Consider the following 118,127-nt stretch of genomic DNA (forward strand, 5'->3'; position numbering starts at 1 on the left):
CGAACTTCTACAGCAGTGAAGGAGTTAATCCGTTTTGCTGAGACATTTGAAGAGGCCCCTGGAAATCTTACTCCATGTGTGTTTGCCCAATGGTAACTCCGCCCTGACCGTGCTCCTGACAGTCCTTGGATGTCATATTAAGTAACTATTTCCAGACATTTTGCGGCGTAGTTTTTGAGTGTTTTCATTTGGGACAAAGCGCTGACCTCTCTGGCAGATTAAATGATATAGTTAAATCACTAAGCCAAAAGTGCTGCATGGCCCCCTTTTTTTTTTTCTCACTGAAGGGCAGATGGTGGAAAAAAGAAAAAAAAAAACGTGACCAGTGGCATATGGGGTAAGACACAGCAGCAGCAAAAGCAGCAACAGCACTCTAGTGTTTCACGTTGCCGGATTATTCGCTGAGACTGGGCTGTAATGGACAATAAGTAAGCCCCTATGTGCATTGACCGACACGGAACACAGCTTGCACGGGCTGAGCGGAACCGGTGAAAGACAGAACGAGTGACAGACAGAGTGAGCGACTGTCGTGAGACCTGGATTAGACCTCGTACTGTTTGCCGCCGCTGGCTGCTGCTGTTTTTCAAATTGCTCTAGATTCCCAGAGATTATGTGCTGTGAATGAATGACTGAGTGAATGAATGAGCAGTGTTTTTTTCCCTTTTTTTTCCCAAAAACAAACATACAGTAAGCCTGAGAGTCATGTCAGAGTGGCGCATTCAAGTAAAATCAAACTTCAAAGGTCAGACGCAATTGTTCCGGGAAGCATGTCGACCTCTGATTTTCTCAACAGAATCGAAATGGAAAGGCTTTTCCCGTGAACAAATGGTCATACAAGGGCACAAAACTCTTTTTCACGGCTCTCTTTCAACCTTCATGATGAAAAGTGAGCGTTTATGAAAAAATCTTCATTTGTGGGGTTACACTTTAAGAGCTACACTGAGTTTAAGTTGCTCCGTGTACATGTCACGAGACTCCTGCCATTGTTGTGGAGCTATGATTTTTAGATGAGCTGATTTTGCTAAATTAGCCCCCACTGTTATTCCACAGTTATGTAACCGTGGGGCGGAGCCACCAAGCCGCACCAAAAATACTGGACACTTGTGAGTAACTGACACTCCCGAAGAGGGTTTACTGTCACCTATGGAGGCCACAAGATAATGGCCAAACCCTACTTTTGTCTAAATGAAGCCCTTGAACTCACTTCAACAGTTTCTTGAAACCAAGATACCAAAAGTTGAGACCAAAGCACTACTTTTGTCTAAATGAGGGTCCTCAACTCACTTCAACATAGTTCCTCAACACCAAAATGCCACTGGATGCTGCCAAAGCAATACTTTTGTCTAAAATGAGATCCTCAACTCACTTCAATATAGTTCCTCAACACTGAAATGCCACTGGATGCTGCCAAAGCAATACATGTCTAAAATAAGATCCTCAACTCACTTCAATATAGTTCCTCGACACCAGAATGCTGCTGAATTGTGCCAAAGCAATACTTTTGTGTAAAATTAGCTCCTCAACTTACTTCAACATAGTTCCTCGACACCAAAAATGCCACTAGATGGTGCAAAGCACTACTTTTGTCTAAAATAAGATCCTGAACTCACTTCAAAATAGTTCATTTGCACAAATATCCCACAAGATGACATAAAGCCAATATTTTATTGCTATTTTTTATGTCCAGAAATGAGAACATAAATTTACATCAACAATCAATAATGTTACTATATTTTTAGTGTTTTTTGTAAAACAGTGCAGCTCATTCACAAATTGGAAGGGCTTAAATAATTAGTGTCGTAAACAAAAAAAATAAAACAACATTTTGCAATTAACAATAACATGAATCTTGTATGGTGTAGTAGTCTCGAAATTTTTTAGGAACAGTAGTTTTCCACCATTTTGAGGTACCACTGTCGTATGTAAGAAGCAATACAAATACGTCCCCTATTAGGAGTGCAAAGTGGCACATTATGCAGACTGTAATGCATGCCTCCCTTCATAGCAATTCTGGAAATGTGAGTTTCCTTCATTAAAGTGCCATTCTTTTAGAACTGCTCACAAAAGAGGACAACCCGACACCGTAATTACTGCTAATGGATGCACTGGACACCAAATGCTGTCATTCCAAAGCTTTCTATTGCAGACAAAAGACTGCAGTTTTTCTTGGGCCTTTTTTTTTTTCATTTGATGGATAAAGAATGAATTAAATTATCTCTTAACATCACTATAATAGCACCAACATGTTAGAGGTTTGGAGTTTCAGTCAATTTAATTCCCGGGTGGAGTGGAGTGCTCATCAGAGGGCTGATCCTAAATTCCTATCCTCTTTACTGTAAATTGCAAAACTGTCATCTCAAATAGTTGACTTAAAGCACTCTCTAAACATTACATTATGTGGCACATGGGTTTTGCAAAGGGATAGATCATGGAAATTTGACTTTTTAGTGGCTTTTATACAAATAGTTGGGTTTATAAAGTGCCTGCCAATCCCATCAAGTGTGAAATTAAGCAACCAACATATATCTTTTTTTAATTTTTCCCCCATCTCCCAATTTCCCGAAAATGTGTCTGGACAAGCTTTCTCTGCCCTTGACATGGTCAGCTTGGCTCGGCGAAAACCACTAACTTAAAGTAAAAGTAAAAAGCTCTGGCAGACAAAAATAAGACATAAGGTTTACACGGGAAAAGCGAACAAAAGTGAAATGAGCAACCATGCTGGAGTAAGTGGATGGGATATGTTTACCCCAGGGCACACTAGCACACAACTCTCCACGGGAAGGGGGGTTGAGCTCTCTCTTGTGTACTTCCCTCAGTAAATATCACCCCTCACCCACCCACTCACGCATTGCCACGCTTTGCTTTGACCAGTCAGCATATCTGCCAGCCTGAATCAAGAATGCTTCCACAAATTAGAAACACACAACCAACAACATTTCTGGCATTAGTCATAATAGTTTAAGTAACAGTTGAAATAATCATAAGAAACAGTAACACATTTGAGAGGCAAGGCTAAAAAACAAAAGAAGACATAACGTGATTTTTTTCTTAACTGTTACTGAGGGAAAGCTCATTCCAATATTTTATTCATTTTCATCAATGTTCTCTAGTGCTTGATCTAGAGCCAATCCGAGCTCATTTGGAGCGAGACGTGGGGTACACCCCCGTGCTAGTTGCCAGCCAATGGCAGAGGACATAAAGTCAAATGACACTCACGTTCACTCCGATAAGCAATTTAGTCTTTAGTGCAGCTAAAATGTTTTGGTAATGTAGAAAGAAGCAAGGAGAGAAAATCCCGCACGGCTTCAAATCTATTGAACTCAAAAGTTAAATATAACTCAACTGTACTTGAGCAATGATCCTTTCAGGTACAGTATTTCATCTTTGTCTCATACAGACACACACACACACACATACAAACAAACTCCGACTAGAAAAGAACAGCTTTACATTCATGTTAAAAAAACCTCAGTATGAATTTTTGATGACAATCCCAGGTGAAAGTTGACGATAATTATATTCATAAATATCATTACAGTATGTCAGTCATATTTTCCTTCTATTTTTTTCCACAAGAACACTTCCAAAAAGCAAAATTAGCACCATTCCACAATCAAACTGCATGATTTATTTTATGTACTGCCCACGGCATGCCACGCTAAAATGCCACATTTTGCCTAAAATGATTCTGAAGTTCATGAAAACGGGCTTGTCTGTCTTGCTTCCATTTTCCCCCTGTTGCTTGTCCTATTTGCACAACAGTAGGTGAAATTGATTCCCAGTCATTATCACCTAATTGGAGAGGCTAATACCCCGGCATTGTTATTGGCATGACACTGTTTTCTGTATTCTGTCAGGACGTATATAAACTTTTCAACAACTGCCAGAGGACACAGAAAGAAAACACACTGACAGGACCACGGACAGTGCCACATGTTGCACACTAGTAGTACTGTAGCTTGCAGTGACTCGCTTTAGTACTGTATTGCTGAAATATTTCATAACACTTTGTCACTTGACGAGCTTTTTTTTGGGGGGGGGGTGCTAAAACGAGGCCAGTTGATGCAAGCAGGATTTCTAGCATAAGTCTTCCCTTAAACACCAAGCACCCTCATTCGATGCAGTTGCTCGATTGCTTCTTCCTTGTAGAAACGGTGAAGAAAAGAAAATCTCAACACCCCAACATCTCATGTGCAGAAAAACACCCCCAGAGCATGATGGTACCACCCGTGCTTCACAGTTGGGATGGTGTTCTTGGGATGGAACTCATTATTTGTCTTCCTCCAAACACTGTTAGTGGAATTATGACCAAAAAGTTTAATTTTGGTCTCATCTGACAACAAAACCTTCTCCCATGTGACTCCTCTGTATCATCCAAATGGTCATTGGAAAACTTAAGATGGGCCTTAACATGTCCTGGTTGAAACGGGGGAACCTTCCGTGCCATGCATGATTTCAAACCATGACATCTTAGTGTATTACCAACAATCACCTTGGAAACGGTATTCCCAGCTCTTTTCAGGTCATTGACCCAGTCCTCTCAGGGAGTCCTGGGTTGATTCCTCACCTTTCTAAGGATCATTGAGACCCCACGAGATGATATGTTGCATGAGGCTCCACTCCAATTGAGATTGACAGTCATGTTTAGCTTCTTCCATTTTATAATGATTGCCCCAACAGTGGACCTTCTTTCACCAAGCTGCTTGGCAATTTCTCCATAGCCCTTTGAAGCCGTGTGGAGTTGTACAATTTCGTCTCTGGTGTATTTGGACAGCTCTGTGGTCTTGGCCATGTTACAAGTTTGAGTCTTGCTGTTTGTATGGGGCTGACAGGTGTCTTTATGCAGCGAACGACCTCACAGAAGTGCATCAGATTCAGGATAATACATGGAGTGGAGGAGGACTTTTAAGGCGGACTAACAGGTCTTTTTCAGAGTCAGAATTCTAGCTAATAGACAGGTGTTCAAATACTTATTTACACCTGTATCACACAAAAAAATCGTTAAAGAATTATACTTTGTGATATCTGGATTTTTCTTTTTAGATTATCTCTCTCATAGTGGGCATACACCTACGATGAAAATTTTAGACCCCTCCATGATTTCTAAGTGGGAAAACTTGCAATATAGCAGGGTGTTCAGATACTTATTTTCTTCACTGTAATAACTTGGGGCATATTTCTCCAAGTACAGCACGCTGTGCCACAACCCTGAAAAAGATGCATCCTTCCGAATGTGTTGTACATTATATGTTATTTGGGCTACATTATATCTGGAGGAACAAAGTGAGACAGTGGCAAAACTGGACGATACCGTAGCATCCCAACCAACCAACCAGTGGCAGGGTTAGCTGTAGCCGGCGCACAGGCGTTGGGACCTGTGCAACTCACCATAGCCATGCCCCGCTGGGGTGCTCACAAAAAAACTTCATGTAAAGATAACTGTTACATCTGCTATTTTGTGGGCCAACTGGATAGCAAGCTAATGAGACAGCAAGATTATCAGTATGATATCGGCTCATCCAATAAGTTGCCGTCTCACTATTTTTGTGTTTGTGTGCGTCCACATAACAGCATCGCATCAGGGATTGTTAATTATTTAATAGACAGAGCAACCCTCATCTTGTGGCTGCATGTGGCTGTTTGAACTGCAAAGAACAAAAGAAACGGGTTTAATCGACAGCTGAAGGGTGAAGGGGAGAGCGCTCAGAGGACATACCCACACAGCGCTGTAACAGGAGGCCTGGTTGACACTCTCTTATTCTTTGGATTTGTTTTAGCAGCACTGGGCACCATGTTGTCGCTTACTGGCCAGGTACTCTGAAAAACTGTATATTTTATGTTAATATGAGATTATCATCATGGCAAATTAGCGAATTACAAAATGAATTAGATACCATTATGAAGATTAGATTGTTTTTGACCAGTGCCGTCAGAAGTGGGCGGGAAGTGCAATGTATTGTATGTAATGTATAATTTGTGATTACTTGATTAAAGGTCAAGTGTCATCCTTATAAACTTTCTAAAATAAATACTAAAATGAAAAATGCATTATTAATTATTATTATCATTATTATTATCAATACATTATTCACTTCAATGTCCATACAAAAAAATAAATATGAGCGGAGAGCCCGTTATCCATGAGCAAACTTTGCAGAAGTGTCATTAAACATCCAAGCGATCGCCATATTGGCTGTATCTGTAATCCGTGACTTCACCCTGGACATTCGCCATTGAAAACACGCAGTGGGCCCTACTGTGAGACACGTCTCTTCAGACACAGAAGCTCTTTTCGAAGAAAACATCTCACAATCGAGTGAAGTGTTCGGGGCAATGTTACTCTATTGTTTCGATCCATATTTAGATGATATGGTGATTACTTCTAACAACAGACTCCTAGACAGTATGTATGAGGCAGCTCGGCCGAAGCCATGCTCGCCCGGGTGGCACAGCTTGGCCGGCCGCTCGTCCGTGAGGCATGGCTTTGCTGGCGGCTACTCCGCCCATCTACTGTGAGACATGAAAGCTCTTTTCAAAGAAGAGAACATCTCACAATCGAGTGAAGTGTCCAGGGCAATATTACCCTATTGTTTCAAGCCATATTTAGATGATATGCGGATCAGTTCTAACTAACAATGGACTCCCAGACAGTATGTATGAGCCAGCCCGCCCGAAGCCGTACTCGTCCGCGAGGCACGACGCAAAAGCCTTCACCGGAGAGCCCGACACGGAAGCCTTCGCCGGCAAGCCCGACGCGGAAGCCGTCCAACGCGCAGATCGACACATTTAGCACCCCTGTCATATGTACACGTATCTTTTGTAACGTTATGAGAGACGGATTACATGGACCCCCAAAATATGATTTTTTTTCGTAGCTCTATACACACCAACCTGTCATTTGGAACCCACAAAACTCTCGTCCTTTGCACCTGTGCAATCAATTTTTCATGAAGAACCGAGTCTTTTGATAACTTATGAAGGGTAAATCCATCCTCCCGAGTGTTCGGCCAATATCCAGCAATGCAACGAGCCGGCATTTTGGCTAACGCGAATCAACAACGAGCTATCTTTCCGCAGGTAAAACTAATAGAAAGAAATGAGTCCGCTTGAGTGCGCTACTGCCTCCAACGTCACTTCCTGCTTCTTGTAGAAAACAAATCCCTCGAGAGGATTTTCATGGTGGGAGTTACAAAAAGCTGTATACGTCAAAATAATGTTTCATGGTGAAAAAAACGGATGGGTCCATACCGGCTGCCGTTTTTTCATTAATAACATACTAATAATCATCCATTTCACGACACTTGACCTTTAATATAGGGTTTACTACGCATCAGCAAAGCCTTTCTGGATTTCTGAGTCCACGTGCTTTGTCTGGCACAAGTGGAACATGCTTCAAACACACAACAAACATTTTGCCAAAAACCCACTTACAAAAGTACAAACACATTGAGCAAACCTCCTGAAAGCTGATACAAGAACAGCAGTCATGGAGACACTGGTTTTCAACATGGTGTTCATAAATCATGTGATGTGGATTTAACCATGGACAGAGCGTGCCATCAGTTAATGGTGTCCACTCTTTTCTAATAGGACTTAAATGTGTGTAGCCTGATTTTAAGAATAATTTAAAGGCTGAGATATCAAAACGTCAGCTAAGTTTAAAATCCACAGCACGTACACCGAAGTGCACTTTATTTTGCATCTGAACTCCGCCTGTGAACTTAATGAACTGATTTCAAATCATAACCAGCATAGCAGGAGCATACATCAACCACTTACAGTATATTTATGGTAACAAATTTAGTATTTAGTACTGAGTGTGCTTATGTCAGATTTGAGGGAAAGGTTTTATCCATCCATAAATGATGATATCAATGTAAATATCAAAACAACGACAAAGTCGGCAAATGTGTACTAAGATCAAAGAGTTAATGAGTCAATTAGCCACATATCTGAGAAGGATTTCATTGTTTGATGTTTAATATGATGCCTCGTTAGTGTATTGCTAACCTTATATATGTATCAGGGGCGCTATCTTTACATTCGTGCAGCTTTCATGTTATTAATCTGGATCACTAAATCTTCTAATCGAGTTTCCGCAACACTCACCATTCATGGATGAATAATTGCGCGCATCTGGCCAGGAAACATTGGATGAAGACAAGACAGAATAAGAGAGCTGTATCAAAAATGTTGTTTCATACACACACACACACACCACACACACACACACACAAGCTCCTCAAATATTATTTCTGACAAGACATCGCGTATAAAACCCTTGACTGGCAATAAAGGCTTTTTCGATTCCTTCTGCTTCATGTAGTACATTTCGTAAAAGCACAATTATCGTACTCCTTATCCAAGTCTATTACCGGCACACCTCGCACATTTTTTCCTTATCATTGAAGAAAGTAAGTGTTAACCACTATGGGCTGTTCTATGCTTTGTTTTATGAGTGGTAATTTATTATAACATTGGCACTAATCTTAGTAGCATGTGTATCGTTTTTAATCGCTGTTTTCTAGCATCGAGGTTAGCAGACATTTGTTGTTTTGTTTTACATGACAGTTTTACAGTTAACTACAGCTGGGAGTGACAAACAACTTGAAGCAAGGATGTTTTGCCTCAAATTTGAAAATGTTCACGTGACTATTGCCAATCCACATATCAATTTGACAATGCTCAAACAATACATTATGCAGGCCTCATCCATGTTTTAAATAAAGGGCAAAATACCATCAATTTTCTGAGCCGCTTATCATCACAAAGTTCGCAGGAGTGCTGCAGCCTATCCTAGCTGTCAATGAGCAGGAGGTAGGGTACACCCTGAGCTGGTTGCCAGCCAATCGCAGGGCACATAGAAACAAACAGTCACACTCACATTCACAGCTATGGGTAATTTAGACTCTCCAATGAATGCATGTTTTTGGTATGCGGGAGGAAACTGAGCACCCAGAGAAAACCCACGCAGGAACAGGGAGAACATGCAACCTCCACACAGGCGGGGCTGGGATTTGAACCCCGGCCCTCAGAACTGTGAGGCTAATGCTCTATAATTGCGCCACCATGCCACCCCGATACAGAAATACCTATAAAAATAGGGGAAAATTTGGGGGATTTTTTTTTTTTTAATGGTGAAACTAGGCCCCGTAGCTAAGTGGTTAGAGCACTGGTTTGGTAAACCAGGGGTTGTGGGTTCGTATCCCACTGGGGCCTCCACTCCCTGAGAAGGGTTGCGTCAGGAAGGGCATCCGGCGTAAAAATTGTGCCAAACATATATGTGCGTTCATCTGAGATGACACGCTGTGGCGACGCCGAAAGGGACAAGCCGAAAGTAACCTCCTAACGTTTAAACTACTACTACTACGACCCGCCTGTGTGGAGTTTGCATATTCTCCCCGTGCCTGCATGGGGTTTCTCCGGGCACTCCGCTTTCCTCCCACATTCCAAAAACATGCAACATTAATTGGTCACTCTAAATTGCCCCTAGGTTTGATTGTGAGTGCGGCTGTATGTGTCTATGTGCCCTGCGATTGGTTGGCAACCAGTTCAGGGTGTACCCTGCCTCATGCCCGTTGACAGCTGGGATAGGCTCCAGCTTTCCCCGTGACCCTTGTGAGGATAAGTGGCAAATAAAATGGATGGATGGATACTTTAGGGACTTCAGACACTTTTAAAACATTAAACATACATTTAAACACAGAATATGTTGGGGGAGTGAAAGAGCGCAAAAGCAATGGCTATAAATATGGCAAAATGATTAATTACACATCCATCCATCCATCCATCAATTTTCTTAGCCGTTTATCCTCACAAGGGTCGCGGGGAGTGGTGGAGCCTAACCCAGCAGTCATCTAGTAGGAGGAAGGGTACACCCTGAACTGGCTGCCAGCTAATCGCAGGTCACATCGAGACACACAGCCACACTCACAATCACACCTAAGTGCAATTTAGAGTTTCCAATTAATGCATGTTTTGGGGATGTGGGAGGAAACCAGAGTGCCAGGAGAAAACTCACGCAAGCACTGGGAGAACATGCAAACTCCACACAGGCGGGGCCGGGATTTGAACCCGGGACCCCAGAACTCTAAGGCTAACGCTTTCCAGGTGATCCACCATGCCTTCATAACACATACAGTACACAAAAAAAACAAAAAAAAAACAAGGGGGGTTGCATCCGGGAGAGACTAGCAGCACTATTGATTGCCTGGTCTTGGTTTATTGGAAATAAATGGTGTTGCGCAACAATGAAAAAAAGCACATAATATCAGGATTGAGACATGTGAACCGCGAAATAGTAGCATTTGACTGTACTGTATAACATGTTTAAGTACAGTTCAGTTGTATTTAACTTTGGAGTAAAATAATTTGGATTGATTGTCAACAACATTTTTATTTAACTTTTATATCCAGACATTAAAGTTGAATTTTTTTTAAGGGTACCATTTTTCTTTTGTATTCAACCACAATGTTAATGTTCATAATAATAATGCCACAGTAGCTTAATGACCACTGTAATTTTTAGGCATAAAACTAATTTAATTTTATGGTGGTAATTGTGGTAGTAGGTGGAGAGCACAGTATTTTCTTCAGGTGATACTTAATGGAAGAAGGTTGAGAGCCACTGGTACATGGTATTTGCATTCTAAATAGATGCAAAGTTTCAATTTTAATATATTTATTTGTGGGGGAGTTTTCCCTTTAGATGCATATACAGTCACAGATAATCCTGCCTCGACGCCAGGGTGGGAGTCGTCCAGACGAGGTGGAGGCAACTCTAAGCCCCCCTGGGAGAGACGTCACAAGGCTGGGACGCACCATCGCCCAGTCACCGCGAACACGCGCCCACACTCCGCTGCCGAGCACGCCAGGATCGCTTTCTTCTCATTCCCCGTCCCTAAACGCGAGATGCTTGGCCAAATGCAATTGAATGGAGCAAAGATGAGCGAGTGCGAGGGAACGTTCACCTCCTCCTGCATTCAAGTGGGATAAAACAAGTGGGAAGGTCGTTTAAAGTGAAGTGAAGGGAAGGAAGAAGGCAGGCTGCGTGGAGCCGGAGCTGGAGCGGCAGAGCTTGCTTATGGAGGAAGACGGCACTGCGAACTGGCAACATCTGTAACTTCTCTCTGGGAGATTTTTTTTTTTTTTTGCGCACGAGAGTGCGCGATATTTTGTGAGTAAACATGCCAGTGAGAAGAGGACACGTCGCTCCACAAAACACATTTCTTGGGATAATTATCCGGAAATTCGAGGGTCAGAGTAAGTATCATTTGGAATATGTATTGAATTGTGCACAATGTTGAATGAAATGATGTTTTATTATTATTATTATTTTATTAAAGGAATGAATGCAATGAACCATATTATAATGTTTCTATTTATTAAAATTAATAGTGTACTCTAAAGAAATAGAAAAGAATGTCTAAGAAGCTATATATATTTTTTGCAAAAGCACATAATAGAAAAACTTTTGGATCTTTTCATTCAGGAGAAAGTGTCACCCTAATGGGTGTTATTTGTGAACACGGCACCTCCAAGGTCAGGTGCGCCAGCACACAGCAGTGCTCTCATGTTTCTTTTCACCCCTGCAGACCGTAAATTTGTGATAGCCAACGCCAGGGTGGAAAACTGTGCAATCATATACTGCAACGACGGCTTCTGCGAGATGACGGGCTTTTCCAGGCCGGACATCATGCAGAAGCCGTGCACGTGCGACTTCCTCCACGGCGACCAAACGGATAAGGAGGCCATCGGCCAGGTGGCCCTGGCTCTGAGGGGCTCTGAGGAGCGCAAGGTGGAGATCACCTACTACCGCAAGGATGGTGAGTCACTGACCTTTTGCCCACAGAGCGCTGGGTAGGGTGGCATGCAATCCAAGAGACGGGGTCTAAGTCAGTAACAAGAGGCACACATCATCCCCGCTAGAGTGATCTGATATTGTTGTTGTGAGTGGAGCGTCGCTATTAAGCCCGGTATCACTTACTCTCACCCCTGACACAAACATTGATGACATCCAGTAGGGAACATTGATATCATGTAGATAGGACAACCTTGGTAACAGACCGGGTAACAACATTGTCCTTACATACACTCACTCACCTGCCACCAGAGTTTCGGGTACACTCTCTTGCAGTTTCACGACTATCGTTCATCCAAAGCACACTGCCCCAAAAATAAAATGTCACAAGAAGAAGATACACAGCTTAATTACCTTCTGATATTGAGTGAGAAAGCATGATGTGTTTTCTGCCTGTCATTTTAGATTGCCATAGATATGTGAACAAAGATAGATTATTAGAATGTAATAATGGAGTTTGCAATATTCTTCTGCCAAAAAACAGTTTTGGTCATATTTGTTGTAACCGTGATTATGACATGGCAGTAGTACATCAGTAAAATGATCTGTGAAAAAAACCTGATGTCTGACATCCTATTGTGCCTTTAATTAGATGTACAACCCACCAGAGGATCAGATGAAGACAGATTCATGATGTGTCAATCGTTTGTTCGAAAAAGAAAAAAAAAAAGAAAATACCTTCAAGTGGATAACATTCATGGTCTTATTTCATGACCTGCGTAAATCCAGAGTGGTGGAGAGTGTAACTGTGAGTCAGGGGTGGAATACACTTGTTTTGGAAATTTCGTAGCCCAAGCCAGCCTGCGGATCTGAAAGTGGGCGGAATGCACCACTGTGGGTGTGTTTACAGCCAACTCATTCGCCACCAATCAAAGTGGCTACTCTCATTCCATTTAAATTGGCCACAATGTCATTCTCAACAGAGACATCTCTGTGCGGAAGAGGACGATGCGTAATCACAATGATCTGTGCATGAATGGCATAATCCTGGCCAGTATGGCAACGGGGAATGTGAGTGGGTACACTTACTAAATACAGAAGGAGCTAGTGATACCCACGGGCGACTTAAATATATCTGAGGACTCTTGAATCTGCCTGCATGTTAGATCAGCGGTGGACCTCGGCAGTGGCAGTTAGACTTGGTCTGAGCAGCCGTAAATTTAAACCGACCTTCTGCCACCAAACAGTCACTACGCCAGGTGCATCTCCAAGGTCATAAAGCCTGCTGCACGGAAAGCCCAGGGTGACGCAGACCAGTTCTGCCAATTGGTAAACGTGCCTTGTGCTTGCATGAAAATCGGGATACGCAAGCATTTGCCTTGCGTTTGCACAATGAAATAAAGCAAGTGCTTAGTATGCTATCAATTCTATGTACACACACTGGCCTCAATATTAGATACAGCTGCACGATTTCATGACATTTGCACTCATATAACTTTTGGTGTAGTTTGTAGCTGTGTCTAACTGCACTGTCTTATATCGTTGGTCAAAATACTTGAAACACATTTTCATTTGTATAAGGGGACAGTATACAATCAACACTTGTTTGATTGAAAATGAATCTGTTAGCCAGATGATACAAAAATGTATTTACAAGGTGACAATAAACACTTTTACAACATTGCCAGATTAAAAATTTAATCAATATCTAGATCAGATCATCTTTAATTATGAATTTGGACATTTTTGCTTCTTTTTGCATTATTTAATCATACAAATGATAGCGACTGTTTTAATGGTGTGACTATGCACTGTACAGTACATTTCTAAAGCCCGATATTCATCTAGATTTTTAAAACAATACCTCCCTGGCAGACACCGCTCTGTATTGGATGTTACAGTGAGTTTAATGCGATGTCTTAATGCTCCCATTCATATCCAAAGAGGTTTACTACTCCTGTATGTGAATGGTAGTGGTAGCATCCATGTGAAAACATTGGAAGATGTAATGGCTTCTACTTGTGGGTTTGTTTGTAATAGTCTTGGATTTAATTGGTGTCATTTAAGAAAATCCCTTTGATGAGGAAAACAGCTCAAGCATTACATTTTAGCTGGTTGTTTTGTGATTTGCACCTTAAATAGGATCCACACATGGAGATTTTTAAAGCATCGGTGGTTTAAGCCATGTTGTTTTCAGCCAATGCGCACAGTAGCTTTATTAGAGCATGGATAAGTTCACTAATCTTTAATATTGCCGTGCATGTGATGGCGCCAGCTCCGGCAGCTTTGCAGAGAAATGCTCTCCGTTAATGCAAAGGCGTTTTGGCTCCAACAATAACGGAGGTTCTTGTCATTCATTTGTGGCGGATTCCAGCCTTGCCATGAATGGTGCACTGCAGAGACAGCAATCCCTGGTCAGAGCGAATTAATGCGATGTTGCTGCTCAGTGGCACCAATCCGCAGATTGACCACCTCCTGGCGTGCTCTCGCATGAGCTTTTTGTGGTCAGCGTGACATATTGTAGTATCGACATGCTTTTTCATTTGTTTCCTGTGGTTTGGGTGCTATGCGCGTGTTGGGCACCTGCAATCCCGCCCCTGTGAGTTTTGTATTCCAAAGAAGGAGAAAATGCAGTGATATTTTATTTAATCATACAAAGCCAGATCTTTAAATTTTTAATTGTGAGTTTGATTAGATTCTAGGCCATGGATACATGTTTAATCTACCATCAGTCGCCACCAGCCTTGCCTTTTCCCCTCTTGTTAATCGAGAGGAAGGCAACTAACAGCCAGATGCTCCACACTGCAAAAATAGATTGTCTCTGAAACACGCAAGACAATTACACAAAACACTCAAGGGCCTGTTTGCAAAGCCACGAACGTCGTGGGGTGTTTGCGGGATTTTTAGGCAACTTCTCCTCGAATCCCCCCCCCCAACAACCTGTGCTCCAATCCACTGTATGTGGAGGCGCGCTCCATTTTAACATCATGTGCCTATGAGCACGGAAGATCAGGGCTTGGGAAACCATCAGCGACGCTCGCTGCCGCTTCGCAATCCTCGGCTTCAAGACACAACTCTTAATACTCCACAGAGGAGTTGAGACAGCACGTGTGTGCTCATGAATAAAGATGGCAGGCCTGACAGCGCAGCGACTGGGAATGAGCAGCTTACAGAGCAAATGCGTTAAAACCGGTATGGCGGTCGGGAGTCCGCTATACCACGAGGGATTGAAAGATTCATGGCGACGAACGCTATTGATTCAAGATGCTCTGAAATTTGGACATGGAGGCCACGTGTCATGTTCTCCGCTCACAAACTCGTTTCCAGCAATCACTTTTCATTCAAATCAGTTAATCTTTTTGTACTAAAGCCCCCACGTTTACCCTGACCTAATGCTTGTCACGGATCACACACACACACATACGATGCAAAGCACATCAAACTAGATTATCACACGGACACTGACAAGGACGAATTGTTAGCAAATGTGAAAAAAGATTAAGTTAGTGGTATACTATGTATTTTATTTTATTTTTTTATTGTAGGGAATGCTCCATTCTAGGGGTTTCAATGGCTGGAATATTAAATTTATCAGTGGCGTTCCATAGCAATAACTTTGACTCTGAGATAAAGATGAATGTATTTTCAGTCTTTTTTTCATGAAAGGGTGCAAAAAAAATGCTGTTTTTAACCCTTTTTTAATGTTCTGCTTATTTCATACTGTTTATGCATTCAAAGCCTCACACTAAATCAGTGGACTAATACACCAGGTTTCCTCGCTGGTCAAGGGATCTTCCAGGACAGGTTTTCCTGGACACTCAAGATCAAAATTCTAAATATTGTTCCCCACGCTAGTGCCTGATTTTATTTTGTATTTGAAGTGTTTGCTTTCAGTTATTCCAAATTGTTGCTTCAAGAACTAAGGGTGAAAGTCATTTTATCTTTTTATGCAGAATGGATGTGAAAAATACTTGATTTTCTTTGTATAATACGTATTGTATGTCTTTAATGCATACACCCAAAACTTAAACGCAAAATTTTAAATGTTACCACCAGCTGTATCTTAAGAACAAGTTTTCCTAGATTTTTTTTTCAGATCAAGACCAAAACTTCCATTATTGCTCTACACTGAACCGAAATGTGTCAAAAAATTAAAAATGATATACATAACATAAATAATTAAAATGATTACAGTGAGTTGCTTCAAATGTCACATGTTAGTCTTTTTTTCCCAGAAAGAATGTAATAAAACCTTCAATTTCATAATGATATGTCTTGTTTTTTTAGGATATAAAGCTTAGAATCAGCATCAGTAATGTCACCACCAGCAGTTTCTTGGCTGGTCCAACCTTCCAGAAGATGTTTCCACATACTATTTCAGCTCAAGCCCAAAATTACAATCATGGTTCCTCACGGGATCCAAATCTAAGGAAATACAATGCCTTGAGTGTACATATAAACTGACATATAGTACTTTGTCAATATTAAGATGATGTTAACACAATATTCCCAGTATTGACCATCAATAAAATAGAAAATCCCAATAGGAAAGATGCGGATGGGGGTGAAACGGATTAGTTGACTTAACGACTTTACTTCTCTTAAAGGCTGAGATCCACTGATCGCTAAATATGTATCATAAGTGAAATAGAAACAGTGGAACAGAAATGATTCATTTTTTGGATCAGCTTTGACTCAAGTTTGATCACATCATCGTCAACTGGAAGAAAATCTTGAGTTGTTCAACTGATATGATAGAATGATGAAGTCAGTGATCTTCATGTCCCGAACTATGTCAATGGCAGCTACTCCAATACAATATTCTCCTTATTGCAATGATATTATGTTAAAGTCAAATTACATGGGCTACTGTGGCTTTAAATATCACTGCGTACAGACAAGTGTTTCTTTGTGTTGCTTGTTTTCATTCAGTAAATGCTGTGGGAAATCCTAGCGATGTGGGAATTTGACAAAGCGATGCGATATCGCGAGCAACAAAGCTTTGGTTCATCGCGGCGAGGAGGCAAAATGTTGAGCTTCTTACGCTTAAAAATAAAAGTAGCATGGCGGACCTTGGAGGGACAGCGCGGGAAGCCACATTTTCCTTTCATTTGGCCCCAATCGAGAAAGGGCAGAAAATAGCAACCATGCAGACTTCTTCCGATGACAATGCATAAACAATGAGATAAATGCTTTCTCTTGATGGCTTTATAAAGCTATCCAATTCCACTGGGTGTAATAATACTTTGTACCGGAGCGGGTCGGAACAAAAGGAAGCTGACACCGAGCAGACGGAGAGAAGTTAAATGGATAATGACTACATAACAGCGGCAGCTTAGCTAACTGCCCCGAATGATCTGGGACACGAGGCATGTGTGGGTGCCGGGTTTCATAGGTGACTTCCCACAGAGGGGACCACGGGGTCTAGTGACGTGGGGCAACCCGCCCACACAAAGCGTGAGAGGAAGCGCAAGGTGTGCTGCGCTGCACTTGGATGCGTCGCCCGCAAAAACGGCGCATCAATTTTTCATCACCCTCCACGCTTTTTGGTGCAGAAACACGCATACACAGCATTTCTCATTTCAGTGGATTTAAAATCTATGAGCAGTGATGGGATTCTATGCTAGGTGGTGGGGGTCAATTATTGATGATGTCATTGATGTTTTCTAACAGAAGCACAAACACAGGTAACCTGGTGAGCCAGTTCAAAGATTTGAGGATTGTCACATAAAGTCACATAAATCTGACATCACCGTTTGAGTAAAGGCCTTTTTTTTAAGCAAAAGGATTTTTTACACAGATACAGCACAAAAAAAATTTTAATGTTATTTTTGAAGAATTAAGAGTTTCTTTAAAATGATTCAAATCTTGTGTTTCTCTTTCAGTGTTTCCGTTTTGCTTTGATTGTATTTGAGAATTGACTCGCATATTTTGCAAGTGACGATGCTCTATGGTCAAATATTGCCACCCACTTGTAGCAAGGTGTTATGACAGTGTCGTAAAGCAACCCACGTGTCGTGATTTTGTTGCGTATTGTGATATGAATAAAGTTATCGCACTTTTGTTTCCAGGATATTATTGGACATAACACATTTGTGACAAAGATGGAGTTGGTGCAGCTACGCTCGTTCCTTTTGGTCAGTACCATGGTACAAGGAGTATGAATATTTTGATTAGTGTCGTCGGAATAGCCGAAGCAAGACAGGCTAGCCGTTCTTCTCATCCACAACTTGCTTATTTGTTTGGGTTTTTTTTTTTTTTTACTCTTGTAACTCCCCAGATATATGAAGACTAAAACCTTATCACCTCGCTGGCCGTCAATTTCGATGTATATTTACATACGCTGTGCATATAGCATGACGACAGCAGCACCAGACAAACTCCTCTTTAAATTTGGCGATAGGAATTTAGGATGATTACTGATGTGACGACTTTAAGCTTTAAATGTCGTTGCAGAGTAGTAAAGTCAACAGTTCGGTCCAACCCCTATTATAAACTTGAATTAGAGTAAATAAGAAGGTGTGAATGTCAAGTCTCTAGTTGAAACCTGGAAAATGTGTCCCATTTATTTTATAATTTCTGACCACAAAGAATTATTTGCTTTGAGCAATGTAACAACAAGTTGTCGTATTTTATTGGATTGGAATGTTCACCCGCCGCTATTTTAATCTCCAGGGATGCCTGTATTGGAGGATGTAATCTAATATTCCCCTTCATACCATCTGTCTTTTTTGTTCTAATCAGTTGCTGCGCGGCAATTTAAATTTTTATCATCCATTCCATTAAGCCTGCCAACATTAGTACTAAATTAAGCAGAATAAAAGATGGCATGGCAAAATATCATGATTCAATAAATGTGACCACAAACGTAATGTGGATCGAGCTGCTAGTTATCCCCCAATGGCTGCAGTGACACTGATGGAGGATGAAATTAGGCCAGTGTGTGTAGCTGTAAGCGCTTCAGATATGGCCACAAGGCCCAAAGACCCAATACAAAGGGCGAGATAGCTTGCATTGCCACACCCTTGCCGGCTCGGAAGAATTGCGTATTGGCTTAAGCAGAACAGCCCTGGGCCTTAAACACGTCATAATTCATTCTCAACTAGTCCACCAGCGGGCAATGGTCTGCGGCTGTAATGTTTAAGAGCAGCAGTATGGGTCAAACCTTTGTAGAAGAGTACCGAACGGGAAAAAACAAAACAGAAAAACAAGTACCAGGCTCAACGTTATTACTCGTGTTTCTAACTAAAGCTGATCATCTTATGCAGATTAATATGAGACCATAATACTTCAAATAGAGTCAAATAGAGAAGAGTCCAAATGTAAAGCAGAACTCACAACTGTCAACATGTGGTCAGGAATATATTTGTTGTGAACAAGTCTGCATACAGTAAGGAAAAACCCTCACCTATTATTCATCATTCCGCATGGTACACGACTTGAAATACAAACCAAAGTAATTATTCAAAACTGGAGGAAGAGCGGGCTCAGTGCAGTATTGAAACAAATTCCCAAGTGTATTGGTTATTTATTAAATGTAGTTGAGTTCAAAGACAAGAGCATTATATGGGACTGTGAGTCACTGTTCGAAAGATCCCTCCATGTCACAGCGGTGTTTAAATAATTGATCATGGAAATAGAATCAGCAGTAATGAAATGTCCATCATGAAAAGGTCGCCCAGTCCCAAGATGGTCTCAGTTCATTCAGGCCAGTGAAAAATATATTGTTGGTGTTTGTTAAGTCTTAGTTGTGGTTTTTTTTCCCCCTTTTGTATCTGTCAGCAGAATGAACCTTCCCAGCAGTTCTTAACACAATTATACTGTATAATGAATTGATTATCTTGTTACTTTCCCCTCCCCCTGTATGCGAGGTACACACAGCCGTGTTGCTCATTAAGAAGAAATGTCGTATTTTAACAGTTGCACTTCAGCTGTCACAGCTGCCGAGGCAATTATTAAGGAGACAAGTCAGCATTGCTGATGGCGTCAACTGAATTAGCGTCAGGAGAGGAGTTTTCACTTTATGGAAATTGTTTAAACCCAGTGTAGGACATAAACTCAAAACATCGTTAACATACTTTGAATTGAAAAGATCTACACAGCCCTACTGTACTCAAATTGTTGCTTTATGAAAATATATGATTGCCTATAACCTTTACAACTCAATACAATGAAAATCTTATATATTTGTGAGAAAAGGTAAACGTACTCATTTGAAATACTGTGGTTGCACAAGTATGCACATTTTTCTCATTTTTTTCAGAATTAACCAATTGCATTCCGATCACAACGAATCGCATTACCAAATGAACATGACGCTTATGGCCCCGTCACACCATGACATTCTGGTCAGCGTTTTATACCGTTTGAGGAAACGTTGGTAGTCGCCCATGATCGCCGGGATAGCTCCAGAAGAGCGTTGTTTGAACGCTAGTGAACGTCAATGATCGCTGGGAATCGGCGGAGAACGCCTGTCCGGAAAAAAAGTTTTGAACATGCACAAAAGTTCTCACCAAGACCAGCGTTCATCAACGTTTAATTTTAAACGCTGCAGAACGTTCAAGAACGTCTGCGGAACGTCTTACTAAGGTTCGGCGAGCGTTGCACGCGTTTGCCTATCATTAGTCAGTCGTAACTCTAGCTTTACTTGGTTGTTACTTAATCGTTTGCTTTGCAGTGAACGACTCACTGGCGACCTGTCAACGCCCACTGAACAATCCCCTAGCGCACACAGCGTGTAACTAAAGTGAAACGAGCATCGTTTGGCGTTGAGCATCATTCGAGCGCTTCCCGAACTTCCATGCATATGGGTATATAAACCGATGCTTTGTAAGCAAGGTCCTTTCAATATTAAGCTACAGTAGAGAACACCTACTATGGAAGATCCAGAAAGCAGCAGTTCGTTTTCGCGGAAAAACTCCACCAGACTATCCTGAACAGCCCAGTCCAGGATCCTGCAATCCTTTCTCTGCTTCTTTTGTCTCTTTGTCAGACCGTCCTCACTGGGGTTTGCAAGGTCTTTAGGGTCCCCAGGTGGTGTCACATGGTGCGTGACTTCGCGGACCTGCTCTTCCTCCTGCTGTTGTTTTTTGCTCCAAACACATTGCTCGTGATGAAAGAGGCTTAGCTTTCTTACTAGCTGCGCTAGTTGCTGAAGTCTGCGCCCTAACTTTTTTTCTTCTCGGCGGCATAATGCTCACTGTTCTAACTCACGACAACAACTGAAGTGACTATGAACTTTCCAATGTTTTAGTGCCGGTTCCACTGTAAAAAATACACGCCAGCAAAACGCTTTTCTGTCGTTATTCACCCATTGGTCACACGTTCAACACGCTCGTCGCGCCCCAATGACGCGTTTGTACACGCTAATGGTTTTTAGGGGTATCTTATTTGGTCTCTGTTACACACTTTTCTCGCATTAGACACACGTTAAGTCATGCGTTAGACACACGTTAATTACACGGCAGATGTTTCATGCGCGTTTGAGAACGCTGAAAAATAGAACGATTGAAATGTTCAGAGGACGTTGACCAGAACGTCATGGTGTGACGGAGCCTTTACAGCGAAGCGGTTGAAGCTTTGAAGTTGTTTTTCTTCTCCTAAAACTCAAGCCTTAGTCAAGGTGGAAGAAATTAAAAATGCTTCTAAATTGCAGTCAGCGATGGCACAAAACTAGAGCAACATGAATTTTAAATTTGAAATTTAAATATCCGCAATAATAGTAGGGAAAGTATTGCACCAATGTATTACGTACTTTTTTTTTTAATCATGCAAACCTGGCACATAAAGGGCAGTGTAAACTTGTTACGCCTACTGTGACCACCGCCAGTGTTAGAACAAGAATTGGAATTCTATTTATATTCAAGTTAAACAATGAAATGAGCACCAAAGCTCGCTCACATCAAGAGGCGGATCCATCATTTTTAAAGATGAATAAAGTAGGCGATCTGAGGTTGCCATGGTGATGATATTGATGCTAGTCTCATTAATCCAACCATCCCATCCCAAAGAGTCGGAATCTGCTATATTAAGGTACATGAATCATATATATTTGCTTTGAGAATTCAAGTAGAGATGTTGTGTTGCATATTATACTCAAAAATATTCCAAAACTGCAAAGTAAAACCCTCGTAATTTCTGTACAGTCTGTGATAAACTTGGCACAAACCCCTTGGAAAAGGATGAAAATTTATAGTGAATCTACAAAATCTAGTCATAAAGTCATGATGATAATAACAGCTGAATAGAGTTTAGCAAAATAATAAAACATTAATAAAAAAAAACCACCTTTCCCCAAAATAAAAAAAACAACAAGCGCCATTTTACACCATATTATGAGATCAGATACACTGTTGATTGCTCAGTTCTCACCGCGTCTCTTTGAAGCATTTTGGCAGAGATGACATTCAGCAGGACACCAGAGGAGTGGACCCCCCCCCCCCCCGTCGCTAAGCCTATAAGCAGCACTGTTGTTTCCTCCTCTGGAAAGAAAACAAGCAAAGACAATTTTCATTTTGGCTGCACAATGAGAACCATTATTGCATTGTGTATAATTATGACTAATACGCCACAGTCAGGCATGTTTGCTGATAAGAAATTCCTACATTTCATATCATAGGCGTGTAGTCAACTGTAATATATTGGTAAAGTAAAATGTGTCATCATATACCCCAGAGCATTTCATGCTGTGTAACCAAAGGCTATTTGTAACGTGGACGCTTAACGCCACAGTCAAAATGTACCATCGGTATCTCCCATCTCAGTCACGGCTGCCGAAAGGTCAACCAAGGGCATGTGGACGTGTTTGTACTTTACATACCTGAAGACATTTTCACATTATCGGAGGGTCATCTTCAGCTCTCTGCGACAGATTGCAATTTAGATTGCCAGAAAAGACAGTGCCAAGGGAGCACTGGCATCTGTTTTCCCACATGTCGAGAACTGTGCTCAACAGCGTGATTTTCAGAGGTTAGACTCGTGGATTCATTTGAAAATTAAAACATATTGCCTTTGTTAAAAGACGAAACAACACCAACATCTCATTAGGTACACTTGCACTGTGTAATGAGATCCAAAAGAAAATATGTACAATGAACCGCCGGATATTCATAAATTCTAATTTTCTTGGGAACCCGTCCTTCTCTTATACACTGAAAAACTCACCTGAGAACCCAAAACATTCCTTTGGTTCTGTCCTGTGGTATTTTGGTCTTAAGGTACTATGTTGGGGTGAGTTGAGGAGCTTCATTTTGATAAAAGTAGTGTTTTGTAGACCTTCACTTACAGAAGAGAAATTCCATACTCTCCCAGACAGCACTAAAATACAGATATTCACATACTGTACATAAAGCCTAAAACAAATCCTATGAAAACAATAAAAATGGAAGTAAGATATAGTGAGGATAAGAATAAAAATAAACCTAAAATACGTTCTAGTAAAATGTGTAAAACATGACTACGTAGATAAGGTCATGATTTTGGATTGGTAATTTAGACAAAAGTAGTGCTTTGAAGTCAGGGATGTGACCTGCTATAGTAACTAACAGAGACTGTAATTTAGAATTAGCCCTGCAAGGCTGAAGGAATGAATAATTTGGGGGTGGGAGGGTTAGGAAAGGCATAAAGAGCTTTCCATTGAAATTCTAGCTCTCCAAATCCATTCCTTATAGTATTTGCGTTCCCGTGACGACAGACAAGATGGCTACGTCGATGTGTGCATCAATAGCCGACAACACGGACTCCGATTAATAAGCTGGGTTGTGGCGGCATCCCAAAAATACTTTGTTAGCGCACACACTTTCAAATCACATCATCATACTGTCAGCGAGGACATCACTTCTGGGAGTTTCGACGTCGAAATCCTTCCAACGCAACTCTGGCATCTAGCAGGAGACCGAGCTTGTTATATTTAGTCAGACAGCAAGTCTACTGCTAATGAATGCTACTGGCAGGGTGTCTGTTGAGCCCTGAGGAGATTACAGAGAACACTGGTAATATGTGTACGTGTGTGTGTGCGTGCGTGTGTGTGTCCCTGTGTGCATATGTCTGTGTGCGTGTCCTCTTTAGGTCAGAGAACCAAAACAAGAGAAACAGAGAGCTACAACAGTGGAGTTTTAGATGGTGCCGTTTTTCTTTCTATAATTTGAGGGCTGTCGATTTAAATGATTACGGTATTACAGACACAGTAGGGTAAAAAAAAAAACAAATTCTAGCACAACATAGCTTCCTCTTGGATCACATGAGGTGTCAGCGTGTTAATATAGCAAACTACATTGCGGTTGTTACTTTTAGGCTCCAGTGAGTAAGATTGGCAGGATGACATGTCTCTAGGCATCAATCGCCCGCGTTCCCTCAGATATAAACAGCACATTTGTGAATTGAGAATATTCCGGGTTCATGTCTAAGTTTAGACGCCGGATGCTTCTCTGCTCTACTGGCTTTTGTGATGCTCACTTGTACTGATTGTTCCTTTGAGCACATTGTAGATTGGCTCCAATTCTCCCCCACCCGCTCGTGATCAATCCTATTCAGCGCCACTGTATGGTGTCTAAAGGCTATATTTCTATATTTCATCTCATTTTGAAGCTATCGAATAAATCTATACTGCAGATGCATATGGTGTAACCCTTAGGGTTTAGCTCAGCTATTCTCATAGGCTCTAATATGCAGGCACTGACCTTTAAATCAGATCAAGTTCTCCTCATTTTTCCTTTAAGATCCACAGGAAAGCAAAGGGATTTTTTTTTCAAAGAGAAGGGTAATGCATGGGTCAAGTGTTTTTTGTATCAGCATTATTCTATCTTTTATTTTCAGGGTCAGACTTCCAGTGTAACATTCACATTATCCCGGTGAAGAATGAGGAGGGTGTGGTGATGATGTTCATCCTGAATTTTGATTACGTTTTGGATGAGGGGAGTGACAACTCCACAGAGAAAATAAGCCCCGCATCGCCTACAAAGTCTGATCAAAGTGAGTATTCACCAAAGTCTCTACTGCGACATAATCCTGTAACACCTTCAAAATATTCCAACAGAGGCAAAAAAAAAAAACAAAAAAAGATACATCTTAACATTTAAGATTGAATACAATCTGTTCACCCATCCTAGTGTTTTTTAACCTCAAAATGATGTTCCAACGTCAAACTGTGGCAATTATCCTGTTTTACAGGTTTGTGCACCTGAAAAATGTGATTAGTAATATTTACAACTATAGACAGCTTTTTCGTCAATAGTTGTTCTTTGTATAAAGATTACAATGCTGATTTGAGAATGCACTTTTGTGTCTTTGGTAAATGCTGTATGGTGTCTTTATGCGCTGAGGACCATCCTCTGGTTTTGTTTTGTTTTTTTATCCTAAGCGATGATACTTGACTATAAATCAGTAAGTGATTTACAGTCTTACAGCTCTTTTCTGTGCAAAACTTTCTCTTTAATTTCTAATCTGTGGTTTTCTGTTTCTAATCAAATTGATTCAAATAAACAATCTCTATTGTTTGTCACATTAAATATTTGAAGGAGACGTACTGGAGTACAGCATTCCCCTGCCCATAAACAAAGAGAACTATACTGTACATGAATTTAAAATGGCCACATGACGTCGCTTTAGTAAAGTCGGTTTATGGTAATCCCAACAAATAATGCTTCCAACATGGCGGGTACAGAAAGTATTACGACAACCTTAAAATTTTCAGGTGTTGTTATATTGCAGCCATTTGCTGAAATCATTTATGTTGATTTTTTTTTACTCATTAATGTACATACAGCACCCAACATTGACAGAAAAAAACAAATTGTTGAAATTTTGGCAGATTTAAAAAAAAAAGAAAAACTGAAAAATCACACAGCCATAAACACTCAGACCCTTTGCTGTGACACTCATACGAAACTCAGGTGCTTTGCATTTTTTCTGATCATTCTTGAGATGGTTCAGCACCTTCATTGGAGTCCAGCTGTGTGTTTGATTATCCATCCATCCATCCATCCATCCATTTTCTTAGCCGCTCATCCTCACAAGGTTCGCGGGGCGTGCTGGAGCCTATCCCAGCTGTCAACTTGCAGGAGGCATGGTACACCCTGAACTGGTTGCCAGCCAATCGCAGTGTTTGAATATGTTGATTGGATTTGTGTAGGAAAGCCAAACACTTGTCATATAAGAATTTACAGCTCACAGTGCATGTCAGAGTAAATGAGAATCATGGGGTGAAGGGAACTGCCTGAAGAGCTCAGAGAGAGAATTGTGGGAAGGCACAGACCTGGCCAAGGTTACAAATACATAATTAAATCTGCTGCACTTAAGTATTCTAAAGAGCACAGTGGCCTCCATATTTCTTAAATGGAAGACGTTTGGGACGACCAGAACCCTTCCCAGAGCTGGCCATCTGGACACATTGAGCAACCTCATCACAGTAAAAGTCTGTTCGCACACATGCAGTGTATGGAGCCAAACACCACCGGCATCCTGTGTGCCATCTTTTGGATTTTTGGAAATTTGTCAGCTCTTAATGAAGCATGAAACTCATCCAGTCTGAAAGCTGAGCTTCTCTCTTAAGACGGCATCACATTTGAGATCAGATCAGATCAGTTCCACATACACCTCCTGTGGCGTTGTTTCTTTAAAGCTCAACCTGCTGGAACCACTCACCATTATAGGACAAGGTCAAATGGATATAGGTATGATTTCCATATACCAATTTTTTGGTGGCTTGGATTAAAATGATCAACTGGCCAAATAGCTTTATGCCAGAGCGGCCCGACTAAAGCCTCTCGTCAGTGAAAAATAAATTAAAAGCCCGCTTGGAAAAAAAACACCTGAAGGACTCCAAGATGATGAGAAATAAGATTCTCTGGTCTGGTTTGAGACTGAGATCAAACTTTTGGGCCTTAATTCTAAGCGGTATGTGTGGAGAAAAACAGGCACTGGGCAGTTCAGTGGCAGCATCAAGCTGCGGGGGTGTTTTTCAGCTGCATAGACATATCCTCAGACTGGGCCGAAGGTTCACCTACCAACAAAACAAAACAAAGATGTCAACAATTTAGCTTTCTTCTATCAACATGACGTGTTGTGTGTACATTGATGATGAAAAAAAAGTAACTTATATGATTTTAATAAATGGTTGTAATATTAAAAGTGAAAAATGTAAGGGGGTCCTGAGTAATTTTTTTCAACCTACTGCATATGTGCACAATAACAGCGGAGTAACACATCTACAGTATACAGGTATAGACAATATATATATATATATATATATATATATATATATATATATATATATATATATATATATATATATATTAACCTTTGTGAAGAATAACAAATATTAGTATGCGGGTTAGTGGGGAGTAACGTGTGACTATCTCAGTGTGTATTAATATGTTTGTATTACACTGCCCCAAAGTGGCCGCGGTGTGCACACCAGAAGGAGTAGCTTAATGTCCACTGAAGCAAAAAAAAAAAAAAAAAAAATACAGCGGACCCCATTTCGTGTCATGTCATGCCATTACTGTCTTCTTAGAAGGTAAAATATTATGACGTCAGCTGCACGGTGGCTCAGCGAGAAAGCGTTGGACTCAGAGTTCTGAGGACCCGGGTTCAATCCTGGCCCTCCCTGTGTGGTGTTTGCATGTTCTCCCCGTGACTCCGTGGATGTTCTCCGGACAATTCCGTTTCCTCTCACATCCCAAAAACATGCAAAATTAATTGGACACTCTAAATTGCCCCCTAGTGTGATTGTGAGTGCAGCTGTTTGTCTCAATGTGCCCTGCGATTGGCTGGCAGCCAGTTCAGGCTGCGGCCTGCCTCCTGCCCGTTGACAGCTGACAAAGGCTCCAGCACTTTCGCTCCCTTGTGAGGATAGGCGGCTAAGAAAATAGATGGATGGATGGATGGATGGATGGATAGATAATATAGAGTGCTATTTTTCCTGCTAAAAAAAAAACAATTACATTGTTTTGTTTTTATTTTAGGGGTGAGCTGGAACGGATTAAAAGTATTTCTATTTTTTCCATTGGACAAAGATGATTTGAAATATGAGTGTTTTTTGTATGAAAATTGTCACAAAATGAATTCAACTCATATCTTGAGGCAAAACTGTTTATCCCCGACTGCAGCTCAACAGCAGGTTAAGAACCTCTGAGGCCGTCACACTGCCGCAATGCATTACAGTGTAATTTACGCTATCTATGACAAGTTTTCTCAAAACAGGACCCTCAGACTGTTCAAAGGTTTTGGGCGGCAGATGATTATTTTGCTCAACAACCTGAAGTTTTTATGGGTAAGGCTTTATCACTCTTCAAAAAAATCTTCAGAAATAGCAAAAAAGAAAGGGTATCGTGACTTTGAGGACACCCTGTATTGAGGTGTAAAAACATACAGGAGTGTCACTATTAAGCCAAAGATAAAGTAAGACACAGCTGCTCAACTTGTGCAAAATGTTGCTGTCTCACAAGTGCCTATGTTTTGTGCAGTTTTAGAAATTATGATTTTGGTTATCTTGTGATTTAGGCAACATCAGCGGAACTTGACTTTTGAGGTTTCATTGTGAAATTATCTCATTGCATCTTATGTTGCCCTTTGGAGAGCATATATATTAAAAAAAATAATTGAAAAAAATCCCTTCTAACCATATTGGATGTATATTGCACTAAAATGGTTATTTCATTTGAAAATCAATAAAATGCTACATCACTTTTTGTTTTTGTTAGCCCCAAAAATATACAGTCTAGGAGTGCTTAACATAATGCTTTTTAAAGATCCCACATGAATTATTCACAAAACTCATTACATTATTTATCTTGTTTGTGAATGTTGTCGTATAGAAAAGATTCACAGGGTGCGCACGGGGGAAGAAATGATCTGCTAACATGGCCAGATCTTGTTTTTCTTAATGACACCATCTGTAAGTGGATGTCTTTAGGGAAGCTCTATAGCCCTCATCTATTTTTATTTATTTATCTGTGTTGGTATGAATGCCAGGAGATTTAAATATCACGAGTCTACTCTCCAGCTCCTCTCTGATTGGAGGCCCTCAGCACCCCATTCACTGACTGAATCTCAGCTATCCTTTTCATTCAGCGTGAATTGCTCTGGCATTCAGTTTATGCTGTGCCTTGTGAATGTAAATATTTATGCATGGGTGTGTGTGCGCGCGCGGGCACGCACCGGCACGTGTTTGCGCACGCAAAGCTAACACGACTAATCACATTTGATTGCTTGTGAACGCACTTCAGCAAAGGGGATCTGTGGGTAGCTGATGTGACAGCTTCTGATGGAATATGATCTGCTCGGTTTACACTGAAGGTGCCTTTGGAGTCACATATTAACATTGTTCACTAACATCAGGATCACTTTTCTCTCATTTTTCATCTGCAACATATGGTAACAGTTAGGAAGAAAGCGCGACGATGTGAGAAATCAGAAGAAAATGACATTGGACTATACTGGTGTGTAAATTGAATGCCCACTGGAATGCTTCACCACATCATAAAGCTTTGGTTTGCTATTGATGGTAAAATAGCAGACTTAAAGGCAAACATTATTTTTACTCTTGACTTAACTGCTCATTCTGAAACACTGAAAGAAATGAGCCCCTCCTCAGGTAGCATTAAATTCAAGCAAGATGTACTTTAAACTGTAATTACCTCTATTCAAGGATGCAATACAAAGAGTTCTTGGTCTACGACTGAGATCCGTTCCTACAATAGTGACTTAACTCGAATTTCGACTTAAGTCGGATTCCACCATTAAAGTCAGAATTTAAATCAAAATACTTTGTATAAAAAACAAAAATATTGAAATAAACAAGATGATGTACTTAGCATTACTGCTGAGAGGTGGATGGAGAAGAAGAAAGGGAGGCTGTGCTTAGCTATTGTGAAGGAACCTGGTCTTCAATCCTCTCCATCTCGACTAGTATCAAAGAACCTTGTTTTGTGATCATTGTATCCAACATAGGAACGAAACCCTTCACATGTGCTAAAATACAGGCTTTTTCTTTAATAATTGTTACCACGGTCGATTGACTGAAGCCTTGGTCGTGTTGGTGTCTCTCCTTTCTCAAATCGTTTTATGATCTTGAGCTTCATTTCCATGATAATGACATTTCCTTTGGCTACAGAAGCATTTGTATAAGACACAGTTTTCTTCTTTGGGGCGATAATGTCTAAAAAGGAGGGGAAAAAATGTGAAGATACTCCCGGGGCACAAACACAGACAAGCATTAGCCAGACAAAAAGGCTGACGGGGACGGGCATTGTAAAGTCGAAACGTTTTAGGTCAAGACCGTCTCAACCCGAGGACTCCCTGCAGTTTCCACATAAATACTAGAGCTGAGCCCATTGGGTTTTTGTTGCAGGCCTAAACAGCAGCACTTACCAAGTCACGTAAGAAGTCTAGATTTGGTAGGTGATTGCTAGATAGAGCTCTAAACAAGAGGCATATGACGACATGTACACCAGGTTGGATACGAAAGAGGGAGAAAAGGATCTCTACATGTTGGCCAGACAGAGGAATAGAAATGGGAAGGATGTGCAGCAAGTAAAGGTGATTAAGGATAGCGATGGAAATATGTTGACTAGTACCAGTAGTGTGCTAAGTAGTGGGAAAGAATACTTTGAGAAGTTGAAGAATGAAGAAAATGAGAGAAGGAAGAGTAAAAGAGGCAAGTGTGATTGACCAGGAAGTAGCAATGATTAGTAAGGGGGAAGTTAGAAAGGCACTGAACAGAATGAAAAATAGAAAGACAGTTGGTCCTGAGGACATACCAGTGGAGGTATGGAAGCAATTTGGAGAGGTGACTGTGGAGTTTTTCACCAACTTATTCAATAGAATACTAGCAGAAGTGAGGATGCCAGAAGAATGGCGGAAAGGTGTGCTAGTCCCTATTTTTAAGAACAAAGGCGATATTCAGAGCTGTGGAAGCTGTAGAGGAATAAACATGATGAGCCACACAATTAAGTTATGGGAAAGAGTAGTGGAGGCTAGACTTAGGAAAGAAGTACCTGCGAGCAACAGTATGGTTTCATGCCGAGAAAGAATACCATAGATGGATTATTTGCCTTGAGGATGCTATTGGAAAAGTACAGAGAAGGTCAGAAGGAGGTATATTGTGTCTTTGTAGACCTAGACAAAGCCTATGACAGAGTACCAAGAGAGGAACTGTGATACTGCATGCGCAAGTCTGGTGTGGCGGAGAAATATGTTGGAATAGTACAGGACATGTATGAGGTCAGCAGAACAGCGGTGAGGTGTGCCGTTGGTGTGGCAGAGGGATTTAAGGTGAAGGTGGGACTGCATCAGGGCTGAGCCCCTTCCTGTTTGTGGTAGTAATGGATAGGCTGACAGATGAGGTTAGACTGGAATCCCCTTGGACTATAATGTTCGCAGATGATATTGTGATCTACAGTGAAAACAGGGAGTCTGCAGAGGAACATTTAGAAAGATGGAGGCACGCACTGGACAGGAGAGGAATGAAGATTAGCCAAAGTAAAACAGAATATATGTGCATGAATGTGAGGGGTAGAGGAGGAGTGAAGCTTCAGTTAGAAGAGATAGCGAGGGTGGACGACTTCAAATACTTGGGGTCAACAATACAGTACAATGGAGAGTGTGTAAGGAAGTGAAGAAACGGGTCCAAGCAGGGTGGAACAATTGGCGGAAGGTGTCTGGTGTTCTATGTGATAGAAGAGTATTGGCCAGGATGAAGGTCAAAGTTCATAAAACACTGGTGAGGCCGGCCATGATGTAGGGATTAGAGACGGTGGCACTAAATAAACAACAGGAAGCAGAACTGGAGGTAGTAGAAATGAAGATGCAGAGGTTCTCGCTTGGAGTGAACAGGTCGGATAGGATTAGAAAGGAGCTCATTTGAGGGACAGCCAAAGTTGGATGTTTTGGAGACAAGGTTGTCGAGCACAGACTTCGATGGTTTAGACATGTTCAGAGATGAGAGAGTGAGTATATTGGTAGAAGGATGCTGAGGATGGGGCTGCCGGGCATTAGAGTGAGAGGAAGACCAAAGAAAAGTTTGATGGATGTTGTGAGGGAGGACATGAGGACAGTGGGAGTCAAAGAAGAAGATGCACGATATAGGCTTAGATGGAAAAAGATGACACGCCGTGGCGACCCCTAACGGGACAAGCTGAAAGGAAAAGAAGAAGAAGAAGCTAGATAGAGCTCTGAGCTAGAGTAGATACACTTACGCTACAGCTACAGTGTTATGTGGCCATTTCTTTTTCTCTCCACTTGACTTAATAAAATGGCTCACAAGAGTCTCTATTAGTGGACAAGTGAGTGATGACCGAATCCCATCCATCTTTTCTCACGATCCTCATTAGGTCCACTGGTGAGCTGCTGTCTATCCCAGCTTACTTGGGTGGAGTTCACCATGCACTGGTGGCTGAGCAAATGACCAAAAATATGAATGACCTAATCATCAGAATAATGGTATTTTGTGGTAGTTTTGAGCTGTATTTATACTATTATGGTCAATACAAACCACCTACATTGAAAATGTGTATTTAATAATTGACATAGTTGTTAATGTCCCTATACTATTCTATTGGTAATGAGTTTTACCTGAGAGTGGATCACAAAATTCTTATAGCTGACTTCAGCTAGCATGATAAAAATAAATTCAGGCCATTTTACATCATTTTTTGTAATTTGTGTTTGACTAGAGATTTTAGCTCGCATATTTTCCCAAATAGCTATTGAAGGCAATTTCCCAGATCTGGAACGGCAAAACTTCTTGTGTTATGACATAATCCACGACCAACGATTTGATCAAGGATAGCCATTCAACGTCAAAATGAAAAGTCTAGCATGTTTGATTTGGTTTGGAGATTTTTTTATATGTAGCTTTACATATCAAAACTTTTCCGGCAGTGGACTTGGACGTGGATCAAAACAATTGCGTATTGCACTTGCCCTTTTGCCTCCCGTGCTTGCCTTGGTCATCATACATGGTCGCTGTTGGCAAACGTAAGTGCTAGCAATTGCTTGCTCGAGTACATAACTTTATGTTGCCTGATTGTCAGCTCCGCTGTATTAGAATTACATGAACATTTTCTGGTTCTGCCTCTTTGATGCTGTTTGATTTGACAAGATAAAGCCAAGATCACGAAAGAGAGGGCATGCCGCTATCGGAATGCATGTCATGTAGTGTTGCCCCTGTCTGGGTGAGATATGGCAAGATTTGATGTATGGCAGTAGTCTGATATAGTGCAATTGTGAAAGACCAAATTTGTTTGGTAGTCTTATGCAGGCAAAGGAGAGCTTTTTCTCCCTCTTTTATTTAAACTGACTACATCATTAATTAGGTGCTACTATGAAGGTAAATAAAGTGATGAAATCCTTTGGATTGTTTATACCTAAAGTGAAACCCGCAAAAGTGAATACACACACGTTCTGATAAACAGGCCAAATTTGAGCACAGATATCTTCCGGATAAAATGACAATGAAAATTCCAGTTACTCTGTGAAAAGTGCTATATACATCAAATTAACTTAAGGATGTTTCCACTGACAACCCCAATGGTTTTTCCTTAATTTTGTCCAAATTGTCAAGGTGTGGGTTAATAATGAACCCCCAGATATTTATGTTTCAGCTTTTGCAAATATGCTAATCTCATTAAAAAAAAAATCTTTTTACCCAGGCCAAATCAAATCTTTTTTTTTTTTGAAGTGTTAAAAAGCTTAATATAGGCAACAATAGTGGTTTGCTGCCATCATGTGGCGTCTTTATAACAAGGGAACTATGTTGAAACAAGTTGAGCGCTTCAATGAGATGAAAGTGGTGCGTTGCTGCTCTCTTGTGGCATCTTGGTGCCACTGACCAATAATATTGCAGTGGAGGCACTTCAGTGAAACAATAGTTGTGCTTTGTCACCATCCTGTGGCATCTTGGTGTCCCGGAACTAAGTTCAAGAGGACATATTTTACCAAAGCAACTTTTGTAGTACAGGATTTGGGATGCAATATTTTCTATGTGGTGGTTCAGTAAACATGTAAAATACGAATTAAAATCGACCTACCATTCCAGAGCTCAGACATTTTTTCTGCCAAGAAGCCTGAAGTCTGGTCATTTGAATTTCTCGACCTTATCTACCTCACTAACAAGGATTCTCTGCCTTCCCTTTTCACCTGCAAGCCAGCGCTGTCAAAAAATGAGTTGAGGAGCTTCATTTACACATACTGTAACTAGTGCTTTGTACGGTGGCACATCTGGTTAAGGCATTGGCGTCACAGTTCTGAGAACCGGGGTTCAAATCCTGGCTCCACCTGTGTGGTATTTTCATGTTCTCCTTGTGGCTACGTAGGTTTTCTCCGGGCACTCTGTTCTTCTCCTGCATCCCATAAATGTGCATTAATTAGAGACTCCAACTTGCCCTGAGGTGTGATTGGGAGTGTGGATGTTTGTTTGTCTCTATGTGCCCAGCGATTGGCTGGCAACCAGTTCAGAGTGTACCCCACCTCCTGCCTAATGACAGGTGGGATACGCTTGTGACCCTTGTGAGGATAAGTGGCTGATGAGGTGGTTAAAGATTTTTATGGCTTCACAGTCATAGCAGCCCTCTAAGGGAAACCGTAACTAGAATGTGATCCATGACAAAAATGAGTTTGGCTCCCCCCTTTTTATGGTGTCTTTCTGGGTTATCTGAGAGAAATATAAGTTTAAGTAGCATCTTGTCCCGTCCCCAGCAAGCTAACATCTACCTGGCCTGCTCCCTGGACAACAATGCCTCAGCTTTGAGTTCTCTGAAGCCTGAATATTACGTCCAGTCAATTTATACAATCTATAGCCTCACCAAAATTTGTCAATGTCGACGTATTTCCTTCTGTCCAAGTCCGGAATACATGCACAAATCATATTCAATGGAACTGAGTTCTTTTCAGTTAAATGGCAAATTGTCAATTTGAAAATAAAAATACTTTCAATTAATAATAATAATAAAAAATGTGACAGCTTTGTTACATTTTTTGTCTATACTGAAGTCATATAAACTGATTTGTTTCCCCTTCGTGGGAGTTTCATTCCCCTCCATTAAAATGTCATCCCTCCTATGCCTTGTTAATTTAACATTTCTTGTGAATTCTTGCCTATTTTTAGGGAGCAGATTTTTCCGCTTCCGCCAGGCTGCCTTGAGCTTAATGAATACCAACAAGCAATCTCTTCCACAAGAGGACCCAGATGCTGTGATGGTGGACTCACCCAAAGACACTGAGGACTCGGTAGCCCTGCAGAGTTTCCCCTCACCCACGAAGAGCATTTGCAGTCCCATTGAGGCCAATGACACCCACGCTCTCATCAGCTCCAGTCACCAGTCCTCCCAGGCCAGCATAGCTCCTGAACCACTGGACCATTCGTCCCCCAAACTCCTGTGGGAAAAGCTGTACCAGACGGAGGTGCACCAGTCCTCTACCTCCCTGTCCAATACCTTTCCAAGAGGAAGCATCACGAGCATGAGGCGAGCGTCGTCTGTTCATGAGATTGAAGGGTACAGCTCCAGTTCCAAAAGTATATTCAGGGACCGTCATACAAATGAAGGTATGCGCGCTATGTATTTACACCTATTTACACAATCTTAATATTGGGTCATTTTACATTCATACATCATGTAACTGCCTGTCCACTAATCTATACAAATACACATCAGTCCGCCAACATGTATCGACCCATTCACATTCACACAAAATTGTGTGTCTATTCCTTCCAAATCACCAGGTCCATTTAATCACGTGAAGTCCAGCCTGCTCGGCTCCACGTCGGATTCCAACATAAACAAGTACAGCACCATCAACAAAATCCCTCTGATAGCCCTAACCTTTTCGGAAGGTAATGACAAGAAGAATCACTCCCCTCCAACATCGGAGAAAACAATCATTGCTCCAAAGGTCAAAGACAGGACGCACAACGTCACAGAAAAAGTGACACAGGTGAGCAATTAAAGGTGCTTTTTTTTTTAATGGTGAAACATCAACCCACGACTGATCCTTTATTTGAAATTGCTCTTTGGTGGCAATTCACAGATTTCCCAGAAAAAGTCAGAGACCCTGGTTTAGCGGTGCTTTGTTTGTGGGCTTGGGAATCTGCCAAAGCCCCAGCGGAGGAGCGCTGACATTCAGAAAAAGAGAGGGGTCGTTCCTGAAAAGCGCAGAAATAATAATGAGCCTGTTCTCATTTGTGTTCAGGGCTTTATAACAGAAATATCCAAAGCAAGAATATTTGTTTTGACTTGCAAACTAAACTGTAAGATTGCAGCTGGCAATCATGTACCTGGAAGAATATTTACATATACAGTACATAGAACACATCATAAGATAAATACAGTGGGGTACACAGTTGCACTTTTAGAAAAAATTAAGTCAAGTGTTTATGGTTATTTGATTATGGTAATAGACTATCAGTCAAAATGAGATTAAAAAAATATATGTTATTTTTGCATTTTTGTCCCAAAAAAAAAAGTTGGAGATGGAACTATGAGGTGCCATCCAAGGTAAAAAAAAAATTACATTGGTCACACAAAAAAATAAATATATCACCTACCTATAAATGTCTAACTCAAGCAAAAAAAAAAAACACTCTGACAGAAGAAAGCGCTTTTATTGTCATTATTGTAAGACAAGTTTTAGTGAAAAATAACTTTTTATGTCCTGCATGTGACAGGTTTTTTGATTGTGATACAGTGTGAGATTTCTTTGAGTGTGTACATGTGTTTGCGTGAATGTTATGTGTGCGTGTGCACTTGTGTGTGAGTTTCAGGTGAGTGTGAGAATATTTCTGGTGATTGTGAGTGGCTTATTCAGTGTGAGAGGATGGAGTGGGTTTCCTAGGCGAAAATGTTTTCTGGTGAGTGTGGGATGTTTTTTATTTATTTTATTTTTTTTTGCTTGTGGGTTTTTTGTTGTATGAGTTTTTTTGGATTGAGGTGGGGATGTTTTTTGCTGGGTGTGAAAGTTTTTGGGGTCGCATTAGAGGCTTAAACCAGGTTCGGAGGAAGTATTGACCGATGCGAGGTGAGCACAAGAGTATTGGTAATTGCTTGAAGCACACCAACCAAACTCTGGGAGCCATCATGTATTTCACTCGAAATATTGCACATTCTTTATAATCCGTTTCATATTTAACTGATATTGTATCATTTTAATTAATAAACAACCATAAAAATAGGAGACAATAAATTTGATCCTATGTTGAATTTAATAATTCCGTATAGGATCAAATAAAGTGGTACATTCAGAAACAAGTTTAATTCGCTCAAATACACTCGTAGCTCAAAACATCGTCGTACCAGGGCGGCACCGACTGCTGGAGACAAATTTCTTGTGTGTTGTTACACACTTGGCCAACAAAGCTGATTATGATTCTGATCTCTAATCATCATTCCCCAATTTAACAGTCATGGAAATACCATTACTCCACTGCAAACCTTCCACCACCACCACCATAACCCCACCCAAATAATAATAATGTACTTTATAAAAGTAGTGTGATAGCATAATTAAATCGAACGTAATGAATTCAACGTTTTTGCATCATGATTAAACATCGCAATTCAATTCACTGTGCTGCTCTTTCTGGTGTGCCCACATTGGCCACTAGGAGCCAGTGTTATGCAGTCATGATAACGCAAACCCAAAAAAACCATTGTACTTCTACTATTACTGTAACTGACACAGTAAGATGCAATCATATTTGTATTTTTTTTATGCAGGATAAAGAATATATGTGTTGTATCATCTGCCTACATGAGTTCCGCCACCATTTGAATTGAATTATCTGTAGCCAAAATCGCAACTATCGATGCTAACAATGTCAATAGCATTTTCTGTTTTTGTTAGCATTAAGATAGTAGGCTATTCTTTAACACGACATAATTTGGTTGCTTTAAAATGTAATTGTCATTGTTTTATGTTTAATTTGACAGTAAATTTCAACTGGAAGTGCCATTAAAACAAACACCCGAAAGCTTCCTTTTAGCTGACTTGTTCAATTTTTGCCGAACTGCTGCTTATTGGAACATGAATTGAATTGAGTTCACTACCACCATACAAAGTTTGGTATCTCAAGTTTGTGTTTGTAAATCAAAGCAAAAAATATTTGGCTGAATGACAGCTGGTATCTTGAAAAACTCTTAAGTCGGGTCACTCGTATCGCAAGGCACCACTTATTTCCACCACTGTATAAGAAAACCCTTTGAAGGCTCTAGTTGCACAGGAATATAATACTGGTTGGGATGGCTGATATCAGTCTTTAATGCATCCCACATATATAGATGAACAAGCCATCGTCATGATTAAACGCTCCTTCTCCCTGTTGACCCAAGTTCCGTGTTAGGAGACGCCACTGAGACATGAGCGAGTGATCTTCATCTTGACTCTAGTGTATAATTCATGGGTTGAAAATAGAGGAATGTGCAGTGAATAGAAAGACCCCTTTGCTGCTCACAACTTCACTTTGGCACATTGTTTTATGACAAAGGAGAGTCTTTGTCATCCACGGCTTATTAGGCCAAAACAGGGGACGATCCAGGACACTGAATAATTTACAATCCAGACAGAATAAAACTTGGTTGCTTAGTTTTAGTAGGGTTTTTTTATATATATATATTATTATTCTCTAAAGTCACAAGCTGTGCAAGTACATCTAGCTGTGTTCCAAGTGTCCAAAACACACGGGCTCTAAATGTCAGCGCGGTGTTGTACAGCACCGGCAAACATTCTGCCTTCATTTATAATTGTTTTGCATTGTCGAGCACCATAGTCATTTCCAAGTCAGCCCATTGTTGTCGCTAATGTGGACCACTGCACAGAAGGCGTCATCGCTCACACTGGCTTTTACCTCATTGATCTATTTGACAGTCTCTCAGGGAGGACAATTAAGGCGAGAGAAAATTACCAAAGGTTGCAATTTTACTTTTTAATTAACGGTGGATTACACAGCGTCAACTGTGTTAGTTGACTTTTTGTCAAAATCAGCGGTTTTCAAACGGGAGTCCCTCACCCACAAATTATGTCGGATCATTAAAGAGCCTATACTTTCATTGGTATAACAAACATAATAAACCTAATAAGCTATATTATTTTTTAAAAGTTCTACATTTTAGTAGGTGACTTTTATCCAGTGTAATATTACATGAATAAAGTTTTATTTTTAAAATTCACTTAAAACATGATTTCCCGCATTGAATTTTGTATGTAATATTAGAATGTTTTCATTTTTTTTTTTTTTTGTTCTCAGGGTGGATGGACTTATAATATTTTCTGTAGTCGACTTGATCGCTGCGTGGTGGGGCGTTGCACTAGCGCACTATTTACTATCTGGCACTGGGTTCAATCCCTACTCTGCTCATGAAAAGATTAGGACTTTTTTCATTAAAAAAAAAAATACCACTTCATTCACAAAAAAAATTGCACTTTTGTTAATTTTAATCTTTTTTTTATCCATATGGCATTTGGGGGTACACATGGTACTTTTTTTTCAATGGCTTTTTGACTTTGAGGTGAAGGGATCCTTGGGGGGGAGAAAAAAACCCCAAAAGGTTTCAAAACCCTCGGTCAAAATAACCTCATAAAGATAATAAAAAGAAGTTATTTAAAAAAAAAAAAAAAAAAAAAGCCGATTTCTCCTTGTCAACTCTTGCCTGTCTCGCCCAGGTCTTGTCACTAGGAGCTGATGTTCTGCCAGAGTACAAGCTGCAGACGAACCGGATCGACAAGTTCACCATTCTTCATTACAGCCCATTCAAAGCTGTGTGGGACTGGCTGATCTTGCTGTTGGTCATCTACACGGCCATCCTCACGCCTTACTCTGCTGCCTTTCTTCTCAACGACCAAGAGGAGCAGAGGAGGCGTGAATGCGGATACTCGTGCAGCCCACTCAATGTGGTGGACCTCATCGTGGACATCATGTTCATCATTGACATCCTCATCAACTTCAGGACCACGTACGTGAACCAGAACGAGGAGGTGGTCAGCCATGCAGCCAAGATAGCAATCCATTACTTTAAAGGCTGGTTCTTAATAGACATGGTGGCAGCCATTCCCTTTGACCTGCTTATCTTCGGCTCAGGATCAGATGAGGTTTGTTATCTGTTTTTTTTTCACCTGCTTTTTCCAAAGAAGTAGTGTATTACTGCATTGTGACTCAGTCATCGCTGGACAGTCATCTCTTTATTGAGTCCAGACTTGTGCACCCAGGCCACTACTTAAAGCCTAAGTCTCTCTGTCTCGGCTGTAGGAGGATTACTTTAAATTGCATGTTTTTCTTTTTTTCTTTTTTTTTTATTTTTGAATGGTCCTCATTCTCGAATCCATTTACAAGGATTAATGGCTTACCAAATGGCAATCATTGATGCATTTATGTGCCGAGGGGGCCAACAGCACCGTGTGCACAGCTTACATGCAGATGTTAGATAGTCATTGGTAGGCTGGCTGCCAGCCTCGCCAGCTTGTTTGATGGCCCCGGATCCACTTCGGTGCTTGATCATGCTTTGTAGGCACTCCATTACACCAGAAAAGCTCCTGATTATGAATCATAAGCATCTTTTTTTGACCACTGCCGCAACTCCTGAGTCAGCTATGTGTGTCTCCTGAAATCTCAATCGCAGCTTTTTTCCATCCTTCTTAACGAAAGTCTTGAATGTGTCTTGAAAACATGCAGTACATTGTGAAGGCAAACAGCTAATAATTTATATTTTAACTCAAGCAGATTAGACAGTATGATCGCATTTCCATCTGTACATACATTTTCTATAACACTAAACAGCTGACTTTGAAGAAGAGTTGGGGTAACCCAAACTGCAAGCCACCATTCGCAGGGTTAGTATGTAATTTTGTCTGAATGAAGCTCCTCAATTCATGATAGTGAGAACACATAGAAACACAACCATCCACACTCACATTCACACCTACTGGACATTCAGAGTATTTAGTCAACTTAAAGGGGAAATCCAGTGGTTTGCATTAACAATGTATCCAATAGGTAATGTAATATGTACTCTATCTTGACAATGTGATATTAAATCCTCTCTCATTTAATAATGTTTTGAGAAGATTTTTAGCGACAGTTACGAATTTTCAGGGGCTATAGTGCTATTTCTTCATCAGATGAGTATAAATCCGAGAAATCAATGCTGGGCATCATAATGTCCCATGTAATCTAGCGTTTGGAAGAGCACGGTCCACATCACATACGCCTGTGACTCGCAAAAATGGCAGCGGCGCTGAAAATTCGTAATTGTCAATAAAAATCTTCTCAAAACACTATTAAATGAGAGAGGATTTAACATCACATTGTCAAGATAGAGTACATATTACATGACCTAATGGATACATTGTTAATGCAAACCACTGGATTTTCCCTTTAAAATGCCTGTTTTTTGGGATGTGAGAGGAAACCACAGTACCCAGAAAAAGCCCACAGAGGCACAAGGAGAGCATGCAAACTCCACACAGCCGAGGCCAGATTTTGAACAGAAATGTGAGGCAGACGTGGTAACCAGTTGTTCACCGTGCTGCCCTACTTTCTTGATCGTGAACTTAAATTTAAGTCAGGAAATAAAATGAAATGAAAAAAAAAATTTTTGAAATCAGTGGCGTCCATAACTGAAGCAGCCCATGCTTTTTGGGTGACAAGCAACCAATACAGAGCAGCCCCACCCCTCACCCATGTTTTTCCCATTGGACATATACAGTACAAAGAAAGAAGGAGCTACTTCATTAAATGATCATTGTACAGATAAACATGAGCAAACTGTTGTTACAGCTAATATTTATGGGTTATGCATTTCATTTAAAATGTATAGGTGTCCTGACTACTAGTAAAGCGGGCATTTTTCAAGGGCACACAAATTATTCTCAAAATGTGCTGCAAATAAATATGATTACAGTATGCTGACTGTATTTTTCATTGGTCTAGAAGAATAAATGAACCTCCATATAATTCTGTTTTGCGGAGCCATAAATACCCACGTTGCATTTTTTAAAATTAACTCACACTTGGTGTTTATTATAACATTTCATAATAACGACATACAATTCTGTAAGGCTTGCTGTGCCTAAATTCTCGTTGCAGCACAAAGTCAGCTCAATGAAATGCAGCAAAATGAATAGATTGTGGCACATAGTGGGACTGTGGACTCATCTCAGTATTTTAATTGTCATTTGTGGGGAATGAGTTTTCAGGTGTCGACACGCCAGGCCTAACAAAAAATAGCCCTGAATAGTATATATTATGTACATACTTACTACATATTGGCACACTGTCTTCATCCCATGTCACTGTCACAAAGAAAAGGCCATCTGAAAAGCTCATGTATATTGTCATTTCATTCGAGATTTTATAGCTCCTATAATGTGCCATCACTGTGCCAAAAACAAGAAATGACTTTTAATGGTTTTGACACCACAGGGTATCGTATCAAGTCCCCAATGTCATGGAGTAATACACAAACACAATAAACTAATTAGCGAGTTTATTACTGTTTACTGTTTATTACTGCTGTTACTAAAAGCAATTCTCATCCCCTAACATGTATTTAGACGACCACTCTGATCGGCTTGCTGAAGACAGCGAGGCTCCTTCGTCTGGTACGAGTAGCCAGGAAGCTGGACCGCTACTCTGAATATGGCGCCGCCGTATTGATGCTTTTAATGTGCATCTTTGCCCTCATCGCTCACTGGCTCGCCTGCATATGGTACGCCATTGGTAATGTGGAAAAGCCTTACTTGGAGCACAAAATTGGCTGGCTGGACAATCTGGGAGTGTCCATAGGGAAGAGATACAACTACAGTGATCCTAACTCTGGTCCGTCCATCAAGGACAAGTATGTCACTGCTCTCTACTTCACCTTCAGCAGTCTAACCAGCGTGGGATTTGGCAACGTTTCGCCAAACACAAACTCGGAGAAGATCTTTTCCATTTGTGTCATGCTGATCGGATGTGAGTACGTATGCTAGGCAGCGTCATGACCAAAGCACCCTGATAAGAAACAAATAATAAAATGCATGGTCTGCATTCCAGCCCTCATGTACGCCAGCATCTTTGGGAACGTTTCAGCCATCATCCAAAGGTTGTACTCGGGTACGGCGCGCTACCATGCGCAAATGTTACGGGTCAAAGAGTTCATCCGTTTTCATCAGATACCCAATCCACTGAGGCAGAGGCTGGAGGAGTACTTCCAGCACTCCTGGGCCTACACCAACGGAATTGACATGAACACGGTAAATAAGAAGCACACAAAACACGTATCAGATTTTATGCATAAATCTAAAGGCCAAGTGTTTTCTCTTTTATCTGCTTTACATTGTGGACTTGATGTCTTTTCTTTGGCAAGAGCAGGAGGTGCGTATCACATTTTTATTATCTTGTCTAATTCAATAGCCAAGTAGGTCACTGTGTCTGCACGGTTTCAAATAAACATTCACCCATCCCTCCAAGCCCTCTACCCCCCTCACTGTGGTATAGAAACAAGCAGGGTGGACATGGACCTGATATGCCTTCTTGTATCTAAGACTATAAGAGAGAGCAAGCCACGTCGTTCTATATTATCGGGTCAATGTTCCTCGAATCAAGTTGTCACACCAAAGGTGTTCTAACCCAAACAAAATAATGCTTAATGATGAACATTTTCAATTCAATTGAAACAAAAGATAAATGTCAAGCAAAAATCTGATTTTGCACGTGCTTCCCTGTGCTTTTGTGGGTTTTCTAAAAATACTTCAAATACTGTACAAATATGCTTTTTCCCACATTCCAAAAATACGTTAGCTAAAATCTGGAATGTCAAACTCATTCTTGTCGCATGCCACATAATTAAGGTCGTTCGGATTGTTAAACTATATAAATGTACAGTATGATCACCTCATCATATTATACAGTCTTGGCAAATATTCTTAGACCGCTGTTTTTTTTTTTTTAATTCATGTTTGGTACAACAAAAGATAAATTATCAAAAGAACACATATGTTAGGAATATTTACATTTTGGTACAGATTTTTGAGGAAGAAGAAACATCAAGCAGACACACATAAATTGCTTTAGCAGGCCATATAAAAGGATGTCGCCTGTGCTTGGAGTTTGACACCTGTCCGATAAATTTTCCATAGGTGTGAATGTGAGCATGTGAATGTGTTTGTCTTTGTGTGTCCTGTGATTGGCTGGCAACCTGTCCAAGGTGTAAAACGCCTCTCGCCCTGTCAGCTGGAATAAACTCTCGCACACCCATGACTGTAATTAGGACAAGCGCTATAGAAAATAGATGGATGGATTATTGTGATAGCGGGGGTCACCTTTTGAAACTGAAAATTACATCTTGAAAACTGTTTAATGATGATGATGGCTGCGTTTCAAGACATTTGCTCAAATTGTCTTTATATATGTTAATATTAATGGGGAATGTCATTTAACGATATATAAAGACACTGATCATGGGCACAGTGCTGGTGACCCCTTTAAACTCTTCTGAGATTAAGATTAAAATTCACTTCAAAGCCTATTGATTGATTTTTTTTAATCAGGCCCTCAATTTGCTCTGCCTCCTCGTAGGTGCTCAAAGGTTTCCCGGAGTGCCTGCAGGCAGATATTTGTCTTCACCTCAATAATAATCTTCTTCACAACTGCAAAGTGTTCCAAGGAGCCACCAAAGGCTGCCTGAGGGCCTTGGCAATGCACTTCAAGACCACTCACGCCCCTCCTGGAGACACTCTGGTCCACAGTGGAGACGTACTCACTGCCCTCTACTTCCTGTCCCGTGGGTCTATTGAGATCCTGAAAGATGACATTGTGGTCGCCATCCTGGGTAATTTGCACCTCTTGTTAACCTTATTTACTTTATTGTCTTCCACACTATGATCCTCAACTGTATTATTGTCAAGTGCAGTAGTGGATACGTACGACTTCTGTCATATCCAGGATAAATGTACATTTGAAGCGGTTTTGTTTGACAGTTTCACATTTCACAGTACGGCGTGTGCATTTTGGGATGAATTGGAAAACATCGACATTCGTGATAACTCGCTGGCCACATTATGTAATAACTATAATCCGGTGAGATCCCATACACGAGCTACAGTATGTGTGCTGTCATTCTCTCTCACACACACACTTTGAGTGTCAGAGAAGTATTTAATTCAATATGTTTCTTATTTGGCAGCATGGCGGAACCAGTGGTTAGCACATTGGCCACACAGTAATGGAGTTCAGGGTTTGAATCTCAGTTCAGGCCTTCCCGTGTGCCATCTGCATGTTCCGCTCATAGTGGCGTGGACTTTCTCAGATACTCTGGCTTCCTTCCACATTCCAAAAAAACTGCACACTAGGCTCAATGAAACCTCAAAATCCTCCATTGGTGTCAATATGAATGAGAACGTTTGGTTTTCTAAATGCGGCCTGTGATTACCAATTCAACGGGTAAATTGCCTCTCACCTAAAGCCAGCTGGGATAGGATTCTGCTTACCCATCCATGACTCTAATGATGACAAGCGCAACGGAAAAATAGATGCATGATTCGTTTGGCGATTTTTGTTTGTAGTGTTACTGAAATGCAATACATTATACATAGGTTTTTTAAGTTAAATTTTGTAAAATATTAGACATATCTCTCAGTATTATAATAATACTGAGTCAGTCATCAGAAGGTGCCTTCAAGATGTCTCCATTTCACTCAAAAACAATTGAGATTTTCAAATGAGCATTGTCTTCATTGTAGATGTTACACTTAGAATTGTGCGCTGGTCAAGCTCCTACACGTGAATATAAGTTAACTGCAATCAGACAACTTGGCACATAAAGATTATTCTGATTTTGATGTACATGTGAGCTTGCTGTCAAGGTGGACTTTTTTGGCTAATGTTAGCATTTAATAAGCACACGGTGGACCGCAATTTAGTTAGCAAGCTATGTACAGTTTAATATTTATATTTAGATTCTCTAAAAGTTTTTTTTTAATCTCAATTGATATTTCATTGTATCTGGCTCAACATGTAAAGCTTAAGATCACTAATAAAAAAAAATGGAATATGCATGCTCAAAATGACTCGTATAATTTACTCCTCATGGATAATAAAGCCAATCATTTAACCACTTACTACAGACACTAGATAGCAGAGCAATGTGTAGGACATGTCAAAATCTCATATATCCAATTCAAAAAAATTGTATAAAATAATACACATTTCGATAGACTTATTGTACAAATGTTTGGCCCCATCAGACCTCAGCGTTTCATTATTCTTGGCACATTTTCATGATGCCTAAGTGATTCTGATAAAGGACACTTCAGGCACTTTACAGTAATGATGACAAGAAATATAATGACAAACCACTATTATTATAAATAGCTCACGGTGAGTCTCAATCAAAATGTAATATTTTCACCTTTGTAAAGCTGAATTGTGAAGCGAAGGTATTCATGTAAAAATCACACAACCGACATTATCTGGCAGAAAAGGGTTCATCTTCAGTTTTCGAAGAACGTGGTGGTAGTTTTTTGGGGGGCGGTGTAATTGTTCTGGTTAAAATACCTTATGTTGCCACATTTTGACAAGACGCTGCCCTCAACACTTCTGTCGTCGGCTGAGGACGAGGCGCTGGCATTTCTATTAAGTGGATCTATAAAAGGTTGTTAAAAGAGCACGGGCAACTGTCAGCTAGTTCTTGACAGCACATATCGAGAGAGAGAGAGAGAGAGAGAGAGAGAGAGACAAAGAGAAAGAGAGATACACACCGTGAACAATTTTAATCTTATCTGAGTATGTAATATTTTGTTACTGCGATACACCCATTCAAATAATGCAAAGCTAGGTGATCTTGGATTAAAAGTGCATTCCTCCATGGGATGAATGCACTCCAAAGCCAAGCCTGACACAATGAGGCTTAAGCACGGGCGGCTGAATCACACCGTCCCATTATTAACATCCACACCGAAAATGTCACTGATCCCATTGATCGGTCTATTTACACTCCAGCATACAGCGAGAGGTGAAAAAGATGCTTCGTCAGCACCACTTTGCTCCATTTCTTCGGGGCAAAACCTGCATTTTAGCACAATGCCACACATGAAGTATGAGACTCACCTGGAGCCAACTAAGAAAATGTCTGTATATTGTGTCCTGAACGTGACCATATTATAACATCTTCAGCTATGCCGTGCTCATATGCTCCCTGAGGGGTTTCTTTTGCTCCTGAGGTAGCTCGACTTCAGCACCATTGCATAAATTGAATCATTAGGTAGGTTTCCATGCTCATTCGTGCATGAGCCCAAGAAATCATTTTGGACTTACTCAATAGAAAGGTCTGAAAAGTCTTGGATCTGTATCTTTTGGCTTCATTACGCAAGAATAACTTCCATTCCAGCTAATTTTTTTCCATGCTTCTTTTTATTAAGGTCACAGGTATATTGGAGTCTGTCCCAGCTGGATTTGAGAGAGAGGCATGGTGCGCCTTTGAATGGTCGCCAACCAATCACATGGCACATATAGACAAAAAGTCATACAGATCATTAATGGACGATTTAATTTATAATCAATCTATTCCAATTTTTTGGAATGTGGCAAGAAGCGAGAGCATCCAGCGAAAACACGTGCAAACTTCATCATGGAAACCCTGATTTGAGAAATTGCTGCACTCAACAACGAGGCACTCTAACACAACCAGGTCAAACACGCTCAAGTTCAGAAATAGAAAAATTGGGTGAAAATGGTGAAAAAGTTTTAACACTATCTCTACAATGGAGTACTCCATAGCTTTCAGTCTTTGCGTGTTTTCCTCAATTAACTTCAAACGGGAGTAATATATTTTGAAACAAATCTCTGAATTCATTTTGTACGGTCTTTATAAAAATACTTTACGATCAAACTAAACAAAAAGATGAAGTGTTCATATTAGCTTCACATGCATCGCAAATAGAGTGCTCACGTATTGATCTTTTGTCTGTTTGTGTGTTTGTCACAATCAGGTAAAAATGACATCTTTGGTGAAATGATCCATCTATTTCCCAAACCTGGAAAGTCCAACGCTGACGTCCGGGCTCTTAGTTACTGCGACCTGAGTACCATCCAGAGGGAGGATCTTCTGGAGGTGTTGGACATGTATCCAGAGTTTGCCGACTACTTCTTTGCCAACCTGGAGCTGACCTTCAATCTCAGAGATGAGTCTGCGAAGGTACAAGATCATGTTATTAAAGCACCCTGTGTTCAAATACATTATACCTTGACTTATGAGTTTAATTTGCTGAGGGGATGACCTCAGTTTAGTCACATATCAAGTTAATTATGCCCATTGAAATTAATTGAAATACCATTAATCTGTCCAGGCTACCCAAAAAGCAACATTTTTAAATTTAAGATAAGAAGCACTGTATTGAGAAATACAACATAAATACAAAAACAAATTAAATTACAATATAAAGAAACAATGAGTGATATAAAGTCTCACACATTAATTCTAATATTAATGTGCTAGGATCTCTGACTCCAGCTCCTATTTTGGCCATTCACCACATGATTAATTTAGTGTTTTCATTTTGTATTCATGTGTTTGATAGTTTCTCTCATTTGATAAATGGCTGAAAGTGCATCAGCGACTTTCGTTTTCTTTTATAATTGACTTTACTCGAGCAGTGACAATTTTGAAAATGGAATATAAATCAAATTTTGACCTAGACCATATAGCAGGAAAAAATGCAGTATGTTGAAAAAAAATGTGTAAGTTGTGGCACTCTTAAGTCAAGGTACCATATAAACAGAAGAGTCATGACTTAACCCATTAAACTCAATTATTATCTCTGCACTCTAAGCGAAAAAATTGTACTAGGACTCCAAGCCCACGGAGACCAGAATTAACGTCGGTATCACGCGTTCTAGTCAAGCAATTCAAGTTTATTTCAGTTAGGGATGAAGAGGAGAAGAAAATTCGTTGTCCATGACTGATCTCGTATAGTTGAAGGGACCTAATGTCCCCTCACTGTGCCTGCTGGCTGAAGTTATGTTACAAAGGGAGTTGCGTGTCTATATGTGCTTGTGTCTCATCTGCAGATGATGGCGTGTGCATTTAGGAGAAGCACATTTCTTTCTTGTTAGCATGCTGCCTTCTCGATTTGTTTTGACAGTCGGCAACAGTTTGAAAGCGCACTACTGACGTTGACAGGACTTAAGTGGAACACTAATGACTTCTTTTTTTTTTTTGATTGAACTGATCACTGTGTTTTCCAATTTACAAATGTCAATTATTTTCATTCACTAAAATGTGATGAAATGTTAGTTTTTCAAGTTCCCTTCGTAAGAGCACCGTACATTCAGTTACAAAGATGGAAAATAAACTTGCAGCATCAAATTAGAAATGGTTTCACAATAACATTTCTTTATGTTAATATTGTCAGAAGACGGATGACCTTCATTGATGTACTAGAAACACTTCCCCTCAGAATATTGTTTTAAAACTGAATTCCATTATTCTACAGATAATAAAGTACAGTTGTTGCTAAAAACACAATTCACATTTTCAAATATAGTTGGTGCATTGCAATACGATTTTAATTCTTTGTGTGACTATGACTTAAAACATTCATATCGCAAATCATCTTAACATTAATGGAAATTCCACCGAACCATTCTACGGAGCCCTTAAAGTGACATTGAAAAAAAAAACCTAAATGGTAGTAGCTTACTCATTTTAATGAGTAACTCTGTCATTGTAATGAGTAACTTACTCATGATTCTGTTACTCATTGTAACTCGTGAATAAGTTACTCATTACAGTGAGAGTGTCGAAAAACGGCTACCAAAGGGTCGTAGCTTATTTACCTACTACCAGCTTCCTGCGTTCAGGTAGTCGTAGCTTATTTACCTGCAAGTGGTAGCTTCCTGAATAAGGAATAAGGGTCTTTTATTCATGCCCACATGAAATGGATTAGTTACTCATTACAATTAGAATGTTTCTCATTACAATGAGAAACTTACTTATTACAATGAGAAACTAGTTAGTTTTGGGGGGTTTTCAATGACCCTTTAGGGGCTCCATACCATTCCAGCCTTTGAGTTGTTTTTTTTTTTTTTTTTTTTTTTATGTTTTTGTTTTTTACTGCATAGCATTCTAGAATTGTACTTTATAAAAACACAGTAATACCATAATTAAACAGAAGTTAAGAAATTAAGCAGTTTGTGTATCATGACTAGTTGACTGTTGGATTAGTTTGTCTTTGTGTGTTGATTCACCGTTTGTGCTCAAATATCTGTTCCTTAAAGTGTAATAACACTGCCACGTAGATGCTATTCATTAGACAAAATGGGTCTTTTTTGTGTGTGTGTTAGCATAAAGCTTGTGGTCTTTAAAGCAAAGTGAGATGTTTTTTTTAAATACACAATGTGTAATTGTATTTGTTGATTAGACAGTAAACTAGGATTGGCATTAAACAGCTTGAAGCCTTTTTTCTTTGAAGAATTATATTGCTTGTTGTGAAGTGAGTTTAGTTCATTGTCACCATACAGTGCTAAAGTCTCAAATTCTTGATTTCAGGTGAAAGGGGAAAAACGTAATCCAAAAAATGGCTCATATCTCACCGTAGTGGTTTAGTTTTTCAACTAAAGATATTATAACAGTGCAAGTGGGTGTGGCTTTTGCTCTTTGCCTATGTGTTGGGAGACAAATGACATCCACAGTGATATAGTTCTTAACATGTACAATACTATTTATATTATTGCAGCCTCCCAGTCTCGAGAGCTGTGACTCAGATGGTGAGGGCACCAGGAGTATTAAAAGAAGGATTTCATTCACACCAGAGCCACCCAAAGGTAAACTTTCAATAGAGAATCAATACACGGGAACTACAGCGTCCTATTTCATTCTTAGTGGATGACCAGCGTTATTTGCTGTTCCCCAGTGGAAAACAATGAAGTCAGTACAGAACTGGAAAGCGGGAGGGAGTCAAACCTATGCCTAAAGAGATGTTCCGAAGTCCGGGGTCCCTCGACACCCAGCAGCCCTGTTCTGGACTCTAATCGTCTCGGACACAACGAGGTCACAAACGGCTTGAGGAGAAGTCCATCTTTTCAAGGTAATGTGTTTGTTCGCCTTGGAAAAAAAAAAAAAAAGCTGTGTGAATTGCATTTACTCTTTCTTGAAATAGAGAGCAACAGAGAAGCCTTTTATTGCATGCACACGGTACATCAGGTCCATTGCGTTATGGTAGCAATCACCAATGAACGTTCAAGTAAGAAATACTGTACATCACATTACATAATCTTCCTACTACTTGTGACTCTCCCCTGTATTATCTGTCTACATGTGGTGTTCTACTATTTGTGTTCCAAATTCACTACTTAGAGGGTTACAACACAGAGATAAAGATGCTGATCTTTAGCCCATTATCTATTGACACGAGCTGTTCTCACATTTGTGTTCAAATATTCATTACTTAAAGGATAACAACAGCGATAACAATGCTTATCGTTAGCCCACCTGTGGAGTTTTGTATTCCATCCATCCATTTTCTGAGCCACTTATCCTCACAATGGTCATGGGAGTGCTGGAGCCTATCCCAGCCGTCTTGTTAATATTAAGATAGAGTTGTCTAAAGCCACTCACTCCTTTCTTTTAATGCACTACACACACCTGTCTATGGGGGGCAGCAGTGCCCGACACTCCTTCCCCCCACCCTGAGCCACTCTGGTTTTTAATACACCAAATCACTTTGGGGTCTGATACACAGAGTAAGGCTAATGACTGCCAGTTGAGGACCTTGCAGTCATAGTAACAGGAGCAGCGAGGGAGTTCTCAGTCGGCTCATACCATGGGACCATGCATCTCTGGGTTGTTGGCTGTCTGGCATGGGGGCTACCCTCTCATGTCTCACGGCTGCTCTTTGGGATCCCCACCCTCCTAGTCAAACACTCCTATACGCCTTCCTTTCCACCAAACAGAGGAGACTGTCTCTGCTTTGGTCTGGGCAGGGAATGGATTCATTTTGGGTCTAGCGGGTTTTTTGAAGAATTGTTCACCATTTGCTTTTTGTGAAAGGAATTGAGGTCACTGCCACCATACTTTCCTGTATTTCTAATTTTTGCTTGCAAGTCAAAGCAGATATTGCAGATCAGTGACTCCAACCTCTTCAACAATGATGTGCTTTGTTGACTTCTTGTGGCATCAATGTAAAGTGAAGTGAGTTGAGGAGGTTCATGCTGTTAGCTAATATTTTGTGGCATCTCTAGGCAATTATTATTATTATCATTTGCTGCTTGGCTTGGTCCCTATCCCTAGCAAATATGCTTAACCTTATGTTAGAGTGATTGTCTTTGCCTACTTTTCAGTGCAACATATATACTTGTCTACTGTGGGAATCACTCCCAGTAAAATTTACAATCTGTGATTTACAGTTAAATTTTATAGGTGATAGGTACAGTATACCAACTGTCAAACTGTAAGGAGAGTTATAGAGGGCTGCAGTTGCCACCTGTTTATTGTACTGCAGGAGAAGAAGAAAACCCATAAACACAGTTAGCACGCTCAAACAGGAGCTGCTGTAACCTACAGCTCATGTCCAGTCAAGTACATGAAGATTCAATCGCCAGTCCAAAAGACCCCACCTCTTAAAAGCACATATCTAGCACAAATTTTCTGTATTTTCTGTAAATTTTGTTTGAATTTTTTGGGGTGGTTTTAAAGTATTTTTACAATGTGTTTAAAATTTTAAAAAGTAAATGATGGGAGGGATAAAACAAAATACGAATAAAAATACCGTGTTCTATATTTAGATCAACTCTCCATATCACTGATTTTCACCTTTTGTGGGTGTAACATGCCCTACAACACATCCGCCAGTGCAGTGACATTAAAACATCAACGCAGCATCTTCTCGTTGGACACAGCAACCAATGCTAACGATCCATGTTGCTGTAAATAGCAGCTATAACTGGACACTGCAGTGTGGTGCAACAAATGAGAGCATCAATGATGGACCTTTTCAAGGCTGCCATTTCCATACACACCAGTTTGATGGTTCTGTTTACTGTCACAGCCTCAGTATGCAACACGTCACTATGTGACGTCTTTATGATTTTACAACATTTTCTCCAAAAACCCTACACACAGCCAGAGACTCTGACATGACACACTGTTTTCTAACAGCTCACAAACTTTCACTAAAACCAGTAGATTCAGCAAAGCAATAATTTAGGAAATTATTCCATTTGATTGTTTACTACTTATGCTGTGACATTTGTTAGGATAAGTGATTCAGAAAATGGATGAATGGTTTACTAGTTAGTATCTATTTGCTCTCCAAAATATGAACAAATTATTGTAGTGTTGTTGTGTGCCGACAACAGACATACTGAACATGTTTTGAATCAAATGTAAAAGTTACCAAATAAATTAATGATGATTCTTGTAATAGGGATGATGACCAGTCCAGAATGTACCCCGCCTCCCGCTTGAAGTTATGAAAATGGTCTAGATTAGAAACGCCTATGCCAGTCTGTAAGACATTGGCTTTAAAATGATCATAAGTACATGACACAAAAACCAACCTTTGTCAATCCAATTCAAACAGAGGACAATGGTACTGGAGCAGCACCTGAATCCTTTCCTATAGTGAGAAAAAAATAATATCACCCAACTCCTACTTATGGCCCCGTCACACCATGGCGTTCTAGTCAGAGTTCTATAGCATTTGAGGAAACGTTGGTAGTCGCCCATGGTCGCCGGGATAGCGCCAGAAGAGCGTTGTTTGAACGCTAGTGAACGTCAATGATCGCTGGGAATCGGTGGAGAACGCCGGTCCGGAAAAAAAGTTTTGAACATGCACAAAAGTTCTCACCAAGACCAGCGTTCATCAACGTTTAATTTTAAACGCTGCAGAACGTTCAAGAACATTCGTGGAACGTTTTACTAACGTTCGCCGAGCGTTGCACACGTTTGGCTATCGTTAGTCAGTCGTTACTGTAGCGTTACTTGGTTGTTACTTAATCGTTTGCTTTGCAGGGAACGACTCACTGGCGACCTGTTGACGACCAGTGAACAATCCCCTAGCGCACACAGCATGTAACTAAAGTCAAACGAACGTTGAGCGTCATTCGAGCGTTTCCCGGACGTCCATGCATATGGGTATATAAACCGATGCTTGGGATTCTTACTTGCAGCGCTAGTTGCCGAAGTCCGCACCCCACCTTTTTTTCGTCTAGGCGGCATGATGCTGACTGTTCAAACTCACGAGAACAACTGAAATGAGAATTAAATTTCCAACATTTTCTTTCCCGTTCCACTGTAAAAATTACACGCCAGAAAAACGCTATTCTGTCGTTATTCACCCGTTTAGTCACACGCTCAACACGCTCATCTAATGTTGACAAATTGCTCGTTGCGCGCCAGTGACACGTTAGCACACACTAATGGTTTTTGGGGTATCTTATTTCGTCGCTGTTACACGCTTCTCGTGCGTTAGACACACGTTAATCACACGCCAGATGTGTCACCCGTGTTTGAGAACGCTAAAAAATACAACGATTGAAATCTTCAGAGAATGTTGACCAAAACGTCATGGTGTGATGGAGCCTTTAATAACATCCACAGTGGCTTACAGTTAAAATACTGGCAACAATAACTGGAGGACTGGTTTAAGATGTCAAGTTATAGCACTTTATCACTGAAAGACAGCAAATTGGGTGGAGAAAATCAAATTTGAGGGGGGAGTGGCTGTACATTTGTTGTTAAAATCTTATTTTCCAACTAAGTGCTGTGGGGTTATACTTACACAAGCAACATACATTTTTTTTTAATTGGGGGTCAGGGGACGTCTCCAACTTTATGGGTGCTGGCATTTATTTGGGAGTGCTTTAGGAACACCAAAAATGGGTGAGAAACACCAGTGGTGCAGAATCGCTGCGCCATAACCACTTGCAGTTCAAACATAGCAAGGGTCTAACATTTTGTACAGTTGACCAAATGGATGTTACTTCTACTACTAGAACACAATAGTGTTTCCTGATAAGGGTTCTATCTATTGTTCCTTTGACTTTCTCAGGGGATGCTGAGGCCGTGTGAGGACAAAGAACAGTGTCACTAGTGAGAAAAAAAGACATGATAGAGAATAGGGCTCCTCGTATCTTTATGGCTCATCGTGCTAGTACAAAGCCACCTGCACACACTGCATCCACAGATAGACAAGCCATACAAGCGGCTATATTTCTTTATTATTATTATTCCAAAAAGGCTCCTGACTCACATGATTGGAGAGCAAGCGCAATGACACAAGGTGTCCAGCTGTGATAACAACGGGCTTCGTTTGCCACTTGAAAACATTGCTCTAGTAATTCTACTGGGACAAAGGCCTGATGTATTACAAAAAAGAACCTACACTCAGCAAGCTTTTTGAGATTAATTACAGCCTGTTTTAACAAGCAAGATTGTTTTGTTTTTTTAAGTGGTGACGTCGTTGTGCTCCACATGTATGTGTGTAAAGCATGCATGTTTCTTTTGCACTCTCTGCAGATCTGTGCTGTGATAAATGGGTGTGCAAGAAGTCTAGAGACTACCTGGATGAGTCAGCACAGTTCCAGGAGCTGAGAGACGATAATTCGGCCAGCGAACTTACCTACGGTGAGGTGGAACAGCGCTTAAATCGGCTGCAAGAGCATTTAAACAGGTATGCATTTTTTTTTTTTTTTTTGGGGGGGGCAAGATCAGCATACAGATGGTCCTTTCTCAAAGTGGAATCTTTAAAGTAGAACATAATCTGATTCAGATTTAGAGTCAACTTCCCCATCAAAAGAAATGAATTCTACACTAGCAGAGTGGCCTGCAAACTCAGTAATGTGCAAAAAATTATTCATTATGATGATTTTAAAAAGTGCATCCCTATTGTACACATGGGACTGGTACAACAAAACAAAAATACTAAACCAATTTAATTACTCCCTACCACAGATCGCTCTCTCCATGCACGCATTGCACCTCACTTAAAGGGAATGAACAAATTAAGCTGCTGTGATGGGGGAGAATAAAGTCAGCTTCGTTCAGTTTACTTTGAGAGAGTGATCAGTTGAACAGAACAAGGTTTCTAGTGGGGGAAGAAAACAAAGACAAAAGACAAAGCGCTTGTTATAACGAGAATGTGAGTAAAATAAAAATAAACAAATCATTAAATATTTGTTACAAAGCAACATTAAATGTAGCTATTGCCTGGGGCTGTACTTTCCAAAAAGTGCTACACCCTGTGAGAGAGGACAGAACCAGATAGGACAGGACAGGGACAGGAGAAGAAGCGTGCAGGACAAGGGTCGGGAATCCAGATATACACCTGGAAAGTGTTAGAATTAAGTAAACTATAAAAGTCTATAGACCAAAGTGGGAGGGATACACAAACAATTTGCGTATTCAGATGTTATTTCTTGTAACAATTGAGTGGCCCCACACCAACTGAAAGAGTCCTAGGAGTGTGTGCCTGCAGACATATGCGAGTGAATTGACAGTGTTTTACATGCACCAAGACCGACAGTAATGTCCCGTGATTGTTGTGTCTGCCCCAGGCTGAGGACCCCACCCAATTAATCGAGGGCGGGATCGGGACCACATTCAAAATTCAGGGGGGCAGACAGCCCCTTTTGTTAAAGACGTCAGTTGTGTGCCTCTGCGAGATTACAACAACCCCGTATAACTCGCCCCCTTGCAGTTATACCATGTGCGCGTCGGATTTGGCCTCGTGAGTAAAAGGGAGCCCAAAACATTTGAGAAGCCTCCAGCCCATGTGGCAATGCAATATTTCATGTCTATACTCATAAATAAACAGTAAATATAAAATACCTCTTGTGTCCATAGTTTTTTTTACATCACAGTACCTGATATTCATCATATAGTTCAGACCAGGAAAAGTGTCTGTGATGTAAAACTTACTACAAAATCATCTAGTGTTATTTAAGTTGTAGTACCAATGAGAGTCTTTTGTTGTATCATATAGAATGAAAATGGTCATGATGAGCTAGTGGTTAGCACATCTGCGTAACAGTTCTGAGGTTTGGGGTCAGAATCCCAAATCCAGCAGTTCTGTGAGGCATTTGCATGTTCTCCCTTCGTTCCTGTGGATTTTCTCAAGGTGCTCCAACTTCTCCCACTTTCCAAAAACATGCATGTTACGTTCACTAAAATTGTTCACAGGTGTGGAGGTGGTTGAGAGGGGTTGATTGTCTATATATGCCCTGTGATTGCTGCCGACTAATCCCGGGTGTAACTCGCATCTCGCCCAAAGTAAACTGAGAAGTTAGTTCAATAACTGAACTTTTAATCCTTAAGAGTTTGTTTTTAAAATATGCATTTATCTACGTTGCATTTATCTGCAATACATTTTAATTGAATTGTAATTCAAGTGGGGTTTTTTTTCTCAACATTTAAATGCAGTATTGATATTGAAACTGTGAGTAATTGTCATGATCCTGCCGCTCCAGCACAAGCTGTGCGGGTGCGCTAATTGGGAGGCACACACCTGTGCCTCATGCGGGCTGATCATCCCCCGTATATATAGGACCCTGTGACGACTGGTTCTCCGCCAGTTCGTTGAGCTTCATGCCCCGTTCCAGCACTCTCGTTTCCCTGATTGAACCTGTGTGTACCGACCTTCGTCCGTTCTCCGACCAACCCCGTAAGCCTGACTACTTCGATACTTCTGCCTGCGCTGATTGTTTCCCCGTGTACCGACTCCTGCCTGTTCGCTCATCTGTTCTCTTCGCCCGACGTCACAACTACCGCTGCTGCACCGGACTGCCTGCTCGATCCCCGACCTCTGCATACAGTAAACGTGTCTCTTCTTGAACTACCTTGCATCTTCCGAGTTCCTGCATTTGGGTCCTACTCTCGTTTCTGATGGGACGTGACAGAACGAACTGGCCATCACAGGACCCAGCAGGAAAGACCCGGCGTCGCCGGGACCGACGCGAGGTAGACCGTCTGCCGGAGGACCAAGCCTGCCCAATCCGGGTAGGCTCCCTGATGTCCTCCACTTCCGTGTCTTACGCTCCGCCAGCGAGGTATGAATACGTCCCGAACACGACCCGCCCGGCTCCTCATATTCTTCTGGACTCTGACTTTTGGGAATATGAGGAGGACCGTGATTTGTATGCCCGGCTGCCTGAGTACGACTCCGACGACTTTGATTTTGAGTCTCTTTGCCCGGCTTTTGATCCCAGTCAGTTTGCCCCGCCTCCCCGCGTTTCCAGCACCCGAGCGACTTCGCCCGGTAGATCCAAGTGCACCTATCGGTACGAGGGAACCCGCTTGGCCATCTACCCGGGACCTCCGCGTGGCGGCCAGAGGTGACGCCCCGGCCGGGCGCTCCCTGGTGTCTCTCGCTGCGCGGCAACGAAGACACCGTCCTCCCACTCCTCGCCGGCAACGGTGAGACCGGCAGATCCGCAGCTTGTGGCGAAGCTTACAGCCCAGAGGGAGGAGGAGGCGTTCTGTCGCGAAATGCGGGCGCAGATAGAGAGGCAGAGCGCGGAATTGGCGGCTCTCACGGCCCAGGTCCGGCAGGGATTGGCAAACAAGCCGAGCTACTCTGACGTCGCAACGGCGACGGACTCGCTGCTGATGCAGGCTCACGTGGCAGTTGGAACTGACCCGCTTCCGAGACACGCCCACGTGTCAGTTTCGACTGACTCTCCGCCTGCTCAGGTTCACGTTGCCGTGGAAACCGACCCGCCCCCTTGTCAAGTGCACGCCACAGTGGGAAGACTCTCCACCTCGCCAAGTGCACGTCGCAGTGGTGGCGGTTCCGAGCAGAGCTCACGCGGCAGTCGGAACTGACCCGCTCCCGAGACACGCCCACGTGTCAGTTTCGACTGACTCTCCGCCTACTCAGGTTCACGTTGCCCTGGAAACGGATTCGCCACCGAGCCACGCCCACGTTGCCGTTTCAACGGATGCAGTGCAAGCTCACGTGGCAGTGGGGACCGACCCGACGCCGCCTCACGTTGCTGTCCAGGAGGTGGCGACGTCTCCACAGCCGCTTCTCGTCCGTGCTCTGGAGTGGCAGTGGCGACTGGTCCGCGGACGCTCTACACTCCTGCTCTGTCGGTGACCGGCCCGCGGTCGCTCCCCGTTCCTGCTCTGTCGGCGACGGGCACGCCCTCACGTTCCTGTCCAGGAGGTGGCGACAGTTCCTCAGCCGCCGCACGCTCCCGTCCAGGAGGAGTTGGTGATGCTGCTGACCAGGAGGGGGCAGCGATGGCGCCGCCTTCTCACATTGCTGACCAGGAGGGGGCGGCGATGGCGCCGCCTTCTCACGTTGCTGTCCAGGATGAGCTGGGGAGTTCTGTGGAGCCACCCTGGAGCTGGAGAGACTACGGGAGGGTGGTGGTCATTGCTCTGGTCCTTCTCTCCATCATCCTATTCGCTCCAGATGGCTCCAAGCCTCGGTGGCGACCAGTCCCTGGTCGTCTCGCAACCACGGCGTGGGAGGTTCTCATCCAGAGCAGTTGCCTGCCACGTTCTGGTTCCTGCCTCGCCGTTTGGTTCCTCACAGAGGTCGTCCGCCCGAATCGCCCCGTGGGGACCCTGGTGCTTGGCGTCCGGGTCGTCCTCCTGACCTGTCCACCCGGACGCCTCGTGTTTGGTGGCGTGCCCTCCTCCGGACCCTCTTCCACCCACCCCTGCCTGTGTTAATTGTGTTTTTTTTCGTTTAGGCACGTCTGGGAGCCGTGCCTTTGAGGGGGGGTACTGTCATGATCCTGCCGCTCCAGCACAAGCTGTGCGGGTGTGCTAATTGGGAGGCACACACCTGTGCCTCATGCGGGCTGATCATCCCCCGTATATATAGGACCCTGTGACGACTGGTTCTCCGCCAGTTCGTTGAGCTTCATGCCCCGTTCCAGCACTCTCGTTTCCCTGATTGAACCTGTGTACCGACCTTCGTCCGTTCTCCGACCAACCCCGTAAGCCTGACTACTTCGATACTTCTGCCTGCGCTGATTGTTTCCCCGTGTACCGACTCCTGCCTGTCCGCTCATCTGTTCTCTTCGCCCGACGTCACAACTACCGCTGCTGCACCGGACTGCCTGCTCGATCCTCGACCTCTGCATACAGTAAACGTGTCTCTTCTTGAACTACCTTGCATCTTCCGAGTTCCTGCATTTGGGTCCTACTCTCGTTTCTGATGGGACGTGACAGTAATGTTACATTGGGATGTAATAATATTTAATATACTTTTTAGGACTAAAACTTATCTTGTTTTTGATGACCAATTAGGTCCACTGTAGTCGATTATGATGGTGGTACTTGGATAGGTTTTATATTTAATTTATATATATATATATATCTTGGGATGTAAAATGTTTGAGAACACCATTGGTGAAGTAAATATTGTTTTATTTTTACCCACATCAGTGCAATAGCCTACAAGAGTTCATCAAAGCATAATTAAATGGTCATAAATGCTGGCACAGTATATGTTTGAAATAAGTGGGTTTTGTAAAACTATTTTAAAAATTGTGAATTTTTTATTTATAATCCGATCCAAGCAATCAAAAGGTAATGATTAGTAGAGTGAAAAAAATATCACCTCCTACACATATGAAAGTAAGCTGTGCTTACACCAAGATCCCAGCCAGGATTTAGCTCATTTCACACCGATGACTATAGAAAGTGGAGGAAGAAAATCTACCTGGCAAGAGATTTTGGACTAAATACTGTACAGTGTACACTGTAGGTGGAATTTAGGGCATTGGAACCATAACATATCCAAAACACAAGATCTGATACTTCAGCTTTATTTGTACTAACAAGAGACATACCAATCATCCAGAGCAGATGTACTTTTGATTTTGTTTTGTGAAGAGGCAAAGTTTTAACAACCTAACTGCAGCCAGCAAACAGCTAGAGTGACAGATACTGTAAATAAACAGCAGGTGGTATTTTTGGCTGGGGAATGGCACCAGCATCAGCACCTTGTGTCTAGCTCATTTTATTTTCGCACAAATAATTCCCTGCAATACATTCAATTCACTCCCCACCCCCCTATTGGGACCTGGCTCGATAAGCTTTTTGTTGCTTGTGGACAACACAAAATAGTGAACTTATAATAATGTGCTGTATTCAGTATTGATCCCAAGTTCACAACCTACAAACACAAGATTTCTTATTTCAATCACTGCAGAAAATTACTATGTGATTAAAGGGGTCGTTTTTGGCTGTAGGCGTCGTGATGAAACGTAGTCATGGTTACATTCATGGCAATAGTGGACTTATCTGCAGTAAACACGAGATTCACACTTCCCATACATAAGCTAATTAACACCCCTTGGTAAGAACACCATCCTTCACTGGCTCACTGTTTCCATAACACAATCCAGAGTCCACTAGCATGGATCAAAAGACCCATCTAGTGGTCAGTAAAGGAGCCTCAGTGATCACCTTTAAGATGATCGTACTTTGTTTTGTTTTGTATAATGGAAGTGTTCTAACTATATTTTATTGAAAGTCTATGGAAAGCAGTTTGAACATTTATTCGATATCCATTATATCCACTTTATGGTCTACGTACTAGTACACACTTTGTCCTCATGAGTAAGACAATTCAGCGCACAAGTAGAACAACTGTGTCACAGACTAGTAATGTTTTTGCACTACTGACTTCCACTAGTGTATATTACATTGCTGCACACTAGTACAACAACTCTGGCATACAAATAGGACAACTACATCCTACTAGTGAGGCAAAACTTTGCACTAATTGATATCTGCCTGCTATTGGTATCACTGGTGAAATACTAAATCTTAACTAGCAGAATTTTATAATCTTACAAGTAATGCTAGTAGCACACAGTTGTTAACTAGTGCACAGGTTTTGCTTTTTCTGAATTGAAGAAATGGAGAAACCGGATTAAACGTTACCCCCTTCTAATAATCTAAAGTGCAGCTGTTCACGCACTGATTATACAAGTCCACTTGGGTAAATTACACAATAAGAGCACGGATTCTCAATGTGCTTCATTTTGTGATACATGAAAGAATCACTATTTCACAGTGTACAGTTCAGTTGTATCTAACATGCATGTTTTTGGAATGTGGGAGCTAGCAAAGGAGTTTTTTTTTTTTTGTTTGTTTTTTGTTTTACAAACTAAATCTACTTAGCTGCAGCTTTTGCCTGTTTTCCTGAAAGCCTTGGCGGAGGTCCGTTGTGAGCATCTGTTCTGTTTTTCAGGTTGGAGTCTCAGCTAACGTCCGACATTCAAACCATCCTGCAGCTGCTGCAGAGACAGCCCACGCTGGGTCCTCCAGCTTACAGCACTGTGACCGCCAGTCCCGACTATCATGGATCTGCCGTGAAAATTCAGCCTGCTGCGTTGACAGCGAGCCATTTTTTCAGCCATACACAGAGTCAAGTAAGCGAAGACTATCAAAGTCAAAGGTTGCCTTGATTACCGTGATGTGATTGACTCCACAATTCTTCCTACCTCTGTTAGATAACCTTTGGAATCAATACTTGTTGCTTTGGAATAGTTCGTGCAAATCAATCACTTACACAAGCTCAACAAAATATTAATGATGATGTAATGTCTTACAGTCTAATAGTGTCCCAAAGTGATATCAGCATGCTCTGATGTCTAATTATTTTTGACAACAAGCTTTTCCTGAGGACCCATGTACCACTGACACATCTCAAAATTGGACAGCTTTGGTGTGAGTGTCACCGCAGTTGACTCCAGTCTTGTCCAAACAAGGTGGCTTCTTTTATTTCCTTTAAAAATGGTGCATTAGTCTTGCAATGGCAGGTCTCTTTTAGGGCGCCTAAAAATTAATTAATTGACCGGCCCATTTAAACAGCCAATTTGAACCCTTTTTTGCAGATTTATTTTTTACACATATCGCAACATTAAAAAAAAAATTACGTACAAATCTGCAATAAAAATCTGCCTATTTATACAATTTTTTTTCCGTCTGTTGAAAAATTTAACCAATAATAAAGGACAAAATAATGTTGAATAGTCAAATATTCTTAATTCGCATCTTTATGTTGTAGCCTTGAAGGGGACAAACAAATATGGTATCTTATGTATTTAATTATTTATATATCCGTCCATCCATTATTTGTGCCGCTTATCCTCACAAGGGTTGCAGGAGTGCTGGAGCCTATCCCAGCTCTCTTTGGGCAGGAGGCAGAGTACACTCTGAAATCGTTGCCAGCCAATCACAGGGCACATAGAAATAAACAACCATTTGCACTCACAATCATCTCTAAGGGGAATTTAGAGTCTTTAATTAACCCACCATGCATGTTTTTGGGAGGACACCAGAGTGCCCAGAGAAAACCAACATAGGCATGGGGAGAACATGAACCCCACTCCTCGGAACTGTGAGGCTCAAACAAGTCAACCACTGCCCCGCCTTTTAATCATGTATTTAAATTAATTGCCCAGTTCATCAGTTATCAGACATCCCAATATCGCAATAATCATTGGCCTCAGGGATCCATACGTGACTGGAGCAATGAACATTACCGGATACACTTACCAAATACAGAATGAGATGGTGAAAAACTGCCCGCAACTCAAATTTATCCACCAGCGACAGCCAGAGCTGCATGCAGGCCAGGACCAAGAGTGTTGGATGCCTCATGTTGAAATAAATGAGTCATCCACCACACATCTGAGAAGCTTACGTGTCTATCTACCTGCATGTGCCCAGATCAAAATTCACCAAAATCACATTAAGACAACCTACACCAAAAGTTAGACATAGCCTTGGAAGGCAGAGGTTTGGGCGACCCTTCTCCCACCAAACAAATCTTCTAGGGCACGGCCAGGGTACACCTACTCTCCGCCAGCCTTGCCCTTGCAAAAAATTCAAACAAACAAATGTCAAACAAATGTGCTAGTTTCTACCCTAAAGCCTGGAAGTACCACCTTTGAAAATAGTCTGAAATCAGAGCAATATCCAAAACTTAAGCTTTGTCCGTCTTTGTGTACAAAGGTGCACATAAGTGGTGCACATCTGCACGGAAAATGTCAAATAAAGACCAAATTTGATTTTATTGGTGCAATTTCAGGGAGCACACATATTTCTTTTTTGTGGGGGAGTGCAGTGGGAAAAAGAGCTCGGCGGTCAAACGAACACTCTTTTGAGTGAACTAACAATCTGAATACAATCACTTCATGAACAGATTTGGTGCTGACAACGAGGTATTGTCGTGATGGGCTACAAGGGGCATGCAGGTGTCTCAGTCCTGCGGTACAGAATATGGTGTGTGAAAATGTTTTTACGTGAAAATGGACTGTGACGCAGAAAAAAAAAAAAAGAAACTTCTCCTGCTTTGAGAAGTGCCCCAAATTAGCCGACCATGTGGGCCCACACTGCAAGCTCGCTTAAATGGTGTCATGTGCAAGTCCCCTTGGTTTTTCATCATTTCAGCTTTCCTAATTTCAAACACTCCCACGTGACATGCTTTGGAGTCCGCCTGATTTGGGTGGTTTGGGTACTTTAGAGCGCCTCATTGTCGAACACGAGTGCACACATAGGATGAAGAATGAAGCAAGGAGGGAGGAAAAGTCCACCTTGAGAGCCAGCGTGTGGACAAGGGCTTCGAGCTGATGTAGCTACTTTGGCATACTTGGTTGTCGACTGCAAAGGCGCGTACTTCGTGGCGAGAAGGCGGAAGAGCGACGGGGAAAAAAAATGTTAGACGTGTCAGCCACCCTGTGGATCAGGGCCTCAAGATGGCACAGCCGCTTTAGAGCTCAATCATTAATGCCAAAAGTCAAGCGACGACCTGGGGGGGATAGTCTAGCCACCGGAGGCTTTAAGCAGCTATATTTTCATGCCTCAAATGTGTGTAGGCATAAGAAAGATTCTTAGATGAAAAAGCATCAATTTTTCGAGGACTAGTAGTGATATTTGAGTTTCCAGTTGAGTAGGATGCGAATTCAGCACATTACAGCAGAAAGAAGGACCATTTTATATTCGTGGTGATTTTTTCAATCATTAAAATTTGGCAAAGATGTCAACAAATTTCACTGTCAAATTTAGAAGAAATTATTTTTTTGTCTGCAGGGACTTTAAGTGATTTTTATTATTATTATTACTATTGTACAGTATTACTTACACTTTGTGTTATGTCTTCAAATTGACCCATTTATAATTTGACCTGCAACATAACAGGAAGGTTATGTGAAAGCCATTTTACCAGAAAATCTGAAAATGGGTTTAATTAGAAACAGTACCAAATTGTATGATATCTGTGATACTTCTGAGCATAGTTTTTCAGGGACAAAAAGAAAAAAATACTACCCATCTTGGATCCATTGTTAACCTATGGTATATAACATATACATTCTCCTACCCAGGGCCCTAACCACAAAGTCAAGAAGGCCTTTCAGGACTCTGCTGTGCCGAGCTTGGCCAGCCTGATGGTGCCGGTCGAGGAGAACCTTTCAACATTGCTTTTACAAAGACAAACAGAAACACAACAACAACAGCAGCAGCAGCAGCAGCAAGAGATTAGTAGGGATCAACAGTCAACGTTGCTCCTGATTCCAACAGCCTCCTCCTCATCGCCCCTTTCAGACTGCAACCTCAATGCCACTGGACTCCAAAGACCTGTCTCAGACCCAGAGCTGCCAAGGCCGTAAACCTTTCAGCATTTATGTTTTAACCTCTGGGTTGTTATGCTGAAATTACATATTCTTCTCCTTTTATCAGCATGCTGCAAGAAACATATATATTCTTGATTTGCAGTTGCTTGGTAGTATATTTAATGTGTTTCTTTTCATGCATTTGGACAGAATACTGTTCTTTGCAGTACTAAAGCAGTACTACAGTCCTCTACGTATATTTCCAGTATAAATGCACTGGGATAATGCAAACCACCATCAAGGCCATTGTAGACCACCAGTAGCCATTCTATTGTATGCAAAAATTCACACATGCAGTACTGTATGCCTGGACATATATAAATATTAGAAATATGCCTGCGATTTCACCATATTGGCCCAAGCTTGATAAAAGGAAAAGCTCATAGGGTAGGATTGAAATGTGATTTAAAAAAAAAAAGTTCATATTCACCTGAATTCACTCTAAACTGTTCAAATGAGAATTTAGTTGGATTTTGTACACACACACACACACACACACACACAAAAGCACTGTAATTGGTTAAAAAAATATATCTTTGTAACAGAGATATTGAGAATTAACCAGTCACATTCAGACTCATTATATGGACAAAATTATTGTTTTTGGACAAGGTGGAAGTTAATTTTGAACCATTCTAAATAGAAGTTAGTGCTATCCCCTAAAAAATAAATGAATAAACAAAAAAATCGGAACACAGCCACATCATGAGGATGTAAACACTTTTGCAACCGCATTATTAAGTTGTTTATTTTTACATTCCCTCTTGAATAGATTTTTTAAATGTCCATTTTCACAATGGTGGAAAAGGTTTCAAAATGATATGCTATGTCTCTTTTATTCCACAAAAACCTGGCATTTAAACAAGAAAGTGTAGACTTTTTATATCTGGTGGATCAGCAATAAGAGATTTAAGATGTTATTTTTTCAAAGAGTCTATTCCTTGACAGGTTTAAACAACCCTTGAGTTTCTACAATGACCCTATTCAAACTCAACAGTTTCATTTTTGTGTACCATTTCCCACTAAATTCTCACTTTTTAGTGGCAAAGCGAGATCTGACCTTAACAATATGTGGTTTACATGACAAACAAATGAAATCCAGGGTTCAAAACACTTTCTCTCGTCACATATTTAGCATATACTATAATACAAGAACCCAACCATTGCATGCTGTACTACGAGTCACAAAGACAGAAAAAAAAAAAAGACTAAGTGGTTCATTTTGGTTCAGATTTATTTGGATGACACTAAACCAGAACTAGTGGGTCAAAAGTTGCCCGTGTTTGGCCCCACCCAAGTATTTGTGCACGTATTAGTGTACAACAGCATTTACACTGAGGTATGAGAACTGTTTCTGTATCCTTGGTTGTATGCCTGTCTTCTCTGAAATGTGACTCAGGGGTTATGGACAATTGCACTGCAGTTTACAGTATCCAGGATACTGTAAAACTCCTCTTTATACAATGTGCATTATTACTTAGGTCACAGGAGTGCACCTACTGTACATGATACTATCATTTGTAGACAAAAAGCATGTTTTGTTTTGTTTTTTTTATCTGTACAGAAATTGTTTTTGCACCACTTGCTAGCCCAAAGTAGCTTATAGTAAAATGATGTCAGCATACTTGTCTTTTACCACATAGAAAGTTAGTGTTTGCACATAAACAGCCCCGAAATGGGGTCTCGTGCCTATACCGTGAATACAAATGCTATGTCAGAATATTTAACATATCAAGTCATTGAATTTCCCAGCACAATTTTGGTGGCATTGTACATTGAAACATTGCGAGAAACTAAAAATGAAATTCATCACATTGTCAGATGTTTAAAAATATATGTATTTTTTACTTTTTAATTATTTTAGAGAGTCACAACATTTGTTTTGAAACTGGGGGATCGGCAATAAAAGGAGACACTAAAATAAAACCTTTTTTAATGCTTATGTTTATAGGACATGAAAGCAATGATGATATGGCACAGATTCTTCATAAAAGCTGTATTTTATGGAGGTCTGTATTGGTGTTAATGTCTTTTCTTAAAAGTATAAACTATTATTCACATGGTTAAACCAGGCTTAATGCAGAATTTATTGAGTTGCTCTCATTATCTAATTGAGCATTGTTGCTTGGTGTATCGATGGATGGATGGATGGATGGATGGATGGATGGATGGAAAGAGAGGTGGATAGATTGAGAGTGAGGGAGAGAGAGAAAGAGACTGTGCAGTTTAGAGACGTATCCTTAGATTAAAATTTAAAAGACTAAAACCTAACTCTAATGTTACCAAGGAATGTCCTATTTTGGCTGTATTTGAATTCTTAACTTTAGCCTCTTAACACCACTGTCTCTTCTCTTATTTCTGTTACTGTAGATAGCAATAAATATAACTTGGAAATATTTATGCAAATATACTACCAGTGGATTCATTAAAAAAAAATTAGAATGTTGGTTTTGTTATAGACGTGATTAATACCATATGTATTGCCGTAAAATGAATGTTCTAATAATAGAATATTCCTATTATGCTTTTAATATGATTTTCTATACATTGCTCCCTTTTTCAGTTGATATGCCATTACATTTGCTCTAAACTCGTGTCCTTTTTTTAAAAAAATGTATCGTTAAAGTTAGCCAACTAATTTTTTCATCTTCTGAGTATAACTGGTTATTGTCGAAAACGGACAGTAAAACAAATACATTTCTTTTTTTTTGTACTTTGGAATGTTTCATTCTACACGTTTTACATTTCTGTAAGTACAGCAGTATGTATCAATACTCTACGTTTAGACAAAGTAGTATCTAAATACCTAATTTTGTGAGCCTCCCATGAAGGGGTATCGTGACGTCCTCTTTCAAGATTTTTGAAAACTAAAAATATTATAGTGACTGCTTCGGGTCCATGTCCACTGTCAAATACTGACATCTCTCGGCTGAATAAAATATTGGTGGGATGAGTCAGGCAACGCGAAAGTTAAAAGGTTTCACTTTCGTTTAGCTCGAAAAGAAACACCGGTGGAGTGCGAGTTTTGGGTTTGTCAACATGTCGTCTGACCAGAACGACTTGATTAATGAGAATTTAATCGAAAGCTTTCGGCCGAGGCTCCGAGTCTACGTCGCGGTGGATCCGGTTCTGGACCACCTCCATTTCTTCGAACACGAACTGAAAGAACGCGTCCGACAAAAGGCCAGGACAGATGGCGACTCGGCGGCGGTGGACGTCCTCGTCGACGCCGTCCTGCGCAAGCCGCACCCGAAAGGCTGGTTCCAAGCCTTCGTGGACGCCTTGTCCAACGCCGAATGCAAACTAGCGGCCGACTACATGCGGGGGAAGCCGCCCGACGCCGAGGTGGAAGATCAAAACGACAACTGTATGCGAATGATTGACATCCTGGCGCCCAGTCTGGTGGGCATGGACACTAAAGAGGTGTGCACGCACTGTCTTTCGCACCAACTCATCACCAGAGATGACCAAGACAAAGTGAGTGACACGAATTCAATTATTGTATCTTTTTTTACTCTTCATTTGTTTCGGGAGCAGTCGAATGTCGTGCGTGATGCCGGCGAAATTCAGTCATGACCACAAGGTGGCAGACAAAAACCCTTTTGTAGATCCACTCTATTAGATACGACTGAGACAGCCAACACAGTCAATCATGTTATAGAATACGTCATACATACTGTAGTCGTATGCGACGAGATTCGACTAAAGTATAGTATCCATCCGTTTTCCTAGCCGCTTATCCTCACAAGGGTCGCGGGACTGCTGGAGCCTATCCCAGCTGTCAACAGGCCGGGTGCACCCTGAACTGGTCGCCAGCCAATCGCATGGCACATGGAGATAGACACTCGTCGCACTTACAGTCATACCTAGGGTCAATTTAGAGTGTCTAATTAATGCTAAAGTATAGTATTACCGGTAGTTCACAAAAGGTCATTCAGGTGAAATTTCTGAATGAACCTAAAATGCACAATAACATTTACCAGTGAACGTATTCTGACTCTCTCTAAAGCTTTTGTATGGGCATGTCCAACAAGGTCAAGGTTTCAGTACTTTTTGGACAACTTGCTGAATGGCAAAACTCACAACAGGTCCTTGACTGGACCCGTTCGTTTTCTGTTCAAAGTAGAATTATATACCAGATCCTTTGGTTTTATTAGAAGTAGTAAAACATTATCATATTCCGTGCTAAATCAGAACCAAAACAAAACAAACGCACAGAATCACAAACAATAACCTTGTGCCTCATTGGTGGTTAATAAAAGGAAATGCCGTTTTAGAGACTTTGAGTCCATCCTTTAAAAAAATAAATACATCACTGGTGCCATTATTTTTCATGTCAAAATTCCGAGTTCAAGTGCATACCCTTCAAAGTAAAAGCCTACAAGCAAGTTAAAACTTCCACATATAAACCATCTGATGTGTGAAAATAGCCCTAAATAACTATTTTAACAATGCTGTACTTAACTTTTAGCTGACATCAATTCATGAATATTAAGTCAATTTGGTTGGTTCCACACACTTTGTCATTTAGTTCATAGATTTGATACTGATACATGTTTTAAGAACACTGAGTCAAATGTTCATTTTAGTGCATGCTGCAGAGAAAAATCCCTTTAAAAGGCCTTTATTCAAACCATGCAAACTTTTTGACCCAGCCTTCGAAAAGATTGAGAATCAATTGGAACGGGAATCAAAATAAGGAACCAGAATCGGAACTGGACTCGTTCAAATTCAAACGATGCCTAACCCCAGTGACTCGCATTTGAAAAATGTAGGGGTGTGGTCAGTCATGCTCGCAGATAAAGTTGCGGGTGTGATTAGGGATGGAATCTCAAGACCTTAAAATAACTTATTGGATTAATATAACATAACTGTAAATGAAAAATAAAATAAACAAATACATAACTAAAATAGAAAACCAAAATTTCAAACTCAGAAATGATCATTTCCAATTTCGACTGATATTAGTAGAACATGATACAAATCGGTATTTAAAATTTTTCATCAATAAAAATTCTTGATCTGATAAATTTTATCTGAAGAAAACTTAAATGCACTGGCCTGTCAAGGAATAAACACAAACGGTCTATACACCCAATGTTTTGCAAATGCTGAAAGTTTAGTTCAACATAATCGGCGTACGTGGCAACAGGCAAGCAATACATCGTAACAAACATCATGACGTGTTGTTGTGAGTGGGGGGTCGAGGAGCACGCATCGCAGCGATTGCCGTAAATAGGAGGCCGGCTTGCTAGAACGCCACTTTATGTGCATGCGCTCGACGGGAGGTTTGGGGCCACGCCGTCACATTGCCTCACGATCGACACATTAAGAACCCCCGGTGTAACTGAATTTCCTTTGACGTGACTCATGATGTTGATGATTTTCAATGTAAATGGACTCACAGTACGTGAAGCAGCTCTGAACATGCGGTTTCGGCCCAGCTTCCGTTCATGCTCAGTACGGTTAACTTGCGTTTCTTTTTTCCGGGTGAATACTGACTGTTTTGAAGCAGGCTTGTTTAGTTAACAACGTTTATGAAATAAACTCGTAAATTAATGTCAAGACTACACAATATAGGCGACGTGTTTCAATTTCTATTTTTTTCTACTCGTAACAAATTTTACGCCCGTGTTTTTTCGTGATCGACTGGGCAGACTTGTGAGCACGGAGTTGCGCCGTCGCGCACGTCGATTGTGAGTGACTGTAACCCTACTAGACGTTGAATAGATATTGTATTTTTATTACAATAATGTTTTAGTAATACTGCATATCCTTTCTCTAGCACAGCGACACAGTAAAACTCTGTGGTTCGCTATTTTAACCGGTCAGTTTGTTCTAATGTGCTGTCATTCGTGATGTTCATCCTCCAGATCCTGCACTTAGCAGACAATCAAGGACTCAGAGATGCGGCTCGTGAACTTCTGAAAAGAATTCTGAGGTGTCCCCCAGGATGGTACTCAAAATTTCTCCAAATTCTGCTTGATACTGAGCACAATGACTTGTATGAACTATTGGAAGGCTCCACTGACAACAGTACAACAGGTAACCATGTAGAGTACTCATCTGTTACTCATTAGAGTGAACCCCTGCTCACTCCTGGTTCAGCACCCCCAAATTCACCTGTTTGCAGTTGTTGTTGTTTGGTTTTTTTTTTGTTGTTTTTTGTTTTTTTTTTTCAAATTCCCTCCAAATTATTCGTGGATTTGGACAATTTCCAAAGCAGCCAGATTTCTTTTCAATGTGAAGAGCCGGGCTCCACTGTGCAATACAGTTAACCTTTGCTATTCATGGAAACAAGGGACTCAGCCCTGCTGCAAGTATGAAAAAAATGGCAATTGATGCATTACTAGTTAGCTAAATATCTGCTCATGTTCTTATTTTAAACTAAATAATGTATACCATGATTTGTTTAAAAAAAAAAAAAAAGGCACTATCAATGCATGTGGAAGACCAACCGTAATTTCCACTCAAAAGACAAGCTAAACATAGCTCCTATGTTGGGGACGACATACAAAGATTTTAGTCTCTATCAGTATGTGTCACTTCTTGGACACCAATTTTTACTTTTGTATTTGCGAGAACTTTGCCGCTATCTTTTAGCAACTTGTGTCATTACAGTAAAATCCCTAAAACTTGAAAATGGGTGATTTTCATCAAGGATGAGTTCCACAGAAAATAATTGTGAATCTGTGAATTTGTGAACGGCGAGCCACGACTTAAAGTGCGACCAAATGTCTCTTTTTGTGTCTGTACCTTGATGTTTTCATGAGATATTCACTTGCCCTCCGCCATTCTCAGCAAAAGACGAGACTGAAAGAAATGACAGAGTCAAGGAGAAGGTTAGTGAAGAAAGTTCTGCTTTGAACAAGGACGATTGTGACAACTCCATAGGTAGGTCTCTTGTAAGAGCCAGTCACTTGCTAAATATGACAATTAGTTTCAGCAATGTAGAATCTCAAAAGTGTTGGATGTTGCAGTGGATTTCTACCAGGTGCGCTACAGGCAGATGAGCAAGGCTTCCTCACTTGTGTCTCCTTTGTCATCTCTTCAGACCTGTACCAGGGTGACCCCCCGCAAGACGATGCCACACACAAGTTCAGCAGTTTAGAGCTTTTACCACCAGGTGGGAACAATTTGCACTTGACTGCTGGGTGTGCGGTTGAGTTCACAATCTAAACTGGGTGTTAATGTTTGCTCAGACCGCACACACGTTAAGGTGAAATCAAAGCAGCTTGAATGTATGTTGGATAGGTGAACAGTTCATCATGCAGAGGTCTTAGAGCTATTAGGAGCTCTGCTCGTCATAGTGGTCAAGACAAAATAATAGGATTCATGTGTGCACAGTGATGAACCACACAAAGGTTAAAGAAGGCAGAGCATAGCCTGTGTGTCAAATGAAAAACACATGCTGGCAGAATAAGTAGAACACTGCTTGTGGGACACCGCTTTTATAAGTTGCCACTAAACTACTGTATCCATCAACTACTGGTACTTTGTACTTCAATGCGCTCTCCTTTCCTCTTACCTCATATTTACTACTACTTTACTACAGTACTTACTACAATAGCTCTACTAAAGTTAGGGATATTGGGCTTTTGAAGGAAATTTAGAATTGAACTTAAAATGCACCATAAACCTTGATGAACTGAATCTCACATTGTCTAAACTTTTGACTGCATGTCCATCTTTCCAATGTTTTAGTACTTTTTGTTGGGCTCTTATAAGGAGCAGAACGGCAAAATTCACAATCGGTAATTGATCCCTGATTGGACCATTACATTTCCCGTTTCAATTCAAATTGATATTTAAAGTCATTTGATCATACAGTTCAGATTTTGACATTAGACCAAAGTGACAGTGAACAATTAATCAAGTATGCCTCATCATTGAGACGGTTCGAACTGTTTTTTTTTTTCTCAGAGGGGAAATAACCACTGAATTTAGCATCTCATCAAAAGGTTGCAACAGACCTGTAGAGAAACTAGAAAATGTACAATAAGACACAAAAAGTGTTAATTTGGCCTTTCACCTGCTTGTTGAGAAAAATATTGGTGCTGAGTAGTGTTTGAGTCAAACATTATCACGCCATTGCTGAGTCCTTTAAAGACTACCTCGCATATTAATTTCAGTTAATGCAGCAGATTACCACTTGAACAAATGAAGTGAAACTTCTGAGGTCAAACATCTGATTTGTTCCCATTTTAATAGTTTCTCCCATCCATCCATCCATTTGCTGAGCCGCTTCTCCTCACAAGGGTCACAGGACGGCTGGAGCCTATCCCAGCAGTCATCAGGCAGGAGTCAGGGTACACCCTGAACTGGTTTCCAGGCAATCGCAGGGCACATGAAGACAGACAACAGTCGCACTCACAATAACCCCTAGGGGCAATTTAGAGTCTCCAATTAATGCGTGTTTTTGGGATGTGGGAGGAAATCGGAGTCCCTGGAGAAAACCCACGAAGGAATGGGGGAAAACATGTAAACTCCCCACAGGCGGGGCCAGCATTTGAACCCCGGTCCTCAGAACTGAGAGGCCAACACTCTACAGCTGCTCCACCATGCCACCCCAGTTGTTCCTATTGTAAATAAAAATAATTATAGAGGTTCCACCTTAATTGCAAAATTTTTCTTTTAACATGAGCGGCAGCGTATCTGACGCTTGCGCAAAACAAAAATTGGGCCCGCAACACAAAGTTTTAAAAAAATGACCAAACAAAGGCTTAGTTAACTTGAGTTACCTCACTATGCACAAAAAAATGTGAAATGTCACAATTTGCTATACAAACGACAGTTTAGTTTCTGTTCCCTCAGATGATGGCGCATACAGTTTGAATAATATGTACAGGAAGTCGACGAGGTTGCTTGAAACAGCACTTTATCTTGGACACGCAATGTCTGAGACAGACGACTACTGTGCTGAGAACAAATCTGTGCGGGAGGTTGAATTCATAACTGGCGGACATGTAGCCTAGAGAGAGCGGGGACACGTCACAAACTTCTTCCTTAGTCAGTTATCCCGAACCTACTTAGCAGAGAAAACCAATTATAACTGTCTGACTCGAGCGGATCACCCTACATGGCAACATTACCAAACTGTGATGAAATCATACACTCCCGAGTTTGGTGTGGAAACGTAGGTGTCTAATAATCACATGCAGATGTTGAGCATTGCAGAGAATTGCGGTCCCTCACATTTCCCGGTACTTGCACTGACTCATATTTCACTGAATATGCTGCTACTTTTAAATTGTGAACGCCTTTGTATTTGGGCTTAAGCAACATCTGTATAACACATTGACAAGGCTTAGGTGCACTTCAAAGCAAGTGTCTGCAGAAGTGGTGTGCCTCAGAAATATTTACTTCAGTATGCACATTCCATATTTTACGTAAATTGCCCTTTTATGTGGTACAGGCATTGCAAACTTAACTAAGGATAATAGTGATGGCAGCCAGTTATACGATATACGTGTTCAAATTTTTTTTGTTTTTTTTTGTTGTAAATTAATATTTTTTGGGGGGGAATTACAGTATCCAAAATGCACTTCAAAAGTCAGTCCAGAGATTTGGTTCTACATACATTATACAAGTTTGAAGGTAACTGCTGAAAATGTGCAAAAACTGAGAACTATATAGTACACAGTTGTAGAACTGTAGCGTGAAACTCTTTTTCACCATTTGTGTTCCTGACATATTAGGCGTGACTAAAACGGTGCCACGGCACTTTGTAGTGCGGGCCTGAGTTGCCCCTCATCACTATATTACATCTTTGTTCACACTAGTGGTTATCCACTGCAACTGTTACATGTAGTTAGTGACTTAGCTCTGCCTACACCCCAAAAATGCATCCGCCCTTCGTAGGTGCCTCGTTGTTTGCTGTGAGTTATCACATGTTACAGTAAAGCGGAATAATGAGGAAAGGGGGTAACTTTTTTTTTTTTTTTGTACAAATTGAATCCCTCCATGTGGACCAGATGTTTGAAGTGATGTGGCTACTTTAGAGAACCTCATTGTTGCAGGCGTAAAATTCCCATGAGGACTTTGTGGGATGCACCGTATTTCAGCCAACGGTGGGTTTAAGCAGAAATATTTTCACATTAAAATCATATAGTTAGCTATAGGCAGAAGAAAGATGCTAGACATAGAAGCAATGATTTTTCCAGGTTGTAAAAGTGGTCTTTGATTGACAGTTTAAAGGTGTGTAGTTTCAGCACATTCAGCTCACAGCCCCACAGGCTTCGAGAGCAGAAAAAAAAAAAAATTTTTAATTTTACTTTTTTTTTATCGTTTAAATTTGGCACAGTTAACATTTTTCTGTGGTATGTCTAATTTAGTAGGCATTTATTTTCACTTTAAATGGACTTTATGCATGTTTCATTTAATTGGGTCTTGTTTTGGTGAACTTCCACTCCAGCCCCCACCTTTGTTTAGATTAATTGCATGATTAAGAGGTTCCAATGTTTTCTATGCAATGTATGTACAGTAAAGTGGCTTTTCCAAACACACTTCATTACCAACACTCAGGCGACAATCTGATTTAAAGAAGACCATTATTATTCCTGTAATTGTGGTTTAGTGACCAAATGATTTATCTGCGTTACAGAACTGTGTGACTCGGGCGCAGCTGCTGGAGGCCCAGACAAAGTTGATATTGTTCTTAGAAAATATCAGATGGACGTGGCTAAACCTGCCTTAGAGGGGAAAAACATAATCATATGCCTACCAACTGGAAGTGGTAAAACCAGGATAGCGGTTTATGTTACCCGTGAACATCTGGACCACAGGAGAGCCGAGGGGAAAACCGGCAAAGTGGTCATCCTGGTGAACCTGGTAGGAAAATATAATGACGTATTAAGCAATATGCTATATATGCTTCCATCTCAATCTTTATATCGCCATGATACCCTTGACCCACTTTCCCCTCATTCTTCTATCCAAAGAAAATGTTGGCTCTTCTAGTCAGTCTGCACATGTGGGTCAGCTGACCACAAATTACATGGCGTAAGGTTTCCCTGCACGCTTTTCCTTTCTGGCATGTGGAGGAACTTTTTTACACCGGGAAAAAAGAAAGAAAAAAGAAAATCCGTACTTACTCCATTTTAGGCATGTATGGCTTTCTTGCTCTCAAACCACCTCAGAACTGTTTGTATGCAACAGTCTGAAAATGTCAAAACTATGCCCTGCTCTATAACCTATCAAAAATAGCAGTGGTCTGGCAAATGCATCCAAAAATCTTCATTTGGGGTTTAGGATTCTTGTTGAACTTTGATCCAAATGTTGTTTGTACTTCTAATTGAAAAAAAATGTCAGATTTCTATCTTTTTAATCAAAAAACAAATAATTTTTTTTTTTTTTTTCTGATGAAAACTAAAGACTCCACATTTAAAGATAAATCCATGTAGTGACAAATGGCCTCTTTGGTGGTGGTTCACAGGTTCCCCTTGTTGAGCAGCATTATGCCACAGAGTTCCATCGCTTTCTGAAGCACGCCTATAAAGTGGAAAGAGTCAGTGGAAACTCCGTGCTCAAAATTTCTTTCACAGAGATCATGAAGAAAAACGACATTGTCATTTGCACAGCCCAGATTCTGGAAAATTACTTGGAGAGGTCGGTCAAAGGGGAGGACGAGGGAGTGCATCTAAAGGGTATGATCAGTAATTGATTTCTTCTGCGCTAGCTGCCACTGTATTGCAAAGAATTCCACAACTTTAATCCCAAAGGAGATTGAGGCGTTTTTTTTTTTTGTTTGTTTGTTTGTTTTCCTGATACAGGGAATGTGAGAGTGTTGATTTGCAAAATAAACTAGGAATCCAATGTATGCCACTGGGCTTCCTCCAACTGATTCTGTTAATGTGTATGCATAAAAACAAGAGTTGGGCAACAAAACGATTACAGCAACTGAATGTACTTTGTTAACGACTGAGAGGAAAAAGGATATAATTTATGATCCAGTGTTGGACAAGCTACTTGAAAACTCTAGTGAGCTAAGATACAAGCTGTTCTTCATTAAATGCACTTTAGTTGCAGATAGTTGCTAATGAATTACGGACATCTGTAACTGTATTGTGGATATGTGTAACTACCATTTGAGATACCTACAACATGATATTAAGTAGGCCATAATTCCAGTTTGATAGCTGCAACTTTGTTTTGCTTGGTTCAGTTGAAACTTAATTTATTTGAAAAGGGTTACAGATATTTTGTAGCTGTCGTGTAGCTATATACAATTATGACCTGTCAGAATCAAATTGTAGCTATCTCAAAGTGGAATTACAATAATTTATATTTTACAACTGAATTGTAGATACTCTTATCAGTCATGAGAAACCACATACACGTGAATGGTAAAAATGACAATGGACCTTTCCGACTGGCGATCTTCAGCTCCGCCCTCTTAGCTACAGTTGCCATGCCCCACAATCTTCCAAAATGGCGACTGAACATAATGGGTTTGAACTGGATTCTCTATCGCGTATTCCAGATAATATTGGGGTATGTTTTTTGCCAAATGCGTCGGACTTGTCCAAGAGAGTTCTACAGAGATATCTCAACTATTTCACGCAAGGTTATGTACACGGAATTACGAATTTTGACGAAGCAGGACGCAATGTCAGAGTTACAGCAAAACGTTGCCGATCGATGCAAAAAAGGATAAAATAGTGGAATCGTACTGCGCATGTAAGGCAGGGTGAGTACTTTTTACTTGGAAAGATCACGAGTAATATCATTGTAGTCTTTATAAGTGAGTGGGTGTATTCATTCAACTTGGCTGGTAATGGAACCCAGTGCTCTGTCTTAAAAGTCCGATGCGATACAAATGGGCAAATAGACATTTCTCTTGCATGACATTGCGCATTTACGGCTCATCGGCATAAAACATTACAGACTTCATTCAGCAGGTCAGTGATACACTAACAAAGTGAAAGATGTTCTCCTGCAAAGTATAAAGCATTGATAATAATGAAACCAAACTCAGAGACGATACTTCTCCCTCACTTACCTTCGAACATACAGCCTTGTGTTTGTTGATATTGTCCACACTTAGTTGTGCACGTGCTCTTCCACGAGCCCTAATCCATCGTCGGGCTGTTTTAGCCTTTGGAAAATGAATTAACCGTGCCCCTCGTAACCTAGCCAGATATCCTTCATCAGAATTGCACATTCCCCAAGCGCATCTGAGGACCATTTTGTCCGTAACATTAACTTTTCCAAACGCACGTGACCGATAACCAGCATTACTTGTGGGACATGGCGGCAAGAGGGCGGATCAAGCCAGGGGTTAAGACAATGCGGCTAACTGATTGGCTATTATTTTACGAGTGATTGACAGGTCGAAAAAGTCAATTTATCCTCATCGAAATAACATGTAAATATCTGAAATGACAGTTGTGGTTCAGAATACTGTAGGTGCAACTGTCTGAAATTTTCTTTTGGATTACGCAAAACTGAATAATAAATACTGTCACGAACGAGGTGCGAGGTGAGCGCATGCAGAGGAGCGGCCATGGAGCTGAAGTTCCTTATGGACTTCCTATAGAAATTAGCGAATCCTAAGAGCCTCTGTACGTCCTTCCTGCTGGCGGGGGTAGGCCACCGCAGCACCGCGTCGACCTTCCCGGGGTCCATACGTATCTCTCCTTCCGCCAGGACGAAGCCCAGGAAGGACACGGATGCCCGGTGGAACTCACACTTGTCCATATTTACGAACAATTGGTGCTGCAACAGACGCCGGAGCACTTCTCTGACCTGTTGAATGTGAGAGGTTAGGTCTGTCGAAAAGATAAGAATGTCATCGAGGTATACAAAGACAGATTTATTCAGGAACTCCCGAAGCACGTCGCTCATGAAGTTTTGAAAGACGGCCGGGGCGTTGGTCAATTCGAAGGGCATCACGAGATACTCGGAATGCCCCGTGGGAGTGTTGAATGCCGTCTTCCATTCGTCACCCTCCTGGATCCGCACCAGATGATACGCGCTGCGCAAGTCCAGGTTGGTGAAGATCCGGGCTCCTTGGAGGAGTTCAAAGGCTGTAGCTATCAGGGGCAAGGGGTACCTGTTCTTGATCGTGATGTCATTCAATCCTCTGTAGTTGATGCAGGGTCGCAAAGTTGAATCCTTCTTCTTAATGAAAAAAAACCCTGCACCGGCTGGTGAGGATGACGGGCGAATGAGTCCGGTTGCCAGGGACTTCTCGATGTACTCCCTCATTGCCTGGTGCTCCGGTCCTGTCAAAGGGAACAGTTTCCCTTTGGGGGGTGAGGTACCCGGGAGGAGTTCAATGGCACAGTCATAAGGCTGATGCGGCGGCAGGGATCTTGCTTTTGACTCCGAAAAAACTTCCTTCAAATCATGGTAGCAAGAGGGTACCGTGGCTAATTCGGAGGCGGTGCTAAGTTCAGCAACTTGGATCCCTCCCCTCCCCGGCGGCGCAACACTGCTTGTGACAGTCCTCACTCCATGCCATAATCCGACCCGTGACCCAGTCAATGTGGGGGTTGTGTCTCTTGAGCCACGGGGTCCCCAGGATTACATCACTGTTGCTAGAATTGAAAACATGGAAACTAATGCACTCCGTGTGCGTGTCCGGAAAGTCCATCCGTATGGTTTGCGTGCGGTGTGTAACGCGGCAGAGGAACTTGCCGTTGGCGGCGTAAGCAATACGAGGACGCTGTGTGGGGAAGGTTGTCGCCCGCAACGCTTCGACCACCCGAGGATATATGAGGTTCGCATCCGAACCGGAGTCAATTAACGCGGTCACTAAGCACGAGTGAGAGTTTGTACCGACTGTGAGGTGCAAAAGCGATCGCCCCGACTTAGCGCCAGTATACTGCACACTCACCGGCATCGAGATCCTAAGGTCGGGGCGCTTCGGCCGACCCGGACAGCGGGCGATTACGTGTCCCAGACGTCCACAATAGAAACAGCGCCCTTCTTGTCGCCGCCGTAAGCGCTCCTCCGCTGGGTTGCCGAGTGCCCCCACTTGCATGGGTTCCGACGTAGAAGGCAATGTGGGTGGCCGGGAAGCGACCGGGCTGAGCCTCTCTGTCTCCTCCTCCCTCAGGCCGTCCATCTGACCCTGCACGGTCAGGCGCTGATCCACCTTTGAGGGCCAGTGCGATGAGGGCGTCCAGCGAAGGCGGAAGATCCATGGCAACGAAGTGGCCACGGATCTGTGGAGAAAGTCCCTGGTAGAAGGCGTCATGGAGGGCCTCCTCGTTCCACCGGCTCTCAGCAGCCCGGATCCGGAATACAATGGTGTAGTCGGACACGCGGTGACTGCCTTGACAAATTGTCATGAGCGAGGACGCCGCCTGGCGTTCCGGAGCCGCGTACTGGAATACCTGGGTGAGCGCGCAGACGGACCTCATCCATAAACGGCACATTTCCGAGTTGCGACTCCACTCTGCAGTGGCCCACGCCTCCGCCCTCCCCGTCATGTGGGAAATGACGAAGACGAACGGGGCACGAGTTTGGACCCAAATGCACGACTCCAGAGATAAGTGGACAGTATAGAGGAAACCTTTATTCGGTCCACAGTCAGGGATCAGGCAGGCAGTTCAAACAAGGCAGAAGTAATCGTGCGGCAGGCTCAAGAGCGGGGTCAAGGGACAGGCGTAGGTCGGTACACGGAGAGCAGAAGTCAGGCAAACGGGAGTGCGGGAACGAAGCATCAAGGATGACGATCTGGCGAAGGGCAAGTCGTCCCCCAAGTCCTATATATACTCGGAGGCATTAGCTGGAACAAGGTCCAGGTGTGCTCAGACTAATTGGCTGGCCATGCCCAGCCTGGGCAGGAAGCCAGGAGCATGACAGATACAGTATCTGCAACACATATCCAGTCTCCCTGTCAAATGTTTAACAGAGCTTGCCATACTCCGCATAATTCATGATCACCATCAGAAGCAGGGGTGTTAAACTCAATTTTGTCATGGGCTACATTGTAGTTATGATTTCCTTCAGAGTGCCATGTTGATTGTGAATCCATATTAATGATAATATCCTCATTTTGTTTATTACATATACACCACAACTTAAGTAATTTTGTAATAATTGGTCAATAAAAAATGTTTGCTCAAATATAGTTTATTTTAAAAAAGAGCATTGTTAACAAAAAATGCTTGCGATAGATAAAATAAAGGTAATTTTTTGAGATAGGTAATTTGCCATTTTGGTATTTTCTTAAGAAACATGAACTCGATGATGATTTGTTTTCGTGGGGCTCATAAAATAATATGGTGGGCCGGATCTGGCCCCAGGGCCCTGAGTTTGACACCTATGGTAGTGCATCAGCAAGAGGATAGGTGTATAACATGTGACATCATGGAAGACATTTTGTTTACTGCATGGGGAAATGTACTTTGTGTGAACGCTACCCCACTATTACTATGTGATCCCAAAAGTAGCTTAGCTTCTTAAAAAACTATTTGATTATAACAGCGACGCTGTGACAGCCCAACTGAGAAATGTAGAAAATGTACTACATTTGTAATTACAACAAGACAAGACGTCCTGGAACCCCCATCTACAACTGATTTTGTAACACTTTGCATTATCTCATTTCCTCTTGATTAAAGCCAGGTTAGTTAGATAAGTAGTACAATAATAAAATGGGTCCTAACTATGATTAGTACAAACTAACTAAAATGTGCTAAATGTGTGTAAAAAGCACAAAAATATACCGTATATATTTGGAATGGGAAGCAACCCAGAGAACACAAAACCTCTCCTCTGACAATACCTGACAGGATCTTGTCAAAGTCTTCCAGCGCTTGTTGGCACCCAGCAGTGCAAGCTGGAATAGCCACCTAAGTGGAACATATGCTGTTTGTCAAAACAGCTGAAAGCATGTGCTTTTCTATTTATTTGTTTATTTTGAATCCTTTTTTTCCTCCTGCTGGTTTCTGCTTCCCACATCTGTTAAAGCCATCAGTGTGTGCCTGTTGAAATTCACATGAGAACATCTATCACCTACAAAACGTCGTGCCGCTGCTCATTTGTTCCTCCGGGGGTACGTTTACATCACAATACGTATTTCTTGATATGATTGAAATTGAAATATAGTTACAAACGGCGAAGGAGAGGTAAGAATGCTCACCTTGTCGCTTAAATAAACCACCCACTGTTAAATTTATTCCAAGCTGTTCGTAGAATTGTAATTATTACTTGTACACAAATAAGGAAAACAGTCATATGTCTTAGATTTGTATTATTATTTTGTACAGAATAAGCAAGAGCATTCAAAGTAGACCATCCCACCAACGTCCCAGAAACCTAAAAAGTAGTCGTGTCCTTCCCCCCATCGGTTTCTAATATGTTCCTTAAGAAGTGGCTATGACATTGGCAGGCAATCTTGCAAAGTATGGGGATATGCACTCAATATATCCTCTTTACCACAGGTTCCTCTGGATTTATTTATATTTTCTTTTGACATAAAAACAATAAAAATGCACCTTTTTGGGGTATGTCTGATGGCGTAAGACCAGACACAACAATTTTATGGAACTGTTTCAATTTTGGTCAGCAATAGCCAATACCTTTTCTAGCTCCTGTTGCTTCCTACCAATTACTGTATATGTCATGGTCTATCACATGGATTAATACCCATGTGTTTGTTTTAGATATCACCCTGATTATAATAGACGAGTGCCATCACACTAACAAGGGTGAAGTCTATAACCGAGTGATGATGCGTTACCTGAGGCAGAAGGAGAAGAACAGGATATTGAAGAAGGACCAGAAGGAGACAGTTCCGCTACCTCAGATCCTAGGCCTTACTGCCACACTGGGGGTAGGCGGTGCCACGAAACTGAAGACAGCAGAGAATAACATTTTGCAGGCAAGTACTCAATCTGGTGTAAAGTGGCACACAGCTGAGCTCATTTGAGCCACCCACTGTTTTATGGAATGCAAAACTATTCCTCACATAATATTTGCATTTTTTTTCTGCCAGTTAAAGCACTCTGTTCTTTTTGAGTTGAGCAGGAAGCAAACCAGAAAATAATGAGCCAATTTCTGGTAGAGATCGCGAGTGCTTCTGGACACTTTACTGTATTTTTATCAATGTTTCATATGGATTGCCTAAATGCAATAGTTTCTTTCAGGATAATGATATCTGATGAGCTGCTTGACAAAAAAAAATGGTATTATTCTTATAACATAATTGTACTATAATCGATGTGTTCATGAATGGTTAAGTAATTTATCCCATCTTAATATTACCGTAATTTCCGGCCAAGAGAGCGCACCTGGTTACAAGCCTCACCGAGTACATTTGTAAAGGAAATACCATTTGGTACAACATAAGCTGCACCTGTGTAAAAGCTCCAAGTGCCCACATTGAAACACAAAATATTTACAAAGAAAAGTGGTACACAGAAAGTTCATAGTTTTATTACCTTAGCTTAGCATAGCAACAAAACAGTAGCATGAACAAAAAAAAAAGAAAGAAAGAAAAAACAGGTGCGTCAGCTACACAGTAGCACCACGGTAGCACAGCACTAACATGGCTAAATCACTGAGACACAGCAGTAACACACCGCCACCACGCTAGCACAGCGCTAACGCAGCGCTAACAGGGTTGATTAAGAAAAGCATACCGGTAAAAATCAGCCGCTCGAAACAACAAAACATCTTATCTTCCCTTTTGCCATATTTGGTACTATTCTATAGGGGTGGGGGGCACCTACAATACACACCAAATTCCAAACCAAAAACCAAAGAGGTGTGGTGTTATTCTTTGCAAAATGTTAAACAAGACAGGAGTTCAACCTTTGTTTTTTAGGTTTTGCGTGACTTAAGAGTTGTATTCTTTACAGAAAACTGGTGAAATTCCTGACTTCTGACTTCAGGTGCATTTAACTTGCAATGTTCCACTCTGCTTGTCTGTCTAGATTTCTTCAGCAGGCTGTTTTTAATATTCCCCCCTTCACATGTGCGGCTATAAAGTGTTTCACTGACGTACCACTTAAGAGTGGAAACACCTTTTTGAATGATGTTAGTGCAAAATACTGCTTCAGATAACACAAATGACAATGATTTACACCCCAGAACACTGATTCTTTTGTAGTTTTGTGCCAATTTGGATGCTTCTGAAATCCAGACTGGGAACCTTGAGGATAACAGCAATGAGCCAGATAAACAAATTGTTCTTGTTGCAAACAAAGAACAGGTGCGTCAATGAAAATCCAGGTTTTGGTGTTGTGAAGAGCCTACTTTTTGCATCATACCACACAAATCTTACAGGATCCATTTGGTGACGTAATCAAGAGAATTATGCACAATATTCAAATTGATGCCAATCTGAGCCCCACTTGTGATCTTGGTTCTCAAAACTATGAACAGTGGGTAGTACAATCCGAGCAACAAGGTGAGAAAACTCTCCAGCTCTTTGGTGTGACTTTCTTCCTTCCTGACTGGTAATATGACTCGTTTTAGCCGCCAAAGAGGGCGCTCAGGAATTGCGGGTTTGCCTGAAGCACCTTCGATGGTACAACAACGCCCTGATACTCAGCAACACCATTCGCATGTGTGATGCCTTCAGTTTCTTGAATAAACACCATGAGGAAGAGTTGAAGAGTAAAACAAGCCCCGACGATGAGCACGTCATAAACATCACAGATACTGAGAGAGTCCTCTTCAATTTATTCCAAGGTATCAGAAGAATGTTGCTGCAGTCTAACAAATTTAGGATCAGACACTACAGGAAGTCAGTGTTTGTTTTATAGAAAGATGCTATCATTCTTGACCCAAGAATGTTTTGCCAGAATTACATTGACTTTGTATTTCCATAATGTGTGGCCAAAAAAAAAGGAATATCTGTTGGTTTGTCGTTTTAGAATCATGTTTAAAGCCTATAAATGTGGAGAAAGAAATCTGGAAATAAGTTTTAGGGTCATAACTGCTTAATAGTTAACATAAGTGGTGGTTGTCTTTGATTTTTTTTTTTTTTTTTAGTCATGTTTGCAAGTAGCAACAACCACATTTCTAAAGAGGTGAAAATTGTATTTGCCATATTGAACTACCAGTTACCAGAATGAGAGCGATAACACTAAATTTGACACCTGCTCCCTGTTCACACCTGCGAGATTGTTACAGTGACAAGTCTCATGCAATGCTCTTTAAATTATTAACTGTAATAACCAATCAGTAAGGATGGTAAACATTGTATTGAGAATAGAAGCGGCAATAAAACAGGCCCAAAAAACCCAGTTGCATTCTGGGTGTGGTTTATCAAGGACAATGTGAGAATATAAAAAGTCTTAAGTTGAAATTTTTTGAGGTACTGTAGTTATACATAGAAATTTCTGACTTGACAACCAGTGACAAGGATATGGAATTTTGCAAAACTATCATAAACCTAATAACATGTTTGTAAATGGAGTACCTCTGTGTTTCTTACAGACAACAAAGAGGAGCTTCAGAAGCTTTCCGAGAACCAAGCCAATGAAAATTACAGCTTGTCAAAACTACGACAAAGTATTCTGTACCAGTTCACTACCAGGGATGAGGCCAGAGGTATCATTTTCACCAAAACCAGACTCAGTGCCATCGCTCTCAGTCACTGGATTCAAAAGAACTCCAAGTTTGCCGACGTCGGCATAAACGTGTCGTATCTCATCGGAGGTGGAGACCAGAGTGTTGTCAAACCGATGACCGCTGTGAGAAATCAATGTCCCCATTGCCCCCATGTGAACACCATGTCAATCCGATTGATTTGTGCAAATTTGTGTTAATCAGGCAGAGCAAAAGGATGTTTTGAACAGATTCCGCAATGGCGCTGTCAACTTGCTGGTTGCCACCTCAGTTGCACAGGAAGGTTTGGACATACCAGCGTGCAACTTTGTCATCTGCTATGGCCTTGTGACCAATGAGATCGCGATGATACAAGTTAGTTATCTCACTACATCGCATGGAAATCTCTGGTGCTGCTCTGAACTGATTCAAGTCATATCTCAAGGACGAGACATCTTTGAAAAAGAACATAGACATAGTAACCCGTTTACTATGTCTATGTTCTGTGGGGTTCCCAAGGGATCGGTCCTGGGACCTCTGTTTTTCAATCTGTAAATGTTATCATTAGGACAGCTTACGAGCAGCTGCAAAGTGTCCTACCAAAACTATGCATATCACACTAAGAAATACAGTACATGTCATCGATGGCAGGTAAGCAAGGGCATGTAGATTGGCTTTGCCATTGCAAAAGTACAGACCGTTGTGTGGATGCAAAAAGATTTTCTCCAGATAAACTCAGGTGAAACAAAAAGTCCTTTTGGGGACACAGAAAGAAAAAAAAAAAAAGTGTTACCAATCACCTTGAGACTTTCAAAAGTATCAAGTTTGAAACCTAGTTGTTATATCCGATTTGGGTAAAAAGGTTCAAAAAAGTTAAAATGTATGAGTAGTATAGTCAATTTTAATAATATAATGATAATTCTAGTAGTTAGTATTTTACTTTATTTACCAGTACTATCAATTGTAGTTATCCATCCATCCATCAATTTTCTTATCCCCTTGTCCTCACAAGGGTCACAGGAGTGCTGGAACTTCTCCTAGCTGTCAACAGGCAGGAGGAAAGGTACACCCTGAACTGGTTGCCAGACAATCGCAGGGCACGGAGACAGACAACAGTCGCACTCACAATCACACCTGGGGACAATCTAGTGTCTCTTTATTGTTGCATGTTTTTGGGATGTGAGAGGAAACCAGAGTGCCCGGAAAAAAACCCACGGAGGCACGGGGAGAACATGCAAACTCCACACAGGGAGGGCTGGGATTGAATCCAGGTCCTCAGAGCTGTGAGGCCAGTTGCGCCACCGTGCCGCCCAATTGTAATTATTTACCTATTATATCTTTTAAAAGACAATTTATTTGACTAATATGTTTGATCTATTTCATTCAATTCCATTTTAAACATTTGAAAAATCAGCTAAATTAATGCACAGGGTACAGGATAATGAAGATAAAGATAAAATATCGAAAGAACAGCGCAGCCCAGACTTTGTCAGCCTTGGTCTATCTACATATCTCACTATCTGCAATGTCAATGGCCATGGCTATTTTCAACATCTTTTGTAAGATAGCATCCAAAATTAAGGGTCTGCAACCTATGATTGACTGTGTTAACTACTAGGGCCCTACAATGGCCCACTTGGACTTGCAGTTGTTCGCAATTTATAACCTTCTGTAGGCTCAAGGCAGAGCTCGAGCTGAGGACAGCAGTTACATCGTGATTGAGGTGAAAGGCTCTGGGGTGACTGAGAAGGAGACTGTCAATGAGTACCGCAAGGACCTAATGGCCAAAGCCATTGCCAGAATCCAAGCCTTAGATCCTGCAGAGTATATCAACAGGGTACGTCTCCTCCAAAGTAGCTCTTCCACATTGCAAGGTTGTTCTTACCCTTGTGTGTGTGTGTGTGTGTCCCCATTCTTAGATTAAAGAATTTCAAAGTGAGGCTATTGTTAGGAGCAAGTTCAGAAATAGAAACAAAAACATAAAGCCACAAGATCCGTCAGAGGTGAAGTTAAGTTGCCGACAATGCAGCAAGATCGTCTGCACTTGTGATGACATCCAGATCATTGGAGACATGCACCATGTCAATGTTTCATCAGAGTTTAGGTAGAAACTGTCCTGAACTGACTTTACAGTGGAACCTTTAATTCCAAACTCAGACTATTCTAGGATACTCATCCACTTCTGATTTGTTCAAATTGAGAAAAATGTTCGCTACCAAAAGTGTGTGTGTTTCTTTCGGCGTCACCACAGCATGTCATCTCAGATGAACGCACATACATGTTTGGCACAATTTTTTTTTTTTTTTTTAAATACGCCAGATGCCCTTCCTGACGGAACCCTTCTCAGGGAGTGGAGGCCCCAGTGGGATACGAACCCACAACCCCTGGTTTACCAAACCAGTGCTCTAACCACTGAGCTACAAGGCCTCTGCCAAAAGTAAATAATGAAAATGTAATTCATCAGTTTCTGACTAAATCTGCCACTATCTTTCAATCAGAAGAGCAAAAATCATCAAGTATTTGACCCCCCCCCACCAAATAAGTTTATAATTTCTTATAAATGACACAATATCGCACAAAACACTACTTTTCTATTAGATGGGGCTATGGTTTGACTACATAAAGCTCCTCCCTTGACTGCAACATACAGTGGTGCCTTGAGATACGATTTTAATGTCTCATCTAAGGTGAGCGATGGACAAATTTTCATCCCAAAATTCAGGGCTGGATCAGCCATTGGACAAAATAGGTGCTTGCGAAGGGCAGCCTGGCTTCAGGGGTCCCAAAAGTGATGAAAATATACAGCTTTGTGATATAGTATGATCTTTAACTATATTAAAACTAGTCATTGATCGTAACTCAGGCAAATGGAAATGCTAATACCCAATTGGTATTACTGCAAAATGACAGACAAGCAATGTTCAAGAGTGTGAACTTTTGCTTTTTTAGAAAGGGTACTTTATTTAAAAAAAAAAAAAATTAAATACTGTGTCAACATTGGTAATAAGCAGTTTCAAGCCTTTTTTTTAGAGTTTATTCACTATCCGCTTATGCTCCTTTTGGTGAGGTGTGTTAATTGAGTTCACGATCACCACACAGTGCTTGAATCTCAAATTTTGGCTTCCAAATCAAAATGAGGGGAAAAAAAACGCAGAATGATGAATCGACTCACAAAAAGTTCTTAAGTCATGTCATTAGTACCTCAAGACACCACTCTATATTGTAATGCAGACAAGAAATGTTTGTACCATTGTTTTTATGATGCCAATTTATCCTATTTTTTCCTCTATCATTTTTATCAGAGTTTTGGTTATTTTTATTTAACAAGTGTTTGTTTTTTTGGGGGGTTGTATTTTAATTAAAGGTTCCACTGTACTTGCACTTTGTCACTCCTGCTGTCATGAGGATGCTGTCTTGGGATTGCAACTCAACGTAACACTAAATTTCATTTCCTTACAGTGAACTTTTCATTGAGAAAGAAAACAATTCTCAAGAGCGTCTTCTTGAATATGAACCTCATGCCTCCATAGCATGCAAGGACTGTGGACAGGTAAAATGTGTTTCATGGGATTTGTCCCCCTCCCTCGCCCTTTTGGAAATGTGATTTTAGTCCAGCAAGAGGCCTTGTTTTATTTTTTGATGGTCTCCGGCAGTGTTTTGAATTCCTGAAATATGGCCAAGCAGAGTTCATTCCAGACTCGGTGGTGTTCAAAAGAAAATGAGCTCTTGTTAAGAGATTTGACTTGCTCAAGCGATCCTAGTCAGGTTTACATCGTTTGCGAAGCCATTCTTGTTTTTTTAAAGTTGTCTCGAATAGATAGGATTAGTCTGAGGAGTTTACAGTTTTTGTCATTGCTGTTCTTTTAAATAACTAAAAAAATTGACATTTGAGCAAAGCAAACAAAAACTGTTGCAATCGTTTGTTCAAATCTAAATTTGTTTAACTGGCTAGTGTATTGCTTTGCATTTTCAACAAAAATTATGAACACGGTTTCAAATTGTAAGGGCAGATAGGCTCTCCCCCCAAAAATCTGCAAATCGGTTTCATGTATTTGCAAATTCCAAACTAAAAATATGTGATTGTACCTAACAGTTTTTAAGAATACACCCTCAACAGATACAGTATGTTCTAAATCCCATTTTGTGTTGTCAGCGTTGCGCTCGCATCAGCCACCTCATCCCTTCAGAATCCTGTTCACGTTCCTCTTTTTGCTGCAGAAATGGGGTACGATGATGATGTACCGAGGAATTCCGTGCCCCCGCTTGCAAGTGAAGAACTTTGTTGTGACAATCAAGGAAAAGAAGTTCAGCAAATTCACCAAGTGGCACGAGCTTCACATGAAGTTCCAGCCATTCGATTACATCGAGCACGCCACCCGCTTGGCTCAGTGGTCAGATGACGAAGACGTCTGAGTGATTCGCAGCGTTTTGCACAATTTTAGTGATGAAACAATCCACTAATCAAACTGCCAAACAAGATTTCTTCACTCAAACTGCTTTTGTGCACAGGTTTATCGGGGTTATATGTTACATTTCAGAATAGATTTTTGATTTAAAAAGACTTACTATTCAAACAATTATACCTTTTATGAAAGAAGATCCTGTTGGTTTCATAAATGTGATGCTAAAATTAATTTTTGCCATTATTTAACATTAAATTGAAAAAAAAATAGCACAAATGGATTCCTGCTATTCTTAAAGTTTACTGAAAGGTGAGCCATAGATTTGTGAGTCGGCTGTGCAACATGGTGTAGGGTTTGGTGGATTTTTTTTTTTTTCACATCTTGATGGGAATGAATGCACTCAGATTCTTATGTATTGGGAGAAAGGCGACTTATGCTGCACTTCAGAGTATGTCATTTATCACGATAGCTCTAAAATCAAGTGCTAAATAGTTCTTTGTACAAGACCTGAAAAAGGCTGTTCATGCTCAAAAAGCCTCCAGTGTTGCTGAATTACAACAATGCTGCAAGGAAGCGATGTGAAAGACTCGTTGCTAGTGATGAAAACACTTTTTTTTCTGCTTTGGATGGTCCAAACAGTTTTTAGGTTGAGGGGGCAATTACTTTGTCACAGAGTGTCAGGTTGCTTGTAAGTGTTTTCTTTCCTTTAATAAAATCACTATTAAAAACTGCATTTTATTTTTACTTGGGTTATCTTTGCAAGATTTTTACAATGTTTTAATATTCAACATTTTAGTAGGGAAGCTATGCAAATGAAAATGGGTGGCAAATACGTTTTCATGGCCTAGCATTATATATAGTTTCAGAAATCATTAAATAGGTATAATTTATTTAGAAACAAATGTTTGCATTCATTCCACAGGCTCTTTAATTCATACTTTATCTCCATAGTTCTCAGTTTGTACACACAAAAAAGAAAGTAAAAGGAATTCTTGATTAATACTGTTATTAGTTCATTCCATCAATATCAAAATAAAATGGAAACAATTGAATGATTTTTAACATCATATTTTCAAGATGATAGCATTTAAAGTGAGCGGTGCAATCTCAATCTGGACATGAAGTTTATAATGGCAGCCCCTGAAGAGATACTCATTGATGTTTCCATTTTGCAGTTTTATCAGAAGAGTACATCTTGTCTTTTGGGCTTGGTCACGGAATGCCTTTCTTCACGGAAAGTAAATGTGTCAGGAATGTAATAAAGCGCCTCTGTCCGATCAAATGTTTAAGTGGTTGCCTTTTTCCAAACAGCGTCTGTTGACTGCTTTTATTGTGAAAGAAAAACTTCGGGCATGCCATCTTAATAATCATGCGCTCCAGCAGAAATAGTTTGAGCATTTCCTTGACAATCGACTTGCTTCATTCATCCACAATCTCTGTCATCTTGTAACCTTTCACATCTCTGAGGCATAATCGACTAACACAAATATTTTGCGGAGTCTACGGTAGACTATATTAATTGAGCACTTTTTAAAAATTATTTTATACCAAGCAGTCCAATAGTGAGATCCATATCTAAACCCTTCCAACCTCCCATACTGTAACAGTTGTGATTATTTTACATCCTAATTCCAGTGGTTTGTGAGGCAGTTACGATGGAGACCTATAAAGTCAGCCTGGCAAAAGGGAAGCTTGTTAAACTGTTGCATTTAATACAAATAAATAGCATGGTATTTAACGCATTGTCACTGCAAAATAAAATAAAATGCAGAATTTGGGGAATGTTTGTAGCTCAAGTGGTTTTGCGGAACTAAAGGCACAAGTGACGAACCGACTGAAACTTGTGCAGTCCTGAACAATTTGAATGACGTGCCTACTTGAGAAAGAAAGTTGACTGCGTGTGTGTGCGCGCGCGCGCGCGTGCGCTCGTGTGTGTCCGAGCAGCGTTGCATGCGTCTGGTGAAGGACTCTCCTCAGGAATGCGACGGGAAGTGAGAAGTCTACTTAAACTACATGCACAAGGGACGGCGGCGCTCATTTTCCTATTTTGTGTGGTGCGTCGTTTTGTGAATTTATTCGTCGTCTTTTACGAGATTTATCTGGAACGAGGGTATGTCAACTAGACGAGGAGTTACGGGCAAGTTTGGAGCACTGAGGATCCTTTAAGGGGCGCGCGTCCACTTCATCTGCGTCATGGTTAGTACTCGTGCATCACTTGTTACTGCTGTGGTTTTTACATTACAGTAAAGTACTTTACTTTTTTTTTTTTTTTTTTTGAGGAGGGAGGGGGGCTGGGCGGGATGGAAAAGCCTACTAAAGGTGTGACACTCCGCAGGGCTGCAGCAAGGTGCTATGGGTGCTGCTTGGGGCGGCTGTCGTCATCACGTTGATAACCGTGACGGCGGTTTACTTTAGCAGTAAGTCACCTTTGAAACGCAGCATGCTTATTAATTGTTCGCAATGAAACTTGTTTTCCTATTAGTGCGTCAACTGCAGGTACAACCGGTGTGACTTGAATTATTTGAATTGTACTCACTCGTGATTTTTTGAATGCATTTTGTTGTTAAACTGCAGCGGTGTCCAAATTCCTTTCTTTCCTTACCTTCCTTTTTTTTATTCATATGCTATACATATGCAAGGATTTTTTTTGTGTCTATTTGTTGCTTGCCTGATTATTATTATTATTTTGAACTTTTGGGAATTTGACTTACAGGTTATCTTTTTAAAATAATTGTGCCTATTCTGCAACACCTATACAACACAAGCAGACAGCGAACTTAAAAAAAAAACAAAAAGACGCGCTTGCTTCGCCGTTCACCAGTTGAGATTTACTATAAAACTAAACATGAAACAATACACATTAATATTCTACCAAACTACATAACTTTCTGAATGGTAACATGTGAAACGCCGTAGATGTACTTAACAAATTAGCAAATTAATTCTGGTAAATATAAGAAAAATATATGCAAAAGTGGTTTGCTCCATTTTCTATTTTATGTTAAGTTTTGATTTCTGAACATACCACAAATTATTGGCACAGGGCGTCCTTTTTTTTGTGGTTCCCAGCATACATTAATAGCCTTTGACACAGCCCTAATGAACACTATTCATAAGTTTCACAAGTATGTTTGTGAGTGTATGTGGGGGGGTTAGGAGAGTTAAAAACGGGGGGGGGGTAGTTGCAACACCCACATCCCTCATTGGTGTGACGTCCCAAACTATAGTATACAGTATGACAACTACTACTGATAATTGGTTTTAGATAGAGCTTTCTAGATGTGCAAAGAAACTATTCAAACAAACAAAAAATACTTGAAAATGCCTCCTGAATCAAGATAATTATTTTTCAGACGCATACTCTACGTGTTTTGCTTGTGAACGTGGTCATGTTCTGTTGCTCTTCAGTATGTAGTGGTGTTATACTGCTTTAAGAAACGGATATTTGAAATTAAAAAAAAAAAGTTTCCAAAACACATGTAACAGATACTATAAGAATACTAACAGGCATACATTTTTCATACTCAGCAAAAAAAAACAAAAAAAAAAAAAACTATTACTGCATCTTATGAAGTCACTTTGCTGTGAAAGTGTCTCGTTGGCCAAGGTGGTTACACCAAAAGGATCAAAAGGGCTGGAATGGGTTGGCGTTGTTTCAATGAGAAAATGTTAATATCAGATACAAATGTTTTGCGTTAGAAGCTTGATCACAGAATTAATTCAACCCTTCCTTTTTTATATGGCCCTAAAAAAGGAAATTTGGACACCTCTGTCTCTCTCTCTCAACTGTGTCCCTAATTGCACCCCCATCTGACGCAAAGACAACCATGCATATTTTTGTTCTTCCACATCATCATCACCCCCCCCCCCCCCCCCGCAGAATCAGATGGTCCCAAAAGGCCTTTCACCCTTGAAGACTACTTCAATGACACAATTAGGTGGAGAGCCTACAATCTGTATTGGATATCAGGTATTAATAGCATTTCCTAGTCGCCCTCTCTTATTCCGATACATCAGAACAAATCTCTCATAAGTGTATTATTTCACACGTGCAGATAATGAGTATCTGCACAAAACGAGAGATGGGAGCGTCTTCCTTCACAATGTGGAAACAAACAAGGAGTCACTATACTTGAGCAATTCAACCTTTGTAATATTTGTATTTAGAAAAATATTGGACGCTAAATACCACTGGAATAGGATTGCCTTTTTACACTGGGTGTCTTATTACAGGATCAAGTGGACGCCACAGACTACCTGTTGTCAGGGGATCGTAAATATGTTGCATTTGAAAGCAATTACACAAAGGTGAGAGATCATGTGTGTGTGGAACACAGGAGTGGGCGAAGAAGAGCCACTTGGAGTGGACCAGGAAGTAGCAATGGTTAATAAAGGGGAAGTCACGAAGGCACTAATGAGTTAGTCCTGATAACATTCTTGTGGAGATATGGAAGCATCAAGTAGAGGTGGCTTTGGAGTTTTTGACCAGCTTGTTCAACAAAATTCTTGTGGGTAAGAAGATGCCTGAGGAATGCAGGAAAGGTTTGCTGGTCGCCATTTGTAAAAGTGTTTGTAGTAGTGAGTATTTGCGACCAGCAGTATAGTTTCATGCCTAGGAGTAGTTCCACAGTGCATTATTTCTCTTGAGGATGCTATTGGAAAAGTACAGAGAAGGTCAGAAAAAGCTACACTCTCTACATTGTGGATCTAGACAAAGCCTGTGACAGAATACCGAGAGAGGAACTGTGGTACTGCATGCAGCAGTCTAGATTGGCAGAGAAGTAGCTTGGAATAGTAGAGGACATTCATGAGGGCAGCAACACAGTGGTGAGGTGTGCAGTAGTTGTGACAGATGAGTTAAAGGTAAAGCTGGAACTGCCTCTGGGAACAGCCCAAAGCCCCTTCCTGTTTCCAGTGGTGATGGATACGCTAACAGATGAGGTTAGACTGGAATCCCGTTGGACCATGATGTTCTCAGAAGACATTGTGGTCTGCAGTGAAAGCAGGGAGAAGGTGGAGGAACAATTAGAAGGGTGGAAGCATGCACTGGAAAAGAGAGGAATGAAGATCAGACAAAGTAAGATGGAGTATATATGCATGAATGTGAGGGGAGGAAGAAGATCGTTTTCAAGTCCACTTAATGCCATTCACCCATGAAGTGTATGTCTCTTTTTATACAGTAATCTGATAATACAACAGCAGTTTTTGTTTTGAATCCACCAGCAATGGAGACACTCTTACACAGCCTCATACTCCATCTATGACCGGAGCAATTTGTGAGTAGCCATTTTTTCTTGCATCATGAAAGAATGAACTTTTTGCTATTTAATCATGTTGTCACTACCCATGCACAAGCCACATCCATCTACTCTAACCTCAGTGGCCCCCTCCCTATGGGAAAATCCTGTTTGAAGCCTTGCCCACGCCAGCTTTTAGTGTCATCAGCAGGTCGCAACAGAGAGACTGAAAGAGTCACAGAAAGGCATATAAGTAGACGTCCTTGCAAATGTATTGGTCGATTGATGTATCAAACACCTATTGTGACATTGACCATTGAGCTCCTTGTTGAAGACCAACAGGTTACGCAAAGAAAATACAAAAACATGAAATGGTTGGACATGTTCATTCAAATAATTAGAGAAGTGCATATTAAGTTCTAAACTTCAATTCTAAAATTAACTGAATATGTTACATTTCTGTTATTGTGTGTTTTGGATTCCTCCTGAGACTTCACCCCAAAGCCTAATACCCCTAACTTTTTATGAGTAGTGTGCGTAGACCAGAGTTAAATAATGTTTGGGATTTACTTCTTAATAACTATTTGATGTTTCGCTGCAGGACATTTTTTGCAAATGTGAGTTCTCCAGCCGAGGTGCAGTACTTCAGCTGGGCTCCAGTGGGACACAAATACGTGAGTTTCCGCCAAAACCTCCTGACTAGTCCCTGTGTATTTGTGCGGCGACTTCGGCATCCCCACCTATGCACTGCTACCACCACAGCCCACCTGGCAGTTTGTGCGCTTGTATTCACTGGTCATGAAGTCTTTGGTGTTAATAACGACGAGTGCGCGTTATCGTGCAGGCTTACGTGTCGGACAACAACGTCTTTTTAAAACCTGATGTTACTGCTGAAGCTGTGCAAGTGACCCACAATGGGAAAAAGAATGAGATCCTGAATGGAGTGCCTGACTGGGTATATGAAGGTAGGAAAATATGCCCGTTCAGCTTTATGTGTATGGGTGTGTGTCTCAAAAGAGAAAGATCCTGAATTAATATTTGATAGAATACAAGAGGTAATACAGGCTGTTCCCAGAATATTGACATAATTTGAAATAGTTGAATTTTATATTTCACAACCTTACCGAGAGGCAATATCATATCCCAAATTAAAGAAAAAGTTAGTTTGAAAAAAAGATGGGACCTCTATTACTGTTCCTTGTCACCAAGATGACACAAGATGGTGCTAAAGCACTACTCTGATCTTTGTGAAGCTCCTCAACTCACTTCAGCGTCCCTGGCACAGAAGCACTAGTCTTCTATTAGACATGGGCTTACCCTATCATATAAAACTCCTCCCCTCACTTCAACATAGCTTATTTGCACCAATATTCCACAAGATGATGTCAAAGCAATACAATCGTCTTCATGAATTTCCTCAAATCCATGTAACATATACTTGGCGCCATCAAAGCACCTGTTATATGGGTTCCATTATATTAAATATGCCTAGAATATGCCTTTTTGCATTCCTCTGACTTTTTTGTGACATGTCCAAAACTACTTTCGGTGGTGTAATTGGATTGATCTTCTGCGAAAATCTTTTTTGACTGTCTTTGAGCATATTCAACCACACAGTATGCCTTTCCATTGGCAGCCAATATCATTATTCACCACGGAAAGAAAGCAGGAAAAAAAATTAAAGTTAAGTTTCAACTTGGTTTATAGACTACTTGTTTACATTTGAGATCATTTGAGAGTTAGTCATGTTATCAGAGTACAAAATGATAACGTTTTTGGAACATGTTATATAATAACGATAGGTAAGGCTTTTTGTCTGTTTTGTCTGCTAATCCTGCATTTTACTCTATATATGACTTCAGAGGAGGTGTTTGCATCAAACGGAGCATTGTGGTGGTCTTCAACTGCACGCTACTTGGCCTACGCTGAGTTTAATGACACGCAGGTTACCAAAGTGGAGTTCTCTATGTACGGATCGGAGCAGTACCCTCAAACTGTGGCGATTCCTTACCCAAAGGTGAGATTGAATGCATCCCAATGACAATAATTCAAAGCAGTACTTGCACTTGCCTCAGGAATTGAAAGTGAATGCTACTGAACGCTACTGAGCTAATATGTAAAAAAATATACAAGTGATAAAGTGTTTAATGACACGGCAATACAGCCTAACTTTTAAGGGATTACTTCTTGTATTTATGGCCGCACTAAATACAGCTCGGTTTCCGATGTACATTCCTGTCTTCTTTTTTTGGTTGTTGGTGGTTATACAGTGGCCAGATGTGTGTGTCGCATCGCACTACATTGCAATATGATCTCAGTTCTGTTCTGTATTTATTTTGGCTATCACATCAACGGTTTTATCACACAAAAAAAAGACTACTTAAAAGTTAACCTGTTGCTCACATTGTGAGTTGGACAACTTAGTGTCGTGACATTCGACTACAGAGTTTCCACTGTAGAGTGACAACAGCACAGCAACTTGACCGAAAGCTTTGACATGTGAGCTGCAGCCTCTTGACCCACACATGATAGGTCAAAACATGTAATAGAAGATGTGAAAAAAAATGTTTTAATAGTTTTACCTTTGTATCTCTCATTCATGACATTTCGACTTAAAACGTAATTTTTAAACACATTGAAAATGTATTCAAACGCAAATGTAAGCATCAAATGACAAAGAATACAATATGCATTGTAGTGTCTGCATCCCTGTAAGAGGCTGGGCCTGGTGGGGCTATGTGTGGCATTCAGCAATGGGTGAAAAGTTCAGTATATCCAAAACTGGGGCCCTCCTTTTTTCTGTAGTTTATTAAAGGAAAAGTCCAGTGGTTTGGAGTAACAATATATCCAATAGGTCATGTAATATGTACCCTATCTTGATAATGTGATGTTAAGTCCTCTCTCATTCAATGGTGTTTTGAGAAGATTTTTATCGACAATTACGAATTTTCAGGTGCGCCGCCATTTTCGCGAGTCACATGCCCTACGTGCGCGGATGTGACGTGTTAGGTGTCATTCCAAACGCTCTATTACATGGGACACAATTATGCCCAGCGCTGGTTTCTCAGATTTATCCTCATCTGATGAAGAAATAGCAGTATCGGTTGATCGGGAATATGGAGGAATACTTCCATACAGATTTGAACCTGTAGCTGTAAATAATGTTGAATATTCAGATGGCTCTTCGGGTGGAATGACGCGAAGTCTGACGAGCGAGCTCCGCCAAGCAGCGGAACTGTGAGCTCGCTCCCCGGCGAAAGAGCGCCGCCGAGCGTCTGAGCCTTGAGCTCCTCCTCGAGCGTTTGGAAGTGCATATAACACGTCACATCCGCACACGTAGGTGATGTGACTCGCGAAAATGGCGGCGCACCTGAAAATTCTTAATTGTCGATAAAAATATTCACAAAACATTATTAAATGAGAGATGATTTAACAGCACATTATCAAGATAGAGTCCATGTTACACGACCTGTTGGATACATTGTTACTCCAAACCACCGGAATTTTCCTTTAAATGCCCCCCATAAACTATAAAACTCAGTGAGCACGCTGTCTGCTGTCAGCCCAGATCTCACTCAGATACTCACACACCTCACACAGGCAGACAGACCTGGCGATACGTACTGTACAGCGTTATCTCTACAATTTATGTGTGCAATTTGTGTTTTTAAGTTCAATTACATTTGCAACTTGTTTAAAAAAAGGTTTTTTAATAAGTTGACATTGCTTGTATTTTTCTGCCATGAAATGTCATCCTTAATTCATTACATTTTTGCAGGCTGGGTCACCTCTGACTAAAGTCAAACTGTTTGTGGTTGATACTACAAATCCATCCCACCGCACCCAGGTGCTCCCCCCTGCTTCTGTTGCATCTGGGTCTGTATTTTCACACCTCCACCGGTCCGTGGTAGCAGGCAGTTTGGCGTGTCTCATTTCTTGTCACATTGTGCTCAGCGATCACCTTTTGAGCTCGGTCACCTGGGTCACAGACGAGCGCGTCGCAGTGCAGTGGCTCCCCAGGAAGCAGAACTACGTGCTCGTGCAGATCTACGACTTTGACGGAAGCAGCTGGCAAGAAAAACAGGTCGCTTTCCCTTCACCGATGACGTTATTTCAACATGATTGCATGTTTATTAAAAACAGCCCCTGTCTCCTTTTTGTGTAGAAATTCGAGCAAACGAGCAAGACGGGCTGGGTCGGCCATGTGAGTCTGATCACCAGCATTGCTATAAATATTGTGGAGACTGAACTGAAATATTTTTTTTTTTTTTTTTTTTGTCCTTGCAGTATGTCCCATTGCCTCTTTTCTTTGCCGAAGATAAACTCAGTTTCTACAAAGTGCTAAGCGACACCAGTGGGTACAAACATATTCATCACATCAAAGATGTAAGCCTTTGGAATGTTGAGTGTTACACAATGTAACGCTTTCTCACAAAAATGTTCATCATATGACAAGAAAATGCTATATACTGTATGATTTTCAAGCAATTTTGTCCATGTGCTACAGTCTTAAAACGTGGCTGTTCCAGTTTTAAAGGACACACATACATTCAGGTTATGCACAAATAAGTGGTGATTTGAATTAGCACTTGAGTTTGACCCCCCCCACCCTTAAAAAAATAAAATTGACTGTTTAATCAGACTGTTGGGATTCAAATCACACCAAGTCAACGAATGAAACAATAATATGCCAATTAACTTTATTCAACGAAACGAGTTGTAATGCTGCCGCGTTGCATTACCTAAGAAACTACAAAATATTTCATATATTCGTTTAGCTTTTGTTTGTGAAAGACACCAGGTGGACTTTCTGTGGATAGTTTCTACCCATGTACGCAATGTCGCTCTACCGAGATCACCGCATAATGTTTGAAAAACAAAATCAGATCACTGCGGAACCAACAGGCACAAAACCTGACAAGGGTTAAAGCAGTGGTTTTCAAAGTGGATGGATCATTTTAAGACCCCACTCCCCCACCACTTGACCCCCAGAGAAAATTTCAAGTTAGTGGAGGGGGGGGAGCATGTAAAAAGTTAATCTCCAAAAAGGGGCCCCAAAAAGTTTGAAAACCACTGGGTTAAAGTAAGGCTTTTTAATCTAAAAAGAAAAACCTTTCTGGAGGGTTTACGCGACAAATTAGTTTTTTCATGTTAGACGATTATTTCGGAATAGTATCGGGAGTAACGCTTCGATTTTAAATTGGAAATAATTTGTTACTCCTCTTCCCCATAGCGAATGATGATTTCAAAGCCAGTCCAAGCTCTAATATGCAAAGTAAATTCATGGGAGAACGCCATGTACTGACTTAACCAACTGACTGACTTGAGGACTCTTTTGAAGGGCAAGGCGACACCTGTGACCTCGGGCAAGTGGGAAGTCATTTACATATCCAAGCTGACAAAAGATGCCATGTGAGTGAGAATTCCAATGCCTATGGAATATTTAAATTAGTGTATTTTTATTTTTTTAAACAGTGAAATGTGATGTAATTTCTTCTTCGCCACAGATATTTTGTCAGTAATGAACATCAGGGGGTGCCTGTGAAGAGAAATCTTTACAAGTGAGTTTTCTAAGAATTTCTCTTTTAAATTTGGCAGTAAAGTGGAACCTTATCAATGTCATTTAAATTGGTAAAAATGATCATTTATTTACTACAAACAAAATGTCCTTGTTCATCTATGTATGCCAGTGTCATATAATGACGGGCACAACAATTAAAGGTCTAATCCAGAGGAAATGTATTTTATTTGTCTATCATACAAATGTAGCTAAAATTTCATTATTTTATTTTATTTTTTTAATTCTCAACACAACAGAAATTAAATAAATTAGCGTCAAAGTCAGTCTCAAGATTTTGTTCGAAATGTCATTTAAGTTCGGCAATGCTGACTCGGTCGGTAGTACAACAACAAACGACTCACTGTTGTGTGCAAGCAGCATCAGACGTTTAAACATGTTTGAATTAGATTATTTCATCAACAAGGTGTACGTAGATTTATTGAGGCACCTACCAGTCTGTGTTTTGGGTGCGAAGTTCCACGTCAACTTCATCAGGTCTCGCCGAATCCTGTCCTTGTGTTACATTAATCAACTCCGGTTCGAACATATATGGTTGAATTACACTTGCATGGGATGTTTTTCGAACGTGGGAAGAATAAGAAAATTCCTCCTCTTCAGTTCCTATCTCTTCCAGAGAGCATTCCATAAAAACGTCTTCATCACTGCTGTCTATCTCCTCTAGATCCCACTCGCAGCATGTATGATTGTCTGTGTTGGAAGCCATTTTCTTTACTGCGGTTGTCTTGGCGTGACGTCACACGGCAGCAGCTTCAACAGAGCCTCGGTTTCAAACAGAGATCGGAGGCATTCGGATTACAAAGAAAATGTGCACTTTGGTGCTAATTTATTTCATTTCTGTTGTGATGAGAATTTAAAAAAAAATTCTGAATGAAAAATTAGCTATGTTTGCGTGATATATAAACAACAGAAAGGTCCTCTGGATTTGACCTTTAACTTCTTTCCCTGTGGATGTGAAAAGGTATTATTAAGATGTGCATCTGCCTGTCGTCATTCATACAACAAAATGAGTAATTACAATAAACATAATCAGTGATTCTTTTTTTCATGTTTTTGGCTTGTGTTGCAAGCAATTAAAATCCCTGGCATGTGGGCAAGGAGACCCACAGTCAAACACGCCAATGGACAAACATTCAAACACACAAATACAAAATGAGAACACTCCCAAGGAGCTGCTGGAAGCCACAACTCACAACTAGAAACTAACACTATCACTAACAGACATGACATCACTCACTAGGCCACGCATCTTAAAGGAATACATCCAAAACTTTTACTACAGTGTACGACTGGTGGTGTATATATAACATATGCATATGTAACAAAGGCTAGCATAGAAGAACTGGCGTGAGCGCCATCGCACAACTGAATAGTCGCTTGTGTATCAGGGCGACTATCGCAAGCGGAGCTTCCAGCCGTCAGTGCCTCACTTGCGACTTTAACAAAGACAGGTGTCAGTACAACTCGGCCTACCTCAGCACTGAGGCCTCGTACTACCGCATGGACTGCTACGGTCAGTTACACACATTTGTAAATCACCTGTGCTCCAGTGTTGTTGTATTACATGTGGTCTGTGAATAAGAGTCTGGATTTATGACACTTTTCCCCCCGATTAATCTAATCTAAGACTATGTATGTACGGAACAGGACCTGGTTTGCCCCTCTACACGCTCATTGACAACCGAGGCCCAGGTGCAACAAGTATGTATACGCATGCATGCATGTCTACCAGCCAGAATTTTATTCTCAAATCAGTCATTACAAATCAATTCATTCACTTTCTCTGCGCTCCCAAAAAATGAAACATTTATTTCCACATGTATTCAATGTGTTTTGCTAGTTCAAAGTGACAAATATTGATGTTAATGTGCGTTAAAAACACAAAGTTAATGAAATGAAACTCACTAACTCCATGATATTAGACAATTATTATTATTATTATTATTACTGTACAGTGTATTGATTGCCATAGAGAAATTCAATATATCTAATATACGTCAAAAATGTGCAGAAACTTACATGTACTCAGAAATGTCTTTTATATAAAATACAAATTTAACAGCAATGCATTATAGTTAAATGAATACGTTGACAAGGGCTTGGGGGGTGTCATATACCCACCCAAACCCAAATAGATGCCCCCTCCCAAGTGGTTGCCTGGGACCATACCCCCCCCCCCACCACCACCAATTGGACCACTATGTGATTTTCATGTTGTATCACCATACCACTGATTTCATTCTTGTACATTTTGGTAGCGCTCTCCACTCTTGAAGAAAACAAGGAAATCGAAAACATTCTCACTCAATTCCAAATGCCAACAATGAAGTACGGCACCTTAAAAATTTCCGGATTTGGTAAGATGTTCTCCATTTGGTGGTCAAGTTAATCCACTGTATGAAAGACATTGTTTGATATATATTGTTTTTGACAGATCTTTGGTATCAGATGATGTTACCCCCTAATTTTAAATCATCCAAACAGTACCCACTTCTTATTGACGTGTAAGTGAACAAAACCTCTCTGACCACCATCAAAGAATGTGTTTTGACTAACGCACCGTTGCACTGCCATACAGGTACGGTGGCCCATGTAGTCAGATGGTAGACTATCGTTTCAAGTTGAACTGGGGCACCTTCCTGGCTAGCACCTACGGGATCATCGTCGCCAAATTTGACGGAAGAGGAAGCGGTTACCAAGGCGATGAGATCATGCACGCCATCTATCGGCGTCTCGGCACGTTTGAGGTGGAGGATCAGATCACGGCAGTCAGGTAAAACTTTTTTTTTTTTTTAAAGAATGCTTTTCACCTTTAGAACTGAGACCAAGTTCACTGCTCTTAAACGTCTTCTGTTTTCAGAAAATTTATTGATATGGGTTTTATTGACAAAGACAGGATAGCCATATGGGGCTGGGTAAGTGCATCACTGGATTATTTTATTTCTTATATACTGTATTGGATATTTTGGGGGACAATTCCTCTCACTGATTTTCAGTCCTATGGCGGTTACGTCACCTCGATGGCCCTGGGTGCTGGAACTGGACTTTTTAAGTGCGGAATTGCAGTTGCCCCAGTCGCCAAGTGGCAATATTATGGTGGGTTAACAAACTCTCGAGCTTTGTACACCACATACTAACTCAAAAAAAAAAAACCCAAAAAAAAACAAAAAATTTAGTCGTAAGTACCGACATGGTCGCCAAAATTAGAATATGGGTAGTAGTGTAGTAGGCCCAAGTGTTAATAAAAAATGTTTTGTTCCTAAATAGAGCATTTAATATTTGCGTTTCTCACTGTATTACTATGCAGATTTAACTCAACAAATAACAGATTACCAAACAATGTGCTGGCAAATAATTGATTACCTAATTAATTAAAAACGTTTTTTTAGAACTGATTCGTATTTGAGACTTTTTTTAACTTAAAATTGTCCAAATCATTAGAATTTCAGCCACTATATATATAGTGGTAGTAGTATATATATCTTTGTGTTTTACCAAAAATTACCCACATTTTTGCTCATTTTCTGATTGATGCTTTGAAACCAGTCCTATAGCTGTATCAGTTTAGGTTTGTGCATTTTCTGCAAATAAAAAAAATGAAATTGTCCCTAAACAGCTGTTTAGAAATAAATAGTTCTTAAAGATTAAATGCTAATGTATCGTACTGAAACGTTCACAACTGAACTGTACTAGGGCAGTGATTCTTTCACTTACCGCTAGAGGGAGCCTCCACACCAACTGAGTATTATTGCTCTAATGCAATATGCATTATAGTCTTAGTGATTGACTAAATGCTCACGATTCGCAAAATCACCTACTTAATTTTTTTTTTGGGGGGGTGGGGCTATACACTGTTATTCACTGATATGTCTCAATATGCTACAAGATGGCACCAAAGCTCTGTCTAAATAAGAAAAGAATACAATAATTGTTCCAAGGAAGTATGTTGATGTGATACATCTCAAATGAGAGACAAGCTTTGTATGACCAGCTACATTAAGAAGGGACTACATTCAGTGAGTATTTATTGCATCTGTACCGGTATGTACATCTGCCCTAAGGTACAGTTTTCCAAAACACAATCATCTGTTAGCCATTTTATTTTAGAGGATAACGTTGTAAGGTAGGTTTTATATATTTATTTTCTGAGCTGCTTATCCTCACAAGGGTTGCGGGCATATCGGAACCTATCCCAGCTATGTATGCACACTGTCATTTTTTTCTTCTTTTTTACAACAGGGTTTGGCCCCTGTCATCCACTCTGAGCAGGGGATTACTGTAGTAGACTAGTTAAATGCAGCCTCTGACCATTTTTAAAAAATTGGATTAACAATAACCTCTTCTGGCGGCACGGTGGCGTAGCTGGAAAGCGTTGACCTCACAGTTCTGAAGATCCGGGTTTAATCCCAGCTCTCCCTGTGTCGAGTTGGCATGTTCTCCCCGTGCCTGTGTGGGTTTTCTCCGGGCACTCCAGTTTCCTCACACATCCCAAAAACATGCATAATTAATCTGAGACTCTAAATTGCCCCTAGGTGTGATTGTGAGGGCAGCTGTTTGTCTCTATGTGCCCTGCAATTGGCTGGCAACCAGTCCAGGGTGTACTCCGCCTCCTGTCCGTCGACAGCTGGGATAGGCTCCAGCACTCCCCACGACCCTTGTGTGGATAAGTGGCTAAGAAAATGGATGGATGGATAATCTCTTCTGTGGTGCATCATAAAAATGCCAAAGAAAAAGCCCAAAAGAAAAAAAAACATTTGATCACCTAAGTCTAAAAAGAAATCTAATCATTAACTTTCATCATTGTACTATTCTAAATAATTACTTAAGCGAACAATAATTTATGTATAAACTTCAAATGTGAATAGAAATATAAACTATGAACAATAGCTGACCCAGGACGATTGCAGTAGCAATTTTACGTCTCTTGATGCTTTCAGCTCACCTTCTGGCTAGAGCTACTAAATATTTATACTCATTGTGACAATATTTAAATATGAACTCCAACCACCACTACATAGTTTTTGACACCATATCATCTGAGCTTCCACACCAGCTGAGTATTTTCTTCCATTAAAAAAAGAAAAAAAAACTTCAAAGTGAATTATGCCAGTTGAGATGAACTGTTGCTGGACATCTGCTGACTGGTAAAGGATGCCAGCTTATGTCTGCCACTACTTGGCAATGTGCTGAGCTTCCACTTGAGAGTGAAGAGAGAGAGGGAGAGAGAGAGAAAAGAGAGAGAGAGAGAGAGAGAGAGAGAGAGAGAGAGAGTTTAATGTAATAATGTTTAAAAAAAATACTGCTACAAGAATTTTGTGGGAATTTACATTTGTTATGTTATACTGCGTAGTAGTAGACTTCCAAATTAACAATAATCATATGTCCTGCAGATGCTGTGTACACCGAACGCTACATGGGCACACCGACAGAGAACTCAGACTCTTATAAGGTAACATTTGTGATCTCAACACACAGTTTGGCTTGTCGGACTTCGCTTGCTCAAACCAACCATTATGAGGACGGAAAAATTCTGGTTTTGTGAGCCAGCTGACTCTACCTGTGAGGCCAATCTGAAATCGGATTAAAGAAGCAACTACAGTCGCGCTTTGAGATACAAGTTGAACTTGTTGCATGACCACGCGCAAAAATCAAAAATAGCACTCCGTATTATTACACTTTTTATTACACAAATTCATACAGTAATTGCATGATTAAATAGAATGCTTTTTTTAAAATGCAGGTTTTGTTGCACTGCCTGGTTTCTCCACATGGATGCAGTATAAGATAGACTGTTGGTTGAAGCTTTATTTTGAATTCCGCTTGAGTTCCAGGCAGTTTTGCCTGGATGCAGCAGCCAATCGTTATTCAGTGCGGCGGCTCCTGTTGCTATTCATGAAAACATGTCATTGAGACATGAAATCATCTTCATCTCATCACTACAGCACTATTAGTCATTCTACACAGAGGTTGAAGACTATATGACTGTGATTGCTGTTATATTGTCTGTCTGCATGTTGCTGCTGCACTGCTTGTTTTCAATTCGTCACTAAAGGGTTAGAGCACCCCAATATAGATGCTAATTCTTGTTAACATTAAAATAGTGGTTATTTTAAATACACAAGGTGTAATTCTTTGTTTTATGTTTAATTGGCAGGAAATGTCACTTGAAAGTGGCATTAAATAGTTTGAAGCCTCTTTTTTTTGATAAATTCTTCACAATTGGCCAAATTGCTACTTTTAGTAGTGTGTTGAGTCACATTCACTGCCAACATTCAGCGCGAGTGTCTTGAGAATGCACTTGCAAATCAAAGCAAACTCTCAAAAAATTTGTCACTCGTACCTCAAGGCACCACTGCTGTTTGTTACATTGGGCAGAACTACTTATAGTATTTTGAAGGGCCTGGGTATATTAGATTGATGGGACAATACATCTAACATAGTTGTTTATGTACATAATAGTCAAGAGAAACGCTACGAAATGAAGAAAATAGACTGCTGGGAATAAATTAATATAATTTCATGGAACAAGTATTAGAATTTAGGTTGAAATAAAAGCCATTTTTTTTCTTTTTAGCTGTTCACTATTGCCGTACTTGTGTTGATTGGCCTTTTCACCCATGTTTTTAACAGAATTCCACAGTAACCGCCAGAGCAAAGAATTTCAGGGGTATAAAGTATCTGCTAGTCCACGGCACAGCAGACGGTGAGATAATCCGATCTTGTTTTCTTTTCTGCACAAATGGACTCTTGTTTGTCGGGATGGAAAATGGACAAGCAAATAATGTCAGCATTCGTGTGTTTCCCGTAGACAATGTCCACTTCCAGCAGGCAGCGCAGATCTCCAAAGCTCTGGTGGAAGAGCAGGTGGACTTCGAGGCCATGGTAAATATTGGCTCGCGGGGGAAGTGGTGGGGTAATATTGACCTCGATGGTGTTTGATTTCATGAATGAATGGAAATGGATGGAAAGTGGCGTAATGTGTCCTGTTCTAGTGGTTGGAAATGACAAAATGTGTTGATAATTCAAATTTCTCCTTGGCTTGTTCTTTCAGTGGTACACAGACAAGGACCACTCTCTCACAGGTTCCGCCTTCCACCATACATACACCCTCATGAGTCACTTCCTACAGAAATGTCTTGTTAATTCCAAATAAATGTGGGGAAAAATGCATTTACTTTGAACATTCTTTCCGACATATTATGTTTAGTTGAATTCTGTACATTTTTATAGGTTTTCTTTTACAGGGATTTTTTTTTTTTGTCAGAAAAATGTTGCATTGACTATTTTTAAATAAATTAGAGAGACTCAAAGGGATTGTGTATGAGTTGTTAATGTGATTATCATAAGCCTTAGGTTCACTGCAAATGAAGTTCTCATCGTGTACTGTATGTATACTTGCTGTATATAAAACAAATACATGCATCACAAACTTTATCTGAATGAATGTGAAAAATAATTTCTTAAAAAAATACAACCGCAGCAATAAACCCACATTAGAATGTCTGTAATAATCAGCAGTCAGTAATGTCACCAAAAAGTACACTTGCTTTAGAGTAATATAATTCAGTAAAAGAAATACTCAAGTGTTGATTAACTGCTGAGTGAAATCTGATTTTCTGAAATAGCGCATGAATGTCAAATATCGTAATTCCCGGTCTACAGAGCGTACCTGGTTAAAAGCCTCACCCAGTACATTTGTAAAGGAAATACCATTTGGTACATACATACACCAAAGCTGTGTAAAAGCCACAAGTGGCCATATTGAAACCCACTTGAAACACGAGATATTTACAAAGAAAGATGGTATACAGAGAGTTTAACGCTAGCGCCACTGCGCTAACGCTAACGCTAGTGTTAGGGTTAGAAAAAAAAATCACTGAGACATGGCAGAAACACGCTAGCGTAGGGATAACAGGGTCGGATTGGTAAAAGTCACTTCCTCGGCACGTATATTTCACCAGTCTCACTCTTGCCTTTTCCGCTCGAGTGCCCCTTAGCGGCCGTTAGAGAAAATGCACAAATTAGCCACATCACCGCAAAAACCACAAGGTTGAAAGAGTGTGAAAAAAGTCACGGCTTATAGGCCGGAAATTACGGTAGGCAAAATGTAAAACGGTCATATGCTATTTCCAATGTTGCAAAACAATATCACATAAAAATAGTAGTTAATTAATCAAATAAATGTAGCGTTAATCATAGGTTCTCTGTGTGATTAAGTTTTTGTTGCCAAGTCAGAGTCTCAACTGTGTCAATATAGCTTGATGACTGCAGCTGCAAAGTGTTGTTAGCATCTTCGCGAACGTTAGCAAAGACACGCTGCCTGAATGTGGTTGGACTTCGATGTAACGATAGTTCATCGCAGTATTATGTACACACAACTTTGCTTCTATTCACCCTTCAGTGAGACATCTTATTAAAGCTGAATTCCAAGCAGACTAGGGTCATTTTCCCTCACTTATCATCGCTAGCTGGCTGAATGCATCCATCTGCATGGAACGACTACGGAAGGAAGCAGTGGTCAAAATGGGTCTACAGGTTTAATTACATTATTATTATTACTTTAGTCATGTTAATATTTCCAAAATAATCATGGAGCTTAATGCCTTCTTTACTGTCTACCGTCTTTATGTATCTTCTGAGCTATGAATACATTGCGAAAAGCTTTTTTTTTTTTTTTTTTAATGTAAACAATTCTTTCTCTGGCGAGAAACAGGTCTCCAACAGAACTCCTCGAAGCGGACGAACAGCAATTTGCATTTACGTGCTGTAGTTGACCTGCTGGTTTTACTCTATAGAACATTACATTTTGCTAACCAGACCTACATAGCCTCTTGCATGTTTTTCAGTGTCCAAGTATATTTTTTGTATGCGGAAATGTTGATATTTCAGGCAAACTTCAAAGACCGCATACGACATGGTCTATCTAGCCATTTTTTTAATATGTTACCCTCACTTAGGTGAGCTGTTTTTGCCTTTTTTCTTCTTCTTTATACAGTATAAACATAAATATGTTACTTTGAAAACTTCCGTGTTGGGCCGTGCTGAGATTGCGAGCAGTCATGTGACTGCTTGGGCTGATTTGATTGGTCAAATTGAGGCCACCGCCACTATAAGAGTTACGTTGGATTGGTGAGAAAGGCATGTGAAACAATTTTCTCTGATAAACCAATAAAGCTTCTCAAATACATAAATAAAAGCACAAGCAGTAAATGCAATTTAAAATTTGAGTATATTTAACAGTATAAATGTAGCTCGTTATACTACCCAGGTCTGATCATAACCGAACATTCTCAGCGTTGTAATTCCTTTTTGATACCTGCCATAAAGTGAAGAGTTCGAGGTCCACATAAATGGCTGAGCAATTAAAGTCATTGTACGTGCAAGAACTGGAGCCTTTTACTGACCACATGCTGCTCCCGGGGTGTTTGTTGGAGTCAAATAGGTTCAATGAGACAGAAGCTGATTAATGGACCAAGCGTGAATGAGAGGATGTTGAGGTTCCAGTGACGGAGAAGTCACCTGGGAGAGTCCGCCTGCTCTCCACTATATAAGACTGAGCGCGCCAAGAGTCGGCCATGAAACACATCAGGACGCCACAAGAAGAAGAAGAAGAAAAAAGGCCCCTATCCAAGAAACTACAATATCAGAAATAAAGGCCACTGGTGAGAGTTTTTGATCAGATATCATATGTACGTTGCGTTTGAGTTTTTTTTTTTTTTTTTTTTTTTTAACCTGTGACTTTCTTTGCTCCAGAAACGTAAAGGATGGAACACGCTCACTCTCTGGCTGGACTCCTGCTCCTCATCATCATCCAAAGCAGCTGGCAGGTGCCTAACCACGACACAAACTCAATGTAAGGACAACTCGTGGTGGGTCCGTGTGCACGTTTTCATTTGAACAGTTTTTACATTTGAAATATAGATTTTCAAAATTATCATTTCAACATTTTCTTTCATCTAATAATTTAGACTATATCCACTATTAATGATTATATTGTAAGATAAATAATACATACTGTCATAAAAATGTACGCAATGTATTTATGAAATGCTTAAAAAGAAATCGAGTTTTTTTTACTTAACTTTTTTAAGATTTGTAAACAATAATTGATAAAATATCCTGTACTATTCTATACTACTTGTACTATAGTGTACAAACATATTGTACTTTTTGCCATGCTGTTATTGAAATCCAACTTTTTTTCTATTTAACTGCATTCATTGGCTGAAATAAGTGACATGATGCTATACTTTTTAGGTGACCTAAATTAACGTATTTTGTTAGTTTCACAATTTTTTTTATTTCACCAGTTATATTTTAAACTTTTGCTTAATAAAATTTGCAGAGTTAGAGTTAGTAAAACAAAAAACACTTGTCACACAAATATTTAATTAACATCTCTAACTCCTTTGAAGTATTTTCCTTGGTTGATTAGCGAAAATAAATCATGTGATTCCACTGCCTAAATATTTTATGGGTGACAGTGATCAACTTACTTTTGTTTCTTTAATGTTTTCCGTTTATTTTTCAAAATGTCTGCAAATAAAAGACTTACGGTTAAGAAAATGAACACAAAACCTGCACAAAATACGACTACCCCTTGAACGATGCAACTTGGTCTTAATTGTTTGATTGTTTTTAGCTTCTGTGGACTTTAACTGTAACAAAAATCTAAGGCAGAAGAGATTGTAGGTCTATTGATACATGCTGTCGCGTCTTATTTTTTTCTTGCAACAATTTAGTAAGGTTCTATAAAATTTGTGTGTAATTGTAGAAAACACATATGGTTTCATTGAAAAAAATGTAAATATATGGTCATTCATATTTATGTAATATTGTACCTTGGGAAATATTTTTTTTAAAGTCTTTTGTTTTTGGGTATGATATTCTCCAAAATTGTGGTGAAGGCATTGCACACCACTCCATTCAACTTCATTTATGTTCAAATGAGTTACCTGGCCTTTCATCTGCATTTTTCCCAGGCTTCTAAGTGACAACTCCGTTTCGAGTGGACCTCTCGAGCTGTCGAACGTGAAGAGACATTCGGAGGGAACGTTTTCCAACGACTACAGCAAATACTTGGAAACGAGACGAGCTCAAGACTTTGTTCAGTGGCTCAAGAACTCCAAACGAAACGGGTGAGGGTCAAACACGTTTGCGACTACATTGACATTTGCTTAAATCCGGGTCTCATTCTCTTAGTCATGTGAGTCATCATGTGTTTACGGTGAGTTCAGGTGTCAATCAATCTGAAAGATTGGAAATTTTATCAGTCCACGCGATGATCCAAAGACAAACACTTTTCCATTTGTTGCTTGCCTGAATTTGTAAGTAACTGTTATTTATATGGTATTAAGAGGGCTCAGTGTTTGACGTTATTATAGAAATACAGAATCACAACAGTTTAAAAAAACACAAATCAAAATAAAATTAAAATAATTCAATGCTGCTAGAATGACTACCGAGGAAGTTCATTTTTTATTGATTTTTGACAATATCCATTGAACAGCCTTTTTTTTTTTTTTTTGGCCGAAAAGGTTGTACATTACACAATTTGGGGACAATCCACTGCAGGGATATATATCAACACAAAAACAAAACCATTGGTAATCGGCCGAATAAAGGCACATGTACAAAATGAAGACTAGGCCCACTAGTGTGAGGCAGAGCTCTTAACTGACTACTGATTAAAAAAAAACAACAACAACAAGAGTACAGAAAAGTGATGAAATTAATGTTAAATTGTACACCTCCCCGTTTAATTTCATGACTGACTCTGCGTTAATTATAACAAAAATTACATGAGGTAATAAAAGGAAAAATGTCGTAGGTAAATTGCAACGCTCTGAACCAAGCATCTGACATCAACATTTAAATTTTGAGTGGCACGTTTGCAAAGCGCAGTTTGTGACTGTGTCGTCCTGTTTGCCAGAAGTGTGATTCGGCGCCACGCAGACGGCACCTACACCAGCGACATGAGCTCCTACCTGCAGGACCAGGCAGCCAAGGAGTTTGTGAGCTGGCTGAAGGCCGCCCCAGGCAAACGCCAGTAGGCGTGGACGCGCGCCCTTCCTCCATCGTCACTCTGCGCGCTCACAACTGACTCTGTGCAATCATTAAATGTTTCACAAAGTGTACCATCCTTTCCCCTTGGTCTTCTTATTATCTTTTCAGTCATGATCATCATTATGTTAAGATGAGGCCCTTCAATAAGGAGTGAACCCTGTGAATGAAATGCTTCTTTCATGCTGACATGAGTTTGAATGGGAATGTGACAATCAATCTATCAATTTTATCTACCCTTTCTCAAAATGAATGCAATATACACGACGGCTATTTGATATCACCTGTATAAATTGCAATATAAAGGCTGATGAGCATCTTCATATAATTATTGTCTGTGTGTATATATCTGTGGGTAACATTCTTTCAGGTATTTTACAGATATAAAACAAATGGGTTTTTTTCTTTGTTTTTGTACTTTGCTGCCATCTTGGTGCTTAGGAATTATGTGGAAGTTGAGAAGCTTCAGCTATGTATCCAAGTAGGGCTTTAGTGCCATCTTGTGTCATCTCATTCATGAGGAACAATGTCAAAGAGAGTTGTGGAGCTTCATTTAGACAAAATTTGTGTTTTTGGCATCATCTTTTTGATAGTTAAGCTCAAAACTATGTTGACGTGATCTGAGTAACTTCATGGAGACGAAAGTAGCGCTTTGGAATCTTGGGGCCAAGGAACTCTGTGGAAGTGAGGTGAGGAGCTTCTATTAGACAGGCCGAAGCCCTGGTCAATGTTGAACTTGTGCTTTCGTGTCCTTTTGTGGCATCTATAGGCAATTCACTGTTGTCAAATATTCAGGAATTTTATTTTTTTATTTTTACAGAGAAACACTTTTAAAACTATTAATTTTTGATTATGTATATTACTGCTTTTCAGTGAAAAACAATTTTTCAGTTTTTTTCTGACCCCCACACCTCCAAAAAATCAGTTTTTCCCCAAAACGTTACATATAGAGTACTGTACATGCATTTCATTGAACAGGGATAATAAACATACTTAGGGGCCATGATACCATAAAAATGTGTATGTGCGTGTGTGCGTGCGTGTGTGCGTGTGTGCATAACCCAAGTCTGCTTCAAACTGTATATAATTTTTTTTTCATTTTGTATGTTTTGACAGGTCATTTTTTTCATATTAATTTTTTTCTTCCCAGACATTCGTTGATTCATTCCATTAAAGGGAAAATCCAGTGCTTTGCATGAACACTGTATCCAAGAGGTTTTCACGACCCATCAGAACGGGAGTAGGACCCAAATGCAGGACTTGGAAGATGCAAGGTAGTTCGTGGAGAAACGTTTATTATTGGATTTGTGTACTTGTACCCACCGGGCGAAGACGTTCGGGTGCTGGAAACGCGGGGAGGTGGAGCAAACTGACTGGGATGAAAGACCAGGCAAAGAGATTCAGAATCAAAATCATCGGAGTCGTATTCAGGCAACCGGTCATAGAAATCAAGGTCCTCCTCATATTCCGAAAAGTCAGAGTCTAGAAGAATATGAGGAGCCGGACGGGTCATGGTCGGGACGTATTCATAGCTCGCTCACAGGCTTGGTCCTCCGGCAGACGGTCTCCCTTGCGTCGGTCCCGGCGACGCCGAGTCTTTCCTGCTGGGTCCTGTTTTGGCCAGATCGTTCTGTCACGACCCATCGGAACAGGAGTAGGACCCAAATGCAGGACTCGGAAGATGCAAGGTAGTTCGTGGAGAAACGTTTATTATTCAGTGGTCGCGGATCGGGCAGCAGCGGTAATTGGGACATCGGGCAAAGAGAGCAGGTGAGTGGGCAGGCAGGAGTCGGTACACGGGAGATCGATCAAGGAAGGCAGAAGTGTCAAGGGAGTCAGGCTTACAGGGTCGGTTGGAGAACAGGCGGAGGTCGGTACACACGGTTTGACGATCTGGGATACAGAAGTACTCGAACGGGGCATGAAGCTCAACGATCTGGCGCGGACCATTCGTCATCGGTGTCATATAAATACACAGGATAATCAGCCCGCATGAGGCGCAGGTGTCCGCCTCCCAATCAGCGCAACCGCGCGGGCACCCGCACGGCCCGGGCTGGAGCGGCAGGATCATGACAGAGGTCATGTAATATGTACCCTAATTTGACAGTGTGATGTTAAATCCTCTCTCATTTAAGAGTGTTTTGAGAAGATTTTTATCGACAATTACGACTTTGCAGGGGCGCTGCCATTTTCGCGACCCACATGACCTACGTGTGCGGATGTGACGTGTACCGTGCCGCAACAAAGGCTTGATTACATGGGACATTATTATGCCCAGCGCTGAATTTCTCGGATTTATCCTCATTTGATGAAGAAATAGCAGTATCGGTTGATCGGGTAGATGGAGGAATACATCCATACAGATATGAACCTTTGGCTGTAATTAATATTGAATATTCGGATGGTTCTTCGGGCGGAATAATGCGGAGTCTGATCAGCGAGGTCCGGGGAGGCCTTTAGCCTAGCTTCGGCGTCTGGGGCTAACGGCCTCTGCCACCTGGAAGCTCGGCTCACGGCCCGCCTCCGGAGCTCGCTCGTCAGGCTCTTCGTCATTCCCGTCCGAAGAACCATCCGAATATTCAACATTTACAGCCACAGGTCCAAATATGTATGGAAGTCTTCCCATTCAACCGATACTGCTATTTCTTCATCAGAGGAGGATAAATATAAGAAATCGGCGCTGGGCATTAATGGTGTTCTTTGTAATCGAGTCTTTGTTGCGGCAAAGTACACGTCACATCTGCGCACGTAGGTCATGTGACTCGCAAAAATGGCAGCGCCCCTGAAAATTCATAATTGTCGATAAAAATCTTCTCAAAACACTATGAAATGAGAGAGGATTTAACATAACATTGTCAAGATAGAGTACATATTACATGGCCTGTTGGATACACAGTTCATGCAAAGCACTGGATTTCACCTTTAAGGATGAGAAAAAGCAACTCTAGCAGGTAACAGGATGACATGTGATCAGCATGTCACTGTGAAGGGAAGTGGTGTCAATCAGAACCAAGATGTGAACCGGCGGGTCTTCACTCTCCATCGCCTCCGCCAAAATAATAACGTGGCAGAGCCCACAGCGTGACGCGCTTTGGGACGTGTCGCCTCTCTCGGCTGTCATCCAAAAGCTCGTCAAACATCTGCCAAGCACAAACCTCGGGCCACTCTAATACCCTCTACAATCATATTTTCCATTAATAGGCTGTTTAAAAATAATAACAGCAACATAGACACGGAACAATGCAATGTGAAGGAAGGGTACAATTATAGCAAGTCGTGTTGGCCGACAACTGAATTGATATATTTGTAAAAAGTACATTGTACTAATTTAAATATGAACAAAGATTTATGAAGTGATGACACACTCAGGGCAGCACGGTTGTCTAATTAGCATGTCCTCCTCACAGTTCTGCATAGAAATTAATGTATTTATTTGCTATTCTTAATAAAAGCAGCAAAAAAGCAGCCGGAATGGATCTATCCGTTTTTTCACCGCACTTCATGATGTTGTCGTATATGGATTTTTGTACCTCGCCCCATGAAAATCCTCTCGAGGCATTCGTTTTGGAGAAGAAGCAGGAAGTTACATTTTGTCCACCAGCCCACAACTGGCGCTTTCGTATGTTTACACCTGTTTTACCGGCGCAAAATTAGCTGTTTTGTCCTGCACGTTAGCCAAAATGCCATCTCGTTGCATTGCTGGATATTGCTCGAACACTCAGGAGGGCGGATTCACTCTTCACACGTTTCCAAGAGCTCCAGTTCGTCGTGAAAAATGAATTGCACAGGTGCAAAGGATGAGAGCTTCGTGGGTTCCAAATGACAGGTAGGTGTATATAGAGCTACTAAAAAAATAATAATTGGGGGGACGGCATAATCCTCTCAGAAGTAACAAAAGATCCGCGTCATAATAACTTAATAAAGTACATAAGACAGGGGTGCTAAATGTGTCGATGAGTGCGGCCGCGGGCGGTATTGTTCGTTGTCGCTCGTGGAGGTGGATCAGGGGGTTGATTTGGCCACGTGCGGGAGGAGAAAGTAGCCCCCCCCCCACCGGAGACCGGTGTTTCGCCCGGCATGGGTCCTCCTGAGTACGCTAGTACTGTCATACATACTGTGTCGGGGAGTCTGTTGTGAGTTAGAAGTGGTATGTATGTGATATATCATCTAAATATGGTTCGAAACGATAGGGTAATATTGCTCCGGTCACTTCACTCGATTGTGAGATGTACTCTTCTTCGAAAAGAGCTTCCGTGTCAGAATGGGTGCCAGAAATTTCCGAATATCTCTGTTGCTTGTCTCCCATAGCAGGTGCCACTACGTGTTTTCTATGGCGACTGTCCCAGTGTGGCATCTGTAAATGACGTAGCAGGCAATATGGCTCCCACTTGGATGTCGGGTGAGACTTCCGCAACTTTGCACATAAATGACACACTCTCCGCTCAGTTATTTTTTCGTATAGACATTGAAGTGAATAATATTATATGTAATTTTATTAACAATACCTAAAAAACAATGTATATATGGATGTCAAAGCACTTTAAGGTCCATGTACTAGTACGACAACTTTCGTATGCTGATAGAACAAGTAGTGTCTATGTTACTAGTGCACTATTTGGCAACTGAATGCTACTACTACTACTACTAGTGACACTAAAAAAATCTATTTGTAGTGGTTTACTAGTAGTACTAGTAATGTGCAACAATCACGGTTCATTTAACGTAACATGTAGCTGTCAAGCTACTATGCCAAAGTTGTTCTCATGTGTAGGATTGTCATGCAGTAATCTGGGGACAAACATGACTGATTAGTAGGTCACTAGTGTTGTACCTGTGCGCTGAATTGAATAACTTGTGAGTACAAGTACGTGGACCTTAAGCTGGATGTCAGGGATATCGGATAAATGCTCAAAAGGCTTTGATAGTTGTGAGA

The 118,127-nt window shown here is 40.8% G+C and overlaps 4 protein-coding genes across 4 annotated transcripts; all 4 read left to right on the forward strand.

The window, feature by feature from the left end:
• Nucleotides 1–11,061: 11,061 nt before the first annotated feature.
• On the forward strand, nt 11,062–65,399 carry LOC133512059 (potassium voltage-gated channel subfamily H member 7-like). The gene is made up of 17 exons (XM_061841308.1): nt 11,062–11,262; nt 11,595–11,825; nt 24,614–24,769; nt 30,474–30,476; nt 34,905–35,342; nt 35,520–35,731; nt 39,452–39,877; nt 42,338–42,737; nt 42,819–43,018; nt 43,137–43,139; nt 44,343–44,595; nt 47,753–47,958; nt 50,498–50,585; nt 50,675–50,848; nt 55,279–55,432; nt 61,976–62,156; nt 65,115–65,399. The coding sequence occupies exons 1-17, from the start codon at nt 11,187–11,189 to the stop codon at nt 65,397–65,399; spliced, it is 3,486 nt and encodes a 1,161-aa protein (XP_061697292.1). The 5' UTR covers nt 11,062–11,186.
• Nucleotides 65,400–68,318: 2,919 nt separating this feature from the next.
• Nucleotides 68,319–91,527, forward strand: ifih1 (interferon induced with helicase C domain 1). Its single transcript, XM_061841732.1, has 16 exons — nt 68,319–68,879; nt 71,276–71,447; nt 72,204–72,296; nt 72,457–72,528; nt 76,006–76,232; nt 76,837–77,047; nt 83,021–83,238; nt 84,469–84,570; nt 84,645–84,768; nt 84,837–85,052; nt 85,803–86,059; nt 86,139–86,288; nt 87,589–87,750; nt 87,833–88,017; nt 89,373–89,463; nt 90,132–91,527. The coding sequence occupies exons 1-16, from the start codon at nt 68,442–68,444 to the stop codon at nt 90,324–90,326; spliced, it is 2,913 nt and encodes a 970-aa protein (XP_061697716.1). The 5' UTR covers nt 68,319–68,441; the 3' UTR covers nt 90,327–91,527.
• An 847-nt stretch (nt 91,528–92,374) lies between these two features.
• On the forward strand, nt 92,375–108,508 carry fap (fibroblast activation protein, alpha). Its single transcript, XM_061841489.1, has 26 exons — nt 92,375–92,512; nt 92,652–92,733; nt 94,197–94,286; nt 94,372–94,466; nt 94,550–94,624; nt 95,540–95,592; nt 96,155–96,227; nt 96,398–96,518; nt 97,416–97,570; nt 99,332–99,429; nt 99,508–99,637; nt 99,719–99,757; nt 99,841–99,939; nt 100,895–100,965; nt 101,061–101,114; nt 102,520–102,644; nt 102,779–102,832; nt 103,390–103,488; nt 103,566–103,635; nt 103,710–103,904; nt 103,992–104,046; nt 104,128–104,227; nt 106,522–106,580; nt 107,762–107,834; nt 107,940–108,013; nt 108,183–108,508. Exons 1-26 carry the CDS (start codon nt 92,510–92,512, stop codon nt 108,282–108,284), a joined length of 2,244 nt encoding a protein of 747 aa, XP_061697473.1. The 5' UTR covers nt 92,375–92,509; the 3' UTR covers nt 108,285–108,508.
• A 2,132-nt stretch (nt 108,509–110,640) lies between these two features.
• Nucleotides 110,641–113,527, forward strand: gcgb (glucagon b). Its single transcript, XM_061841396.1, has 4 exons — nt 110,641–110,793; nt 110,885–110,984; nt 112,114–112,269; nt 113,064–113,527. Exons 2-4 carry the CDS (start codon nt 110,896–110,898, stop codon nt 113,182–113,184), a joined length of 366 nt encoding a protein of 121 aa, XP_061697380.1. The 5' UTR covers nt 110,641–110,793; nt 110,885–110,895; the 3' UTR covers nt 113,185–113,527.
• Nucleotides 113,528–118,127: the final 4,600 nt, after the last annotated feature.

This window comes from Syngnathoides biaculeatus, chromosome 14 (assembly GCF_019802595.1).
Source record: "Syngnathoides biaculeatus isolate LvHL_M chromosome 14, ASM1980259v1, whole genome shotgun sequence".
In the NCBI taxonomy this organism is placed as follows: Eukaryota; Metazoa; Chordata; class Actinopteri; order Syngnathiformes; family Syngnathidae; genus Syngnathoides; species Syngnathoides biaculeatus.

Excerpts from the sequence above, each read along its gene's own strand:
- fap (XM_061841489.1), top strand. Across the intron at positions 96,519-97,415 it reads GCCTGACTGGGTATATGAAG|AGGAGGTGTTTGCATCAAAC; the intron begins GTAGGAAAATAT and ends ATATGACTTCAG. Across the intron at positions 99,430-99,507 it reads CCTGCTTCTGTTGCATCTGG|CGATCACCTTTTGAGCTCGG; the intron begins GTCTGTATTTTC and ends CATTGTGCTCAG.
- gcgb (XM_061841396.1), top strand. The coding sequence starts at position 110,896 with ATGGAACACGCTCACTCTCTGGCTGGACTCCTGCTCCTCATCATCATC. Across the intron at positions 110,985-112,113 it reads AACCACGACACAAACTCAAT|GCTTCTAAGTGACAACTCCG; the intron begins GTAAGGACAACT and ends CATTTTTCCCAG. Across the intron at positions 112,270-113,063 it reads AAGAACTCCAAACGAAACGG|AAGTGTGATTCGGCGCCACG; the intron begins GTGAGGGTCAAA and ends CCTGTTTGCCAG.
- LOC133512059 (XM_061841308.1), top strand. The coding sequence starts at position 11,187 with ATGCCAGTGAGAAGAGGACACGTCGCTCCACAAAACACATTTCTTGGG. Across the intron at positions 35,732-39,451 it reads TCACAGAAAAAGTGACACAG|GTCTTGTCACTAGGAGCTGA; the intron begins GTGAGCAATTAA and ends TGTCTCGCCCAG. Across the intron at positions 47,959-50,497 it reads TCAGAGATGAGTCTGCGAAG|CCTCCCAGTCTCGAGAGCTG; the intron begins GTACAAGATCAT and ends ATATTATTGCAG.
- ifih1 (XM_061841732.1), top strand. The coding sequence starts at position 68,442 with ATGTCGTCTGACCAGAACGACTTGATTAATGAGAATTTAATCGAAAGC. Across the intron at positions 72,529-76,005 it reads TTTAGAGCTTTTACCACCAG|AACTGTGTGACTCGGGCGCA; the intron begins GTGGGAACAATT and ends TCTGCGTTACAG. Across the intron at positions 86,060-86,138 it reads TTGTCAAACCGATGACCGCT|GCAGAGCAAAAGGATGTTTT; the intron begins GTGAGAAATCAA and ends TGTGTTAATCAG.